Below are 144,179 nucleotides of genomic sequence, written 5' to 3'. Positions count from 1 at the left end.
TTGCTTTGAACAAGTGCTCAGAATCAGTAGCTGCTATTTTTATTAGACAAGAGGCTGTAATTCAACCCAGGGAAAGCAAAGGCTACATGAGACAAAATAGGTTATGTCCATAAGTATGTTAGGGTGGGAGTAGTTTCGTGCAGTGTGAATGAGTCAGGTGGGTTGGTCCATGGTCATAATCTCAGTATTTGGAAGGCTGACACTGGAAGATCAGGAGATTGCAGTCAGTCTGAGCTGTATAGAAAGACCCCACCTCAGAAAATAGGTCTGGAAGATGGTTCAGTGAGCAGAGTGCTTGCTGTGCAAACATGAGGACCTGAGTTTGAATCCCCATACCCACCCAAAGCTGTGGTGCTCAGGTCTATAAGCTCAGTGCTTTTACATAGCAAATGGGAGGTGGAGACAGGAGACCCTGGAAGCTTAGAGGCCCAGCTAACTAGTCTATGCAGCAATGAAAGAAAGGATCCTGCCTCCAACAAGGTAAGCCTAACATGCAAGGCTGTCCTCTGACTACTACAAACACACACATACACACACACACAAACACACATGCAAACACACCGATAAATGAGTGAATAAATGATTGATTGAATGAATGAAAAGAGAGGGGAGTTTTCAGTATCCGCTACGCCTTGCTGTCACCCTTCCCTAACTCTGGTCTGCATACCCAGTGGACTGGGAACTCCTGTAACTGAGTTACACAGGGTTTCACAGCAGCGTGGGTAGTAATAAAGCACAACCTCTGGGTCTTTGAAGCAGGACGTGGTGGTTCCGAGAGGAGGGATGGTACAGGATCCACTTTGTGGACAATGCTAGCTACTGCATCAGGTTTCTAGGGGCAGCCGCGGTTGTGTGGATGCTTGGAGAATTCTGTCTGGCTGTGGAGGAGGCTTAGGTGTCTAGCCCAAATGCCTAGCACCTGCTGTGCCTCATCAAAGTGGTTTCGTGGAGGGCTTTTCAACTGCTTCACTTCGTTCTTGTCTGTTTCTGAACCACCCTGAAATTTTTGTGGGCTTTCCAAAACTCATTCATATTTCTCTTTGAGTTAGAGGAAGGCCTATCTTTCCTTACCCTCAGAGACTCTCAGTTTCCTCTTCAGAGGGCCTTGCTTAGGAAGTCTCCTTCAACCTCTACCTTCTTTACGGCATTAATCTCTATCCGTAATATGTGATATTCCCTCGGTCCTGCTCAGTCCCAACTTCACTGGGAGGATGTGGGTCAGTCTAGGGTATATTCTGTCAGGACCTGCTGGCTGTTTGGCAGAGCTGTGTGCAGAACCCATGGGAGCTAAAGCCAGTATCAGGTTTCGGATCCCGGATCTGGCATGGGAAGTTGGTGGGACTGTGTGTATGTCTCAGCCACTCCATCAGTAAAGCAGGTTAAAAGTAACTCCTGTGCCCTGCAGTTGTGAGGACCAAAGGCACTGATGTACCCAGGGGGTGCTTGGCACCATGCTCATCTCTCATCAGTTTAGTTGACACTCAGGTGACAGACCAGCGTTTTTTTTTTTCTGGGGTGGGGTGGGGTGGGGTGGGTTGGGGGGTATTGACACACACACACACTTAGGTACTGACTTTTCCTCTAAGTCAGGTTGAAAGTTTGCCAGTTGGTTACTCAGGACTCCCTGGGTCCATTCTTCAGGGTGACTTTCCATTTGCCCACAGTGTATTTGTCCATGTTTAGTAACACAAGCATCTCTTATCTGATCCTCAGCCTGAAGCCAAGTACCTTTCAAACAAAAAAGTTTTGGGTCCTTTGCCCTGACCCTGACCAGGGGCCTTTTGTTGTATCCCCTTTTTTTCCAGGGCCAGTGGGACTGCTACCATTTCCAGGAAGAGCTGGTCCTTCTGAAATCTGGGTCCCCAGAGGCATAAGACTCTCAGGAGCAAAAGCATCTCAGCCAGCAGGGCCTCAGATGGGCAGCCAAACCAAACACAGCATCTTGGATGATAGCCCTTTTCTGGAAGGCATGTGGTTGCTTTTTCCATGGCCGGGCTCTTCCGGAGCACAGGGCCATGTGAGCCAATTGTTGAGTCCTGCACAAGTTTACGGCCCAGCCAAGCCCTAGGCTGTGAACTGGAGAGATCTGTTGCTCTATTTTAAGATTCCCAGTGCTTCCCAGCACTTGTCAGTTGGTCAGAGAAAAGGAAAGGCATCGTGGAGGCAGGGGGTGAGAGACAATGAGGTCCAAACCACAAGAGTGTAGTACTTCCAGCTGAGTGGAAATTCCCATCCTTCCAGGAAGAAAAGAAGCACCCTGGGTTGGAATTCTGTAAACCCTGCCCCTCAATTACCTGGCAGTAGCCAGGTATGCTCTGCCCCAGTGACTGGATACTATAAAAGGGGCTGCTTGCCCCCTTCTCTCTCTCTTGGCCTCTCTTGCCTCCTGGCTCTCTTGCTCTTCTGCCCTTAACCCTCCTCTTCCCCTTCCCTTCCCCCCCTCCCTCCAAGTGCTCATGGCTGGCCTCTACTCCTCTATTCCTCTCTCTCTCTCTCTCTCTCTCTCTCTCTCTCTCTATGCCTCTACCACCCTCTTAACTCTCCCATGAGCTGAATAAACTCTATTCTGTATTATAATGTTGTGTGGCTGGTCCCTCAGGGGGAAGGGATTCCCAACATGGACCCCCGCCCAGAGGCATCCCCCTTGCCCCCAGGCCTTGCTGCACCTCCATGGGCCATATGCCCCCCACTCTCTTCATCCTTCCCCTAACACCCTCCCCCATATCCCCAACACAGTCACCCTGACTCAGAATCTTTCATTGGACATCGTCTTTCTTATCTGAACACACAGATTAACTTCTCAAGTACTTTCCCCCATCTGTTGATGGAAACAGCTATTACTAAGGCTTGCTAGCTAATGAGAAGACAGTGGAAGCACAGAGAAATTAGTGATTGCTCATGGCCACATAGCCGCTCAATCACAGAACAGTCCTGGAGTACAGCTCTCCTGTGTTTTATATCACATTACCTCTTACCTCATCCACAACTCATTCAGCAAGTGATTTATTATCTTGCCAAGATGCCTTTCTTGGGCCCATGAATGAAGCAAGGAAGGGCTGATTATGGTAACCCTGGTGGAGTCCCTGTCCTCGGGCTTGTTTCTCCTCAAATACAGTCTCAAGAGAGGAAATGATCTATAGAAGGTTTCTAAGCACTTAATTAACATACTATTAGGGAAGGAGAAGGTAAATTGCATTGCCAGTGGGCAATTTGGAAGGAAGTCTTTCTATTAGAGAGAATTTCAAGCATGCGAGGAGTAGAGAAATAATTATAAGGGCCTATTACTTAGACTCAACAACCCCTCCCCCAGCATTTGCACATTGGTCCCTTTTTTTTCTTGACCTATAGAAAAGCAGACATAGACTTACACCAGTGTATACACACATGTAGACATATAGCTGAAACATTTGGAAAGAAGTAAGATATACAATTCACCTCTGGGCTTCGGAGGTAGATCAGCTGATAAAATGCTTATTGTACAAACACTCAAGTTTGAATCCTCAGGACTCACGTCGAAGCAGGCACGGTAGTACACATCTGCAGTCTCATTGTTCCTGCGAAGAACTGAAGGCTGAGACAAGGGGACCCTTGCGAGCTTGTAGGGGGAGCTAGCCTGGTAGACACAGTGGCAAACAACAAAGTGACACTGCCTCAAACAAGGTGCCAATTGAGAAGCAATGCCTGAGGTTATCCTCTGACTTCTACACATGCACCAAGCTCTTGAGTGTGTGTGTGTTTGAGCCAAGAATGGACTCATGCTTCTGTCCCCACTTACAGAGCACCGGGCTTACAAGCATGGCTTATTAAAACAAAACAACAACAACAAAAAACAGGTGGTTTTCAAAGGCACTAGTGTCGTTAGTTAATGCCACCGATCCAGAGAAGTCGGATGCGGGGAGATACACATATAGCATAAGTTATATATGAAGACTTCTACATTTCCGGTGGAAATACAGGTTCCGGACTCTAGTGGAGGCCAGCATCTACTAGATATGGGCTGTGGTTGAAACAACAGCAATCAACTCTGGTAAAGGCCAGAGTAAAAGCAAAGATGAGGGTCCAGGTTACAATCTTGGGCTGTATTGGTACTCAGATAGGGGATAGAGGACCAGTCCTAGTGGGCAGGTCCTAATGAGTGTTGGATAAGCCCTTGCACGTGAAATTCAAGACTCCCAAGTGAGGGCTTCAAAGTGCTTGAATACAAGAAGTATGTTTAGAGTGAATAGATGTTCTAAATGATGAACAGGGCTGCCCCAAGGCCAAAAGCTCCTGGGAACGACAACGTTAACCCTCTGTATAGTGTACTTAGGAAGTCGAAAGCCCTTTTCTTCAGCTTCCTCTGATCCCTTCTGAGAAGTGAAGTAAGTATATGTGAAAGAAAACATTTACTGCAGGAATCCCCCTGGAGCTCTGCACAAGAAATAACTTTCTGGAACTGTAAGACATGGGGGCTGGCCAGTCTGCAGAGTGGATAGTTGACTGAGATGATACTGGAATTAGATGGCCTGGGATGTTCCTCAGTTAACCGCTCTATGCCTCAGTTTCCCCCATCTGAAAACTACAATCCTGGGACCTTCTTCAGAGTTCTGAAGAGGATTCCGTGAGACTATGAGAAGCGGGAGCGGAGAACTCAGATGCAACATTCACTAAACACTCACAGTCACCATTGCTAATACTGTAGCCAGGCAGTTTAAAAAGCCTGGGGATTTGGACCCAGAAGGTTCCCTGGTGGCCTCTGAGCAGCTGAGTCAGCTGCTTCCTGGTGGGTGGGGAGGAGAGGCTCACTCACACAGCTTCCACGTGTCGCCCCTGCTCAGATATGTGGGGCCAAAAGCTCAAGTCTTTCTCTGCAAAAACACCACAGACACCCTGCCGTGCGGCCCCCCTGCCGTGCTCCTGTCTCTGTCCACCCGGGTTTGTTTCGGGTTTGTTTCTGGGACAGCTGCTGTGTCAGGGGCTGATGGCCTGGGAGCTTGTGAAAGGCCCACCTGTTCTGATTGCTCACTCCACACACACACACACACACACACACACACACACACAGACACACACGCCCCAGACCCTGCCTCCCAGCTGCTCACACATCAATCCACGTTTTTCTCTTCCTCTGCTCAGGTGTTGTGTGTGTGTCAAGAGAGGCACGTTTGCTTACAACTGGTCCGAGCATCAGGGCGAGTGCAGAGGCTGTGTGGAGCCTCGGCTTTCCTATGATACCTGTGGCACCAGTGCCAGCCCTCCTTGTCCCTCATCGCACATTCCCTGTCATGGAGGGTGGCTCAAAAAATGGAGGAGGTGTTGTACATGTATCCCTAACTCTCAGAGCATGTCAGGATTCTCCAGTGCCTCTGAAGATGCCACTGATACTCATATGCTGATACTTGCTGTTCTCCTGCCCCAGCTGTGGCCTAGGTGTACTTTAGGATAATGTGGAGACATAACCATATTAGCAGCTCGTAACCAGGGCCTAGCCCCAAGCTTTCTGAAGTCAGCATTCAGGAGTTCTGGGCTTGGATCTTTTGGACACTTCTGAGGCCCAGTTTTGGCATGCCTGTAGCTGGGTGTGTGGCTCTAGGCAGGCCTCTTACCCTTAACATCTCTCTCTCTCCATCTTTAGCAAGGTGTTTCTAAAACATGGGAGTTTAATGGTGGCTAATGGAGATCCCTAAAAACACTAATCTTCCTTATGCCAAAACAAGTCTGGAGTACTGCTAGACTGGAAGTACTACAGAAATCCTCCTAGCAAGCTGGCTGGTATCCTGATACAGGCATCTTAGGAATGCCCCTGGCCCCCAGAGGACACAAAGGAGGTGAGATGTTCTGAGAGTTTTATAGTAAGGGGAACAGGAGAATTTGTGCACTCGCCAGGTGTGCTTCTTGTCTTGTTTTTAGCCCCAGCTGTGCTATCTACTCCTCCAGACTTGGCTCTTTTTGCTGGGTTTCAAGAAACTCCACAAGCTACTGTGGATGTATATGTTAGGGGCACGAGTAGCACCAATTTTCACTGCATAATGTAACCCCTTTGGGACCCAGTTCCAGAAAACTGCCTGACATGAGTTCAGCAGAGAAGGGCTTGCAATTCAAAGACCCTTGGGAGGCAGAGTTGACAGAGACTCTCCAATAGTGTCAACATTCTTTATGTCAGTTGGGCTTGTTCCTTTACTCATAGATTTGGTATTTAGTGTATACACACACACACACACACACACACACACACACACACACACACACAGTGTTAGATATTGTTAAGGGTGTTATAATTTAGGATTTGAAGCATCCTTGAGGTCATCTTAGTCCTGCCTAAGCAAGCACCTATATCTCAAAGTCAGCTTCCAACCAAGAAGAGGACCTGAGTATCCTTCAAACCAGGAATGATGGTCTAATTTGCTCTGGGCTGAGACATAAAAAGCTAATCATGGACAGTTTCTCTGTGAGCATCTTTGAGTCCTTCTATTCTGAATTTGAGATTTGAACAGTGCTCCCTCCTCATCTGTCCTGGATCTCCACTGTACCACAAGCACGGCTGTAGGCTGTTTGTTACACTCTGCTTAAAGTTCCTGTTGGTGGACAGGGGGGTGGGGGATGGTAAGAACACCTTCTCTCCTCCAGTTCCAGGGTGGCAGGTGTTAGGCTCCTGCCAGGAGATGAAGTATAGTGTCACACAGAACCTGCAGGACTGTGTAGCTCTGTGCCCAATCTTAGAGAGAACTGGAGATCTACCCCTGCTTTTCGGTCACTTGCAAATGTTGCTCTCTCTTCTAGAGTCTTTTATTCTAAATGATTTCCAGGGCCTTGGAAAATCTAGATTTCACTGAAACTTTTTTTTGAGTAGTAGTGGACTGAAAAGGGAAGAGATATTTGTGACTGGGGAAAGGGAGGTAGACCTTAAGGAACCCCTTAGGTAAGTCTCTCTTGGAAATGGCAAGGGTCTTCAGGACTCAGTGGGTCCCTGTCCCTGTGACTTGGGCAGCTATGAAGCTCTGACTACAGGACACTGCCCCGGTCTGCCTCCCAAGTGGGAATCAGGTCCCTCGAGAGCAAAGGGGGATGGAGAAGCATGGGCTAAGAAAAGTTACAGGGGATTGAAGACTTCAGAGATTAACTGGGGACTTCAGCAGAGGAAGGGGCTTTCCACGGCCACACAAAGGAACTGTAGACACAGGGACCAGGAAGCAAAAAAGCAGAAAAGTCCAGAGCCAGTGACGACACCACAGCTAAGGGCAAGGACTGGAAAGTGGAAAATGTGAGTGGGGAGGAAGGAATGGAGCCAGCAAATGAGGGGAGGGAGGAGGGAGGAGGGAGGAGACAACTCTGACGAAAGGGTGAGTGCAGCTTCCTACTATTTCCTCCAGGGATGGACCAGATCTGAGCTGAGGAAGACGCACAGAAGTTGACGTGGCAAATTCTCAGAATGTGGGCTTTGGAGTTAGCTCAGAGATCAAACCCCAGTATGTGATTATAAAGTCTTGTGTGTGTGTGTGTGTGTGTGTGTGTGTCCGTCTGTCTCTCTGTGAAGTCTCTACCTTAGTTTTTAGACACTCCCCAACTTAGTTTTTGAGACAGGGTGCTTCACTGAACCTGTGTTTTAGACTGGCGGAACAGCTGCAGGGGTCCATCCAGCTCTGTCAGCCCTCACCCCAGCATGTCCTCCTCACCCCTCTGTTGCCAACCTTGGGATTATAAACTTGCGGTCCCCACCTGGCTTCTTAGGTAGGCGTTGGGGACCTAAACTCAGATCCTCACATTTGTACAGCAGGCACTTTACCCACCAAGACATTTCCCTAGCTCCTAAGTCATAAAGTCCTGATGATAAGGAGTCTAAAAAGTATTTTCCCACTGACCTGGGAACACAGTAAAATTTAAATGACTATTTATGGAGAGACTTATGATTGAATTTGGATGATCCAAACGGCAAAATTTGTAAGTGTGAGTGAGTGTGTGTGTGTGTGTGTGTGTGTGTGTGTGTGTGTGTGTGTGGTGTGGTGTTTTAATGGATTACAATCATTCACCTCCATACCATTTACATTAGACAAAGCTCCTATCTGGACTTCTGCTACCACAAAAAGGGTATTGTGGGATACCACAGGGGCTGAAAGAGATGAAGGACAGCAAGGCTCAGACCCGATGGGATATTTAATCCTGACCCAAGCTTTGCCCAGATTGCTGATCCCAGATGACCCAAACCACAAAGCTGTTCTCCCCACACCCTCCATTAAGGAGACGGCAGCTGTGCTAGACGTGCTGGGCAAAAATGAGGTCAGGTTTTGTCAAAGCCATGCAATTCACAAGCACATTCAATGGACTAGATTCACAGCAACTGTGCAGTCAATCACATTTCTGAAATCACAGATAGGAACTGACCTGCTGGGAAGAGAATTCAGGATACATTGTGAACTTCAAAAAGTTACTGTCTGGAAACTGCAGAGGTAACCATGGCAACTGGGAGGCAAGTTGAACTCAGAGGAGGGCTCTTCATCCTCAGCAGGGAGCTGTGTGCTCTCAGATCTGCCTGTCTGTGCAGTTGCTTTCGTATCAGTCCCTTTGTCTCTGCTTGTTTTGTCAAATAGGAATCTGGAGACAGCCCTGGCTTCAGCCTGGATGTATTTAATGAAGAACACCTTGGGCTATTTTGTTGCCTTCAAAATGGAAATTAGAAACCTTAAGAACCCCACAAGGATGCAGAATGGAGAGGGATGTTTGAGAGGATCCTCTGCAGAAATCAATATTATTGTCACGTGGCTATGTATAATATGGGCAAGAGTGCTGGTGAGACCAGAGTTTGATCCATCCATGTCACATGGAGAATGGCTGTGCTGTGGTTAACACCCACATCTATGCCTGGCAGCTGTGTGATTAAAGTGTGTCTGTGGGTATGAGGAGCTCCAGACAAAGCAAAACCTTCAGCTCAGCTAAGCACCTCTCCCTCAGATCTAGAAGGTACTCCTGGGGGGCTGGCTGGCTGGCTGGCTGTTCTGTATGGATGAAGACTTGAGGTACCCAATTGCTCAACAAGGCATCCACCCACAGATTGCCTTACATACCACTGCCCAGCATCTAGCTCTGGGGCTGTGTGGTAGGAAGCCCTTGAGAGCTGAGCTTGGCAAGATGGGCTTGTAGATTTGGTGTTCACTGCATTGGACATAGAAGTGTGGCAGGAAATGTGCCCTGTCCTCTCTGCCTTGATTCTGCATTGAGAACGTGGGAGTTTGGGAACAGTTTCAAATGGTTCTTTAGAGTGTATCAGGTTGACTAACTGGGTCACCCGTCATAGGGCCTGGCTCAGGGAGGGGAGTCTAACTGAACAATTGTCCCAGATGTTTGGTTTCGGACTGGACTGGACAGGTACAAGAGACCGAGGTACATATTTTACATATTAAAGCAGACCTGGCCTCTAGGTTCTCCCAGCATCCCTCAGTCTTTACCTGGCATACCCTTCCCCCAACCTTAAACTTTCCAACCCAGGGGCTGGGCTGCTCTTCCCCCAATGGCTCTTCACTATATAAGTCAGGCATTTTGGTCTCCTCCTCCTCTTTTTCTCTCTGTCTTTCTCTGTCTCTCTCTGTCTCTGTTTGTCTGTCTGTCTGTCTGTCTGTCTGTCTGTCTCTCTCTCTCTCTCTGTGTGTGTGTGTGTCTGTACATGAACATTCTCAAGTGCCCTTTCTCTGTCCTCCCCACCCTGTTCCTTATGGTGACTCCCCTGACCTCAATCTTTGGGGCCAGTGAACTCACCTGGAGAGTGGCTTCCCAATAAACCTGCCTTTAAGATAATCTAATCTGGCTAGAATTGGCTTGTTTCACTGGCAGAGAAATAAGCTATCACCACACTGTGTTTTAACTTTGGGCTCTATTGTTCTAACCCCTTCAACAACTATTAGCTCACAGGCTTCCCGTCCTGCTCTCTCTCTTTCTCCCTCTTTCTTTCACCTTTTCAGCCTTTTAGGTGAGTTCTCTTGGGTCAAAACTTCTTCTTTGTCTTTCTTTTCTCTTGTCTATTTCCCCCTTATCCTTTTTGCTGAGGATCAAACCCAAGGCATGCTGGACCAGCAGTCCACACTGAACCGCATCTCCAAGCCTCCTTCCTCCCCTCCTTCCCTCTTTCCTTTTCTCCCTTCTCCTTTCCTTTCCTGACCTTTTACTTCACAGAGCATAGAGCAGGCCTTACTGCTGAAGAGACCCCTATGAGATGGAACTCTGTATTCTAAAAGGCATAGAATGTCACTTTCCTTCTTTCCACTCTACCTGTTAGGTGAAGCTGAAAAGCAGTAGAGTGCCGATTACACGCTAAGCTTTGTTCCAAGCACCTTGTATGTAGATGTGTGTACTTTGGCATGCCACCCAAATCCCCTTTCCTGGCTACCATCAGTGGTATGGTTTCTGTTATAGGCTTTGAGCGTTGCTCTTGACAGAGTCATCTCCTGGAGCCAGGCTAGGCATCTCAGCACAGCAGAGTCCAATAAACAGTTAATGCTAAGGCCTGCTCAGTTCAGAAGTAGGCATTTTTAGAGGTCCAACACAACTCTAGAACATCCTTGAGAACCCTCTGGGGATGGGAGTGGGGGTGGGGTCTCTCCTGAAATGGTGAGACATCCCTTCTGAGAACTCTCCCTAGCATGCATTCTCCCTGCAGAATGTTCCCTGGGGAAACCCAGCCAACCGAAAACTTCTTTAATCTCCAGCACACCTTATGAAATGAGTTTAGAGCTGTCTAAACCCGAAACACTAAGAAATGGAAGCATTTGGAAAGATGAAGTCTCAAAGGTCTCTCACAATTATACAGCAGAGACGTGATCTGAAACTCAGTAAATGTCAACCCTTAACTTCACCTGCTGCTTCTTAGTAGCAATCTCAAAGGGAGCTATGAAGGCCAGCAGGGAAGACTATGGTGCCTTTAAGGGAGGGTGAGGAGCTGAACTCTTGTTTAGCCTCAGGATCACTTACCACAGTTACAGAGCTGTTTCTGTTGCTCCAATGGGAGCAACATGGTAAATTCAAAGCTGAGGTGAAGCACAAAGACATATCCTTAACTAGAGAGGAGACCAATTAAGTGTTTTTTTAAGCATCATTGCAAACTTTTCTGCACAAATAATTGTGTTAAGTAAATGTTTTCTCACATGCCTGCTGATCTGAGCCAAGTCTCTAGTTTTCTGATCCTCTGATCCTTCATCTAAAAGAGGAGGTAATGACTGTGGGGTGAATAGAGTCACCTTCGGGAGTCTATGAAATGGTACCTGTTCTGACCTGAGAGAGCTCAGAATAATGTGATGTACTTTTTCTTGGAATGCACCCCGTACGCCTGTCATCCGTGAACTCTTCACCCCTACAAAACCCCTCCAGTCACTTTTGATTTGATTTCCTGCTTTTACTAGAGGTCGGCGGGGTTGTTTGTTTGTTGGTTGGTTGGTTTTTGTTTTGTTTTTGTTTTTCCCTGGCAAGCTGTGGGCGTGTGTCTGGTCTTCAAGCCTTCCTCTTCTCCTGGCACCTCGAGGGGTGCGGACAAGCCCCGTGCGCTCCAGAGGAGGCACTGGGGGCTGCCAGTCGTGCCCCACCCCATCTGGCTCCTTGTCCCGTCTCCTCCCTCGAAACTCTCAGCCCCACTCTCTTATTGGTTGGCGAAGCTCGGCCCCGCCCCACCCCACGGGGATAAAAGCCTTAGTAGCCACCCGCCTGGCGCGTGCGTCTGTGCGGACCCAATCTGCACTGTTAGGTGTTTGCTACAGCCTCGTTTTCACCTCTTCGCTCTTCGTTCAGCCACCGTCCTCACCACGACGTGTTGTCCGGCGCCCGCAACTATGTGCCGCACCCTGGCTACCTTCCCCAACACCTGCCTGGAGAGGTAAGAGAATTTCTTTTAGCAGTTCCGACGACAAAGTCCCGAATCCACCAACCTGCAGGTTTGGGAACGCGGGGAAACGGGGACAGCGAGGCAGGACTGCAGTGTCATAAAGACCCCAAAGTGTTAAGAGCTATCAGGGCATAGCCCAAGTGCTTTTTGTAGCCTAGAACTTGAAGACGCCAGTGAGAGAAGCGCTTACGGCCTTCAGAATGGTTGAGTGTCCCCAGGTTTCTTGGGATTGAACTTTGGGTGGTGGAGTTAGCTCTTGTGGGATGACCCTTCCTCCCACCCCTCCCCCCTCACCGCCACCCCAAACTTCTCTGTGCTGGCAGAGCAAACAGAATCCTTACATGCTGATGTTTTTTCTTTCAGAGCCAAAGAGTTCAAGACGCGGCTGGGGATCTTTCTTCATAAAGCAGAGCTGAGCTCCGATACTGGGGTTATTAGCAAGTTCGAGTGGGCCAGTAAGCATAGCAAAGAGAGGTAAGTCCCATTGTCTCTCCAGCTCAGGGGCTCTAGAGGGGAGGAGGCCCGAGAGGGAGGGAAAACAGGAGCGGACATCCTAGGTGTCCCTAAGCCTCCCTGGAGATTTTAGTGAGACTTGGAGATTTAGTGAGTGTTGTGGCTCTGGAGTCCCATTGTGGAGGTGATAGAGTTCTGCCAACCCCAGCAGATGTCTGCGAGCTGGACATGGACTTCGGTTTATCTGAAGATGTCCTAACACTCGCGAATACAGGGCTAGGAACAAGGTCTGCATCAGTTTAGTGAGCACCTTGCCTGGAAGCCTCTTTTTAATCGAACACCAGGTATTATGCTAGGCTTTGGGTTTGTAGGTAGATAGGCTCTCCCAGCCTCGTGAGTCACTAGAGAGGTGTGCAAACCCAAATTGAGAATCTTGGGAATAGAGTCAATCTGGTTACAGATCAGTGGGTGTTAGAGATACTGGCTGAGGACTAAAGGATTCCTGGCAACGGTTGCTAGATGCCCAGGTGCCCCTTATATAACTCACTGCTTCTTTTGTGGGAGTTTGAGAGGTTAGTATTGACAGTTGATTTTTTAAAAAAATTAAAATTTCTGCCCTCTCCCCCCAGAAGCTTCTCAGAAGATGTATTGGGATGGAGAGAGTCTTTTGATTTGCTGCTGAACAGTAAAAGTAAGTAGGACCCTGTTGTCTGTCTGTGAAAGGCACGTGTGTGCTCATGTGCTTGGAGCTTGTCCAGCGTTGCTTGAAAAACACTGGGCTAAGTAATAGTAGTAGTAATAATAACCCCGGGTCCCCTGTGCCAGCCTCTGTTCGGAACACAAAGGCAGAGCCTTGTTCAGGAAAATTGCATTCTAAAAATAGAGCCATTAACGACAATTGCTGTCTTTTCATCTTTTCTTCCCAACTGCCCCCTAGTCTGACCTGTCTCCTTTCTCCTCTTACCACCAGATGGAGTGGCAGCCTTCCACGCCTTCCTAAAGACGGAGTTCAGCGAGGAGAACCTGGAGTTCTGGCTGGCCTGTGAGGAGTTCAAGAAGATCAGATCAGCCACCAAACTGGCCTCCAGGGCCCACCACATCTTTGATGAGTACATTCGAAGTGAAGCCCCCAAGGAGGTCAGTATCCCGGCACTAGCCGTAAGTCCTCCAGACCCTGTCTGCCTCTTCCCAACGGAGAGCCATGGTCCTGAGGGAAGGGTTTGCAGTACAGCAGTCATCATGGTTACAGAAGGGCAGGGGGTCAGTGGCCGGACAGTAAGCTTTGCGGCATGGGGCAGCAAGGTTTATTTATTTATTTATTTTTGTCTTCTCTCCATACCTACATTTGTAATTTAGTTATGCTTTTTTAAAAACCTCAGTGCATGAACTGGAGGAACAAAAGAATCTGGGTAGCAAGAGGACTCTTAACCATGTCCACCCTTAGGAAACTTTGTTTCTTTTCAGTTCAGCCTTCCCTTCTAGAAGTGTATTCACAGTAGCAGTGGCGCCACCTTGTGACACACCTGAGCAATGCTGTGTTTTTTGTATCTTTTGGCTGCTTCTGTTAAGTTCACATTACTCTATAAGGATTTAATAAATATTACTTGTGTGCAAGAAAGTTTTATTATCTTAGAGTATGTAGCAACGAAAAATTTCTAATGAAACTGTATTCTAACAAATAGAAGATGCCAGTAACCAATTCAGTATAAGCCAGGGATATAAACAAAGCACATAGTAGGACTTAGGGGGTTGGGGAAAGAGCACACAAGGCTAAGAGTTGTGCCGATCGAGAGAAGGAAGGACATCCTTCCTGCCACAGGAAACGGGGACAGATGAGGTCATACACATGGCTGATGGCCAGATATGGTCATTCTAGCTTTTCTTTTGAATGACATAGAGAGGAAACTAAGGTATAGCAGCTGTAAGGACAGACAGATAGCCAGTGGGAGTGAGGGAAGGAAAGCCAAAGAATTAGTGCACAGATCCAGAGCAAAGGTGATGACTAGAGCCAGCAGAGGAGCTATGCTTCAGGCTTTGCATAAGAAGCCTCATGTTAATCTTGAGAGATCAGAGAAGCAGCTCCTGGGTCTGATGTGGGAACCGTCCAAAGCTGAAAAGCTGACAAGTGGGGCTGGAGAGATGGCTCAGTGGTTAAGAGCACTTCCTGCTCTTACAGAGGACATAGGTCACTCCACACATACATTTAGAATTCCTATATTTCGTCACCAGAATGGTAGCTCACAACCTCCTTTAGTTCCAGTGTTGGGGATGCAAAACCTTCCTCAGGCCTCTAGAGGCTCTACACATAAATGGTACACACGCACATGCAGACACATACATATACATACAGAATGTGTGTGTATGTATGTTTATGTTTATATGAAGGACAATTCCTTCTTTCCACTCCACACCACTCACGTTTGTGGTTGCCTTGTTTCTCACAGGTGAACATAGATCACGAGACACGAGAACTGACCAAGACAAACCTACAGGCCATCAGTCCCAGTTGCTTTGACGTGGCTCAGGGGAAAGCCCGCACCTTGATGGAGAAGGACTCTTATCCACGCTTCCTCAAGTCACCCACTTACCGAGACCTGACTGCCCAAGCCTCGGCCACCTCCACCTCTGTATCCAGCAGCAGCCCAGCTGAGCCTTCACACACTTGAGCCTCCACAGCAACCAAGAAGCCGGCAGGAAGAGAGGTGGAGTCACCCATCCCTGAAGCAGCTGCCCTGTGTGGGAGGCAGGTCCTGCGCAGCAAGTGCAAGAGGATAGTGAAGGGACAGATGGACATCCCTGCAGCTTTAACGTGAAGAACTCCCTCTCCTCCAGATACTGTGGTGGGCCCAGTGTAGGAGACACTCCTCATTTCCAGGACCCATGTCCAAGGGCTGACAACGAGGCTATGTGGGATGCTCTGGGGAAGGGTGGTCCAGCACTTACGTCATTTCTACCAGGACATACCCAAAGGAATGCTGGGATGGTTGGGAACCGTAAGAACAGGAGCCAGAGCAGCATGGTAGCTATTTAGGTGCCATACAGTTGGCTTTGGTCTCACCTTGATTTTCTCATTCCTGGACTGGGCCTAGAATACTGATTCTTGCCCCAGATGAGATTTCTATACCTCAAAACCTGGCCTGTGAGCCCCTTTCCAGGTCAATAAAGAGCCCTACAAAAGAAGCCATTTTGCTAATGTGACCCTAGACTGGGTGATCCCGGTGGTCTTCTGTAGATGACCCCTGACCTCACATTTGCAGCAGGGTTTGCTTGTGAGCAGGGGTGACTGAGAAGCCTTACTGGGCCTTGCGCCTCCTTGGAAGATGAAGTCGAAGGAGGGCGTGGGAGGAAGGAGGCTTCAAGCCCAGGGCCAGCACTCATGTCCAGCAATGAAGCAAGGGAGAGAAGTCATTGAAAAATCCATCTGTAGGAGGAGCTCAAAAGACTAGTTGAAATCAAGTCAGTTATTTTTGTAGGTGTGAAAATGGGGGAAAGATGCCCTCTACCCCAAACCCTGGTAGAAGGGGAGCCTTCTGCTTCTTTCCTGTTGACATGAGATGCCCACTGTAGTTAGGGGAGAAGTCAGTCAGGGACCAATTCAGCTCTGGGGCAGAAGTTAGAAAGTGTAGCCAAGGGAGTGTTGGAGGTTGGGGAGTGGTGCTTTGAAGAATAGGGCTGGGGGAAATCAACCTGCCTATCACCTCTGAGTCTTACTGAATGAACATTCCAAGTTGGGACTTCCAGCACCAGGGATCAAGATGGCTGTGGAGACCTAGGTTGCCAACATTGTTCTCTCTGCACTTGAGGCTTCTGTGGGAGGAAATTCTTTTAAGTATAATACATTGTTTTGTTCTGTTGTGCCGATTGTCTGAGCTGCTATTGTTATTTATTGTTATTTGTTTACCTGTACTGAAGAAACTCAGCGGGAGCTGCTGCCTGATTGTGCCTCCTCCATACCAGACTCTACCTCTGCAAGCCTTGGGAACCACTGAGGGCTGTCAGGGGAACTCCCTACTGTGTTAATATTTATTTATTGTTAACAAAGGGAGCTGGGTTCCTTTATCAGCAGTGTATGCAATCCCTGTTTTGCTGTTTGAGCATGTTATATTCTTGTAAAAAAAAAAAAAAAGAAAATAAAACTAAAAAAGAATATCCCATTTCCAAAGACCATTTTGTCGATACGAGGGTCCAGGGGAGTATGAAGAGCCTGGGGTGTGACAGAGCTCTGGAGAGTCTGTGGGGTGGGGTACAGGATGGGGTGGGTGGCTGAAGGCACACGGGGTAGAGCTGGGTTTGAAAGGCTTTGCAGGATGTCTCTCTTGCCCATTGCCTTCTGGGTCACCTCAGTCCTGAAATCCTGCTCTTCGAGATTTCACTACCTGAAAAGAATCTTGCCCAGGCACACAGTAGCAAACGCCTGCAATCCTAGCTTTTAGGAGAGTGAGGCAGGGGGATTGTGCATTTGAGAATAACCTAGATTACATAGTGAGATCTTGATTCAAAAGAAAACATTTTTTTAATGTGGTGTGATAAGATATCTGTTTATACACAGATCTGACATGCTGACACAGGCCTGACATGCTGTTGGGATGTAATCAGTATAATCAGAGTTCAAGTACTTGGAGGTAGGAACCCCTTCGACTTGCACCCTACACCTAGATCCAGAGTTCTCAGGTGATAGCAGGAAGGGTTATGACATTGAAGACTTAGGCAAGAATATGGGAACAACCAGGACGGGCTGACCTCATACCGTCCTGACAAGAGCTCCACAAGTTCCTGAAGGGGAGAGAGAGCATGTGTGGTGTAGCTGGTGCCAGAGGCCATCTGAGCTGTCACTCTGTGGAGGCGTTTGTGTGAGATGAGTAGAAAGGACCATGACCAAGGATGGAAGGAAGACAGGAGTGTCCAGGTACAAAGGAACATTGTGCTGTGTGCGCTTGCTCTGCAAGCATGCATGTATGCCGTGCACGGGGAGGTGGGGGACAATTTCCAGGAGTTGGTTCCCAGCTTCTACCTCTGGGTTCTGAGGGCTGAACTCAGGCGGTCATCCTTGACAGCAAGCATCTTGCTAGCCACAGGGTCTACTGCCTGTGTCCCTATTTCTCCCGTGCTGTAGATATTTGCACACGTAAAACCATGGCGATTCCTTAATGCTACAAGGGTCATCTTTGGTCAGACTAAAGATTCCTGCTTTATGCATGTTTTTGTCCCCGGTTTTCTAAATATTTTATCTGCTGATTGGAGCATTCCAGATGAGGGAATGGGAGATGGGGGCCATCAGTTAAGCCAGTATGTCACATAACAACCATCAAACCAACCTAGGCCAGAACAGGGCTTTCAGTGGCCGAGGAAGGCCAGACCATCCCGTGCGCTCTGCTGTCTGACAGTATATTTATCTATGTTTAATTATGAGTACAGGTGTGTGGCTTTGTGTTCATAAATGCGGGTGCCTGAAGCTGGGATGAAAGGTGGAGCTGCTCAGCGTGGGTTCTGGGAAACGAACTTGGGTCTCTAGAACAGATGTCTAACCCAAACTTTCATTGGTTTCTAAAGCTTTGCTTTTCCCCCCAAGGAATTCTATATAATGGCTACAATTTGTTTGGATTATTAATTCATTTTAGTGAACATAAAATTTTTTTGATGAACTTGGAATTATCAACACAGTGTGTATAGGAGTTAAGGCAAGCTTTCTTTTAGGGCTAAAACTTGCCCTTCCAATCTGGAAGGTCTTAGTGTAAAGAGACTGTTCAGGGGTCCAGGAAGTATGAGGTGCAAATTCAAGGCAGGTGGAGTGCTTGAAATTGGTCCAGGAGAAGAAAAAGAAGCTTTAAGAATCTGATCCTAAGTTAAGTAGTTGATCCTAAGGGTGAAAGATGCAAGGGGTGCTATATTACAGAGTAGATGCACTTACCTGCAGGGAGCAAAGGCAGGCAGGCAAAGCTTACAGCCTTTCCCACTCATGTCTTGGCAGCAGCTAGAAGATGCTGCACACTTAAGGGGAGGAACTTCACCTTTCAGTTAAACCTCCCAAGAACTATACCTACCCAGAGGCTTTTTTCTTCTTAGTCTCCTATCCAATTAGGTAACAGCTGAGGCTAACCGTCACAGTCATGAACTCAGACACTGACTTGGACTTTGAGTAAAGGAAGAATGTGTAGATTAAAAAAAAAAAAATACATCAAGCTCCGTTTAAGGGGGAGTTCTTCTTTTAGCCATCCACAGGACAGCTCACAGAAAGCATGGTGCAGTGTTTAGAACTACGAAACTGACTTTAATCTCATGTCTGCAGCTCGCTAATCAGCATATTCTTGAATTTCTCAGATTCTCACTTTGTATATAATAAAATGTGACTAAATAGTTACTGGCTTCAGAAAGCTTTTGTGATGACAGAAAATGTGTGGAGTGTGTGTCAGATGACTTGGTGATGTCTTAAAAAACAGCAAACACTTGTCTGAGGCAGACGCTGCTCTAAATATTTCACACATGTTCATTCATGTAATCTTTGTAAGAATCCTATAACATTAGAAACGTAAACTCCAGAGAGTCTAAGTGAATCACTCAGATGTAAAGAGGTACCAGCTAGCTGATGCTGCATAGCGAGCCAGTGCGGGCCATTAGCACATTGCAGATAGGTCAGCCTATATGGATTCAGTGTTACTGCTTTCTACCCAAGATCCCAGATGGGTTTTGGTGAGCTAAGTGCATGTCTGGAAGTGAGCTCGAAGCCAAGCCCCACGGTTTGATGCTCTTTTTGGTCAAACGAAGTATTGAGAACACCACTGTTCCTGAACCAGGAGGAAGACGGGAAATGTCCTTATATTTGCATCGGCCATGTGTTTCCTCTCCATTATGTATCCAGTTTAGGCTTCCCACTCCTTCCTAAGCCTGCTATCCACCCTTCGTAAAGTACGCTTTCATCAAAGTTTAAACCCCACCCTGGCACTGGGATCTGTCAATGGCCTGATCTCTTCTCCTGCCAGAAGAGATCTTTCTCTTGAGCCATGTCTTTTGGTTCAAGACGGTCCAAGGCAAGTCTTCTGACACACAGATCCTCCTCCCTCCGTTCTAGCACTTGCCCCTCCCTAAAGGGGGCAGCCTGAGCTAGCTGCCCTTCCTCTCATGCTCACATGATGTGACAGCTAAAGAATTACTGTGTTTTACTTACAAGGGGGGGGGACTTGTACTTTCAGCCCTAGCCTTGATCCAGAGTTGAATTTTATGTTGGAAACTGACTGTTGCCTTCCTCTGTCATTCACTGGGTCTCTTATTCTTGTGTTAGTAGTTTTTAGGATTTTATTATATGCATATTTTCTATTATATGGGGCTTCAATCATTTTTAAAATTGAGGTTTGTAAATCATTAGAGAGAGAGAGAGAGAGAGAGAGAGAGAGAGAGAGAGAGAGAGAGAATAACAAGCCAGCTTTACCTCTTACAGATTGGTTAGATCTGCAACTACTCCAGGTTCTGCTCTGGGCTGTTCAAAGCTCATCTTTGGGGAGAAGATTCGAGGATGTGGGAAATGATATTAGCTTTACAAAATGACCCATTCAGACTAGCTGGCTTCTTTTGTAAGAGGCTTTTTTCTCCAACGTATCAACTGAGGCTCAACTCTAACTATGAGAGAACACACATACATGTGATCAAAATGGCCCTGGAAGCTCTGCTCAGCGACCGTATGAATTACTTCCCTTGGACACAAACAACCTCACAGATGCCAGCAGCAATTATGTAATCTATAACCATGGGTCAACAAGACCCCAAGAGAACCGGTAAAGACGACCAAAAGTAGCTGAACGTTGCCCTCTGCTGGCTAACTTGAGTGACTGCTGCTTTTGCGACAGTCTAGCTCCCCTTTGTTCTGTCTGGTTCCTAGAAAACAATAGTGAAAATGGCCATAGAGCAGTATCTCTGCCTTCTGGTTGTGCATCTTTGTTTCCTTGCACCTCAGATCATCCAAACAGCCCAAGTCTGTCAGGATCACGTATATAACCAAGACTGGATTTTCTCTAAGATACTTAGTGGTTTCTGGGTGGAGTTTTTCCTATTTGTAGCAACTTCCTACACTGTTAATGACAGACAAGCTTCCTGGGCAGCTCCACAAGCTGCTCTGGGTGTGTGTGGAGGGGAGGGGGGGCTAGTATTCTCTAGGAGTCTTTTGTCAGTTCGACTGCTCAGGACAAACTAACATCAACTGCTCTGGGTTGACACTGGCTGCCTAATTCTAACAGTCTCCGTTATAGGAAACACTTTGGGTACTCCATTTTGCAAACCTCAACTGAATCATAAATGATTTGTGGCTCAGGTGGCAGTCAAAACCAGAAAGAATTTTAGAGTGCCAGCTCAGAGCCGTGGTCAGGCAGCTGGCTAGTTTTTGTCAACTAGATACAAACTGGAAGTCATCTGGAAAAGGGAACCTAACTGGGGAATTGCCTCTCATCAGCTCGGACTGTTAGCATGTTCACGGAGTTATTTTCTTGACTAATGATCACTGTGGGTGGTGTCACCTCTGAGCAGGTGGCCCTGTGTTATCGAAGAAAAACAAACTGAGCAGGCCATGGGGAAAGTCAGTAAGCACTATCCTCTATGGTCTCTGCTTCAGTTTCTGCCTTAATTTCTGCTTTGGCTTCTCTTGATGCAAGACAAATGAGCCCTTTCTCTCCAGCATGCTTTTAGTCAGTGCCTTACTGCAGTAGCAGCAGAAACTATGGCATCTATATACAGACAAATGGGAACAGAACATAATGCCAATGTGCTTGCTTCCACATAGCATGGCCTGTCAGTCAGCCATCTGAAACTGGCAGAAACTTGCCTGAGACTCAGCTCTCTGTTACAAGCATGCACTCCGTGGTTATGAGTTAACGTTGGATTTGCTTGTTACTTGAGGACAGAGGCACTCCAAGGCCAAACGGAGTTTTACATCCCCCCACTTCCCAAGTTGGGTGGCCATCTTGTTTAGAACGGAACCCAAAGTCCTTCCAAGAGTCCCTCAGGTCCTACATGACTTGCACCCCAACTTCCCATTTCTCTCCCTCACTGGCCTGTAAGCTGTTTCTCAATTATATCAGGACCGCTTTGTTCTCAGGCCCTTTGTACCTGCAGCCCCTAAAGAGGTGTCTGTGCAGTGTGTGTGTGTGTGTGTGTGTGTGTGTGTGTGTATACGTTCGTGTGTTAGGCACTGGCCACCTCTCATTGTCTCAGAACCTAAGTAGACCAGGTTGACTGGTTGAAAGCTCAGAGGATGTACCTGTCTCTGCCTCCGAAGCGGTGATTATAACTCACCACCATGACCTATCTTTATTGTCTAGGTTCTGAGGATTGTGCCTCCAAGTCTCCTTTCTTTTTAGTATGGGTTCTAAGACTGAACTTAGGCCCCATGCTCACAGGGCAAACACTTTAATGACTGCCTGTGTCTCTGGGACTCCCATTCCAGTATGCTAACCTCCCACCTTCTCATCTACTTTACTCTTCCCTGTGGATTCTTCATCATAAGAAACACTACATTATGGAGTTGCTTTTGTTCCCTGTCTGGCTTCAATGAGAACAAAGGTAGGTGCATCCTTCTCTGTGATATATAGAGTCCAGTTTCCAAAGCACAGCAAGCTACTTACCTAGTTTATTCCCTGGTTTCTCTAGCTGTAAAGTGGGGGTGAAAAACAGTAGCTATCACAAGATTTGCTTCCCTGGGTTGGCTTTTGTGAAGTGCTCAGAACAGTTACTAAAGTACACTCAAGAGTTATGCAAATATATCCTGTTATTAGCACAATTGCTGATGCCACCACCATCATAATCCTTGTTACCATTATCTGTTCAGGTAGCAAAAAATAGCACACACGAAGACACACCAGAAACAGCAATATATCTTGAGGTACTAGAAGACAGCACCTATGAAGCCCATAGGAATAGGGACTGCCAGGAACTACTTCATACCTGGAAATCTTGTTATCCGATTTTTTTAATGTACTAATGGGGCTAGATAGAGACTCAGCATGTAAAGGTACTTTCCAGACAAGCCTGTAACCTGAGTTTGAGCTCTGGAAATAGGCACAGGCTGACGCAGAGAGGTGACACTCAACTTTGTCTTCTGACCTCCATCAATCTGCCCAAACACACACACATGTAATATTCCTTCTCTGCATCAAAGAGCAAGTTCTGCACAGAGCTTTGGGTTTGTTTTGTAAGCCACTGTATCCCAAGTATTTAACAATCATCACTGGCAACAGACTCTGCCTGCCATGTATTGTTGCGTAATGGTTTGAATATGTTTAGCCCAGGTAGTGGCACTATTAGGAGGTGAGGTCTTAGTGTGGGTGTGGCCTTGTTGGAGTAGGTCTGTCACTGTGGGTGTGGACTTTACGACCCTCATCCTAGCTGCCTGGAAGTCAATCTTCCACTAGCAGCCTTCAGATGAAGATGTAGAACTCTCAGTTCTAGGCTTGGACAATGCCTGCCTAAATGCTGCCATGCTTCTGTCTTGATGATAATGGGCTGAACCTCTGAACCTGTAAGCTAGTCCCAATTATAAGACTTGCCTTGGTCACGATGTTGTTCACAGCAGTAAAACCCTAAGACAAGGCGATTACATAATGGATTATGCGCTCATTTCCTGTTTCCTTCCAAGGGGACTTGTGATAACAGAGAAGACACAGGGTGATAGGTGAAAATAGTTCCTATAACCTGCAAGGCAAGCACAGTGATGCCTATCAAGTCTGTCCTCGGAGGTCAGTAGACAGCTCTTGTCTTCCTCCAGGGGCTAAAGATTGCTCAGGCTGTGCCTGGACTGACCCTGCACGCCTACTGTTCTTCTGTTCTTCCGTTTTCTCACCCCTTTCTTGGCTCCTCCCCGAAGGCTCAAGGATATGCCACAAAGAAATGTTTTCTCTTAGGGTTGGGCTGTCAAAGGAATGCCTGCTGAGAAGGGGAAGCTAAGGTAGGCTGGAGTAAGGGTGGGGAAGAGGAGGTCTGGAGGGTTGGAGAGCTGGGACTAATGGTAACTGGGCAGCAGCCCTGTGGTGGCTAGCCTTTCCTCCTAAGGTGCTCTCATGGTTCATACGCTGTTTATTTATGTCTTCTGCTTCTGGGGCAGCTCTGGAATGAAGTAGGAGAGAATGAAAGTAAACGCAGGCTCGTCTGCTGCAGGGCTCCGTTCTGCACTGGGCATTTCCTCCTTCTTCTGCTCCTTATAATACACCAGCCCACCTCACAGCCAGTGGCAGTTAGGGCCCATTATGCAAATTCTTTGGACTACACCTTTAGTGCTTGGGATTCAGAATACTCTGTAGATCTCAAAGAAGGGGATTTTGTACGTTTTGTAGCAGATACAGCTAATTAGATGTTCAGGCTAACAAAGAATTCCTGATGAGTGAACCCATAAACCTGGAGCTGAGTGAAGCCCCTGGGCTAAATGACACTCAGGGTACAAGGGTGATTGATTGTGGGTGGACTATTTGCCACACTCCCTAAGACACTGTCTGCAATGGCCCTGTTTACTGTGTTCCTCCATTGAGGAAACAAAATTGTGAGTCAGCAGTTTAAACATGTGCAAACAGGAAGTGATAGTCAATTGTTCAAAAGTATGAACACAGAAACTGAGTTCATACTTCTCATTTTCAACTGCCACTGCTTTAAAAAAAAAAAAAAAAAGCCCACAGGGGTACGGAAAGCCACACCTAGGATAAAGAAAGTCAGATGTACAAAGACAAAGAAATCACTCCCTGCTACCCCCAGAAGCTGCCCATTACTAGGTAAATACGTTTATAGAACATTGGAGAATAAAAGCAGTTAATTTTCATGACTAGTCATCAAATTCTAGGATGTTTATTATAAGAGATCTGTGATAGGAAAACTAGATAAAAATGAGCTAAATTTCCCACAACCTCATTCAGAATTGTTTTAATTCTTAAACTATCATTTCAAATATTAAAATACTTAAGACTAGAAAGTTGAAATAGGCATGTGTATCACTTAGCCCGACCCAAGCCTGGAAAGAAATCTATACACGTGTACTCAACCTAACACGGTTTGGTGCAAACATGGCTGACAGAGATAGCGTAGCCAAGACAGCTCTGTTAACTGCCGTTGAACTCAAACAGAGGGAAACCACCTAGTTGTGTGAAAAATGAACCAAGTGTGGGATCTTGCTGATGTACACATATACTAAACATGTAGCAGTTGCTTTGGGGGTGTGGGTCTATGGAGTAATAGTTTCCTCATTTTAAGTTTACCTCTATTCATGATAGTCTACATTGTATACATTTTATATACCTATTGTACACATTTATATAATTAAGCAAGTAAATGTGCTTAGAAAGACTACTTAGAGGTAAAACTGAATTCTGAACCAGGTGATTTTTTTTTCCTATCCGAAGTGACAAAGCTCCTTTCTTTCTTCATGTACAGATGAGATGTTAGAAGACAGAACGTATCAGCCCAAATCCTACCCCAACACTGTCTCCGAGTCTCAAAGAAACACACGTGCTCATTTCTCAAAGAAAAGGCATTGACTGTCATGGAGACCACGGATCATAATACACCTCAGGGTGGATCCGCATCAGCAGGCAGTCACAGGACCATCGGCGGAGATGCTCTTTTGTTGATCGAAGCTGTTGACAAGGGAGATGTTGCCAGGATCCAGCAATTGTTAGAACAAGGGGCTGATGCCAATGTCTGTGAAGACACTTGGGGCTGGACACCTTTACACAATGCAGTACAGTCAGGCAGGGAAGACATTGTGAATCTCCTGCTTCGTCACGGCGCTGACCCTCATCAGAAGAAGAAGAACGGGGCCACCCCTTTCATCATTGCTGGGATCCGCGGAGATGTGGGTCTGCTCCAGATTCTCCTCTCTCGGGGTGCAAAAATCAATGAGTGTGACGCGAATGGATTCACGGCTTTCATGGAAGCTGCTGAGTACGGCAACACTGAAGCCTTAAGATTCCTTTTTGCTAAAGGAGCCGATGTGAATTTGAGACGGGAGACAACCCAGGACAGAAAGCGAGTGAAGCAAGGAGGGGCCACAGCTCTCATGAGCGCTGCAGAGAAGGGCCACCTGGAAGTCCTGAGAATTCTCCTCGATGACATGAAGGCAGAAGCTGATGCTCGGGACAACATGGGCAGAAATGCCTTGATCCGTGCTCTGCTGAGCTGCGATTGTAAGAATGTGGAGGAGATCACTTCAATTCTGATTCAACACGGGGCTGATATTAACGTGAGAGGAGAAAGAGGGAAGACGCCCCTGATTTCGGCAGTGGAGAGGAAGCATACAGGTCTGGTGCAGATGCTCCTGGGTCAGAAGGGCATAAACTTGGATGACAGAGATAGCGAGGGTAAGACAGCTCTGCTAATTGCCGTCGAATTCAAACTAAGGGAAATCGTCCAGTTGCTTCTTGAAAAGGGCGCCGATACCAAGTGTGGTGATCTTGTTGTAATAGCCAAGAGGAATTATGACCATGACCTTGTAAATCTTCTTCGATCTTATGAAGCTAATCATAACACCGACCCTCCTGCTAGAGACTGGTTGCCTCGCAGTTCACGTTGGGGGGAAGCCTTGAAAAGACTCCACAGTATGGCTCGGCCCATGATTGGCAAACTCAAGATCTTCATGCATGATGACTATAAAATTGCTGGCACTTCAGAAGGGGGAGTCTACCTTGGGATCTATGACAATCAAGAGGTGGCAGTGAAGGTCTTCTGGGAGAATAGCACTCGTGGATGTAAAGAAATCTCTTGTCTGCAAGACTGCCGAGACCACAGCAACTTATTGACTTTCTATGGAAGTGAGCACCACAAGGGCAGTTTATATGTGTGTGTGTCCCTGTGTGAGCGGACACTGGAGGAGTTCCTGGAGGAGCCCAGAGAGAAACCTGTGGAGAACAGGGAAGATAAGCTTGCCCACTGTGTCTTATTGTCTATATTTAAGGGTGTTCAAAAACTACACTTACATGGATACTCTCATCAGAACCTGCAACCACAAAACATCTTAATAGGTGAGGCCCTGTGATAGTCTTGTATGTGTGGCTGTGATAGAACATCGCAGACTAAGAGATGTGTCATGAATGCAGATTTATTTCTGGTAGTCATAGAGATTAACAGGACTCACCTCTCATAGGCTAAATTCCTGACTTCAACACACCTTTAGCTCTCATTGCCAACTTCTATTCCTCTTTCTGGGGATTCAGTAACTTCTTTAAGATGGAAGAAGGACCTGATGGGGGCTGAAGAGTGACTCAGAACCAGCACACCTTTGACTCATGATGGTGACCCAAAGTATCAGAGTAGCTTGGGGCTTGTGGGCTTAACTGAATGGAAGTCAAGGCTAAGGCATCCTTAAGCTCAGAACCTTGGTTATCTGTTAGTTTAGCATAGTATATAACCTAAACTATGGTCACCAGACACTTTACAGTGCCATGCCCCAGGAGTGTGGGAGTGGAGAGCTGCTTAACTTCCCCCTCATCTTTTCTTACTGACTGACCTATAAAAAAATTAAACGTGTGTCCTCTTGACAGATGCCTAATAGGTCAAATGAGGCTGGAGATGAGCAAACGGCAAATACAGAGAGGGTAGATAGATGGCATGGCATGTTACATATTTAAGTGACTATCACTCTCCCCTTTTTTATGAACCTCGAAAACTGTCCCTTAGATTCTGAGAAAGCTGTTCGGCTGGCAGATTTTGATCAGAGCATCCAGTGGATGGGAGAGTCTCAGACGGTCCAGAGAGACTTAGAGGTAATTTCTGTGCTCTAGTTAACATTTTCTCTCCTCTGCTTCCTTGTTTGTTCATTACGTCACTTCCCATGGCTAGGTAGAGAACGTATTTTAACTCAGAACAGGAGAGTTGCCAAGGCTTCCTCCACCTTGCCCACTGCCCTTTCTTCCTTGTCTACAGTGGCATTTCCATGTCTCTCTTTTATAGGAGAACTTTCATGGAGTAGAGGAGTAGGTATAACTGGGCTGTTGTGGAGTCACCTTTCACTGTGGCTCTTTTCTTCATCCCTAACTTTTCCCGTCTCCCCCCACTAGCTAGAAAAGTAACTAAACAGAGGATCCCTCTTCCAAGACTTCCAGGATACATATCTGAAAACCTCAAAGGTTCCTTCTGCAAACAGTTTTCTGCTTAAAAAGGAAATGAGGTTTCCTCCCAACTCCATTCAAACTTACCCACTGAAAATCCAGAGACCAAGGCTCCAGACAATTCCTGGGAGGGGTGAGGTCAGCCTTCAGGCTCTAAGGAGACAGAGCTCAGTAGAAGTGTGAAGACCACAAAGTGCTTTTCAGAGAACACAGAGCTAGCTCCTGTGTATGGAAGCTTCTAGGCTTGATCAGGAACAGTTGGGCAATCCCATCCTGGATAGTAACTAACAGGTAATAGATGGGTTCTAAGTTCACTCCCCCCTCCCCTATCCCATGTATCAAGTGTAATTGTCTCTTGTGCAGATCACTGCCTATGTCTCTGCTCTACTGAAACCTAGTATTCTCTGTGTTCCATCTAATTGGGAATGACTCCAACGTCTACCACCTCACAAAGTGCTGGATTCAGTTCCTAGCTTGTCCCAAGGCTGTCCCCTTTGTTTAAAGCATCCTCCCTTTCTTGACTTATCTATATTCTGTCAGAACATTTATGACTCAGGTAGAATCTTATGCTGCCAACAAGTCTATCCCATGGACTCTGGACCAGGATTATCTTTCAGGAAGCCTAAACTGTATGGGCCACATGTTGCCTGAAAGAATTAACTCTTTATTCACAGAGCTTGGCCTTTGTCCCCAAGAATCCTGCAGATTTGGAATTTAAGGTGTTAATCATGAAACCATGGGGCCACGGGTGCCTTGAAATACCCCCTGTTTTCCATTTCCACACTGACTGCACTGACTACTTTTGCATCATTCTGAGAAGAAGCTAAATGAGGAAGAGTTTGTTTAGATTACAGACTCAGGTTTCATTCAGCTCAGGCTGGAGATGAGGGCTTGATAGAGCAGATCTCTGTCCAGTGAAGTTGGCAGCTGAGATATTAACTCTCAGGTCTTCCAAGGTTACCCAAATAGAGAGGTAATGCATTGCAATTTTAACCTCAATTTATGGCTTCTGTGCAGGACCTTGGACGGCTGGTTCTCTATGTGGTAAAGAAAGGTGATATCTCCTTTGAAACTCTAAAGGCTCAGAATAGTGAAGAGTTGCTTACAATATCTCCAGATGAGGAGACTAAGGACCTCATTCGTTGCCTGTCTTCCCCTGGAGAAAATGTAAAGAACTGTCTGATAGACCTGCTTGGCCACCCTTTCTTTTGGACTTGGGAGAAGTAAGTAAAGCTTGGGTGTGTGCTGCCGCAGTGGTTCTTAACCCTCCTAACGCGGTGACCCTTTAATGGAGTTCCTCATGGTGTGGAGGCCCCAGCCAGAAAACTTATTTTCATCGACACTTCATATACTATAAACGTACTACTGTTACAGATTGCAGTGTAAACATCTGACATGCAGGATATCTGATATGAACCCTGTGAAAAGGTCTGTCAACTTCTGAGGGGTCGCAGCCCACAGGTTGAGAACCTACAGACTTATATGGTGAGGGAGAAGTGGTATGGGCTGCTGTCAGGGCCAAGCTTTTTTTCCTCACCTGAGCACTGTTGAAGGTGTGTCCTTGGGAGGGGTGACAACTATGGGTTTCTGTTTCTAAAAATATTTATTTTTTTATGCATATGAGTACACTGTAGCTGTCTTCAGACACATCAGAAGAGGGCAGCAGATCCCATTACATATGGTTGTGAGCCACCATGTGGTTGCTGGGAATTGAACTCAGGACCTCTGGAAGAGCACTGAGGCATTGCTCTAGCCCCCGGGTTTCTGGTTTTAACTACTGACGAATAAGTAGAAAGCAACAGGCAGGCCTCTCCCAGTATGCCAGAAATTTTATTAAAAATCAAAGCATATTGGTTTTCTCCTTTTTGGAAGACATAGAACGACCATGACAAATCTATCATTCTCAGTCGCTATAGAACACTTCGGAATGTGGGGAATGAATCTGACATCAAAGTACGAAACAATTCAAGTGAGCTTCTCAAACTACTGCAGCCTCAGCCACTCGAACCTTCCAGAAGCTTTGATCAGTGGACATCTAAGGTAGGAACACTTACCTTCTGTGGTCTAGGAAGAAGAGTGTGTAGTAGTATATGCTGCCTTTTCCAACTTATTTTATACACCAGCCTGTTGCAACCAGGAAGTGAATGAGGTAATTTTCTTTACTCCAAATGTGTACTCTTGACTCTTGGGTCTCTGTTCTCCCTCCTTCAGAGTTCAGGGCCCCTAAGACACTGTCATTCAAGTCCTGCCTTAGGATGGCCTTGACCCAGCCCATTATCTATTCCCTGAAGTCTGATCAAAAGTCCTGTTGTGATAAGAACAACTGACTAAGGAAGCCTAAGTCAAGGAGGCTCTCATCCCAGGGCCATAGCCCAGGATAGACTGGACACTTCTGCTGTCCTTGAGCAGCCCCAGCTTTGGGAATTCACATTGTGATGCAACAACATGTTATGAATAAAAGATGACCTTTCAAATGTTTCCTCTTCAAGACAAATTCTGCCATATTTGAATTTGGGGGAGCTCTATAAAATAAATCACCATCTCAATCTAGTCTTTATTATAAATTATGCATTACTTTTTTTCATAATTTTCTTATAAAGAAAAACATTTACTTGTGGGCTGGCTTATGGTTTCAGATGTTTGGTACATTGTCACCATGGTGGGAAGCATGGCAGTGTGCTGTTAGGCATGGAGTTATGGAAGGAGCTGAGAGTTCTACATCTTGATCCTCAGGCAGCAGAAGGGGGCTGGATTTATTTTACACTGGGCACAGCTTGAACATTTAAGACCTCAAAGTCCCACCTCTACAGTGACAAACTCCCTCTAACAAGGCCAGACCTCCTCCAATAAGGACACATCTCCAAATAGTGCAACTCCCTAAGGGCCAAGCATTCAAACATATGAGTCTATGGGGCCAAACCTATTCAAACCACCACATAGGTGACATACCTTGAACATATTGCCCTATGACCTTCTAACCCCCTTTCTTAGTTCCCATTATCTAGAGAGTTTTAATTCAATTTTCAAGTTAAATATACATACATGGTTTTATATACATGGGAATACACACACACACACACACACACACACACACAAGGGGAGCTTGCCAATCAGACGTTAGTGGACTTCTGATAGCGTCTGATTTCACGGAGTGCCACAGTGCCAGGCTGTAACGATGAGGTTTCTTCACCCCTCCAGTAGAGGGCGCACTCTTGCGAGCGGCTTTTGTAGCCTGTTGGTTCCTGGGGCTTTACCACCGGTGGATTTGTGGGCAGTCTGCTTTGTACGGAGCCATGGTATGGAGCTCAGCAAGGGAGAGGCGGTGCTGGTGTTAGAAAGTGAGGGCGGCACGCGAAGGCTGAGAACACAATGGGAAGATCTGTCATGTACTTCCATTTGTTTGTCTTCTTGCTTTGTTCCTTGATCAAGAGCATTTAGTCAAATTTGTATTTGGCCTGCTGATGCTAACATACCATCAGGATTTGTTTTATGTTGTCATCATATCTTAGACGTATGTTTTGTTTTTTAGATTGACAAATTTGTTATGAATAAAATGAATGATTTCTATAAAACCAGAAAAAATCCTTATCAGGATACTGTAGGTGATCTGCTGAAGTTTATTCGGAATATAGGAGAACACATCAGTGAGAAAAAGAATATGAAGTAAGTGTTGCTTTCATCTGTGTGAGTTCCACGTGGACTAAGAACAGTTAGAAAATCCACTGCTGGGTCTGTCAGTATGGAGAGAAGAAAGCTTACCTTGATAATGAAAAGCAAGTTGGGGCCTTTGATTTCACAAATTAGGAGGCAAAGCAAGTTAGATCTCTGAGCAGTCAGCTTGGTCCACACAGTAAGTTTCAGGTCAGCCAGAAGTGCACAGTAAGACCCTGCTGGTGTTATAGTCAATTACACACATGTGTCCTTTGTTGAGTTCTATTGGACAGAAGTAGCTTTCTGTGTTAATAAGCATTGAAGACAAGGCCACTATGTAAAGCAAATGTAGGCTTACAAAAAATTAAGTATAGCCATACATTAATTAGTTAAATCATCTTTTGCTGTCAAAAAACATTAGCTGCAAACATGCTCTCTCTCTCTCTCTCTCTCTCTCTCTCTCTCTCTCTCTCTCTTTCTCTCTCTCTCTCTCTCACACACACACACACACCTCTTTGCAGTTCAGAGTGTTTTTTATTATTAGGGATTGTATATAAGGGATTATGGTATCATTTTACCATTATTACCATTTTGTTTAATTTACATATTTTTTAGAATTTCATACATAGCTACCATATGTACATAATTTCCATCCTTCCCTCTCCCTTTTCCTGAGTCCTCATCTAGGGGTAGGGCCTTGAGAGGGTCCTCCCTGCTCCCTGTGTTACCATTTTTATGAATGAGAAAACAAGTTTAGAAAGATTAAGTTGCATACACCTACTAAAGTGTCAGGAAGCATCTTATCAGATTCCAATAAGGAGGAGGAAGAGCATATTGGCCAGTAGGCTGACCTGTTTGTGTTTCCTTTCAGAATGAAGGAGATACTTGGAGATCCTTCTCGTTATTTTCAGGAGACATTTCCAGATCTTGTAATCTATATCTACAAGAAACTGAAGGACACGGAATTCAGAAAACACTTTCCTCAGGCTTCACCAAGCCTCAGTACCAGAGGCAGGGGTCGTACAGAGCTGAGTCTTGAAAGTTCATGAGACCATTTTTTCAATCTGTTTAGTTATTGGCAAGTTACACTTTTCTGGTTTCTTAAGCAGCCTGGTTGCTTGTGAGCACTGGGTTAGATAGCCAGTGTGTCAGTTTCTGATATAGTAAGTTCTACACATCTGCATGATCACAAAAGTAGTATACTACAAAACTGCACCACTATTCCATTCATTTTAGTGAATGTAATTGGGAGAAACTTCTGTTAAAATTTCATTAAAAAATAAAATAAAATAAAACAGTGTGTGTGTGTGTGTGTGTGTGTGTGTATGTGTGTGTCTTTGTGTGTGTGGGGGGGGAAGGGAGGGAGGGAGGGAGGGAGGGAGGGAGAGGGAGAGACAGTGGAGTTGGTTTTCTCTTTCTCCTTTTATGTGGCTTCCAGAGACTGAATTCATGTTGTGAGGCTTATGTGGTAAGCATCTCTACCTACTGAGTCACGCCCACCAGCATGATCCCATTTTTTTTTAAACGACTTTATTTTGCAAAACAAAGATAAATGTAAAGATTTTAAACATTTTTTGCTTAAAATTATACATTTTTGTCAGTACTGTTTTTTCAGACATTAAAATAAATTTTACATAAAACCATGTGAATATGTTTTTTAGTCAGTACTTGATTTTTTTCAAGGGTTTGACAGTATGCATTGAAAACGTACTAGTTGCAATAAGCGTAAAGTACATGCAAAACAAAACGCAACATGGGAATAGTCAAAGTCTTCTTGTTTTGTGAATATATGTATATTTTTTGTTTTCTTTATTTCTTGGACTTCATACAGTCTGTGAGTTGTTTCTGGGGGAGTGCAAGCCTCTGGGGTTAGCATCCCACTATCAGTGACTGCATATTATGTCTGTTCTTTTGTGACTGGGTTATCTCACTCAGGATGATCTTCTCTAGATGCAGCCATTTTCTTAAGAATTTGGTTAAGTCATTGTTTCTGGTGGCTGAGTAGTATTCCATTGTGTATATGTACCACAATTTTTGTATCCATTCGTCTTCTGAAGGACATCTGGGTTCCTTCCAGCTTCTGGCTATTATAAATAGAGCCGCTATGAACATTGTGGTGCATATATCTTTGTTGTGTATTAAAGTGTCTCTGGGGTATATGCCCAGAAGTGGAATAGCTGGGTCTTCAGGTAGTACTATATCCAATTTTCTGAGGTATCGCCAGACAGATTTCCAGAGTGGTTGTATTAGCTTGCAACCCCACCAACAGTGGAGAAGTGTTCCTATTTCTCCGGAGCCTCGCCAGCATCTGCTGTCATCTGAGTTTTGGATCTTGGCCAATCTGACTGGTGTGAGGTCATGATCCCATTTTTAATTGCCCAAAGACATGAGTATCAAGACTCCTGTGACTGTAAGTTTTATATTTAGCTCATTCCAATGAGCTTCCAATGAGTTTCCAGGATAGAATTTATTGTCTCCATTGAAGCTCAGAGGATCTGAGTGACTTGCCCAGGATCATACAATCTGAAAGACATGATGTTATTGTCACCTCTCCCATGGGGGCTTCATCCAGCATCTCTTCTGGATGAAATTCAGGAATAGGCAAACTTATGCCTAAAGGGCTCCAAGGAGACTTCAGTATTTGCTAGGCACTCACTGTATACGTTTAGTCACCAGCTAAATGAATTCCATCCCTTCTGGAAGCGTCCGTACTGGTGTCTCATGACTTCAAGGTAACTATTCTCGCTTGAAGTCATTTGACAGTGTCACAGCTGGGAGTCTGGCATTGAGTAAGGAGGAACCAGCGGTGCCAGCAAACATTCTGGTGACGCATGAAGGAACTACCCACAACACCACACTAGCCAGACTGTATATCAGTGGCACTGAGGTGGAGTGTGCACTGAACACCCCAGAAGAATGAAGCATTTTCTTGATGTTGGATCTGAAATGAAGCAGCTCCTTTAGGTGCCCACTTAGGAGTCCTCATTTTCCCTCCCTTCCTGTGCTACATGGAGCAATACTCTGTTTGGGGTGCTCTCTCTTCCTCTCTGACACACTGTCACCTCAGTGCATGCTTCATTCTACTTTGTCCTTTTGTGCTCCGGACTTCCTCCAAACAAAGCCCTATACTTAGGGCATTTGTATCTTTGCTGCTTAGTAAAAATGTTTGCTCCATGGTAATGCTTGATAAATCTTCACTAAATAACCAATGGGCCATTTTTATACATGGATGATGACAATGATGATGATGATGATATATTGCATGGTACTTTAGAATTTACACATTATATGTACATATTTTAAATTTGACTTTGTTTTGAAAACAGTCCTGTAAGGTATGCACTGTGATTTTTATTTTGGCAACGAGGAATGTAAGACTAGAAATATTTCTATTTACTCTAGGCATATGGCATGGAGATGTCACTGTCTTGATTAGGACAGACTTTCTGGTATGACATCTGATGTTCTTCTCACCTATCATTGTGGTGGCTAAGATGAAGCTTTAGAATGGGAATTAAATGCTATCTTAGATCCCTTCCAAAATGGAGGCATCTGGCAGTAGGGAGTTAAGGTATGCTGAAAGAAAGTAATAGCTTAAAAGATGGCTTATTTAAAATTTAAAATTATATGTTTTAAAACTGAGTTGTGTTGTCTGACTTAGATATGTCAATCAAAATGCCCATGTGTGAAGAATACTCAATAAAAATTTGAATCATTTCATTAAGTAGGATTTTCTGTCAGTGACTTGCAATAGAATAAATGAATCAGCAGCTCCTGGGAACTTTAATATCTACGCTTTGCTTTGGGTTAGTCATGGAAGGAAAGGGAAGATACAGACACAGGAGATTGGTGGTGGAGATTCCCCATCCAGCCCGGCCATCAGTCATCGCCCTGTTAGTAAATGACTGTGTGAAACCATTTTATTTGTGAGTTTTCAGTTTGTAGGCTTTCAAGAAGTTATATGGGTGAAATTTCTAAGCTTCACCTCTTAAATATGTTAGAGAAAAACTATCTTTTTTTTTTTATCTCATGTACTATATAAATGATACCAAACATGAGATCTACAAATGGAGAGATGGAAATATATACACACTCAAATCCATCTCCTGGCTCTGCTGAAAATGGAGTGCACTTCATTTTCAGAAGTAACATATTACACTTTACAACTACTTTTATGCTTAAGAATAGAAATAGACCTTTGGAACAATAGAATTTTAAATATTCTTTGGAGAGTTTAGTCTTAGAGCTCTCACAGAATGCCTCACACTGCTAATATCACAGGAAGAAGTCTTTCCAAATTGTCAGTGTTTGACTTTAGGTTTTTTTTTTTTTTTTTTTTTTTTTTTTTGAGATCATGGCTACATCATTTTTTTTCTTCCACTACCTACTTCAAACCCCTCCATATTCCTCTCCTTGCTCTTAAATCATGCTCTTAAATTCATTGATTGATCTATTATCAATATCAATATATACAAGTTATATAAAATATTGATCAATTAGTGATTAGTTGATATATCTATCAATAAATAAAAAGAGGTCATGAATATATATGGCAGTATGCATAGCAACATATTATTTGTGAATACATAAATACACCCTGCTCAGTCTGTAGAATATTACTTTTATGTATATGTTTTCAGGGCTGACCAGTTGGTATTAGATAACCAACTGGTATGCTCCTTTCTGGGGAAGACCATTTCTCCTGCTCTCACCATTCCTTAGTTACTTGTAGTTACATTGTTACTTGAAGTTGTGTGTGTTGGGATTCTATAAACCCCACCCCTCAGTTACTTTGCAATAGCCAGGTATGCTCCACCCTAATGACCTGACACTATAAAAGGGGCTGCTTGCCCCCTCCTCCCTCTCTTGTTCTGTTGCTTTCTTGTGCTCTTGTAGCCTTGCTCTTCCCCCCATTCCTCCTTTCCCCTTCCCTTTTCCTCTCTACACATGCTCATGCCCAGCCTCTACTCCTTTACTTCTCTATTCCTATCTTCTCTCTCTCTGCCTCTACTACCCTCTTAACTCTCCCATGACCTGAATAAACTCTATTCCATACTATACAGTCATATGGCTGGTCCCTCAGGGGGAAGGAATTCCCAACAAGCCCACCCAGAGGCATCTCCCTTGCCCCCAGACCTTGCCACACCTCTATGGGCCATTCCCCCCCCCCCACTCTCTTCATCCTTTTCCTAACATTGGTGCTGAAACCCAGGCCATCATCTTTTAACAACATTGGTGCCCCATGACTTTTAACAAAAATGTGTATTTCTGTGTGTATAGTTGAGACCTCATGAGTTCTCCCATTTGTAGCTAGCATGCCCCTAGTGGCATTCTTGTTTGGCTCATGCTCACTTGGTCATGTTGGTAACAGAAGAGGCACTCCAAAATCCTTCCATTTAGCTGATAACACTCTAATATCAAAATCAGGTATAAGAAACAACAAAAGAAGATGATACCAATATCTCCTATGAATGTAAACTCAATAATACTCAGTAAAATACTTACAAACAGAAACATATCTAAAAGATTTTCCATTATGACCGTCTTGGATTTATCCCTAAAATACAGGGATGGTTCAACATATTCTAGTCAATAAATGTAGTAAACCACATAGATGAACTTACTCAAAGACAAAAATATCACATAATCATCTCAATAGATGCAACATGCTTGCATGATAAAAGTCCCAGAGAATATAGAGAACTATGTGTAGCCACTACAGGGGACACACCTCAACATAATAAAAGCTATCTAGGGAAACAAACATCCAACATCATCGTAATGGGAAAAAACCTTAAAGCAGTCCCATTGATGTAGATATGAGACAGGGCTGCCCACTATTCTCATTCCTACTCAATACTGTGCTCAAAGCACTAGCTGGAACAGTAAGATAAATGGAGAAAATCAAGGGATGCAGAAAGGAAAAAGAGGTTATCCATGTTTACATATGATATAATATGATACACAAGAAATGCCAAAGACTATCAGAAAACATCTAGAAACAATAAACAAATCCAGCATACATTTTAAAGGAAGGATATATTTAGTAGCATGTGTCTGTAATACCAGCATTTTTATGGCAAGGTGAAAGCAGGGTCAGGAGAGTTTCCACAGTCTTGGATGCCAACTAGCCCAGAGTGCACAGAAGTGAACAACAAACCCCGTCTGTACTGGCTCTGTTGGACACAAGTTGCAGTCATCACAGAGAAAGGAGCCTCAGTTGAGAAAATGCCTCCATGAGATCCAGCTGTAAGGCATTTTCTCAACTAGTGATCAAGGGGGGAGGGCCCAGCCCATTGTGGGTGGTGCCATCCCTGGGCTGGTAGATCTGGGTTCTATAAGAAAGCAGGCTGAGCAAGCCAGGGGAAGCAAGCCAGTAAGTGACATCCCTCCATGGCCTCTGCATCAGCTCCTGCTTCCTGACCTGCTTGGGTTCCAGTCCTGACTTCCTTTGGTGACGAACAGCAGTGTGAAAGTGTAAGCTGAGTAATCCCTTTCCTCCCCGACTTGCACCATGGTCATGGTGTTTTGTGCAGGAATAGAAACCCTGACTCAGACACTGTCAAACAATGTAGAAGATAAGGCTCTACACATGGTGCCATCTCTTCTGCCTTGTTCTTTAAAAATGTGGAAAGGACAGGCTGGGAAGTGACTCAGTGGCTCAAAGTGTTTGTTGTGCATTTGTGAGGATTTAAGTTCGACTCTCAGAGTTTATGAATGAGCCAGAAATGGAAGGCAAATGTCTATGATCCCTACACTCTGACAACATGGGAGGTGGAGACAGGAGAATCCCCAGAGGCTTGTGAAACAACTGAGTTTGTATTCAAAGCTAAAAGTAAAACGAAGCCTTTGTTTGAAAGGAGATGAAAGATGAGGACTGATATTTGAAGTTGTCCCTGACCTCCACACTCATGCTATGGCACATTTACACACACATGGACACACATTACCCGCCTGCATTTACACACACATGCACATGAACATGAACATGAGCATGCACGCAGATAGAATTTCATTCTTTATTTCCATTTTATCTTATTCGGATAGATGAGGAAATTTTTTCCATACTGTTATCACCATTACAGATATTTTGTTGGACATGTAACACATTAGATACTGTGATAAGCAAGGTGTGATTGGCTTTGCCATGTAGAGGTGTCAGTAAATATTAAGAACATACAGGACAAACAGTATGGATGAGGGTAAAAGTAATAAAGCCTCCACTTTCAGTCTTGTGTTTTCTAATGGCCAGAGCTTCTGTGTGTGATATGCAAAGATGACCATGACTGTGGCAGAAGAGGCTGTCATTCCCATTATGTATGAGAGACAATGGATGTTCACAAAGGGTTTCTAGGATGCCATCCTTTGCACATGTAGTAAACAGAAACGTCAGGATGGACATCCAAGCTAGTGAGGTTTTAAGACAGTAGTCTTTCTGGAATGACAAATGTGTAAATGTGGTCATTGTTTAGATGTATGAGGACTTTTCTCAGTTCCTCTCCTCAGCTGCTGTTTGGTGATTTTTCCTGGAGACACAAGAACAAATGCCTATTATATACACCAGATAGATGATTATAAGAGAAGGCTCCTAAACTCTATAACTTTCTGAAATTTTAAAGTCTTTCTCCTCTTAATTTAGAGGAAATAGCTAGACAGCAGCAGCCTAGGTGTCAAGGTTACCACTGCCTTTCACACACACTCATATATGAGTGGTCGTACCTGTACATCATGGTGTGTATGTGTGTAGGTCAGAGCACAACCTAGGACGTTGCTTTTTACCTTCTATGTTGTTTTGTTCATTTCTGTGCACCCAAGGGTAGCTGGCTCCTAAGCCTGTGGGAATTCTCTCTGCCCATCTTGCCACAGAAGGGCTGGGATCATAGACACATGCACGGTTGGCTTCAAATGGGGTCTAGGGATTTGAACTTAGGTTATCTCACTTGTGTGCAAGGGCTCTATTGTACAAGCCATTTCTTCAGCCTAGTTATTGCTCTTCTGAATCACTGCTATGGACTGAATGAATTATGAAGTCCCTAAATCAGAGGATGTGTGGAGATGAGGCATTTGGAAAGCAATTAGGGCTGGAAGAGGTCTCAGGGTGGGCTTCTCATGATGGGATTTTTGTGACCAAATTCATACAATGGACTATGCTTGCAGTTTCTGGTCACCAAGGGGATCTGAAAGCTAAGGTAAGAAGAGCGTCAACGTACAAGAAATGTAGAGATTTTTCACTTTTCATTTCCGAGAAGAGCTCTCTTGTCTTTGAGTTTCAAGTGTGTGCTTTTTTACCCTCTTGGTGTATACTTTATAGCATCGAGGCAATCATACCGATTGGCCTTTTAAACAGAGACCCAGTTATAATGACTCACCCCACTGGAAGGTTTGCTTCTGATATGTTTGGGCCTCAGTGGCTGGACAGCCCAGAAAGTAGACATCATGGGTCACCAAAGAACAGGGCTGTTCTGCCCTTGGTTTTCAAATACTAGATATGCCACATGAGGCAAATCAGGTTCTGCTCCCTGACCTCGCAAAACCTGGCTAGGTGTGGGGTTGGGATGGAGATGGTAATAAAGACATAGTAGAGAGGTATTCTGGTAAAGATACAGTTAATTAGATGGGAACATTGACAGAAAGTTTACTCAGAGTAGAAAGGGGTTGGGTAGTCAGGGCAGGTGAGAGTTAATAGCCGAGCTGCAGCGTAGAGAATGAATTAACTGAAAAGAAGAGAGCAAGAGAATCAGACACAGGTATTATTGGAGGGATCAAGGAGCACGTTCAAAGTTCACACCTGACCTGCTCATAGAATACAAAGTATATCAAATACTGAGGACAGTTAAGAGAGGCCCACAGTAGGAAACAGGAAGAGTTTGGGCTTCTATGTCGTGGGATACAAACTTTTGGAGGCCTGTGGGCAAGGAGTGGCATGGCATTTAGACTGTAAGAGAATCACTCTGCGTCACTTTGAACATACAGCAGGCAGTGGAAATGGTAAGGGCTGCTTGATCTGTTAGTCGGTTCCCACAGGGGGGCTGTCTGCTGACTCTGGATGAGAGAAACGGAGACTGCAAGCAGTTATACTGTGGGCATATTTGGAAGGCTGTGTCAGTAGGATTTGCTGGTGGAGGGAAAGCTGGCAGGAGTGTGAGAGTTATAGGCATTCTGACCTGAGGGATGAGAGAAGGGGACTGTGGTTAAACTGCATGGAAATGATGTTGGAAGAGTATGTTTAGAGGAAGGACCAGGATATCCACTGGGATTATGCTAAATGTGATCTTCCTACTAGATGGTTAAATGCAAAGGCCATTTGGGACATATCAAGAGTTCAGAGACAGGCTGGCTGAGGATCCAAGAGTGAGTCAGCTAACGATGCCATCAAAAACCTGTGCCAAGAAATGATAATTGAGGGGAAAAGCTGTCTGCAAAGAGAGGAACCAGGGTTGAAATGGAGCAAAATTACGTGGTCTGTTGGTTAATAGCTAACGAGCTTGCCCCTTTATTGTCCACAAAACTTGGCAGCCTCCTAGGTCTATGTGGCTGTTTGTTTTTCCCATGGCAAGGAAGGAGGGGTTGTCTTTCATTGTAAACACAGCTGACAAAAAGCTGAGCGGACAGGAGAGGTGCGTACCAAAAGGAAACCGTTCTGTATGTAACCACCTCAGCAGAGATGAGAATATTCTGAAGAGACGCTTGCTTTTAATCATCTTTCCCTTCCCGAGTATTTAAACAAGTGGCCCCAGGAAATTGGAATTTCCCACGGAATCTAATGCTGGAAGAAGGAAAAGGCTGAACGAAGCCAGCCAGAGAGGGAGCCCGTCTCCCAGGAAGAGTGGTTCAGGCTTGGACCGCCAAAGGAGTGCCTAGAGCCCAGACGGTGGTGGTAGACTTGCACCTTGGTCAGAACTGCTTAGTTATTTGCACCTCTTCCTTCCTGTTGAAAGCCAAGCCTTATGTTGGACCTCTGAATGTGGACTTGAGGAGCCCTGGACTTCTTTCCCTCTTCTATCCAGTGTAGTCACATGGAATAAAATTCACCTCTCTGCTTTTTACCAACACTTGTTCATGTAAGTAACCCATCAAGATGGTCAAGTCTAGCTTATTAGGGCTTCCCAAGGGTCTGTACTCTGACACCAACCAGACCACAAGAAAACAAGTCTGTGAAGATCTTGCTGCTCTCAGAGGTTCTGAAGGAGCTTAATGATCAGAAACTTTTCAACAAATATGCAGCAGGGCCCTTTGCTGACGAAGACAAAACCAGTTGTGAACAGATATGTAATCAAAGTGGCATACTGACCAATAAAACTTTATTCATTAAAAAAAAAAAGAAGAAGAAATGATTATTGAGTAGTCAAATTGCCACTGTAGAGAAAGGTAAATGCCTTTGAGGCATAAGATTTATGGTGCAAATAGTTTGGACTGACTGGAAACTAATATGGTAATGGTAGAGGTAGAAGCCAGGTCTTTTATGGCCTTTGATACTGTGACTTTGGGCTTCATGCAGGAGCAACAGAAAATTCCGGGTCTTTAGCATGGAAGTGATAACACTCACACTTGCCTTTAGGAAGACCACAGGGAGGAGAGGAGAGGAGGTGGGAGACAAGGCCTCATGGCTACTTGCCTTGAGTTCACAGTGTGGAAAATATTTCACCCCTAAAGCGATCACACATCTGTTTTAACATAAAATGTGTTCCCATCACTCTTCTGGAGCAGAATTACCAACAACCACCTCGTGGGCTCTACTTCTACACTGAATCTGAAAACCATGATTTCCAATATAAAAAGGACTGGCCTTTGTGAGTGAGTCTCACACCTGAGCAGCACAAATCTGAGGACTAAGAAAAGCATCCCAGTTAAAAGAAGCAATTTGCAAAATCATTTGGAATAACAAAAAACTCAGGATATGGAAACTATTCTCAACAATAAAAGAACTTCCATCCCTGACCTCAAACTGTATTACAGATCAATCACGATAAAAACTGAATGTTACTGGTCCAAAGACAGACAGGTAGATCAATGGAACAGAATTGAAAACCTAGAAATGAACCCACACACCTACGGTCACTTCATCTTTGACAAAGAAGGTGAAAACATTCAATGGAAAAAGGACAGCATCTTCAACAAATGGTGATGGTTCAACTGGCAGTCAGCATGCAGAAGAATGCAAATAAATCCTTTTTTATCTCCTTGTACAAAGTTCAAGTCCAAGTAGATCAAAGACCTCCACATAAAACCAGGTACACTGAAACTAATAGAGGAGAAAGTAGAAAAGAGCTTAGAACACATAGGCACATGGGAAAATTTCCTGAACAGAACACTAATGGCTTATGTTCTAAGACCTAGAATTGACAAATGAGATCTCATGAAATTGCAGTTTCTCTAAGGAAAAGGACACTGTCAAGAGGACAAAACAGCAACCAAAAAGATTGGTAAAGGATCTTTGCAAATCTGATAGAGTGCTAATATCCAATATATACAATGAACTCAGAAAGCTAGACTATGGAAAAGTAAATAATCCTATTAAAAATGGAGTACAGAGCTAAACAAAGAGGAAGACCAAATGGTTGAGAATCACCTAAAGAAATGCTCAACATCCTTAGCCATTAGGGAAATGCAAATCAAAACAACTCTGAGATACCACCTCACACCAGTTAGAATGGCTAAGATCAAAAACCCAGGTAACAGCAGATGCTGGCGAGGATGTGGAGAAAGAGGAACACTCCTTCATTGTTGGTGGGATTGCAGGCTGGTACAACCACTCTGGAAATCAGTCTGGTGGTTCCTCGGAAAACTGGACATAATACTACCTGAAAACCCAGCTATACCACTCCTGAGCATATAGTCCAAAGAAGCTCCAACATGTAACAAGGACACATTCTCCACCATGTTCATAGCAGCCTTATTTACAATAGCCAGAAGCTAGAAAGAACCCAGATGTCCTTAAACACAGGAATGGATACAGAAATTGTGATACATTTACACAATGGAATACTACTCAGCTATTAAAAACAATGCCTTCATGAAATTCCTGGCCAATGGATGGAACTAGAAACTATCATCCTGAGTGAGGTAACCCAGTCACAAAAGAACACACATGATATGCACTTACTGATAAGCAGATATTAGCTCAAAAAGTTCTGAACACCCAAGAAACAATTCACAGACCTTATGAAGCTCAAAAAAGAAGGAAGGCCAGAATTATGGATGCCTCAGTCCTTCTTAGAAGGGAAAATAAAGCACTCGTGAGAGGAAATACAGGAACAAATAGAGAAGCAGGGATTGAAGAAAAGATCATTCAGAGACTGCCTCACCTGGGGATCCACCCCATATGCAGCCACCAAACCCAAGCACTATTGCTGATGCCAAGAAGTGCTTACTGGCAGGAGCCAGATATGGATGTCTCCTCAGAAGCTCTGTCAGAGTCATGCAGATACAGTTGAGGATGCTTGCAGCTAACCATTGGACTGAACACAGAGTCCCCAATGAAGGAGTTAGAGAAAGAACTGAAGGAGCTGAAAGAGTTTTCAACTCAATGGGAAGAACAACATTATTAAACCAACCAAATCTTCTAGAGGTCTCAGGGACTAAAACACCAACCATTGAGTACACATGGAGAGACCATGGCTCTAGTTACACATGCAGCATTGTCTGGCATCAATGGAAGAAGAGGCCTTTGGTACAGTGAAAGTTCATTTTCCCAGTGTTGGGGAATGCCAAGGTGCTGAGGTAGAGAGGGTGGTTGAGAGAGGGAGCACCTTTATGGAAACAAGTGGAGGAGGAGGGGGAATAAGAGTGGGAGGAAAGGGGATAACATTTGAAATGTAAACACAGAGAATAATCAGTAAAAATATTTTAAAAGAAAGAAAAACAGTGGAGAATGAGAACTTCAGCTGCAGATTGAGAATGAGTGCTTAGCAGGGAGCTGTAAGGAATTTCTGAACCATCCAGTACACAAGCATGGTAGCATCACCCTTACGGAACATAGTAGGCTGCTGGGATCTCACATTAGCATCACACCTGCTGGCATACAGGGCAGAATCTATAAATAACTCCCTGGAACCAAAGTTAAAATGGTGTGCTAGACCAAGAGGCTCACGGCAGTACCACAATATTTATTTTAGCCTATTCAAGACATTCATCATGATAACAGGTCTAGAATCTTATCAGGTTACTTGAGGACCAAATCTGAAGGGCTACTGACCTTTTCACCCTGTGTCAAGAAATAGCCAATCTATCTTGAGCACCCATTAAATTCTCCCTTATTGTGTATTTAATGTTTATAGCATGAGACAGCTGTACTGTGCATCAGGGCTCTCAGATAAGAACCCTGATAGACATCTTGGATATAGTCTTTGGGATAAGCATCAGGATCCCCATGAGCTCATAAAGTGAAGAGGTAATAATATTAACTATGTGGTTAACTATGAGGTAAAGATGTTAACTATGTGGGCATTTAAATTTATTAATACTTTCCTTCCCCCAAGGACTTCAGTTTGCTTTCAGGTCCATATCTGTTTTACAAACCATTCTTTCTATCCATCAACATTGCTACCACAGAGTTAATTGGTAGGCAAGACTACCCTGAATACATCAAATTTTTTGAGCACAGTTCTGGACAATACGTTTTATGAAATGGGTGCTCTGGTGACTTTTGCCTCTTTGTTTGAAAGCTTGAATGTGGTTAGTAGCTCTATTTGAATAAGTTATAGCCATTGCGGTCTGGAAAAGGGTCGCGGTGCAAGTGACTTTCATCATATGCATTCCAAATCATGTATAGGCATGAGAGAGTAAATTGTTTCCCTAAATGTTCTTTGAGAGAGAGGGCATGGTGACTCACACCTTTAACACAGCATTTGGGAAGCATAGGCAGGTGTATCTCTGTGATTTTTTTTTTTATGCTGACCTGGTCTACATAGTGGGTTCTAGATACACAGTGAGGCTCTGTCTAAAAAACAAAAACAAGACAACCAAATTCCCTCAGAATATAACACGCCAAACTAGTCCAGACTGGAGCATCCCATTGCCTCTAGTTCTGGGATGTGCTCCAAAATGTATTTGACCTCAAAAGGGAACTGCTAGAGAGTTTTGTTTGGGAAAAGGGTATTTATATAACTTGATCAATGTGGAGGTTGCCAAGAGATTCCTTCTTTTATCTAACTTAGGGATGGGCCAACCTTCTCTTGCATCTGAGAGGTTGAAAACTTGTAGGATGGTCACCTAGGGACTTAGGACTTACCTAGCAGTTCTTTAGGTAACAGGGCTCAGAACAAGCTTCAGGCCTACATAGTCAATGAGCTGTTAGAAAACATGTTACATTGTTGTTAATACATATGCTGCTGTTTCGAGCAGGAGTCTGCAGCTCATCAGGCTGAGGCTTATGAGCTGGGCTCCCAAGCAACCCCTATTGAAAGGCCAGTTCACACTATGACGGGTAAAGTCATAATTAGTTTAGGGTTTCCAAAAATAATGTTCTCAAGGATGCACCTGTTCTTAGTTCTTTTCCAGAGCTATGACCAAGAACCTAGTGGTACCTTTGTCTTTATTTTGCCAGAGAGCCCACCTCATATCATCTCTATTGGTAATCAGTCACTGTACTAGGAGAGGCATATCAAGAGCTTGCACCTCTGTACTTTCAGATGCTTCTTGCTGTAGCTTCACTCTTAGTAGATAGACTAGGTATAGGTTTATGAATAGTGAGAGCCTACTAGTAATCCAGGAGCCTCACAGAACCCTAACTATCCCTTACCACAGGGGAAAGGGGAAAAAGCTGTGTTTTATCTTGCACCATTCCTTAGTCAAGTGGGTTTTAGCCAACTAGACTAGGCCTAGGAATTTCATGTGAGTGCTGTCTCCCATGAGTTGCCCCATCAGTTAGCATGACATCATCAATATGTCAGAAGGGAATGAGAGAAGGATGAGGTCTGATTCCAGCCATTACACTGTAACAGATGATAGAACTCTGTGGATGTACCAAGGCGTGCCTGGAATGCCCACTGCCTTCCCTCCCAGGGAAACACAAGCTAGGTGTTGCAAGTCTGTAGTTAATCTTCAAGTTCAAGTTGGACATAAAAAGTTTTATACAACCCACCCAGAAGATACTGGGCATGCCATAAAATCTCAACCTTCTTCAGTTCTTTTACTGTCTCTCCAATCTCTACCTGACAGCTTGCAGAACCTGATATTTACTACTTCCCTAGAAACTGTAGAGTTAATAGGGTCCCATTCTCCCCCAGTGTTGCCTTTACTACCTGGACTTTGAGTCCAAACCCACCGTACTCCCCTCCCTGACCTCAGAGTTCAACATCTTTTATGAGCCACCCCGATAGAGTTTTTCAGGACAAGGCTGGCACCAAATATGGAACAGCAAATGAGCGCAGAGGACAAAAGGCATTTTGGGAAATTTGGGGCTTGCCATCTTGTTCTGTGTTTGGAGGAACATGTTATATGTTAAACGCTTTGTGTCTTGCCACATGGCTATGGGATGCCTGGCAATTGTCACTGGGTTAGAAGCAGCCATCTTTTGGAGCACTGTTTAGCTAATGTGGAGAGTAAAGGTTAGCATTATGCCACTGCACAGGGTAGCCATTGCTGGGAGCCAGGCAGGTGTACACCAGTGCCCAGTGGCTGCTGGAAAGAGATACAACTTGCAAGAGATAGATTCTCCCTCAGACAGATCAGAAAGTGTGAGAGAGGGAGAATCTATCTCTTGCAAGTTGTATTTTGCCTTTTTTCCTCTGCACTCATTTGCTTGGTTTGTTGGTTTCCTACATGGTCTATAATAACCTGGTTGTAGTATGTTAACATTTCTCCAAATGAATGACTTAGTTATAAATATTAAAGTACATGAATAAGAAGTATATGGGGGGGGGATGGAGAGATGGCTCAGTGGCTAAGAGCATTGACTATTCTTCCAGTCAGTGGAGACGGTGGCTCATAACTGTTTGTAATGAGATCCACTGCCCTCTTCTGGTGTGTCTAAAGATAACAACAGAGTACTTACATACAGATAACAAATAAATCTTTAAAAAATTTAAGTATATGGGGAAACTATAAAATTAAAATATCAAATAGCCTGTGTTCATGGATAGCCAGATTTAAAATTGTGAAATGTTAAAACCTTGAGACATCACAAAGATTGTTAGTATTGCAGCGCTTTCTTGGGCCTTTGTAAATGGTCCTTTTCCTCAGCAGCCTGGGGCCACCTTAAACCGAGAACATTATCTCTCTCCTTCCCATGCTTCCTTGTGGCCTCTGTCTCTTTCTCATTTCCACTGACCCCATATGGGTTTTTAGTCTTCAGCATATGACTGAGTCTTTGCATTTTTGGACAGGATAGCTATAGGCAGAACCACAGTGGACTCGGAATTGATAAATGAGGCCGTCAAATGTCTATTTAGACCAACACCCAGTACAGCTACCTAGTTTCCCACGTACCATTTCTCCCCACAGAACTTCCTTAAGCACAGGTGATTCTTCCTCTCTTTGCTCATAGCCTTTCTTTACCTGCAGACATTCAGCATTTGTAGCTTTCCCTTGGGAAATCCAGAAATGTCCCTCAGGGGACAGGCTTGGAGAAGGGGAATTCCCACCACTGAAGCAGAGCCTTTCTAGAGCCCAGTGCTCCAGTTTCAGCTTTAGTGTTAGGGATCCAAACTCTCAGACCCATGCTATTTTTGGGAGGTTGAGAGATCTATTATAGGCTACTAAATTAAATCCAAATATCAAAAAAAACCCCAAATAATTCTTTTAGTATGGCTAACTTTTCATACAGTGTTTAGATATGCTTATGTTAAAAATTACTCATTATTTGAAATTCGTATTTATCTGGGCTTCTATGTTTTATCGAACATTTATACATACACATTAAAGAGCTTTCTTCCTTCCTTTCTTTCTTTCTTTCTTTCTTTCTTTCTTTCTTTCTTTCTTTCTTTCTTTCTTTCTTTCTTTCTTTCTTTTAATATCCTGGAGTTCAATTCACTCTCGGCCCAGCTTGGGCAGGGCTTCAGGATGGTGGCAATGTGTGTTGGGAGAAGCAGTCTCAAATCATGTTAGAAGGAAGCAGAGAGAGGGAGTAGAAGAAGGGATCAGGGAAAGATATAAATCCAAATGACCTATTTCCCCATTTAGGCCCACCTTTCACCACCCTCCCCCCACACAAGTAATGGTGCCAAGTAATGGCATCAGTGGATTGACTCACTCACTAGGCAAGAGCCCTCAAGATCTCCTGGCAGCTGGGAAAGCCATCACACAGATACAGAACTAGATGATGTAGTACCCTCTAACACTGCTCTGAATCCAATCAGGCACACAGGATTAACCATTGTGTAAAGGGGGATCTTGGAAGGGGTGAGGGAGGTGGGGTCACCACCCCAGAAACAGACTGCAGATCAGCATTGATCTACGGTATTGATCAGCAGCAAGTTTTTATACAGCCTTTGGACCAATGGGAAATTGACAAAAGCTCTGGAGTAACCAACTATCCCACTGTCACTAAGGGGAGATGCTCAGCTGCCAGCACCAGAGGGGACTTCTGTAAAGACAGGGAAATCGTCATTGTTCTAATCCGGGCCCATTCTGAGGTTCTACTAGTTTGCTCAGACCCTCTATTTTGTGCCATACAGTATGCCAGCTGGCATGGGCACTCTTACTATTAGAGCGGTATGGAAGCCTCCCTCATCACCACGTCTACCAGATCTGACCACTGGGTCTACCAGGCCCCACCCAGGGACTGTAGAACCCACAAAATACTACACTAGGTGTTCTGTGTTTTTTAAAAATGACAAGAGTTACTAGAGACTGAATAAAGGGCCTTGTGTGTGCTAAGCAAGCACTCTGCCACTAAACTACATATTTAGCTCCATTTCCACCTAAATTGCTTTTAATTATGTGTATTATATTTGTGTTATACAGTATATATAATGTGTCCCAACCATATTAGGTCACTGTCATGTTTTTGACCTTAGATATTTATTACTTTATTTGTTGGGAACATCCAAAATCCTTTGTATTATTTAGCAGTGTACTGTTGTCAACAATAGTCATTATCCTGTGTTATAGAATTTCGAACTTCTTTCTATCCATCTGCATGCCTGTACCTTCTGCTAACCATCTCAGGCACCCTGACCCCTGGCTTCTGGTAACCCTTATTATTTATCCCTTATTTCTGTGAGCTCAGCTACTGTAGCTTCAACATATGAGTGAGAATGTAAGACACTACATAGGTCATACATATCCTTTATTCTGGATAATGACCCTGTGGCCCCTATTATTGTATAGGGGTGAAGCTTGGCACCCCAAGGTCCTGTGCATATAAGCCAATCCCTCTCCTTGAAAAAACAGCTGAATTCAGCAGCAATGGATATGAGAGACAGATGTCCTTATACTTCTCACATCCCTCTCCGATGCGTGCACTTGCAAAGGCTTCTCTGAAGGTGGATCCTTTTGTCTCTCTTCTTCTGTGTCTTTTGGTCACTCCTTAATCTAAACAGGCTGTATGAACTTCCTAAAATTAAAAAATTAAAAAGTTCTTGAAGCACCAAGAATGATTGGAACATAAAAGATATTTACAAAAGAGACAGTCTTGTTAATTTCTCTTTGCTGGGGTCATCATGGCTGTAATTGATTATTGATTTTATTTTCTGGTTATAGGCCAAGAAATTCTAAGGCCAAGAAAATCAAAAGCATAATTTCATGGTTTAGATTCTCTACTACATTCCTAGTGGTGTGGCCAATTCATTTACTCATGAATTGGGTACACATTTATGGGGAAACTAAGGTGTCACTCTACGGAGCACTGGAAGCACAAAGAAAGATAAAATGTGGCCTTTGCCCTACAAATTACACAGCACATGCCTGTAAATGGCAAAGCTATAGGCGTTTATCCTTCTGTTAATGATCAATGAGAAAACAGGACAAAGATCTCTCTCCCCCTCCCTCCCTTCCTCCCTTTCTCTCTTCTCTCAACTGAATGAAACCATCTTTTCTTTAAATGAGACTCATTGACTGCCAATAGGTTCAGCCATGTCTTAATCTATCTGTAGAGCATTTAGTGTGTGACCCCAAGTGAAAATTTTTCTAGATTCTCTTCAGCAACTTTGTGGGTATCCTTGTATCCTCTCTGGTCTTAAGTGCTGGCCTCTTGCTCTTCTATGATTAATTTGTTTCTGAAGACCTCCATCCTAGTAACTAGGCTCTTCTTCCTTCCTTTCTGGGATCTTACCTGGTTTTTAAGAATTATAATTCTGTCTCATTGTCAGTATTCCTTTTATGAAGTTTTGTTCTTAAGCTTCAGTCCTTTGAGGCAAAGGAAGCTTCATTTCTTTCTTCTGAACCTTCCTTGTGCTGAATACTTGCCTTAAGTGGGCCATTCTGGGGTCTTAAAGTATTCTACATGGGTCTTGCCTACCTTTGACATTCTCTGAGGACAAGTATCCTTCACTACCTGCTGCAACTCCAGCCTCACTGGACATCTTCAGCCCTGGGTCATAGGCCCTGTTGTAACATCATAATGTGTTTTATCCCTTAGAAAAGTCTAGGATAAAGCTATCAGTAGAGGGCACATTTGTGCCCACTTGAAAGTTCTTTAGTGTGCTTTGTAGTTCTGTGCTCTGTAATCCACAGATACATTGATTAACTGTTTGGTTCCTTTCAGTTGAGGGACTGTTCATAAAATTCTGTCATTTTACTACTTACTTTTTTCAGTAGACATAAAAGGAGTCTAGTTACTCTCTAATGAAGGACACTGCTTAGGTGTTTTAGTTTTTTTTAAAAAAAGCATTTTATTAGTTGTCAAGTTTTGTTCAAAACTCAGAGAAGAGCAGCTGCTTCCCTGCATGGAGAGTTGCAAGAATGTTAACCATAGGCTGAGAATGTGACAAAGTAGAGGGCATGTTTCATGACAAAGTCCCTTGCCTGCCCAGCCTAACAGCTCTTTCACCTACCTCACAGTCAAGGATTACTCAAACGATAGATGGGAGTGAGTCACTGTACACATGGACCTGAGAGTAATAACACCTCACTTTCTGTGGTACTTAATAACATATCTGTCCATCCATCCATCTATCCACCCATCCATCATGAGATTTCTCAACAACTCAGAGCCAGGATTTGTACAATGCTACGGAACTGTAGAATAATATCTTAAGCCCAGATCAGGTGACCTAATCCATAAACTCATAGACCCCCCAGTCTAATGGAGGGCATGGGGAGAGGGGACTGTCTCTCATACTCTGTCCACATCTTACCCGCTGTAGTCTGATCTTGCTGTCTGGGCTGCCCCATTCTCCTTTTTGATCTTTCCACATGGTACTAGGACAAAAGGGTTTTGTCCAGTACTGACCAAAAGGGTTCTGTCAGTACTGAGAAGCTGATAAGGAATCATCCACTTCTGTTCTGAACCTGGTTTGATTACTTCTTCTCTTTTTTTGATTTAGGATATTTTTGGTCTAAAAGAAGCAATACAAGGGGAACAGGATGAAGCTGGGAAGATGGTTTATTTGGCAAACTGTTTGCTGCACAAGCATGAAGCCCCAACTTTGGATTCTGAGTATCCATGTGAAAAGCCAGGTGTGACAGTGTATGCTTGAAATCCCAGAACTGGGGAGACAGAGACAGGACAATCCCTAAAACAGGATAATCCCTAAAACTTACTGACCAGGTGGTTTAGCTGGACTGATGATTTCCAAGTTCAGTGAAAGAAGTTAGTTAAACAAATAAGGTAGAAAGTGACTCAGGAAGACATCCAGTGACTTCTGGCCTCCACATGCACACCCACAAAGGTGCATGTGCACCTGTGAACATGTGCATATATACATGAAAATATACACATATGTCAGATAGAGACAGAGACAGAGATAAACACACAGAGAGATATCTTTACATAACTAAAATTACATAAAATGCTGGCATGTTGCCATTTTCTCTAGAAGTGAGAAGGACCAGAATGAAAATACTTTGAAATGCCTTTCAAAAATGGAAGTGAGCAAGGACCTCCAACAGAGATGTCCTCCGGTGACTGTTGGGTCTTTAGGTGTACTGAGCTTTACTTGGTGCTACATGCAGGGCGGTGTCAGAGAATGGAGCTCAATTCTAAAATATCAACCTTCTCAGCTATCATGTATGTAGAGAAAGTATCTTAAGGTCAAGAATTTCTAGCTCATGCCTACCTCAGGGTAGAAGACCCCAAATGCACAGAAGAGGTGGCAAGTTGACTTGGTTGGGTAAGGTTGCTAGAGGAATAGATATAAGCAAAATGTCAAAATGCACAGCATACTCCACATCCTGGCATAACAAAGACCCCTACTGTACTAGCTAGTTTTGGAGAGGGTGTGAACTGGGGGTAGGTGGGTGAGGGAGGTGGGGGAGTGCAGGAGCATTCTCTCAGAGGTAAAAAGAAGGGGAGTGGGGTAAAAAAAACTGTGGGAGGGAGACAGGGAAGGGGAACAATATTTGGAATGTAAATAAGTAAAATAATTATTTTTATTTTTATTAAGTTTTACATTCCACTCCCTGGTGATTAAGCATGCAAATATATGAGCCCTTGGGGGCCATTCTTATTCAAACAATCATACTGTGGAATGTTATTTGGATGTATTTTGCTTTTCTCAATACTACTTGATATCTTGTAGTAGCATTGTAACAATATAGGCTTCTATACTCTGACTTTTTAGTTGCTTAAAAAATATACTGATATTTTTGAAAGTGAAAAATGTTTATGAATGACTGAAATAAGACATATTTTTATCTAAAATTTTAAAAGATTCTTCTTTCTCTTTTTTTAAAGACAGGATCTCTCTATGTAGCCCTGGATGGTCTGGAATTCACTATGTACATAGGCTGGCTTTGAACTTACAGAGTTCTGCCCGCCTCTGTTACTTGAATGCTAGAATTAAATACATGCACTATCATGTCTAGTCCTATTTTATTATTCTTAACTGTGCATGTGCACATGCCATGTGAGGATAGGTCCCTTCAGAGGTGTCAGATTCTCTGCAGCTAGAGTTATAACAGTTATGAAATACCTGATGTGAGTGTTAGGATTTGAACTAGGGTCCTCCGCAAGAGCAGTGCAGGCTCTTAATTACTGAGCCATCTCTCTAGTCCAGTAATATTCTTTATCTTATAGCTGTGAGCATCTAAATTTAAAGGTATTTTCATTCTGTATAAACACATTTTTTTAATAAAGCAGTGAATGGCTACATACATGTTTTAAATCAATCAGTAGGGTTTGAAATTTATTATTAGTATTGAAAGGGTGCATTGCCTTGGCTTCTATGTTTGCAGTAAGAAAATTTCAGCTGCAGAGTTGCCTGCTTTCACATTCCAGGGAGGGAGCTTCCGTTCAATCAGCAGGTAGATTCTGTGAAAGAAGAAAGCATTTTGTGGTCTCTTAGAGAAGATTTTGTATTATGCCTGAAACTAACAGAGGTAGAGGGCTTATGCATCTTCTTCAAGAGTCTACAAAGGAATTGACAAGACATGATTGATTGTCCAGGCGAGAGCTTGAACATAGTCTGGGGGTGGGGGAGAGCCGGGAGAATGTCTTACACATCTCTCCTACTCCTAAGCTCTACAGCCTTGAGCAATTAAAGCTTAGTCTGCTTGTAACTAATAAGAGAATGGGCTAATTTGGACTCGGAAGCACTCTAGTTGACCAGGGAAATTTTGCAGTTAGTGAATCTCCAACTCACAGTTTTGCAGTGAACTTGTCACTACATCCCGGGGATGTTGAGGTCGAAACCATTCGATACCTCTGAGCAAGCTGAACCTTAAAACAGTGTGCTCACCTGGGAAGAAAGAGGGAAGCACATTAAAACTCTATAACATCACCCAACAAAACAAAACAAAAATTCCTCAAGTAAGGGCAAAAGCTGCTGTTTAACATCCACAGGTTATAGAATGTCAATGACGGAACATTATTGATAGCCTAACCTTTGTATCTGGGATTCTCTAGGCTTGGGGCCCTGAGCCCATACTTCAGAATCTCCTGCTCCTTTCTTTTTTATGTTGCTACCAAGTGAGACTTTGGGGTTTATTTTTATGGAATCCTGTTCTAGGAACTATAGCAAAAATGGGGAACTCTTTGGCTACCATCCAGGTATGTGGTCTCAGGGGAGAATTCTTTGCTTGCCCTGCCTATCACTTCCTTTTGTTTTGTTTTGTTTCTAAGTCTCCACTGTCTCCCATAGTTCACCTTTGCTGTCAATTTGATTGAATAATTTTGTGAAGGTGTTTCCAAAGATGCTTAGTCCATGAGGAAAGACCCAGGAGCTAGGGACCTGGACTTAATAAAATGAGGAAGTGAGTTGAGAGTTAGTGTTCATCTCCCTCTTCTTCCTGTTGAGAATACAGTATGACTAGCTTCCTGCACTTCTGCTGACATTCCCCTCCAAGATGGGTTGAATTTCCTTGAAATTTAAGTGAAAATAAATATTTTCTTTTACATGTATGCATGTATATGTATGTATCTATGTATGTATGTGTCACAGCACACTTGTAGAGGTCAAAGTACAACTTGCTGAAGATAGTTCTCTCCTACTATGTGGATTCCAGGGATCAAATTCAAGTCATCAGGTATATTTACCAACCATCTCATTGGCCCCGAGAACATCACTCTTTAGCCATAACCTATACCTTGTTGCCATTGGTTCATGACCATCTTGTAGTATAAATGCATTTGGTTGAACATCAAAAGTCCTCATAGTCATTAAAATTTCCAAACTTTAAAAGTCCAAAGTTTTAACTGTTGAGCTTCTATAAAAGCATAAACAAACAACAAACAAAAACCAACAGAAATAGGGACTGGAGATATGGCTTTCCAGTTAAATATCTGGGTGCCAAAATATTCATGACCAAAAGCAACTTGGGAAAAAAAGGGTCTATTTCATTTGAAAGCTTATGATTGGCCCTGAAAGGAATTCAGGAGGCAAAAATTGAAGCTGAAGCCATAGAGAGATGGTGCTTCCTGGCTTGCTTCTCTGGCTTGCTTAGCCTGCTTTTTTATACACTCAGGACTACCTGCCTGGGACTGTCAGGTGTAGTGAGCACTTTGAAATCAATCATCAATCAATAAAATGCCCTACAGAGTTGACTACAGGCAGTTCAGTAGATTATTTTCTTAATTGAGGTTTTCTCTTCTCTGATAACTCTAACTCGTGTCAAGTTGGGAAAAAAAGTATAATCAGCATGATGACCTTGTGCCAAGAAAACACTATCTGTGGATGAGAGGAATACCAAGGTAGAAGTGTGGTGTATGTGTGTGTGTTACTTTTCTATTGCTATGATAAAACACCATGACCAAGGCAACTTATAAAAGTCTTTAATTAGGATTATGGGTTCAGAGGGTTAGAGTTATGATAGCAGAGGAAGGAAGAGCTGATAGCTCACATCTTGATCCACTACCATGAGATAGAAGGCACACTGGGAATGGTCTTTTGACACCTCAAGGCCCACTCTCTAGTGGCATACTTCTTACAAGAAGATCACACTTCCTAATTCTTGCCAAACAAACAATTCCACCAACTAGAGATCAAGCACTCAAAAGTATGAGCTTATGGGGGACAAGTCTCATTCAAATCACCACTACACATACGCACACACACATACACACACACACACACACACACACACACACACACACACACGTTTTATAAGTATATATGTTGTATTAATATATATTAATGATAACTATATCTTAATAAACACATCACCAAGATATTCAATGCTTTCATCTTAATTTCTACATTTCCCTTACATTTTCATGTATATATGTGTATATGTGTATACATAAAAATTTGTACATTTATCACTGTGTATCTAGTTTTCAGTTATTTTCTCACTTAACTCAATAAAATACATACTTCTTGAATGGTAGAGTTTCCATGGTGATAGTTGGATGGGAGCCTCTTGAACAGAAACCAAAGAGGTCACTGCCCTTGTGCCCTTTAAGTCTTAGAGTTGGCTTTTCAGACCTTAATTCTCTCTTTACACATCTCTGACTGAAGAAATGGGGCTGTGGACCCAGGGTGGACTTACCTCCACTCCATGGTGGGTACTTGTATACAGACTTGGGAGGATTTCTTCCATCATCAAATTTCTTCCCACGGTACTCTACATAAGAACGTATTGCCTTCCAGTTACAAAACCTGTGTGAAGAATGGCTTCTAGTCACACAGAAGGGTTGGGATAATGAATATAAGGGTGGTTTGGGAGGGACCAGCTAACAGAAGGAGAGATATCATAGGTTATATTGCATTGAAAGTGCTGCCTGTCTAAGGACTTTCTCCTTGTCCAAGCTTGGCTCCAGTGGAGGACTGACCTGAACATTATGTGGAAGACTCCCTTCTGGAACCCACAGTCAATCTGGTCTGTGGAGAAGTACTATACCCCCATCAAATTTCCAACTCAATTCTTCATAGAGTTGGAAAAAGCAATTTGCAAATTCATCTGGAATAACAAAAAAACCTAGAATAGCAAAATCTATTCTCAAGAATAAAAACTCTTCTGGGGGGAATCAACATCCCTGATCTCAAGCTATATTACAAAGCAATTGTGATAAAAACTGCATGGTATTGGTACAGAGACAGGCAGATAGATCAATGGAACAGAATTGCAGACCCAGAAATAAACCCACACACCTACGGTCACTTGATCTTTGACCAAGGAGCTAAAAACATTCAATAAAAAAAAAGGACAGCCTCTTCAACAAATGGTGTTGGTTCAACTGGCAGTTACTATGCAGAAGAATGTGAATCGATCCTTTTCTATCTCTTTATACAAAGTACAAGTCCAAGTGGATCAAAGATCTCCACATAAAACCAGGTACAGTGAAACTATTAGAAGAGAAAGTGGGAAAGAGCTTAGAACACATAGGTACAAGGGAAAAATTTCTGAACAGAACACCAATGTCTTATGCTCTAAGACCAAGAATCGACAAATGGGACCTCATGAAATTGCAAGGCTTCTGTAAGGCTAAGGACACTGCTAAGAAGACAAATGGTAGCCTACAGATTGAGAAAGGATCTTTACCAATTCTACATCTGATATAGGACTAGTATACAATATATACAAAGAACTCAGAAAGCTATACTATAGAAAAGTAAATAATCCTATTAAAAAATTGGGTACAGAGCTAAACAAAGAATTCTCATCTGAGAAACATTGAATGGCTGAGAAGTACCTAAAGAAATGCTCAACATCCCTAATTATCAGTGTTTATATATATATATATATATATATATATATATATATATATATATATATATATATATATATATATATACCTACACAGACTTATAGACAAACAGACATACACATTTGGATGAATACATGTATGTATGTATGTATGTATAGATGGATGGATAGATGGATGGATAGAGCAAAGCTCCTAAGCAAACTATTCAACCAACAACTTTCTTTTCTCTGGTCTTTTTACACCTTCTTACACAAAAAGTTCTTTAGAAAATTGCCTCAGAAATAAAGTGTTACCAAGAATGGGAATTATAGGAGGATGCTGATATTAAGTTCAAAGCAGTATTTCATTATAATACACTCACTTAAAGTTGAAAGCAACAGTTTTTACATGGCCTTGCTTTGTCACAGTACACACCCGTGACTATCCTTGGACCTAAATGTTTTTCCTTGTGTACAAATTTGTTCCAAGTCTATTTCCCTTTTTTAGTGTAATTATGAAAGCTCATTGTATTTCTTATTATGCTGCCTTTACTTTCTATTCTGAGTAGTGGGCACATTCTTGGGTCTAACTTTATCTTTCTAGCAAAGCAACTAAGACAAGCTCAAAAAACCTCCTAAAATTGTTTGAATCAAATCAGGAATTCTATAGAATCATTCTCTATTTGTCTATCATTACAAGATAGTATATCTTAGTAGGTGTGCAGAGAACTGCTCAAAAGGGTGGGCTAATACCAGGTGATAGTTATCTATTTAATAATAACAGGAAAGGGATATTAATAGTAGGAATCTTTCCTCAAATGTAATCTCACCATTACCTAAAGAAGCAAATCTTTCATAGCTTAAAGTCCATGGAGGAACCATCTCAGGAAGATCACCTGCTTGTTTTTAACTTCTTCTAGTTGTCTCGTGGCATGGTTGTGCTTGGTCGACAGGTATCTTGGTAATTTAGATTTTAAATTTTGACTCTCATTGGCTCCCTACAATGTCCTCATTTTAAGTCAGTTGCTACATTTGTCACTTGACTTTAGGGAATGAAGTGACATAGAACTGAGTACCTGGCTTCTCTCTGTGCCTCAGTGGTGATTAGACCTGATAGAATGGGAAACTGTTCTGGCCTGCTCCCTCCATGAGGGTCTTAATTTAGACAGTTTCTGCCTTGACAGAGTTTGTCCCTCAGGAGCTGACGGCCACCTCATGTCTAGTGGGGAAGTACAGGCATAGGTGCAACTTCATGCTCCTGGTCCAAGGAAGCACAAGAGGAGGAGAGGTGTGGAGCCAGCACTGGGTTGCTCTCACTCTCCCGTCTTTTTAACTAAGTGCACAGTGATGAAGTTGGGTGGGTAGGGTAAGAGCAGCCCTCCTAGTTTCTCACAAAACTGGAGATGATGGGACACACGAAGGCAGAAAACTGTTTGGTTTGGTAAGTCAGTGGGTAAGAGAATCTAAATACCTTTTCCAGAAGTACATAATGACAGGGAAGATGGACATGATAGCCCCGTGGAAGATGGTCCGGTCTAGGTGGCCATCTGTAATGGCAGAGAAAATGATGTCCTTCTGAGACTCGGAGATGTTCACCTACCCATAGGGTGAAAGCATGTCGCAGTTAGAGGCTACAAGAAAGGAAAGTGACTTCTATTGATCCCCAACATCCCCTAAAATACCACCTCTCCAGAAGGCAGTTTACTGTGGTTTTGCTAAACACTTTGTTGACCTGGAGTTATGAGGTGCCCAGTGAGTCAATTTTAGGGTTTTACAAAGGAAAGGATCACCTCTTACCCTCAGCTTTGGAGGAACATCAGAAACCAGGTAAAGCTTCAGGATAATATTAAGCTTAGATCGCATCAGGATGATGTCATTCTCATTGTATGCTCTGTTGATCTGTAACATGTGAGCTGAACTCACCAGGTCATTAAATCTACAAAGGAGGCATACAGGAGAAATCAACAAGAGAGGACAGAAGTGAGTACTAGATATGGTGACTAACTCAAACCTATTTCTAGCCATGAAAGAGCAGGGCCAGTTCTGAGCCAGATTATGACTTCATTCACTCAATCTCACCTTTTCAATTAGCAACTGAGCACAGAGCACACATGCTGGGTTCTCTGTCTAGTACACTTTTTCACCACAATCCCACCTCAACCCCTTTATCCCATGGTCTCCTCCTAGTCCTGCAAAATGTCTCACCTATGACTAATTCAAGAACATCAGAGCTCTCTGGCTGTTTGCCCTTCTGTGTTGGCTGGAGGCCAGCCCTGAGATGCAGGTAGACTCCCCTCAAGTGGAGTACCTTAGGCAATGGCTTAGACTGAACCTCAGTCAGTGATGATGAGGGACCTACCTGAGCATTCTCAGAAGGAGAGTAACAATGGTTTCATGTTTTTTTATTGGTGTCTCTGGTTGCTCTACAACAATGGTTCTCAGCCTTCCTAATGCTGCAACCCTTTAGTACAGTTCCTCATGCTGTGGGTAACCCTCAACCATAAAATCATTTTATTGCTGTTTCATGTTTGTAATTTTGCTTCTGTAATGTAATATAATATGATGTAAGTATCTGATATGCAGGATATCTGACATATGACTCCTGTGACAGTTTTGACCCACCCACTGGTTAAGAACTACTGCTCTGCAAAGAATAGTTTGTAGAGGGAAAGCAAGAAAGCAGAGAGAATGGGAAAAAGGATGGGGGCAGCAGCAAGAGGAGCTATGAACTGGCTGCTCCCCCCCTCGCTGTGTGTATGTGTGTGTGTGTGTGTGTGTGTGTGTGTGTGTGTGTCTTTCTCTCTCTCCCCCCTCTCCACTTCCCATGACTTCCCTTAACAGTTGTTAAGGGAATAACCTTATCTTATTAAACCCACTCATCCTTCAAAGGTCAGCTTGGCTCTTGGCTCCATGTTGGGGACTAGCTTGGACTGGAGACAGCGGGGAGGGCCTGACACTGAGATGTGGACTTTTTATCCCTCACATAGCCAAGTCCTGTCAGACAAGGCTGGTTATGGCATCAGGGTCTCATCTGTGGGAGAGTATAATCCCCCCATATAGTCTGAGCATAGTCCAGGAACTGGTACTTGATATTTCCACTGTATGTATGTAGTCAGATGTTCCAGACACTGAGTGTGAAATGACCTGTTAGTCATCCCAGCGTGTACCCTGTCAAAGGGAAATGAGATATTCTGAGCTCTTGGTAACTCTGTTATCAGAGGATCTTTGCTGAATTGGTTTGTGCTTCCACATTTGAGGGGTATAGAAAGAGCTGCAGCATTTATAGAAGAATTGCTGGCTTGGGTCAGCCTTTTCAGTCCTCCTGAGCCCAGTGTTTGGACTTTCTTCTCAGTATCTCTTTATTTCTTCTTTATCCCTGGTCCTTCCACTCAAGATTCTGTTTGGAAATCTGATATGGCTTGTCCAGGTCAGCTCTAGGACAAGATACCACGCTTGAGGACTCACAAATATTTAGTTGTATTTTCGGTGCCCAATTTTACCTAGCACCTGTCATCACAAGAGACTTCCTCAACTCTTAAGTGTGTCTTGTCTGAATTCTTAGTCTGGGGCTGATCCGGATACATGTATATAAAGACAGAGGCTCTGCTCAGTGCAGAGGAAGTGATCAGTGAATATGCTGAGGACTGAGTAAGTCTCTCCATGGAGTACCATGGGTCAATCTCTCCTGACAGTCTGCATCCTAGACATTCTGAATTTCTGAAAAGTCACATTAGCCAGTGCTCCTGGCACAATGAACGTAGACTAATGGTCTATCTTAAATTCACTCTCACACTTTCACCAGTGGAGATGTTTTCCAGGAGTTACTAATTCTTTTTTTCAAATAGTTTTCTTTGAAGTTTGAACCTATTCACACAGCAGAGTAGAATCTAAAATCTAAAAAGAAAAGTACTTATTGTTTTTATGAAAATAAACCCGAGCAGGGCATCATGGTATGCACCTGTAATGACAATCTGGGGCTGAAGAAGATGGAGAATCTTGAGCTCAGCCTAGACTACATAGTCAGATCTGCCTAAGAGACAGAGGAAGGACAGAGGGAGAAGAGAGAGGAAGGAGGGATGGAGGGAGGGAGGAAGGGAGGGAGGATTTGGCTAGGACATAACTCATTTCTTAAGCTTTAGTTTTAGCTTTAGCTCTTTGCATGGGTAGGGATCCCATCCCTACAAAATACATACCTGACCCCACAAAACACACACATGAACAAACAAAATCCAGAAATCTTAAGTTGCTTTGGAGTGATTTTTTTTTTTACATTTTTGTTCCACTTTTACAGTTTCGGCTGTAAGCCTTTAAAGGCCAAGCCAGCTCTAACCCTTGTTCCACTTTAAAAAAAATGAAATTAGAGGTGGTTGACAGTGTTTAGAGCATAGTTTAGAGCTTATACAAGAAAAACATAAAAATTTCTGTTAGCATGTTGACTTTACATTTGAGGTTTGGCAGGTAAATAAATATGCGTTAGCACATCTGACTTAAAAATACTTTATCTAAACTACCTCACCCCACCAACTCTCTCTCTCTCTCTCTCTCTCTCTCTCTCTCTCTCTCTCTCTCTCTCTCCCTCTCTTACACACACACACACACACACACACACACACGCACACACACACACACACACACACACACACACACACACTTCTCTCATGATAGTCGGTTTTAAGTGAAGAACTGTTGGTCCATGGGTGGTCCATAAGACATCATATTTGTAAACAGAAGGAAAAAAATCATTTACTGGCAATAGCCTGGGGATCTCCAGGATGCTGAAGAGACTCTTAGCATCTGAAGAAGGGAGGAAACTGATAGGGTGACAGCTTCCAGGAGATTTTTGGGACTATCTTCTCTGGCAAAGCTAGATCACTGTGCCTCTCAAGTGTCAATCAGTGTGGCTCTGATATGCCAACCCAGCTTTTGCCAGGAGGTGTGTGTGTGTGTGTGTGTGTGTGTGTGTGTGTGTGTGTAGTTCAGAGAACAATGTCAGGTGGCTTCCTCAGTCAGCTTCAGCCTTTTGGGTGCAATCTCCCGCTGAACCTGGAGCTCCCCCTTGCACTAGGGTGCTTAGTCAGCAAGCCCGGGAATCCTTTGGTCTCAGTACTAGAATTCTAGATGAGCAGTTTCCTCCCACCCCATCCCCTGAGGATTTTAGGTCCTCATGCTTGGGAGGCATTTCCCCAGCCCCACAAGAGGAAAGAAAGATGAGAACTTACCTCTCCATTTCAGAAAAGAAATACATATCATTAGCGGCAAAGTTGATAGTGATAATTCTATGGCCAAATATCCGGCGTTTTATAAGAACCATTTCTCCATTTTCCTGTTCCGTGTTCCGGGCACTAGGGTATATTGGGGTATGACGTGCAGATGTGGTGGATGATATAGTGAAATCTAACAGAGAAACAACAAGGAATTGCAGTCTGGTTTGGTCAAGTTTCTCTCAGGTCCTAAATCTTCACCTTGCTCATCATACTTACATAGTAATGACAGTAGACTGGGTAAAACTATTCTGTTGCAAAGTATTGCTAAGCATAGTTCAAAGATGTTTAAGCTGTCACTTCTATTAGCTTCACAACAATTCAATGAGGTAAGAATAGTTATTATTACCATTCTATGAATAAAGAAATGGAGACACGAGTCATCCATTCAAGTAAAATCATTCATTCAAGTAAAAGTGGTAGACACGATCTATTATTTATGGCTTACAGTTTCTGTAGAAAATCTCTAGATCATAAGTATTGTTTGTATTTTTACCGCGGAAGTCTCAGCACCTGGTGAAGTGTGTACCCTAAAGCATTCTTGGTAATGGTTGTGAATGAATTAATGAAGTAGTTGAATAAATCTATACAGTGGACAGGTACTGACAGAAAAGAATGTTTTATCTAAAGTAGTAAGGAAAATATTAAGTTATAAATGGAAAATATGGATATACAGATCTATATATAGATATATAGAGACATAGATATGTATGTATGCATATATTATCAGAATGTAGACTTCAAGGCATTGGCAGTGTTCTGAAGATTTTCATTTGCATCTTAGAAGTTCTTGTAACTTTGTTGCCTCTTTATTAATAGCATGTATTGATTATATAGCAGAAAAATTTAAAGATTTTTTTAGAGACCACAGTAAACAACATAAAAAATTTCATAAAAAGTGAGTCCTCTTTGGTAAGATGGTGTACTGGTGCTTTTGTGTCAACTTGACACAAGCTGGAGTTATCACAGAGAAAGGAGCCTCCCTCGAGGAAATGCCTCTATGAGATCTAGCTATAAGACATTTTCTCAACTAGTGATCAAGGAGGGAGGGCCCAGCCCATTGTGGGTGGGGCCATCCCTGGGCTTGGGTTCTATAAGAAAGCAGGCTGAGCAAGCCAGGGGAAGCAAGCCAATTAGTAACATCCCTCCATGGCCTCTGCATCCTGACCTGCTTGAGTTCCTGTCCTGACTTCCTTTGGTGATGAACAGCAATGTGGAAGTATAAACTGAATAAACCCTTTCCTTCCCAACTTGCTTCTTGGTCATGATGTTTTGTGCAGGAATAGAAACCCTGACTAAGGCAGACAGCCATGCTATAGTGGATGGCCTCACACCCATAAATATATGAGTTGCAGAAACTGGTCATGATGGGCTGTGAAAAGAAAACAAACACATGAAGTAGGAGTGGGGTAGAGATGCAGAGAGCATATCTGAGGAGAATTAACAAGAAGCTAATGATCAAAATATATTGTATACATGTATATAATTTTCAAAGAACTAATAAAAATATCATACATGTAAAATGTGAGGGCTTAGAGTGCCCTTGTTTTTTCCCATACTTGCTGGCCCTTTGAGGAGCACCACTATCCAGGCAGACCTCAGAAAGCCTGGTCACCCAGGCTCACTGGGGCTTATGCAGACCTGGCACAAAGCAAGTAGCTTGAGTGCTCCGGTGGGCTGCCCACTGTGTCAGGGAAGTGACTCACTCTCTTTGTGGTTGAACATTTCCAGGTAGATGAAGTCTGCCAACTCTTGGCGATTATTAGCATCAGCCATGAATTTTCGGTACCTGCAAAAACTCTTGATGAAGCCGATCATTTTTATCCATCCCTTTTTCTGGGGAAGGAAGAGGGTATCCATTAGCATAGCTACTGTTCACAAAGAACCTACTGTGTGTGTGCCACAATCCTGATATTTATCATGTTGGAAATCTTCACTTCTATCAAGGGATGCTTTTGAGCTTCCATTTTAAGGGTGAGGGAACCTAAGTCAGTCTGCCTCAGACTAAGGAGGGAAGGCCAGTGCAAACACAGCTCTAGAAATTTGTGAGCTAGAAACTTTTAGGGTAGACTCTATAGATGTATAATTTGAGTCAATTTACTTGTGTCTCTGTGTAAAACAAAAACAACAGCCTTCAGGGGTGTGGTGAGTCTGAGGATGTGTATAACACAGTGTGTAACCCACAGCAGGCAGTAGCAACATTCTGGTTTCTTTTTCATCTGACTTGGAAAAACTGAAATTACAACAAAGCTCACTGATTCAACAAACACATCTTTCAAACATCCAACCATCCATATTTGGCTCATAAAGTGGAGAGGAGAAAACTAGCACATGTTCATGTCTATAGTACTGAGATTAAATCTTATGTTCAGATATATTTTAACCTGATCTTTGGAATCTGATAGTGTTGGGCTCAATCTTTTCTACCTAATGATTCACACAGAATATGACGTTCCTTAAAGGAGTATGTTTGCCTTTTCAAACCATATGAAAAGGCTTCCTTGAGCACCATTTCTGTCTCTTCTCCCTTTCTCTCTTTTTAAGGAAAAAGGATAAGAGGGGCAATTGTGTTTGGGAGGAGAAATGGGCATGCTCACTGCCAGCCATTGGTATCATCTTTCTGGGATTTTCTGATCTGTGGGACACATGTTCCAGGCCCATCCTTTGTCATACTGCAAGGTGAGGCTTGCATTGCCAGTGACTGGAATTGTTGCCCAGGATAACCAATCTATCTTTGTGCAGAAAGAGTAGCAAAACCATTTGCCTGATGGCCAATCCATATCCTTAAAATAAGCATGAGCTGCAGAAACCCTGATAGTGTCACCTCTGGAGACCGTGTACCTCTCCCTTAGTTCCCTGTATAGTTTTTCTGAGCCTTAGATTATCCTTTTGTAAAATTGGGTTTAAAACATAACTCACATAGCCATGAATAATTCTTTCTTTTAGTGATATATCAAGTGGCCTAACAGGGACAATCCTTTGTACAGCTGACAGTGCCGGGACAACGGCTTTCCTGCCTGTAATGTCCTTCCTTCTTCCTTCTCACTGACCTGAAATTCATGTAGGTGTGTTGTTGACTTTGAGGGTTTCCTAGGGACAGCCTGAGTTTCAGGAATATCCAGCTCCACAGGAGGTAGTGGGAACAAGTCTTGGTAGTCCTTAAACCTACCAGAAAGGAGACAGAGAATATTGAAGAAGATAAAACCACGATGGATAAAACATAACAAGCCCTGTTCCATGTCAGCTTCTTCAGGAGTTACAGTGGGAATGGTGGGATATTCAAAAGCTCTTTCCTTGCTATCTCAATTCTTAAATAAAGTCAGCCTATCTCTTCTTCTCAATGCTGTGTTCTTCCTTATTCTCTCTCTGTGTGTTTTTTGTGTATGTGTGTATGTATATGTGCCTGTGTATATGTGTGTGTTTATTTGAGTGTGTATATGCATTTGTATATATGTACATGAATGTGTGTGTGTGTGTGTGTGTGTGTGTGTGTGTGTGTGTGTGTGTGTGGTGTGTATATATGCGTGTTGCAAGCATAGGCAGGCAGGGGATTTCAAAGTAAGTTTGGTGTTTCTTTTGGAGGATGGCTCTGGCAGTTCTCTATGAGGTCTAGGAGACCTTTGCTTAATGTGGCTTTCAAAGTTAGGAAGCAACTCCAGAAGGAGCCCCACCTCCTCTGAGCATGCTCACCACTTTTCTTCCATAGATTTCATGACGTAGCCCTGGAGCATCAGCAGTGTGGTGGTGGTGATATGACGCATGTTAGCAATTTCTTTAATAAAAGGAGCATCACACTGCAGTATTTCTTCTAAAGAATGAGAGAAAGGGAGGAAAGAAGAGAGGAGAGAGGAAAGGATGGAGGGAGGGAGAAAAAGGAGGGAAGGAAGGTCATTTCTGTCTGACAGTTTCACATGAGAGGTTCATGTCCCTGTGTTCTGAATCTGGCCTCACTATGAGCAAATCCTTCTACAATTTTTAAATCTTCAAAGAATATTTCATATGTTATGGGGAACTAATTTTTGTAGACAAAGCACAATCTATTTCTTAGTACTATTTCAAAGATGAAAGCTTGAAAGAAAATAAAATGTTAAGATAAGACTTCAATTCATTTCTGTAGCTGGGGTGAAGTTTTTCAGTTTAGAGAGAGGCATAAGAGAAAAGAAGTAAAACAAATTCTTTAGGTACAGAAGGGAAGCCTGAGATATGAAAATCCCTGTGAAGTGTGCTGATGCTTTTTATGTCCAGAAGACAGTAGGCTTATCAATGAGACTTGAGAACAAATCGAGGGGCATCTGGGCACTCCTTTCTCTCTGAGACTCTCCAGAATGATGGCATAGGCTCAGACTCATACCACAGACAGAAGATGATGGAAGACTGCCAGGAGCCATCTAGGAGAGGCTAAGACTAGCAGATGCCTGAAATGTCCACCATTTTGCATAGACAGCAGTGGGTAAGCTCTGGAGGTCTATGAGACCCTATGAGACTAATCTCAGGACTGATTCTTTCTATTGATATGTTCTCCCTGTCATTATTAAATTAATGTAACAATCTGCAGGTATTAGCTTGCCCTACAGGGCAAATTTTCTGCAGATCAGTGAAGATGCACTGTCTTATAGTGATACTATATAGACAAAAAGATGATTTCTTAATTCCTGATGATTCTATAAGAATTCCTAAATTTTTACTAATAATTATTGAGTCCTTTATAATAAGGCCACAATTAAAGTTCTCTCTGAAATAAAAGTTGCAATTAGAACTCTGCCAGTCTTCACATGTCACAAGTTAACTGTACTAGATCAAAAGCAGTTGAAGACTCAGGGCCTGCCTGAACCCTGCGGAGCATCCCAGAAGAGCCTCAGAAGTGCTCTCCCACCTGAGCCCACAGGTGAGTCCCCACTTCTCCCCACTGGGCAGAGACCTCCGGGAACTCTCAAGCAAGTAAAAGATCTTTATGACCAGAACTTCAAGTCTCTGAAGAAGGAAACTGAAGATCTCAGAAGATAGAAAGATCTCCATGCTCATGAATCGGAAGGATCAACAGTAAAAATGGTCATCTTGCCAAAAGCAATCTATAGATTTAATGCAATCCCCATCAACATTCCAACTCAATTCTTTATAGAGTTAGAAAGAGCAATTTGCAAATTTATCTGGAATAAAAATCCCAGGCTAGCAAAATCTATTCTTAACAATAAGAAAACTTCCGGAGAAATCATCATCTGTGAAGTCAAGCTGTATTACAGATCAATTGTGATTTAAAACTGCATGGTATTGGTACAGAGACAGGCAGGTAGATCAATGGAATATAATCAAAGACTCAGAATTGAACCCACTCAGTTGATCTTTGACAAAGGAACTGAAACCATTCGACGGAAAAAGGACAACCTCTTCAACAAATGTTTCTGGTAGAACTGGCAGTCAGCATGCGGAAAAATGCAAATTGATCCTTTCTTATGTCCTTGTACAAAGCTCAAGTCCAAGTGGATCAAAGACATCCACTTAAAACCAGGAACACTGAAATTAATGAAACAGAAGGTGGGGAAGAGCTTAGAACACATAGGCACAGGGGAAATTTTTCCTAACAGAGCACCAGTGGCTTATGCTCTATGATCAAGAATCTACAAATGGGACCTCATGAAACTTCGAAGTTTCTGTAAGGCTAAGGACACTGTCAAGAAGACAAAATGGCAACCAACAGATTGGTAAAAGATCTTTACCAATCCTACATCTGATAGAGGGATAATATCCAATATATACAAAGAACTCAAGAAGTTAGACTCCAGAGAATCAAACAACCACATTAAGAAATGGGGTACAGAGCTAAACAAAGAATATTCAACTGAGAAATACCTAATGGCTGAGAAGCACCTAAAGAAATGCTTACCATCCCTAGTGTTCAGGTAAATGCAAATCAAAACAACCCTAACACCTCACACCAGTTAGAATGGCTAAGATCAAAAACTCAGGTGACAGCAGATGCTGGTAAGAATGTGGAGAAAGAGGAACATTCCTCTTTTGTTGGTGGGATTGTAAGCTGGTACAACAACTCTGAAAATCAGTCTGGTGATTTCTCAGAAAGTTGGACATGATACTACCTGAAGAATACCACTCTTGGGAATATAGCCAAGAGATGCTCCAACATATAATAATGACACATGCTCCTCCATGTTCATAGCAGCCTTATAATAGCCAGAAGCTGGAAAGAACCCAGATGTTCTTCAACAGAGCAAAGGATACAGAAAATGTGGTACATTTACACAATGGAGTACTACTCAGCTATTAGAAACAATGACTTCATGAAATTCCTAGGCTAATGGATGGAACTAGAAGCTATTGTCCTGAGTGAGGTAACCCAGTCATAAGAGAAAATTCATAGTATGTACTCACTGATAAGCAGACACTAGCCCAAAAAGCTCTGAGTACCCAAGAAACAACTCACAGATCTTATAAAACTAAAAAAGAAGAAAGGCCAGAATTATGAGTGCCTCAGTTCTTCTTAGAAGGGAGAATAAAACACTCAGGAGAGGAAACACAAGGTCAAATAGAGGAACAGGGATTGCAGAAAAGATCATTCAGAGGCTACCTTACCGATCTACCTCCACATGCAGCCACCAAACCCAAGCACTACTGCTGATGTCAAGAAGTACTTATTGGCAGGAACCAGATAAAGATGTCTCCTCAGGAGCTCTGCCGGAGTCATACAGATATAGCTGAGCATGTTTGCAGCTAACCATTGTCTGAACATGGGACCCCAATGAAGGTGCTAAAGAAAGACTGAAGGAGCCGAAAGGGGTTGCAACCTCATGGGAAGAACACCATTATCAACCCTTCACAACTCCCATGGACTAAAACACCACCACTGAGCACACATTGAGAGACCCACGGCTTCAGTTGCATATGGAGCTGAAGATAGCAGTGTCCAGAATCAATGTGAGAAGAGGCTTTTGGTCCAGGGAGGGCACATTTTTCCAATGATAGGGAATGCCATGGCAATGGGGTGAAGAGGGTGATTAGGAGTGAATGCACCTTCGTGAAGACACATGTGGAGGGGGAGGGGGGATGGAAGTGGGGTGGGGAAGGGAATAACATTTAAAATGTTAATACAGAAAGCATCTAATAAAAGATTAAAAAATAATTGCATTAATATGATATCAATGCAATAAGGGTAATTCTGAGTTTATTATTAATGCATTGGAATTGAACTTACAAACTGGTATGCTGAGCTGGGGGCATTTCTGTACATCCTAGCAAATGGCAGGTAGATGCAGGAAGTTTGAGAGTTCAAGGCCAGTCTGGGCTACACAGTTGAGTTTCAGGCCAGTTTGCAATATATAGAAAGACCCTGTTTTAAAACATACAGACAAATAAGAGAGACTTGTCACTTTTGCACTTTTTTTTTTTTTTTGTATTCTATGCTTGTCTTGGATAAACAAAACAAAACCAAGCAAAGAAGTAAAAATGCCAAACTAATGAGCCCTTTTCTGCCTACGTAAACTCTGCCTGTTCCCCAGCGTCAAACGGGAAGCGCAGCTCTACAGCTTTAGAAGGGCATTGTACCCTCACCTCCTTTTGCTAGAGTTACAAGCTAAACTTTATTTGCAATCTCCAGCTAAATTGTATTTCCACAGGTCAAATTTACCACCACCTTAGACAGGAAAACAAGACAGCATTTATAAATGGTCGTCTAACAGATTATTCCCCAGCTTAATTCTTCTTCTGGAGAGGGAGAGCCCCACCTATTTGCTTATAGCTAGCCCCAGGCTAGTCATTTTGATGATTAAGTAATTGGAATTTACATTAAATGGAATAAGCTAGCTAACTTCAATGCGTTGTACTTTGTTTAGAAAAACGCAGCTACTTATTCCTACCTTACTGGGATTAAAGTTAGATTCCCAACAATAAAGGAGACTAAAGAGCATGCATTTGAATGTATCTCACTTTTGGTGGCTTTCACCAATGTTACAGCTTTGGGCTCAGAATTGTTCTCACATTCACCCTCGGTGTCTCAATATTGCCCCCGTGTGGCTATTCCCCTCTTCGGCTCTCGCTAGCGGTTCTGATGGTACTTCCCACACTTTTCCTCCCAAGAAACCGAAGGGAGAATCAAAAGGGAGGCACACCAGCAGGGACCTTGGCCTGGAGATAAGTCTTGGTTATATTTTCCAAAGCCGTCTTATAAGCCTTCTCACTGGTCTCCATCATGATCTTCTGCACGGCTATCAGGAACTGCAATGGGTTTTCAGACTTCCGGTCTCTGAGGAACTCTCTGAAGTACTCCAGGTGTGCATTGTTTAGGAGGATTTCTGTTATGTTCCTGGAAAACAGAGCGTTGTGTTGTTCATAGAGGGGGAAGGATAGTAACCGTAGAGACGGCTCTGAGTAGGGAATGGAACAGAACACGAGTTACAGTGTAGTTTCTGGGCCTGGGAGACCTGCCTGCCTCTGCCTCCCGAGTGCTGGGATTAAAGATGTGCAGCATTATATCTGGAAAATGCTACTTTTTGATGTTGCTTGAAGGAGACTCAATTTTTATCACTTCTTTTTCAATTTTGTTGTTGTTTCTATAGACTTACCAACACTTTCAGGGTTGTCTTTGAATCAGCTTTTAGAGATCTGGGCATTTGTAGAAGATTATTACATTAAGTTGTTGAATTTAATCCTTCCTACTGGGAACAAAACTCAGATCCTCTGCAAAAGCAACATCTCCTCTGAACCACTGATCCATCTCTCAAGGCCCTGTTCTTTTTGTTTTTAATTATAGTTTTAAGGCCTTATAATAAGCCAAGAAAAATGACTAACTGGGTTCATTCTTGTTCTGTCTGGGCTTCCACACATGGTCTCTTTTCTGTGAAGTGGAGCCCCTCAATGCACTTTAGGATTCTTCCTAGAGTCTAACTTTTCTTAATTCACACTCTTTTTTTTTTCTTTTCTACTGTATACCCATAGGAATCAGAAAAAACTTAATCATAACCCTTATAAGTCAGTTTTGTATTTTTCTGAGTTTATGTCTTAGATTAAGGGCAGGAACCACTGGGTGTGGTGGTGCAAGTATTTAATCCTAGTACTTGAGAGGCTGAGGCAAGACAGCCAGAGCTCCATCAAGTCTTAAAAACAAAACAAAACAAGATCCTGAGTTCAAATCCCAGCAACCACATGGTGGTTCACAGCCATCTGTCATGAGATCTGAATGCCCTTTTCTGGTGTGTCTGCAGACAGCTACAGTGTACTTATAGATAATAAATTAATCTTTAAAAAACAAAACAAAAGCAAACAAAAAATAGAAAAAGACAAGAACTGTCTTATTACTATGATGCGTATTGTATTATAGTAGCACCATCATCAACATCATTAGATGGCCAAGACATAGTATGTCTCAATAATAACTACACTGAGTGAGAACTAGAGACACGCTAGAGGAACCGCATGTGTCATATCTCTGACCTTAGTTGTGATCTTAAGTCATGGGCTGTATAACTCACATGATTTAGAAAAGACTTTTTATTACCCAAGCTCAACTAAGTTGGAACTATTTCTGTAGTCTGAGTAGAGAACAGTGACTGGTACAGACTAGAGCATAAAGAGGGATAGCTGATTGCATATCAGGAAATATTTTCCGTTATCCAAGAAGAGGAACATTTATTCAGAGTGTTTACAACAGACAGAAGATTCACAGTCTTTGATGAATGCTACAGAAACAGAAGCATTTCTCTGGGCATTTATTTTAATATACAAAGTGTTTTCTGGGTATTTGATTATCTTTTTATACACTACTATGTTTTCATACTCTAGAGATGAACTGTTCATGTAGCTAGCAATTAGACAGAAATGAAGTAAAATGAATAAATTGGCCTAAGAGAAAATTATAGCCAAAAATGGAGGAAGCATGCTTATGGGATAAAGCACTAAAAAGTAGCAGGTAGTATTGGCCATGCTCTCTGGAAATACGATTTCAGAGCAGGTAATTAGAGCAGAGGTAACACTCAGAGAACCTTTTATGTCTAAGTGGCATTTGTGCCTATGTGGAAAATGTCACAAAATCTTTTCTTAGCAGTGATGGACTCTTAGACTATTTAGAAAGTAGAGAGACATGAAGTAAGAAACCAGAGTCTATAATAGTAGTATGGGACCTAAAGTCCCCATGTACTACTTACAGCAATGACAGGGGAGAGAGAGAGAGAGAGAGAGAGAGAGAGAGAGAGAGAGAGAGAGAGAGAGAGAGAGAGAGAGAGAGAGAGAGAGCCTAGAAAGAGGGCAGGATTAAGGAAAACTTGCTTCATCTACAGTATGGAAGACAGTAGACCTATGCAGGTTAGCATACAAGGGGGTCCATGACAGTGATAGTTAATGTGGAGATTCATAATTGGTCAAAGCATTCAGAAAAAAAATGACTGCTGAGTGCTCAACCTGAAATAGGACCCCTACATCAACCCTCTCCAAGGCCCAGGAAACATCTCAGAAGGTAGGAGGTTACAGAATATTATTACAGAATAAGGAATGCTGTAAAACACTGTAATTTTGGTGTGACATGGCTTTTGCCCCTGTGCACCCATGACATCAGTAGTGACCTACATAAGACTTACAAAAGTGGTCTATCTGTTGCATGTGGGGTGTGTGTGTGTGTGCATGCACACACACTCATGCAGGTATATAAATACATACAAATTTTAAAAGTTGCCTGTTATAGTTTAAGTTTGAAGAAGTTATTCTGTAATATCTGTTAACAGTACTGTATAAAATAAACAACATGTAGAGTGTCCTGTTCATATGCATATGACCTACAGAAAAAGGTCTGGGAACCTCCACACAGAAATGAAGTTTATTCCTATAGACACTGCTGTAGCCAGATCCACCTTCTTACCTTGGTCTCATAGAAGGCTTCCTTAAGGTAGATTTTTTGACAATGGATATTTTCCTTTGTGAGTGTGATGATTTTGGTTTCTTGACAATTTCCACTGTAAAATCTGAGAAAGACCACAGAGTTATGTAAGGGTAAAGAGATAATGGGAAGAGACATTTATCAGGCACTACTCACAACTACTATGTTAGGCCATTAGACACCTGGACACTGACATCAGATCAAGGTGTATTAACTATGCATATTGGCCATCAGACCTAGAGCTCAGCTTCCTTAGAGATACTGGCCATCAGGCCATTGGCAGCCCTCCTTGGAGATGCTGGCCATTATGCCTAAAGCCCATCTTCCTGAAAGACTGTTGAAACCAAGTGCAGTGTACTTCTTACTGATGTAAACTAAGGTACAGTAAGGCACAGTCACTTTATCTTACTGAAGATAAGATGTTACCTATCTTCCCATCTAATTCTTTCATACAGCCATAATGCATATGGTGTCCTGTCTTTGTTGACGTGCTGGTTGTTTCCTTGGAAAGCACTTCTACTTGCTATGTATGGGTTTTACTTTGTAGCCACTGAACTTAAGACTATTGACCTCATCTTTTTTTTTATTTTTTTTAAACTTTATTTAAAAAAAACAAAGATAAAAGAAAAAAGTCTAAACATTTTTGCATAAATGTATACAAATACAATTGTGTCAGTGCTTGGCTTTTTTTTTTTTTTTAAGGTTTGATACTCTGCATTAAGGTTTTACTAGTTACAATGAGCAAAAAGTACATGTAAAACAGGATGTAACCCGGAATTAGTCAACGTTTTCTTGGTGTGTAAGGATTGAGCATGACGGGTTTTTTTGTTTTGTTTTGTTTTGTTTTGTTTTGTTTTTTTTCTTGAACTTCACACTGTCTGTGAGTTGTTTCTGGGGCAGTCCGAACCTCTGGGGTTAGCATCCCACTATCAGTGACTGCATATTATGTCTGTTCTTTTGTGACTGGGTTATCTCACTCAGGATGATATTCTCTAGATGCAACCATTTTCTTAAGAATTTGGTTAAGTCATTGTTTCTGATGGCTGAGTAGTACTCTATTGTGTAGATGTACCACAATTTTTGTATCCATTCATCTACTGAAGGACATCTGGGTTCTTTCCACCTTCTGGCTATTATAAATAGAGCTGCTATGAACATTGTGGTGCATGTATCTTTGTTGTATATTGGAGTGTCTCTGGGGTATATGCCCAGAAGTGGAATAGCTGGATCTTCAGGTAGTACTTATTGACCTCATCTTAAAGTCGCTCCACTTGACTTCTTGCTTTAACTAAAACCATTTTTCCCCCTAAGGATGTGGCTTCCATTGCAATGGGATTCTAGCAATCTATACATAACTCAGAACAGGTGCCTTGCTCTGTGATGTGCTTTAGACCAATTATTTGAAGAAATGTACTTAAATATTTTTGAAAAGATTTTATGGATTTCACACTCATCAAAACTCTTTGAGGGTTTGAGATGTTGTTTAGTTGACAGAGTGCTTATCTAGCATTCATCAAACCCTGGGTTCAATCACTTGCACAGCATGATGGCCTTGCCTGTAATTCTAGCATTTCCAAAGTGGAAGCAGGGGAGCTGAAGGTCAACATCATTATTGGTTATAAAGTGAGTTTGAGGCTAACCTCTCTATTTTTATAGAAGAAAACCACTGACTATAAGATCATCAAGGGCACACATAGCATCATCTCACTGTTCAAAATCAGAACATAATCTAGTTATACAGTCAATGGCTTAGGATTCATAGTGAATAGAATGTGCACATGCAGGGTTTTTGTGTGTGATTTGAAAATATTTCTGTGATAGGCAGCATATACAATTATTAAAAACAATAGGTATGTTCATAGGTTCTAAATAAATGCAACTGAATTGATTGAAAAATGAAATTCAAACTGAAGAAGTCTTGATATAAAAGAGAAAAACAAACCCCATCAAGCTGTATAAGCAATAATCTTTCCTAAGGCTAAACACTTAAACAATACTGGATTAAAACAAAACACACTTCGAAGCCACAAATAAACCTACAAAAATTCAGTTAAAACATGGAGATAAGAAAAAGATGTTAAACATGGGAAGAACACGTTGAAACAATAATTTTCAGTGTTTAAGCCACGGCGAGCATAAAAAAAAGTTTAGGACTTGAAAAATAGAAAAAACTCCCACACTATTTTTCTTAAGATAACTGACAATTTTGTAAATGAGAGAAGCTTAAGAAATTGGACACTCCTTCAATATGCAAAACAAAGAGAAAGATTCTTTACTCTTTGACTGTGGGCATGATTTTTTCCCCTCAAGTTCCTACTTTGGTTCTACCTGGACTAAAAGTCAAACAAACCCTTATGATTTGATTCTATCAGGCATTTTATGACCGCTGGAAAGGAGACTTTCCGTGTATAGAAAGGTGATATCCAGACAGAACTGTTGCCTGGATACTCAGAATGCCATCACAGACCCTCATTGAAGAGGGTGCTTATCAGAAGTAGTATTTCGATGGAGTCCTGGATAAGGTCCAGTTCTGTGGGTCTACTGAACACACAGATCTACTTAAAAGTCATTTCTCCAGCCCCTAAAGTGTTTACTTATAATGGGGTTGTTTGGAAATTGACAGGCTAACTCTATCATTTCTTTGGTCTAAGCAGGGCTGTGAGAATATGAATGACCAGTTGGAATTACCTAGATAAAATCAGAATAAATACTATGTCCCCAAATAATCATAGATGCAAGTGAAACACTTAAAGAAACTCTAAAATCTTAAGTTATGACTTTGTATTATTTTATAAAATGATTTATTGATTTTTATTTATGTGTATGAGTGTTTTGCCTGAATGGATATATGTGCACCAGGTGTGTTCAGTGCCCACGGGAGCCAGAAGAGGGTGTCAAATCCACTGGAACTAGCGTTACAGTCGTGAGAGGCAATATGAGAGCTGAGAATGGAACCCACCTCCTCTGAAAGAGTGGCTCTTCACCCATCAGCCATCTCTCCAGCCCTTATTCATATTCTTAACAATTAAATTGTAAATTTATTAGGAGGAAAATCAAGAACAAGGCAGATAAATGCTAGTACCAAAAAGAGGAATGAGCCACAGTGATCCAGAGAACTAGATCCTGGACAGAGTAAGAATAATTTCCCTGTAGGCAGCTTCCTTGCACTGAGCTCAGAAGCCCAACCATGGTGAACAGAGAATCCTTACGGAGAAGGTCCTCTTAGCTGGAGAATTCAGAACTGAAGCAGAAAGAGAACGACACCATAAAAGGCTGGCCAAGTGTAAGGGGTTTAAGTGGGCTGACAAGAAATGCCTGTATTAAAGGAAAGAAAGCAAAATGACATGGACCAACAATCTGCCTAAACCAAGAAGATTCAATAGAATGGAAATAATAATCCCCCTAGATCTGGGCCTGCATAGGATGTCATAACCTGAGCAAATTGAGGCTAGCCATTGTTTTAGGGTTTTACTGCTATGAACAGATACCATGACCAAAGGTATGGTATCTCTTATAAGGACAACATTTACAACATTATAAGGGCTGATTCCAGATTCAGGGTTCAATCTATTATCATCAAGGAGAAAACATGGGAGCATCCAGGCAGCCTAAAAATTCTCCATCTTCGTCTGAATACTGCTAGCCAGATATTGGCTTCCAGTCAACTGGGAATAGGGTCTTAAAGTCCATGTCCACAGTGATACACCTACTCCAACAAGGCCACCCCCCCAAATAGTACCACCCCTGGGTCAAGAATATACAAACCATCACATCCATGTTAAGGGATCATCACATGCAATGTAAGAAAGTCCAAGCACGATGAAGAGAGAACCCATACAGGGAATAGACAAGGCCCCTACCAAGGACGAGGAACACATTTCTAGGAAGTGATAACCAGGTTGAGGGTGGTTGCTGGTGCCTCAGTGGCAGGAAGAGCAACTACATGTAGTGATGGCCTAACATAAACTATTAGATGTAGAGAGGCTGACAGGCCTAAGACGTTCTCAGAGGCTCCCATGAAAGACAACAACTAGTTCTAGGCTGGAGGCAGTGCCTTGTAGGAGCCAAGGCTGTGGTTTCCGGGGACCCAATTCTTCCCCATGGACTTTGATTATCAGTCTTCAGGCAGTTGTGAGGTGTGAGGTACTCTCTTTGCCAACATTGTCAGATGATTTTACCCCTGCAAATCAATTGGCATAAGTCATCAGCTGGTGAAAGACCTTGGGGTCCCTTTTTTTCACATCTTTTTTATTCCTCACCCCTGTCCTCATTTTATTTCTCATTCTTCCCACTCAGTACCTCATAGTTTGGGTCCCTTATTTCTGCTAGTTTAGGTCAACTTAAGAGAGCAGGATGAGGAATGTTTTCCCTTAAAGAGTCAGTCTGAATGTAGCCATGGAGTTCTAGCAAAAATAAGGAGTTGCTCATACATGGAGACACTGGTGCCAACCACTGAAAACCAGGAGAGGGAGGAAAAGCATGTATGAGACAAAGAGATGGTGGCGAAGACAAATTACTCTCATGACAGGATTATAAAAATGTATTTAAGATAGTAGGAATGAGTTTTTTTTTCATTATCAGAGAAGGGAAGAATAAATGTGGAAAAGGAGAAAATTAGAACAAGCCCAACACTGGGGGATATTAGGATAAAGGAACAATGTTCTTGATGCTCTTTGGTACTTCTCAGCCCAATGTTAGGATACATCATCAAGTGAAGAACGCAGCAATAACCAGAGAACTCGTGACAATGTGGATTCCATATACATCAGGGACGAGAGTTGTTCTGTCTGGTAGACTCCCCAAGAACAGCAGAGGTGCCAGCTGAGAGGGAGGGGATCCCAGTATGGGGAGCAGAGGGAGGAAAGAAGCCTTTCTCTCCATATACATTGTAGTGGTGTGATTTCCTTCCTAGAATAATTTCTCCAAGATACCAACCCGATCTCTGGAAATGCTGTTGCAAGATACTCTGGGCTCTATAAGAAGCAAGTGGGTGCTGCTTGCACCTTCCCTTTAGGACCAAAGCACGTATTGTCCTAGTAGTATAGACTACAGATAGTTCACTGCTCCCCCTGGTACCTGAACCAAGGGAAACTGACCCAACAGAATGTTGTATCTGCACTCCATTCCCCAGGGGCAAACGCATTTCATCTGGGTCAAGATGACAGTACAACAGCCCAGGTAACCTTTCCTTTATAGGGCCAACTCTAAAAGACCACTGTAACTTCTGAGTCTCCCTTGGTATCTGAAGAGTTCTGAGAAAGCCTGGATGCTTTCCTCACTCAAAGAATCCATCCTAACATTTCCCCACAAATTCTACACTCCGATAGGAAACAACAAAAATTTTCGACTCCAAGAAACCTGGCAGAAGATGAAGGCACATTATTTAAAAGGCCTATTAGATAATAAGGAATAAATCAATTATCTTAATCGTTGTCATCTTCAATTATTTATAATTGCCTTTTATTTGCATTAGTACTATCTCTTTGCAAAAAGGAGAGGGTTCCTCTTTTGGCTTAGGCGTCTGGAGTCCGGGAATTCTTAGATTTAGAAAACACACTTGCTTTACCTCTAACCTTAAATACTTGCCTGCTGTAGGTGCCCTTTCACAGTATATTTTGTAGTCTTCACTCATTTTTTCTATGGCCAACTTTGGATTCTTAAAGGAGAGATCCTTAAAAGACATTTTACTTATGTCTGGGAAGGAAAAACAGAGACAGAATTGAGCTGTCCATTCCAAGGTCAAGTACCTGGGACTTTCCTTGAAGGTATTGCCTTTGAGATATAATTTGAACCAGACAAAAATGTTTAGAGAACACAAATTTTCTAAGTTAAATGAGAACCAAGAAACCATAGACTCCCTTCTACTCTAGACTGGGATAAGTTTCCCCTTCTCTGCTAGTACAGAGATGTGGTGTTGAAGGAACTATTATTAATTCAATATAAGAAGTAACTTAATCATCCAAATAGTTTTTCATCTTTTTGAAACACTCATATATTGAAAGAAGATGCTAGCGAATGTCAAATATTCTGCTACTGCTTTAAATTTTTTACATATGTAGCAAATAATATTAGGGTATGTTTTGTTTTGGAATTTGACTTTTTGTGAATTAGTTTCAGAACTAGCAGCTTGTAGACCAGGTGATGAAGGGTGACAGGACATGGTCCAGTTTTGTATGATCCAAGGACCTTGGTACTGAACACTCATCTAAGATCAAACTGATTTAATGGCTCATTCTTTCATGCCAGCAAATGATAAAGATACAAACTCTGAGGAGGAGGAAGAAGAGAAGAAGGAGAGGAAGAAGAAGGAGGAGGAGGAGAAGGAGGAAGAAAAGGAGGAGGAGGAGGAGGAGGAGGAGAAGAAGAAGAAGAAGAAGAAGAAGAAGAAGAAGAAGAAGAAGAAGAAGAAGAAGAAGAAGAAGAAGAAGAAGAAGAAGAAGAAGAAGAAGAAGAAGAAGAAGAAGAAGAAGAGGAAGAAGGCAGAATAAGGCCTTTTGAGACAGGGTTTCTCTGTGTATCCCTGGTAGTCCTAGAACTTGCTCCATAAATGAGGCTGTCCTCAAACTCACAGATATCTGCCTGCTCTGCCTCCTGAGTGATGGGATTGAAGGTGTGCACCACTATTGTCTGGCTAGAATAAGGTTTTATTACGGATTATTAAAAGAAAATAAAGCATTGAAAAAGCGTGAGTGGAACTTCTAAGAGTGAGAGAAGGTCCTCAAGCATGGGAGAGTGTTGGATGGTAAAGCTGCCAGGAAACTTGGTAAGGGAGAGCAGGTTGAGCCCCAGAGACTCTGTGGACATACACCCGAGACTTAAGCGACGCCCTGCTCCCTGCTAAATTTCTGGCCTGGAACACAGGACACACTCTTCACATAAAGAAATGTGACCTGTGGTCAGGTAGGTGCAAAACAGAGTTCTCCATGCTAATGAGGTACCTAGAAACCCTGAGGGCTTAGCCAATAAGCTTCACTTCCCAGGCATCCCATGATGCAAAAGGTATTTAACCTCAGGTCCACCCTGAGAAGTGGGTATGGTTAGGGATGCATCCATTTTCCACCATGAACAGCGAATAAACAGTTTAGAACCATGAACTATCTCTTTCATCTACCACCTCCATGGGGAACGTGTAGAAGGTCTTTGTCTACAGAGCTGCAGCTATCGCCTGTAGAAGGCCTCTCTGTACTCCCAGCCCAACTCCACCAAGCTAAGGACAATTACCAATAGGACAAACAGAAGCTCCCCTCCTTTACCCTACCACCTGCCCCCTCTGCCTCAGGCTAGACACTTCTCTCAGCCTGTACCCCCCCCCTTCTCTGCTCTTCTGTGACTCCCAGCAGTGCCTTGACGTCTAAGAGTCAGAGAATCCCGTGGCCCTGGCCTCGTTGCAGGCCCTGGACCCCTGAACCAGTTCTGGTGTTCCCACACCTCAAACTGTGCTTTCCCATCCCTGAGGGGTGTCTACATGCTTCCCTTCAGCCCAACACCCTAATCAGGGGGCAGCGTGGAATAAGCACAGTCAAACTTTCTGGTTTCTGCCTCCCTAAGAGACTGTGTTCAGCAGCAGGGTAGATGCTGGCTGGAGGGGAAGGGAGGAGTCCTCAAAAGTGGGAGGAACTGTTAGGTTTTTTTTGTTTGTTTGTTTGTTTTTTATTTTATTTTATCTTTGTCTACAGAGCTGCAGCTATCGCTTGTAGAAGACCTCTCTGTACTCCCAGCCCACCTCCACCAAGCTAAGGACAATTACCAATAGGACAAGCAGAAGCTCCCCTCCTCCACCCTACCACCTGCCCCCTCTGCCTCAGGCTAGATACTTCCCCCAGCCTGTGCCCCCCTTCTCTGCTCTTCTGTGACTCCCAGCAGTGCTTATTTTATTTTATTTTATTTTATTTTATTTTATTTTATTTTATTATCCAAAGCTTTTGTAGGACAATAGAAACCAAACAAAGACTGAGGTAGTTTCTACTGAGATTGTTTAGTTCTCTGGGCTATCTTGGCTTAAGCCAGTGGAAGGACCACATGTTCTAAGCATGTTCTTGCCCCTGCCCTAACCAGGGAGCTAGTTACACTTAGGCCATAGCTTCTCATTCAGTTAGGGATGACTGGCTGAAGCCTTTCTTATCCATCACTGACTCTAGCTTTCTTATGTATTGACCCTGGCTATCTGCTAGCTGTTAGTCCCTTTGTCAAGTCCCATCCCTCTCAAAAGTTCGATACCATCCTGGTATATGATCAGCAAGTTCTGAAATGAACTCACAAAAAAGTCAAAGCTCCAACCAAGGCAGGTCTTAACAAATGATTTGCTATGTTTATCAAAAATTTGAAGCAAGAACAATTTCTACCTTTGACTTTGCAGGTGTCTTGCTATTGATTATACTGAGATCTCTGGCTTTGTTACAGCCTGTTGACCCCAACTGTCTACTGGGTATTAGTTACTGGCTGGTGAGTCCAAAGGTTGTTAACATTCTAAGCTCTCTTTGTTCTCACTGCTACCAAGAAGTCACCTGGGCTGTCTTGGTGATCTCTTTGTGTATACAATGGTCCGGGGTCTCTTCCTGAGATGGGAGCAGCTTCCTTAGAATCTACCCTTACAGCTCAGTTTATTACAACCAGATCCATCAGAACGAGTGTGTTAAAAGCACGGCGGTGTAATAGGCAGCTGTGGCTGGCATGGGTCTCTCAACGAGAAAAGGTCTCTTGGAAGCTAGCCAGTCTGTCCCCCATCACTAGCTATTCACCCCCTATTAGGTCATTAGCATCTCATACCCAACTGCAAGCACCTTTGTCTCCCATCATCAGTGCTGCTGGCTTCATTGTTTTAAGCCTCATATTCCCTTTTTTCTTTACTATATCATCCATTTCTACCGTAGAGTATGTGCAAGGCTTGTAGCTCTCGATGTGATCATTTCCCCTCACTGCCTACAGTGGAATGACTCAAGGATAACCACCCATAACTGCAAATCCTTGATCTCTGGAAGTGGGGTTTCTTTTCTCTTTCTAAAGGCAGCCACATATTAGTTCTAGTAACACATGGTGGACTGGGGAGTAGCTTCACAGCCACAGTGTGGTGTGGCGCTCAGACTATGACAGCAAGAGAAGTGGTAATGTTCTGGACAGAAGACTCAGAAAGCAGCATCTCGCCCGGCTGGTGTAGAGCAGGGTTTAGAAGTATATCTGCTTGTGAAGAGTTCACGTGGAACTCTCCAGATCATGCAGTATGGCCATATGGCTGGAGTCTGCAAGGAAACCTGAGCACAGTTAGAGACTGCTCCTCGGACCTGACTCTGAGAAACATCAGATGCACGGTATGGAGTGTCCAGTGTTAACTATGGTGATGCTTTGGCAGGCAGAAGCTTTCAAACCTCAGTGCCCCAGCTTCCAGAGCCAGTAATGACAACAGTAAGTTTGCCTGGGTTCAGATCCTGATGGTCATTTCCCGGGGCACCTTGGAGGATGACATCATCTAAACCTTGGTTATTGGTTATTTGGAGCTTATTTGATATGTTACTTTGAAGAGCAAATGAGGTCATCTGTGCAGTGTACAGTACTGATTCATAATAAATAATTGCTGGGGCTGGAGAGATGGCTCACTGGTTAAGAGCACTGAGGTCCTGAGTTCAATTCCCAGCAACCACATGGTTCACAACCATCTGTAATGAGATCTGATCCCCTCTTCTGGTGTGTCTGAAGACAGCTACAATGTAGTTATATATAATAAATAAATTTTTAAAAAACAATTGCTGATAAAATAAGTGTTATATTTTCTAGTTCCCTAAATGTCATGATTTAAAGGAAAAAGAGAAAGTGACTGCCCTTACCTTGTAAGAACACTGGAGCTGTCAGTTCTACCTGTAGAGACCCACCCTGCCGCAGGTTCTCTGTAGCCACTTTTTGCCACTGCATTGAATCGATTTCTTGCATGTTAGCCAAGGCCTGGCTTAACACCAGAGATTCCTGGAGCCTTTTGTAAAGAAGGACGTGCTCCTCTTTGCATATTGTTTCTTTTTTATGCCACCGGGATTTGATGAACCGCGTTTGAGTCTGGGAGGAGTTGGGAGTAGAAGGGAGAGACAATGACGTTTGCAGAAATCATCCAGAATCAAGAGATTTGTGGCAACTCAGTCCTTCATGTATCCTAGTCACATAGATCTGACCTGGTCTTTAGAGCTTTATATGCCATGTCCCCCACCCCATTCACCTTATTTTCTTTCAGAATTCCACATGAATATAAGTTCCTTAGAGTTAGATATGTATTGAGTCTTTTTTTCCTTGAAAGCTTTATATATTTTTTAAAAATACTGTATTTCTCTCTCTCCCAGCTCCCTCTCCCTCCCTCCCTCCCTCCCTCCCTCCACCTCCCCCCCCCCGTGTGTGTGTGTGTGTGTGTGTGTGTGTGTGTGTGTTTGTGCACACACATGTGTGGGTGCAGAGGCCAGATGAAGGCATCAGAATCCTTGAAGCTGGAGTTGCACACAGTTATGAGCTATCCAAAGTGAGTTTGGGGAACTTGAGCTTTCTGGAAGTACAGCAAGCACTCTAAACCTCTGAGCCAAGTCTCCAACCCCTTAGATTTATATTTTTGAGAGCACCAGGGATTGTGTCCAGCTCCAGTTGTCTCCAGTGAGAAGTCTTAATTTCATTTACTCTATGCCTTTAAAGCAGAAGTATTTCCCCTTCCCTCCTGAGTCCTCCTCAACCCAAAGTCTCTCCTACTGTGTAAACAAGGAACCAGTAATCCTCTTCCATCAGGAAGTCATCATACCAGGGGCTGAGCACCTGAAATCCAAGCACAGTAGGAACATTATGAGATGGACCCCCTCAGCTGGTTGCTTCCTTTCAGTTTGTGGCCACCCTACACAGTAGGGCAGACTTCAGAGGTTTGTCACAGTAGGAGATCAATCACAATATCCAATGGGCAGTCCTTCATTTTAAAAATATAGTAGCTTTCATAGCCTCTCTGGAAGCATCAGAAAATGGTAACACACATACAGTGAAAGAGCAAAGTAACCCTGTGCCTTCCCAAAGCTGTGTCTTCGATTCTCAAAAATGGCTTTAAAAACCAAACAGCTCTGCTCTCACACCCCACATTGGAGGCGTCCCCTGATTTTAATTGCTGCTCCACACTTCAGGGCAAGACAACCCTAAGCTGAATTTATTTACCCACATTCTTTCTTCACAAACATTTTCTGTGTGACTCCCATGTGCCAGGCATTGTGTAAATTGCTGGCCCCAGACTTGTTCCAAGGAACTCAACTCTCAGCAGGATGAGCAGCAGTTACTACATGGGGGGTATATATATATACAATGGACATGAAGACAGTTCTCTGGGAAGAGAGAGAAGGAAACTGTTGTATCTAATTGAGTTCAAGAAGAATTTTTAAAGACAAGAAAATGTAAACTCAAGTTGGTACCTTCCAGGATAAATAGGAGTTTGCCAGAGAAAACCAAGGAGAGGGCATTCTAGGTGGTTGTAGGAGGTGTGGCAAAGGCATAGGGAGGAGAAAGGGGCTGTTTGAGGATGATGGCTAATCTCTGAAATATTTCTCTTCTGAAGAAGACCCAGGGAGATGGAGACATGACAAGAAATGAAGCAGAGACAACGGTAGGACTCTTTATGAGGGGGTTCAATGACTGGCTCAGTGATGTGAGCTTTATGTCTCATGACTTCTATAAAGGAGTGTGGTGGTTTGTATACCTTTGGCCCAGGGAATGGCACTATTAGGAGATGTGGCCTTGTTGGAGTAGGTGTGTCACTGGAGGGGTGGGATTTGAATGAATTTCTTCCTAGCTGCCTAAGAGCTAGCTTTCTTTTGGTTACAGTCAGATCAAGATGTAGAACTCTCAGGTCCTCTAGCAACATGCCTGCCTAAATGCTGCCATGCTTCCTGCTATGATGAGAATGGACTGAACCCCTGAACCTGTAAGCCAGCACCAGTTAAATGTTGTCCTTATAAGAGTTGCCTTGGTCGTGGTGTCTGTTCACAGCAATAAAACCCTAACTAAGACAGAAATTGGTACCAGGGATTAGGGTATTGCTGTGATAGGCTGACCATGCTTTTGTTTGGAAATTTGTGGATTTTGGGGCTTTGGATTTGAAAAGCAGTGGAATGCTTTAAATAGTGTTTAATAAGCCATCCTAGTAGAAATATGGAAGACTTTGTTACTGAGAGTAATTTGGTTTGTGCACACCTGACCCAAGAGGTTTCAGGGAAGAAGAATGTTAATATGTGGTGTAGACTATGTGGTATTTTGTTGAAGAATCTGGATGCTTTTTGCCCTTGTCTAAAGAATCTACCTGAGGCTAAGGTGAAGACTTATATTAATTACATTTACAAAGGAAGTCTTAAAAAAAAAAAAAGCCCAGCAGAGATTTTGTTCTTTGGCTAAAACTCATGAAGAGTATTTTAACAAGCATAGCAAGATTATAAAGGAAAATATAAGATATATGGTCCAAGTGTTAAAGGGGCATCAGGAAGTGAAACAGAACTAAATCCAGTGCTATAGGAGATAACAGATTAAGGGATGTTGGGGCAAGATCCTACCTAGCTAAATTTAGACCCAGGCATGCTCCTTTAATCCCAGGAGACAAAGCCAAACAGATCTCTGAGTTCAAGGTCAATCTACAGAGCAAGTTCTAGGAAAGCCAATCTTAGGCAGTGAGGGAGTTAGAAAACAAAAGGCTGGTAATAGAATAAAGGAGGCCATGTTTCAGCCCCAGTAAGCAGCAGAATACAACAGCTTCAGCTATGTGGCTCTGGCTTTAGAGCGAAAAATAGAGGGGACTACTGGGACAATTGATGCTACTTGGCTGGAGCTAAGAAATTAGCAGTGATTAAGAAGAGACCAGCATCACTGAGGTGAAATCTTCTGGGAAGTGTCTTCTGAAAACACAAAGAATCTGTGCTTCAGAGATAGCCAAGGTTGTACCTCATGTTACAGCTATACTTGCTAATGTGTAAGAGTCACACAAGTGGTATTGGGTTTAAAAGCAAGAAGAGCAGCTGAGGCTTGGCACTGTGAGAGGCCATGGAAGGTCACTGGTGAAGGTACAGCCTCGGTTGCAGTTGATGGCCCAGGACTGAAGGGGTCATACAAAGGCTTTGAGGCTTAGCATCACAAAGAGAGACCATGAGAGGCTATTGATGAAGCCAAGTTGTAATGGAAGACCCCAGCATATTGGAGGTGCCAGTACCATGGTATGATCACCAGGATTGGTAGCAGCAATGGAGTAGATCAACCTGAGCTTAGAGTGCTACAGAGGGCAGAGCTGGAGAAGTGATGCCAGCCTTTGAAGGAGCCCAGAAGATCATGTGTGGATCCTAGACATTGAAACCAGAGGCTGTAACATTGAAGCAGCCTTGAAGACCCCAAGATGTTCAAGATGCCAGAGTGATAAGATATCTCCTGAGGAATGCTGCTAACAGGGAGTGGAAGTTTGTTGTAGTCAACAAAGATGAAAAAGGAGTTGGAGATCTGAAGACTTCTTTGACATCAGACATGGAGATACAAAGTTTGGAGTTTGCCCATCTGGTTTCCTGTCTTGCTTTGGAGATTCCAGTTAAGTGATTGAAAGGATCTCAGAAAAGACTTTGAACTTTGGATGTTTAACATTGTTGAGACTGCTATAGATTATGGGACTTTGGAAGTTGGACTAAATGTACTTTTTTATTATGCTATGTTTAGGTATGGCTCCCATAGACTCATGTATTTGAACAAAGCCTGTGGGGCCCAAGGAGTGGAATGTCCTGGTTTGAATATGCTTGATCCAGGGAGTGGCACCAGAAGGAGGTGTGGCCTTGCTGGAGTAGGTGTGTCACTTTGGTGTGGGCTTTAACACCTTCATTCTAGCTGCCTGGAAGCCAGTCTTCTACTATTAGCCTTCAGATGTAGATATACAACTCTTAGCTCTGCCTGCACCATGCTTGCCTGGATGCTGCCATGCTCCTGCCTTGATACTAATGGACTAAACCTCTGAACCTGTAAGCCAGCCCCAGTTAAATATTGTCTTTATGATGTTGCCTTGGTCATGGTGTCTGTTTACAGCAATAAAACCCTAAGACACGAAATTAGCTTAGAATGAGAGGACTCTGCTTCTCAATGTCTTGTGCAGAGTTCTTAAGACTTGCAGGAAGATACTGAGTTTTGTAGTTTGGGGAGGCTGCACATGAGGAAGGATCAATACGAAATGGGAAGTGGATATTGACCACACATCTACTCATTTTATCTTGGAGATGGATTGTTTCAAGAAATCACAAAGGATTTTAACTGAGATTAACCAGGTCCTCAGTGTATGAAGGTTTGTGTGGAAAATTCCACCTTTAACAGAGTGAGTACAGATGATAAGATGCCATTTTTGATTGGTCTTAACCTAATCTGCCAGATGCTAACTCATGTCTTTGAGACACAGCCTACCTTGCAGATCTCCATCTGGGCTTTGGGGATCCAGGGGTTCACATCCCCAGATGGCAGAAGCTTCTTCAGGCCCTGGAGAGTCTGAGGTTTGAGTGGTAAGGGTGGCCCAATCTGCTCATTCAGGTAGAGCTCACAGATTCTGTTACCAAGCACGTGGCGAAAGAGTGCGTTCCCGTTCTGTCTATTACTCATCAGAACACTGACGAAATGCTGCAGGTCCTGCCAAAGGTCCAGGAGTTGGACCTCCACCTTCAAATTTGTCTTCTTCAGGTGATGCCGGAAGGGACTCCCTGCACAGGCATCAGCACACAGGGCCCAGTGAGTGTACCCAAAGGAGAGGCTTCGCTTGAGAGACTTCTTGAGTGCCAGTGGGGCAGTATGGGTAATAATGGGAGTGGAAGTTCTCAGGTGGTTAGAGAACCTTGTCTCAAAGAGACCCTCCATGTGGAATTGAATTTTGGATTTCTTCTTCACAATGGGTTTTTTGGCATTCTGCATTTCTTTGCACAGGAAATGGACTATTGTCTCCTTTGAAGAATCTTCTCCCAGGGAAGGCTTTTGTACAACTACCCTTTCTGGGAGACTTATTTCTTCTTGAGACTTAGTGGAAACTTCTGGTTTGGGTTCTATTTCCAGAGGCCATAAGATAGAATCATTCAAATGCCACATCTTTTTCTTTGCCTTCTTGCTTGAGTACTTCTTTTGGGAGTGGCAGGATTTTTTGATGCTCATATTTAGAGGGAGCCCTCCTGCATGCGTGCAGCAAACACTGTACAGGCGAGTCTCATATTCCTGCATCAGACTATGGCATGCTTCCTCATTGGCCATTGCCATCTTGGCATGGGTGTAAAAGTTGGGGAGCCAGTAGCTCTGAATTTTGAACAGAGCCACTTTCTGCATGTGGCTTAGGATCTCTCTTCTGGTAGTAGATTGGTTGGGATGCCAGATGGAGAGTTTCAGGAGGGACTCTGAAAGAATAGCAGGAGATAAAGAGTGAGAACCTAGTAGTGAAGGCCATGATGGCAAGAGGGGATTTGGAGATTTTCCAATGTCTTTGTGTATAACACGTTGCTAGTTCTGGGTAAAATCCTGGGAATAGAAACAAATACAGCACAGCGGCAGGCCTTTGGTGTTTACTTAGTACACTGGACCTGCTGTTCTCTCATTATTGTTTTCTTCCCTATAGAGACAACACGTTTTGTGGGGTTTCTTGAGCACATTTTAGAATGTATTGTAAACAAAAGCAAAAGATACAAGAAAATGTGACAAAAACACAAGGGAACAGGACTCATGATTCCACAATAACCAAAACATGTGTAATAAATAATTCCAAGGAGTCAAATCCTTCAAATAATAGCCAGCCATTGCTAGCCTTGGATTTAATGTCGTCAGTTTTTTTTAAGGGTCTCATATAACCTGGGCTACTTTTACTATGTAGTTAAGATTCCCTTAAATTCCTGAACCTTGTGACTCTACCTCCCAAATGCTGAGGTTACAGGCACATGCACCCACACCCAGATAATGTCATCAATTCCTAATTATTGTTAGAAATGAGAAGAGTAAGCTCAAACAGTGTATCTTCTGAAACACAGTGGTATTGGGTTCAAGGTGCTTCTTCACTTTTCAATCACAGTAATAAGAACAAACCCAATAGTGTAGAGAAAGAATTCAGACTGTCTCAGATAGAAGACCAAAGAGTAACTATTTTAAACTCTATAAGCCATAAATAATTTCTGTTGAACTCTTTAAAAATTAAAAACATTTTTTTTTTGCTTGCAAAGGTCAAAAGTACAGCCTTGGGCCCACTGGCTGTTTGCTCTAGAGAATCTCATTGGCATAAAAACAAAACAAAGCTGTGTAGACTCAGAGGATACAATAATTTTCTAGCTCTCTTGTCCCATTTCTTATTCTCTCCTTCCAACCAACCTGCACTGGCCAACCATATCTCGGGAAAACATAAGCATCATCCTCCTAGACATGGCTGGTATCCTTCAACCCTTCTCTGTTTTATAGGTTATGACTTCTACTTGCATCCCTGACATCGAGCTGATGGAGATGGTAACAGTATGGAAATGCATTCCTGAGGGCTATAACCAACAGCTCCACCCAGTAGCTGGTCACCCCCTTCTTTTCTTTCCATACTGCTCTACAGTTCTTACTGATGTCCATGTTGCAGAGAGTCACCACTCTGGAGCCTTCCTGTAGGTGAGTGGCCTTGAGCACCAGCAAGAGGGAGAGGTAGTAATCTTTCAAAGACTCGTCTGTCTCATCGATGCTCAGAATCTTCTCAGCAAGGATCCAGAAATCCAGCAATTCTTCACCTACAGGTCAGACAGAAGAGATCGAGAGCACCACTCCAGTCTTGCCCTCTTGGTGAATGATGTCTTGGTACAGCTTCTCCTGTCATAGCATGCTCTGCTGCACCAAACACCATCACTAGACAATTTCCAGTTAACACCATGTCTCCAGAAAGTCTCCAGTGTGTGGGGATGAGAAGCACAGGGACAGGGGACTTACTGGGAAAGGGTAAAAAAACAAAGTCACTTTAGGGAAAATTATGACAATATAAATCATGCGATATTGTGTGTTGTCAAAAAGAGAAAGTGGGGGAGAACTTGGGGGAAAGAATATTTTCTAGATCATGAGTTCTGGCAAGCCTGCAGATGGGCTACAGCCCAAGGGTACCAAACACTAAGTTCCCTATTTAATAACTCTGTCAACCCAAATAATAAACTGAAGATACAGCCTAATTCTCCTTTACTCCAAGAGACCCTGGGCTTCGTCCTTAAAACTAAGACCTGTCACTGGATGAAACCTAATGGGCTGGAGTGTCATCCTGGGCTGGCTGCTAGCCTCCTAGCACCCTGACACCTCTGGAACCAGGAACAGAACATAGTGCCTCCCACTCTCACCAGAAGCTCCATGTCTGCCTCCTACCAGCAGAAGCTTTAGGAATCAGGAACTTATGGCCTCCGTGCATCTTTGCATTCTGTCTGTAGCTGGCACTTGGAGACACTTAGCAAATACTGTCACAGGAATGAATGCAAGGGACTTGGATTGCTTTTACTGTAATCTCATAGACCCTTCTTTCCCAAGGCTTTCACCCAAACTACACCATTAAATATAGCCTAGATTTTTCGTAGACATACATGAGTGCCATCTGAGGTTCAGACACCCTTAAAATATTGAGAGCTTTCAGATTTGGGGAACAATTTTAGAAACCTACCTGCACTGCCCTTGAGGTAGGAGCAGAACCTCCACATCCCTCTGACCCCAGCGATACATTTTTCCAGAAGCCACTGGTCTGCTATTTTCCATCTCATCATCTTGGCTGCCAGAAAAAATGGGAGTGTAAATTCTTCCTCTTGCCCTTCTCTTAGCCTTGCACACAACCAGAGCCCCATTCATTGAAGGTGAGTCAGGTAGGTGAAAGGGGGTCCTGGCTCTGATATTTTTCAAACTGGTTGCTAAATGATCTGTTGACACATGTCAGGGGCTATATATGTGCATATAATCCACAGCTCAGAAATACCCTCTCCCCTATATTAGTCCCCATCTGAAAGTGATGTTGTTCTTAATATTCATTTGAATTTGAATTTCCTTCCTACTTCTATCTCCACCACCATGTGCATGGTGTGTGTGTGTGTGTGTGTGTGTGTGTGTGTGTGTGTGTGTGTGTGTGTGTGTGTGTAAAATGTAATTGAAGTTGTAGCTGAGTGTAGTAGGGTGCTCGGCACAATATTTAGTTCCACAAATGCATCTGAATGTATCTTCTTTGGCTAGTGAGCCAAAAGTTTCCAATTCAACCGTTTAAATAAAAAATTCTGTTCTCTCATTCAGCAAATATTGATTACATGCTTACTAAATGCCAGGCTATATTCTAGATGCTTGGGATAGCAAACAAAAATTCCTGCCCCCAAGGAGTTTATATTCCCTGAAAGGGATGCACCATAAATGCATAGGATGAGTATATTTTTTAGTAAGAACAAAGGTAGCAGGAACTGCTAAAATATGGTAGAGCCAAACAAAGCATGCTGAGAATTCTAGGTGAGTGGGAATCCCAGGGGACCATTTGAATAGCCTTCACCAGAGATGAGATTATCATGAGCTTTTGAAGAGGTGAGGGGAGACAGCTAATGCAGAACAATGCAGTGGGAAGGTGTCCAGCATCCTCGATGAGGCTGGAATGCAGTGACCAAGGACTGGCAGAAGAGATGAGGTCCAAGATGAAAAGGGAGACTGGTCTGTAAGCCACTGAGGGTACAGGGGTCCTGGGTTTGCACAGAGACAGGAACTATTGCTATGTGGTGTAAGATACTATGTGTAGAAAGGGTTTGGGGTAGACAGGCATGGAGCAGATATGTGCCTGTTCTGAAATTACATTTTTCCATTTTTGATTGCATTAAAATACATTTAACAAAAGTACTATTTTAACTATTTAAAAGCATATTCCATCACATTAAATACATTTGTAGTGTGCGACTAAAACCACCACTCATCTCAAATGTTTTTCTTCTTTTTTTTTTGTAAAAATCAAAACTATAACCATTAAATAACAATTCCTCATTGCTTGGTCCCTCCAGCTCCTGGCAGTTACTAATGCACTTCTGTTTTTGTGATTTTTGACTCTTAGTGTTATATAAATAGAGCATCTAGTATGTTTTCTTTTCTAATTACTTATTTCACATAGCACGGTCTCTCCCTCGGGTTTAGCATATGCTATATATTATGAATCTCAGTCATCTATTAAACAATATAGCTTTCAACTATTTTCTTCTGTCTATATTGTTCCTTTTCTTCCCTCTGTTGATAATGTCTTTTGAAGTCTAAATTTTAAGATTTTTTAAAAATGAAGTCCAATTTTCTGTTAAGTCTGCCCCTGATGTCATAGCCAAGAATTCACTGCCACTCCACTGATGTGAAACCCTGAACCTGTACTTTCTGCTGGTTTTATGGTTTTAGATATCATATTTAGTTAGGTCTTTGATTTTTTTTTAATCTACATGTTGTATATAGGTCCAGCTCCTTCTTACACATGAAGACTCTCGTTTGTTCCAGGTTCTTATTTTCTTGCTGTGGTGGTTTGAATATGCTCAGCCCAGGGAGCTGTGGCCTTGTTGGTGTAGGTGTGTGACCTTGTTGGAGGAAGTGTGTCACTGTGGGGATGGGCTTTGAGACTGTCTTCCTAGCTGCCAGGAAGCAGTCTGCTGCTGGCTTTTGTTGGTTGAAGACAAAAGAACTCTCATCTTCTCTAGCACCGTGCCAGCCTGGATGTTACCATGGTTCTCCTGATGATACTGGACTGTGTAAGCCAGACACTTCCCCCCACCCCCGCCCTGCTGTATGTGTGTGTGTGTGTGTGTGTGTGTGTGTGTGTGTGTGTGTGTGTGTGTTTGTGCATACACGTGTGCATGTAGAGGCCAGAGGACAACTTTCAGTGCCATTCTTCAGGTGTCATCTACCTTTTCTTTTTGAAACAGAATCTTCCACTGGACTGCCATTTGCTTAATAGGACAGACTGACTGAGCAGACCCTAGAGAGCTGCTTGCCTCCATCTCCCCAGCATGCCCAGGTGTTTTCCATGATCTCTGTGATAAAACTCAGGTCCCCCCATTTGTAAGGCAAGCAAGCATTTTCCCGACGAAGCCTGAATTGCCTACTGGGAGACTGTTCTTTCACCACACAGAATAAATGTGACAGTTTTCTCCAAAGTCATTTGACTGTATACTTGGAGTTTATCTATGAGCTTTATGTTATTTTCAAATGTCTTAAGATCTGTCATTATGTGAATACTATATTGCTTTGACTGCTATAGACGTGCACAAGTTTGTAAATTAGGTCATATGGGACCTCCATGTTTTCTTTCCTATTTCAAAATTGTTATAGTTATTGAGGATCCATCAAGATGCCACATGAGTTTCAGGACTGACTCCCCTATTTCTGTAACTGGGATTTCAGGAATCTGTGATTTCAAGGAGTACTGATATCTTACAACAATGCTTTTTCCAAATTGTGAACATGGGAGGTGTTATTCATGTCTTAATGTTTCTTCAATGTTTTCTAATTCCAATTATACAAGTATTCCACCTCTTTGGCTAAATTAATTCCTAATTTAATGTTTAATATTTATTATTTTGAATATTCTTGTAAATTGGATTGCTTTTGTCACTTTTTCAGTTTTCATAGTGATATATAAATGCAACTGATTTTGTGTGACTTTACATCCTATTATTTTACAGAATTCATTTCTTAGTTCTAACAGGGAGTTTTGTGTAAACATTAGGGTATTTTTTGTTTTATATAAAACATCATATCATATGAACAGTGATTCGTTGTTTTTCTTTTTTAGTGATTTTAGTTTTTGCTTTCTATTATCTTCTATTTTTTTAAGAACAAAATTGTCTTAATTATGGTTTTATCGTTGTGAAGAGACACCATGAACCAAAAAGACTATAAAAGGCAAACATGTGATTGGGTCTGGCTACAGGTTTGGAGGTTTAGTCCATTATCAGCATGGTGGATGTGGACATGGGGCAGGAGAAGGAGCTAAGAGTGCTATTTTGGATAGGCGTGCGGCAGGAAATGAATGAAATGCACTTCCTCCAGCAAGGCCACACCTACTTCAACATCTTCTAATAGCGCCATTTCCTATGAGCCTATGGGACCTGTTTTCTTTCAAACTAACATCCAAGATCCTAAAGGCTTCCTGTATCACATCTCATTAGGGCTCCTTTTGAGAATGCTCCAGAAAGTTCTTTCCTCCAGGGCAACTTTCATAATCACATATCAAAGGTCACAGACACCATTTCTGCTTCCAAGTCCAGAGTTGTCCTCCCAATTGCTCCTGAGGTCAGTATCCAAGAAACAATAAAAAAGCTAGCTGCCTGGAGCCTCTCTCGATATTCAGGATCATGTCATAAGCATGTTGGCACTAGAAAGGCTCCATCTATTCATTTTGAATCATGTGTACCTTCCAGTCATGTGCATCTGAAAAGATTATCATTATCAATAATATTATGTTTTGACAGCATCATACATGTATAGACTGCATACTGATTACTCTCACCTCTATCTGCTTTTATTTCCCTCTCACTTCTGTCTGCTCCTCCCTTCCTTCCCTGTAGATCTCTTTCTCAAGTTTCTACTTGTTCTGTTTTGTAAGCCCCTGAATCTAACCAAGGTTATCTCTGTAATTACAAATAAGACAATATCTTTCCCATAATCTTTTAATATTTAATAGTTTAGTAGTAAGGGTTAAGGCCTCAACAACCCTTCTTCCATTCATAATTGAGTATTGACAGGGTCAGCATTATGCAGGTCTGGAGCAAGTAGTGGAGGCTACTTGAGGCTACTATCATGAATTCATAATAGTAATTTTTGTGTAATTTTCACAATCTGTCCCTCTATCATCCAGTTTTTGTGAGTATATGCATGTGAAGACTGATGCCTATGGAGGCCAGTGATGTCACCTCTTAATGCAACAGCTTTTGGGCTGTATCTGTATCATACCATAAAACCAATAAGCATTGAATCATTACACAGTATGGCTTTTCTTAGTTCTCCACATACTCACACACCAGTGCTCACCTCCTTCTGGGGACTTGATGAAGCTGATGAGCTCCTGACAAAGTATGTAATAGAAACACAAGTTTGTTTTGCAGAAAAAAGGTAACCGGTATTTTTCCAACCAGGTCAATAATCCCTTGTACTTGGCAATCTAGAGTTTAAACAAAATAACAGAAAGATAAATGGAACTGCACCCTTAAGAAATGGTAGCATTGGAAGGGGCATCAAATCATGCTCTATATACATATCTGGCTGGATGAAGAAGTGAGCTGATTAAAAGGTGTGCCTAAGGAGGATGGAGACTTGAGCTGAGGTTCTCAAAGATGAAAGTTGTTCAGTGTGAAATAAAATACACCACACACACACACACACACACACACACACACACACACACACACACCACAACTAAATACCAAGTGAATTTGTTTAAGAAAACAGCTGGGTTATTTTTTCAAAAAGAAGAGAAGGAGAAAAAAGAGAAGAAGAAGAGAAAGAAGAGGAGGAGGAGGAAGAAACAGCAATAGGAGCAACAGGAGCAAAACTTTTGCTTGGTAATATCAGGTCCAATTCTACTAACTTGCTTCTTTTTCAAAATAATTTTTCATAAAATCCCAACCCATGTCAATTGCACATGTAAAAACCACACAATGGGGCTGGAGAGATGGCTCAGTGATTAAGAGCCCTGACTGCTCTTCCAGAGGACCTGAGTTCAAATCCCAACAACCACATGGTAGCTCACAACCATCTGTAATGGGATCTGATTCCCTCTTCTGGTGTGTCTGAAGACAGCTACAGTGTACTCATATACATAAAACAAATAAATCTTAAAACACACACACACACACAAGCTGAGTGTGATGCTGTGTACCTCTAATGTCAGCTCCTAGCAGCAGAATTATAAGTTCTAGCCTAGCCTGAGCTACATGGCTCAATTCCTCTTTCAACTATGACAAATACATTTAGAAAAACACACACACACACTGCCATCATGACTCTCAGCCTGTCTGCAGAGAACTGAGCACCCTGAGGAGACACAGGAGCAGTCTCCCTACTGAGCCCACAGGTGAGCCCCCCACTCTCTCTCCCAACTGATTATCTGTCAAGAGACCTCTGGGACCTCTGAGGAGGGCAGGTATCACACTACTGCTTGGGTCTGTGCCCTTCAGGCCTCCATCTGCACCCAGAGCTAGAGCCCACCATTGGAACTCACAGCCTGGCCATAGAGAGCTGAACACCCAGGACCAATCTCCCTCTGGAGCCCATGGCCCACAGGCACACAGGAAAGATAAGCTCCATTCAGAGAACACAAGAACAACTAACATCAAAGATAAGAAGATGGCAAGAGGCAGGCACAAAAAAGAGAACTTCAGAAGAATTTTCCTCATGAACATGGTGCAAAAATACTCAATAATATTCTTGAAAAATGAATCCAAAAACACATCAAAAGAATCATTCACCATTATCCAAGGGATGCAGGGATGGTTCACTGTATAAAAAAATCAATCAATGTCATCCATTATATAAACAAACACTAAGAAGAAAAAAAACCACATGATTATCTCTTCCGATGCTGAAAAAGCATTTGACAAAATTCAACAAACCTTCATGTTAAAAGTCTTGGAAAGATCAGGAATTCAAGGTCCATACTTAAACACAGTAAAAGCAATATACAGCAAACCAGTAGCCAACATCAAACTAAATGGTGAGAAACTTGAAACAATCCCACTAAAATCAGGATGCCCACTATCTCCATACCTAATCACATAGTACTGGAAATACTAGCCAGAGCAATCAGACAGCCAAATGAAGTCAAAGGGATACAAATTGGAAAGGAAGGAGTAGAAATATCACTATTTGCAGATGATATGATAGTATACATAGTGACCACAAAAATTCCACAAGAGAACTTCTGCAGGTGATAAACAACTTCAGCAAAGTGGCTGGATATAAAATTAACTTGAACAAATCAGTAGCTTGCCTCTACTCACCGGATAAACAGTCTGAGAAAGATATTAGAGAGTCAACACATTCACAATAGTCACAAACCTTATAAAATACCTTGGTGTGACCCTAACCAAGCACATTTATGAAAAAAATTCAAGTTTCTGAAGAAAGAAATTGAAGAAGACCTCAGAAGGTGAACAGATCTCCCATGTTAATGGATTGAAAGGATCAACACAGTAAAGATGGTCATCTTGCCTAAGGCAATCTACAGATTCAATCCAATCTCCATTCAAAACACAAGCTCAATTCTTCATAGAGTTAGAAAGAGCAATTTGCAAATTCAACTGGAATAATAATAAAAAAAATAGGAAAGCAAAAACTATTCTCAACAATAAGAAAACTTCCAGGGGAATCACCATTCCTGACCTCAAGCTATATTACAGATCAACTGTGTTAAAAACTGCATGGTATTGATACAGAGACAGGCAGGTAGATCAATGGAATAGAATTGAAGAGCCAGAAATAAACCCACACACCTATGGTCACTTGATCTTTGACAAAAAGTCCTAAAAACATTCAATGGAAAAAGGACAGCATCTACAACAAATGGTCCTAGTTCAACTGACAGTCAGCATGCAAGAATGCCAATCAATCATTTCATATCTCCTTGTACAAAGCTCAAGTTCAAGTGGATCAAAGACCTCCACATAAAACCAGGTACACTGAAACTAATAGAACAGAAAGTGGGGAAGGGCTTAGAACACATAGGCACAGATTTTTTTTTTTTTTTTTTTTTTTTTTTTTTTTACCAATCCTACATCTGATAGAGGGTTAGTATCCAATATATTAAAAGAACTCAAGAAGTTAGTTCTTTGTATATATGCAGTTAATATGATCAAATAGTCATATTAAAAATGGGTTACAGAGCTATACTGGCTGGTTTTGTGTCAACTTGACACAAGCTGGAGTTATCACAGAGAAAGGAGCCTCAGTTGAGAAAATGCCTCCATGAGATCCAGCTGTAAGGCATTTTCTCAACTAGTGATCAAGGCGGGAGGGCCCAGCCCATTGTGGGTGGTGCCATCCCTGGCCTGGTAGACCTGGGTTTTCTATAAGAAAGCAAGCTGAGAAAGCCATGGGAAACAAGCCAGTAAGTAACATCCCTTCATGGCCTCTGCATCACCTCCTGCTTCCTGACCTGCTCTAGTTCTAGTCCTGACTTCCTCTGGTGATGAACAGCAATATGGAAGTGTAAGCTGAATAAACCCTTTCTTCCCCAATTTGCTTCTTGGTCAATCCTGACTAAGACAAGAGCTAAATGAAAAAATTTTAACTGTGGAATACTGTTGGCTGAGAAGCATCTAAAGAAATTCTGGACATTCCTAGTCAGCAGGGAAATAACCCTTAGATTCCAGCCTAGTCAGAATGGCTAAGATCAACAACTTAAGTGACAGCAAATGCTGGTGAGGATGTTTCGAAGAAGGAACACTCCTCCACTGTTGGTGGGGTTGTAAACTGGTACAACCACTCTGGAAATCAGTTTAGCAGTTCCTTAGAAAATTGGACATAGTACTACCTGAGGACCCAGATATTTCACTCCTGGGCACATACCCCCAAAAAGCTCCAAAATTTAACACGGACACATGCTTTGTAGCAGTCTTATTTATAATAGCCAGAAGCTGGAAAGAACCCAGATGTCCTTCAACAGAGCAATGGGTACATTTACACAGTGGAGTACTACTCAGCTATTAAAAACAACGACTTCATGAAATTTCGAGGCAAATGGATTGAACTAGAAGCAATCATCCTGAGTGAGGTAACCCAGTCACAAGACAACACTTGTATATACTTGTGTATACTTTATAGTATGCACTCACTGATAAGTGGATACTAGCCCCAACATCTCTGAATACCCAAGAAACATTTCACAGAAATTATGAAGCTCAAAGAGAAGAAAGGCCAGAAGGTGGATGCCTCAATCCTTCTTAAAAGGGAGAACAAAACACTCATGGGAGGAAATTATGTAATAGGAGCAGGGATTGGAGAAAAGATCATCCAAAGACTGCCTCACCTTGGGATCCACCCCATATGCAGCCATTAAACCCACATGCTATTGCTGATGCCAAGTAGTGCTTACTGGCAGGAATCTGATATGGATGCCTCCTCAGAGGCTCGGCCAGAATCATATTGATACAGAGGAGGATGCTTGCAGCTAACCATTTGACTGAATACGGGAACCCCAATGAAGGAGCTAAAGAAAGGACTGAAGGAACTGAAAGGGTCTGCAACTCTAAGGGAAGAACAAAATTATTAACTAACCAAACCCACCACAGCTCCCAGGGACTAAAACACCACCCAACGAGTTTTTATGGAGAGACCCATGACTCCAGGTGCATATGCAGCAGAGGATATCATTCTCTGGCATCAATGAGAGGAGAGGCCTTTGATCCAGTGGAGGCACATTTTCCCTGTGTAGGGACTGCCAAGGCACTGAGGTGGGAGAAGGAGGTTGGGAGAGGGAGCACCTTCATGGAGGCAATGGGACGGGCAGGGAGACAGGATTGGTGGAAAGGAGATAACACCTAAAATGTAAATACAATAAATATCCAATAAACAAAAAGGAAAAAAGATTATTAAAAAGAAAGAAAAAATACACACATATCCCCCATTTAGAGGAAGGGGGATCCTGAGAAATAATCTACCAGAGGAAAAAAAATAAGTGAAGTTTTGAGCTATAGTAGAGAAACCAAATTTAATAATTGAAGTAAGATGGTGTAGTACTTACTATGTCTTATATATAAATCTTGGGGTGGGTATAATGTGTGTCTTTTTGTAAACCATTAAGGCAGATGGTGAAACTGCCTGATGCCAAGACTTATTTAATTATTTCAACAAGATGTCTTCCCTTAGGTCTCAAAAGTCAGAAACAAACTCACTCTTGCTGTGAACAAGGCTCAGTGGGATCTCTCCAGTAACACACACCACTAGCATAACACAGAAAGCCACTGGCAGATCTAATGTGTATGCAATGGAAAAGGAACAAAGGAAATAATAATTTATAAGGAAAGGGAAAAGGAGTAAGGTGTAAAACGTAAGAGAAAGTCATGCTTTGAGAAGAGGCACCTGCCCTCCTCATCTGTACTGATGCTCTGATCTTCGCTGTGGCCCCAGCTTCCCACCTCATACTATTGCTAACTAAATCTTAACGTTCTTTCTTGCTTAGGTGTGTGATCTCAGACTTCTCAGCAGAGTGGTCCAAGCATTTACTACCCAACAACTACAATAGGCCTGAGAGGTTCCCTAACTGTTCACTAGTATATAAAGGAAGAATCCAGCGGCAATTGTTTGTCCTGGGTGGGTAAAACTGAGGACTGTCTCCCTGATGTAATGCTGCCTCCTCGACTCATCTTATACCTTCTTCCATGACATCCCTCTAGTCATCCTCTTCCTCTCCAGTTCTAAATTCTTCAGACAATTCCCCCTACCCCTTCCTTTTCCCTGAGCCTTTTGCCATTTAAGAATCTTACCAAGTCATAAGGTAATTCTGGCCACAAGCTCCATTGTGACTTCTCAACGTTATAAAATGGTGTTTGACCGAAGACCTGTAAAGAAGAATGTGGTCATTTGAATAAGAATATCCTCCATAAGCCCCATCCCAACTGATACATCTACTAAGCACTCTCACATGCAAGGCTCGGGGAACAATGTGGAAGAGGGGTCGGAAAGACTGTAAGATCCACAGGATGAGAGGCTTTTCTGGGAGACTGTGTCTACTTGCAACATCAGAAGTCATATTTATAAAATCTCACCTGCCTGGCTGCCTAAATGTGAGCTGGATAAAGGAAGACAACAATAGACATGCCAAACTGGACAGGGAAAAGTTCATGAGGCTTCGACCCACACAGGGAACTATGGGCACCGAGTACCATTGGGAGTGAGAAAGGTAGTCACCCCTGGGGAAAAGCACACATGGGTCTTCAATGCCAAAGGGTCAGCCCTGAAAATATTTATGCAAGTAACATACAGACCAAATAGGTTAGATTTGGGAATATATGTGATATGCAAGTACACATATGCAATAACAATTAGTAAAAAAGGAGGCCATGAGTTTGAAGGAGAGCGGGCTGAGGTGTATGGAAGAGTTTGAAGGGGGGAAAGGAAAAGGAGAAATGTTGTCATTAAATCTCAAAAAAAAAAGTGATATCCTCCATAGATTCAGATGTTTGGATAGTTGATCTCCAGTTGGTGGCACTGTTTGAGTAGGTTTAGATGGGGTGGCCTTGTTCAAGGAAGTATGTCATTGAATGTGGGCTTTGATCTCTCTCTCTCTCTCTCTCTCTCTCTCTCTCTCTCTCTCTCTCTCTCTCTCTCTCTCTCTCTCTCTCTCTGTCTGTCTGTATGTCTCTCCCTCCCTCTCTCTCTCTGTCTCTCTGTCTCTCCCTCCCTCTCTCTGTCTGTCTGTCTGTCTCTCCCTCTCTCTCTCCTCCCTCCCTTCCTTTTTTCATCCCTTCCTCACTCCTCTCTGTTCCATGTTTGTGGTTCTCTCTCTTCTTTCTCTGTCTCCCCTCCATCTGTGTCTCTGTCTCCCCTCTGTGTCTCGCCTCTCTCTGGTTTAAGATGGGAGACTGGAGCTTCTGCCCCGGCCACCATGCCTGCTTGCTACCTGCTCTGCTCTGCTGCCTCTACCCCACCATCAGGAACTTGTTTCCCTTTCGAACCATAAGCCCAAATAACCTTTTTTTTTTTTTCTCAAATTGCCTCTGCCATGGTGTTCTATCCCAGCAATAGAAAAGCAACTGGTCCAGAAAGCAGGAGAAGCCTTCATGCATATAGCAATGTTATTCTGCAGCCATGGGGAAAGAGATGCACCTGACTCTACAATTTCAAGTGGCATTTTCCACCTTAACAGCTTGCCATGAACAAGATCATCAAAATGATTTAATGGTAAGATTTACTTTTCATTTGGAAATGCCCTGTCCTAGGAGCCATCTTGCTTGTGTGTAAATATGAAGGCCCTTGACAGTAGTGAATGATATCATTCACTAATGATGCATGGCAATGTTAACTTCTCATGGACTTAGAGGAGAGAAAACAATGGTTTAAACCACTTCTAATTAGAAATGGCTTTTACATCTACCTGTCCGCCTGGTTGGAAAGCCCTCCTTTCATTCCACTGTTTCAAGAACATTGACGGCAAACTATGTAAGTTGTATTAGTGAATTGGATAATTATTATGTCTGCAAATAGTTCTTGAGACCCAAGACAATGGCAGAGGCACAGAATGGTTCTGGACAGAAAATGAAGGTTTCTTATTTGTGATTTGATTGGGAAGTTCCTGGAGACTTGAGAGTTGGTTCTGGTTCCTGATTTTTTTCTCAAATCAAATTTCAGGGCAGTCAAGGTGGCTCAGTAGGTGAAGTTGCTACCCACCAACTCCATGACCTGAATCCGGTCGCTGGGTCTTATAGAGTGGATGAGAGAACTGACTTACAAGTTTTATTTTGACCTCTATATGCCCACTACGCACCTCCCACGTATACACTATGCCCCTCCCATGCACAAAGTAAACATAATAAATTTAGAGACAGGAAACATTCTCAATTTAAAAAGAAAATTAACAAAACAGACACGTAAGCATGCTAATGGGACATTTGGATTCAGGCTAAGAATGCTTACCGGGAGAGAAAGAAATGTGTTAAAAAAATCAGCAAATGTTTCGTCCTCCAAAAGAATTATAAGGTTTGTAGAACAGATGATTTCTGCATATGGAAAAAACAAAACAGCCCATCATGGGGTTGTAGCTGTGGAGAAAATGATGTTGACGGACAGACATGATACGCTAAGTCTCAGCACTATGACCTTTAGATCTGACCCCTGTGTCCCTCCTCCAGGGTCTTCTTTTCAGTGTCTCTTTCTTATATACTCCTAGCTGTAGGGAACTCACCACCTTTCGCAACAGCCTATTCTATTTATGAAGAGATAGAAACCAGTAGGGTCTTTTGTGTTTTTGTTTTTGTTTTTGTTTTTGTTTTGTTTTAGGGTACACTGCCTTTATCTTCTGTTTCTGGGCATTCTTCCCTGTGTACTATTAACAGGACTCCCCATAGGCCAGACCCCTTTCCACCCCAGCCTTCTGCTTCCCTCCATCTCCCTTGCTGGCCTCTTTTTTACCCATTTCCTCTCTCTTTGGCTAGAGCTGCCCCATTAACCAAAGCACCACAAATGCTTCCCAGGGTGGTCGAAGGAGGGGCAGGGGGCGGGCAGCTCCCTCTGTTGCAAGCATGTAACATTAGTGTGTTCTGAGTCAGGGTTGTCCTGGGGGCGGGGTTTCCTCACATGACACTATTACCTCCACTGTCCTAAATCTGTTGCCTTGCAGAAAACAAGGGAAGGCATTTATGCGTATTCCAATAGAATTTCCCTTGGCTGTTCTGAGCCCAGCATTTTAGCTTTCTTGGATACTGCTGACTTGGACTTGTGAGTCATTTGTTCCTCTGCTCAAGTATGATGATTGTTTTGTTCAAATGAATCACAAGATATGACTGCTAAATATGGGCTGGTGAGATGGCTCTGTGGGTAGCCACCCTTGACACCAAGCTTGATCCCCTGAATCAATGGAAGAGAGAACTCACTCTTGCTCATTTGTCCTCTGACCAACACATGTGTGCCACACACAGAATAAATGAAGATTATGAAATAACAGAATGTACATTAAATGTCATACTAAAGTCTATCATGAAGCTAGATGATCCCTTTAAGGTTGTTTCAGTTCACCATCTAAGCTATTAATTGGCGATTGATTGACTTTTGAAGCAAGGTCTTTCAATCTAGCTCAGGCTGTTCTAGAATTTACTATGTAGCCTAAGTAATAATAATCAGCTTCTAATCAGTGTGGTTCATGCCTTTAATCCCAGCACTTGAGAGGTAGAGGCAGGCAAATCTCTGAATTTGAGGCCAGTCTTGTCTACAGAGTGAATTCAGGACAGCCAGGGCTACACGGAGAAACCCTGGTTCAAAAACAAAGAGTAATAATAGTAGTAATAATAATAATAACAGCAATTTAAAAAAAGCCAAAGCAATTCTCCTCTTTCAGTTTCTCAAGTGCTCATATTATGGGTATGAGCCACCATATCGGGACTCATCTATGCTCTTTAGCAAGGTCTCATGAATATAGAACTGATCATTGCATCAATAGCCCAACCATTTTCTGCCACACCCAAGGTTTATAACGAAAGAGAGCCAAAGTATAATCTATATAGCCCAGCATAGGCCTTGTCTCAGTATAGATAAGCATCGGACGAGGGAAATTAATGCCGCTGAAGTGCAAGTTTGAAAACATAAGGAATCTGAAAGTCTGAGACGTAGCTCAGCTGGGACAGTGTAGCCTGTTATTCACGAGGCCCTGCGTTCAACCCCCAGCTCTGCACAAATCAGGCATGATGGTGTATACCTGTAATCCCAGCTCCTAGGTAGTGGAGGCAGGAGAAGCAGAAGTTCAAGGCCACCCTCATCTACATAGCAAGATCCTCTCAATAATTAAAGACATAAATACACAAATAAATCAGTAAATAAATACTGCAATTTAAAAAACAAAATAGCTAGGCATGGTGGAACGTGTCTTTGATCCTAGCACTCTGGAGACAGAGACAGGAGGATCTCTAAGCCTGAAACCAGCCTGGGCTACAGAGTGAGTTTCAGGACAGCTAGGGCTATATAGAAAACCCCTATCTTAAAAAAGACAAACAAAGAAAACACACGGAGAAATGGCCTCTGACATTTTCCCTCGTGATGGACACAGGAAATCTTTGTCTTTGAATAACAGAAATAGAAATCCAATCCAATATGAGTTGTCTTCTAGCTCCAGGAATGACATCAAAGTCCCAGGAGCTGCCCCAAATGGCTTCTCAGGGTTGTTAAGGAGGGAGGGCAGTTGGCTGTAACAGACTGCGACCTCAAGGCCTTGGATCCACACACTGTTAGAGACTCACCTGCGTTGCTCATGTTGCCATGCTTTTCCTGACACAGATTGGTTAGGAACAGAATGTGAACACACAGGGAGCCCTCTGCAGTGTTCCGTCTGGATTCCGTTCCATCCGACTCCCCTCTGGTGCAGACTTGAATGTGAAAGTTGGTCTCTCTCCATCTCTGGAAGGAATCCCCCTGAACAAACCAGACCCCTCCTGTGTTCCGTCCATACTTGTGTGTGCAGTGGAAACGTCTCCCCAAGTGTAAGACCTCCTACGGTCGTCTGAGTAGTCACATCAACTGAATTTGGCCTGCACCCTTCATAAGCTGGATCTCCCGCTATTTAGTCCACACAGGGAAATGGTTCTCAGGCTTCCTAATGCTGTGGCCATTTTGTTCAGTTCCTCATGTGGTGACCCCCAGCCATAAAATTATCTTTGTTGTTAGTCCATAACTAAGTTGCTAGTGTTATGAATCATACTATAAGCATCCTATATACAGGATATCTGATATGCGACCCTTACGAAAGGTCATTTGACCCCCAAAGGAGTTTCGACCCACAGGTTGAGAACCTCTGCTTAAACCATCAAGTCTCTGATATTTTGAATTCCCACCTCCAAAAGTTCAGGCACTCAGGTTTTATCATTGATTCTTTGTTTCTCCATCCTTCTCAATTATCTCTTTTTAACACTCTTATTCTGATAGGGACTAAGATGAAAGACCATAAAGCCTTTACTCAACAATGACTTAACCAAGAATGTCTCCCAAACTCCCCAGAACAGCTTTGTTCAGTATCACACCTAAGAAAAATTTCAAGTATGTGAAGGATCTGGCATATTTGGGAGTTGAAAGCCAGCCTGGTCTATAGCTCCGGGATAGTTGAGGCTTACATTGTAAGATCCTGTCTAAACCCCAGAGGAGGGACATCTGGCTTCCACATATCCCTGAGAACACAGGAAGACATTTACAACTTATTTTCTTTTAATTACTGTTTCTAGAAATTTTGGGCATTACCCTGGGATGCCACACGCTACCAAGGAAACTGGGATCCCCTCTCAGGGTTCTTAGTCTCATTAATAAAAGAATATAAGAACAGACACAGAAGGAAAATCAGAGACACTTTTGTTAATGTTTAAAGAAAAAAAAAAAATCACAGTTTAGGCAAGGGAGAAATCTCAGCAACTGCCCGGAGGAGGGGGTGGAGAGGAGGAGCTGAGGAACTTTTTGAGTTAGGCATGAAAGTTCAGCAAATGGAAGATACCTCCGGGACAAGAATGAAAAACATGAACAGGCCAAAGAAAGCATTCTCGGGCTGGACTTTGGCCAGCATCCAAAGGGATGGGTAAGAAGAAGAAAACAAAACAAAACAAAAAAACCAAACAAAAAAAAAAAAAAAAACAAACACAAACAACTGCACTGGGCACTGGGACTCTGGAAAAGTACATCATCTCATTGAAGGGGAATTATTCCTTCTGTGGTTTTAAAGGGGGATCAGCCTTCCTGATGGTGGTCTCTGCAGCTTGGCTAACGCTCCTGTTTGCTGTTGCTGTATCTCCCTGGGACCAAAGATAGTTAGACCTTGGGTTCCTTTTGACCAAGAGTCAGTAGCTTTGCTTTAATGGTCTCAAGAGAGTCCTAGATCAGGATACTGGAATAGCCTTTCTTCTGAAGAGGGAACCCCAAAAAATCATTTACAAGATGGGGGTGGATATACTCCACTTTCTCCATGAAGATCTGCCTGTAAAGCTGTTCACCAGAGGAACTTCTGTCTAGACCGTGGCTCAACCTTACCCCTACAATTAGCCTCTAGTCAGAAATGCTTACTTAAGAGAAAAGACCTCAAGGAATGAGGAACCAGAGCCCTCTTCTAGAAATCTTGGCATCCAGCAAGGACCTTCCTACAACTATTGCCTCAGGGTCCCTGCCCCACCTGACTGGCTTCTACCCTGTTTTCCTTTGTCATCACCACGGCTTTTTCCTAGAAATTTCCATTATAAAGGTTGGGGTGAGATCCAGGAATCTATTTACAAGTACCCTGGATAATATAGGAAATTGTTATTATCAGGCAGATATAGGAAATATTGGTTTATAAGTTAAAAAGCTGAGCTTATATCTTAGCTCTGATGTTTCCCAGGGATAATTTGTGCCAGATCCTACATACAATCATTTCCCAAAATTCTGGGCATCTCCTTTACCCTGGCGTGCACTTATCCTGGAAATGGCAGTAAGTCTTAGGTAAGTATTAAGAAGAGAATTCACAACAAATATTTGAAAAGATGTCAGAAGCCTTTTGCAGAAGTGAGAATTTATTTTTACTTAAAGTCTGAGTCAAGGCTGCAAACTGGGTGGGGGTCCTGAATCTGGCCCTCTTCTGGAACTGCCTCATGTTAGCCTTTTGCTTGTTGGTCTATCCATTCAACATATATTTTCTGAGCACTCAGTCTGACAGGAACTTTCCAACATGTTTCAGATGCACCAAAAAACCAAAAACAACACCCCCCCAACAACAAACCAGTCACAAATACCTCTCATCATATGACAGTAGTCTCTACAATAATTTTATGTGCCCATGCCATCCTCCCCTGTCACCCAGAAACTACATGCTCAGTCATCACTAAAATTATACTTGTGTTGGATCGTTCTCGTTTCTACACTGCATAGCTGCTTCTTACTCTAATTACTTGATTTTGTCTTTGGCAGTTGCCTTTTCATAGAAATCGGAGCCAGTTTTCAACTATTGCAAACTCTCCCAGCATGCCCCGAGACTGTGCTCCTGCTGCTGGCTCGCTACCGTTGAGTAATTGCTACAGGCATCGACGGTGTCTCTTCTCTAACGTGAAATGCTCTAGGTTGTGCCAGTGCTTTCTGGTCTAAGATAGACGCCTTTATCCAAACCCTCACTAGGTGAGAGAGAGAAAATAAACGATTCCCTCTTGCACCTCTAGCATGATGGATTTTCTTTTCTCTTAAAAACTCAGTTATTTTTCACATGAGTTACAAGGGATTGTTAGAGACTACACGACCGAGAGATTCCACGAACGTGCATGCACGCGCGCCCCTCTAAGAGTACATCAGTTGGATTCAGTTCTTACTTGTGTTCAGACGTCTATTATGAAACAGATCAGCACCACGTTTCTGAGTGTTTTTTTCCATTTGCTTACATGTTTTCCTGGCTTCCTCCTGTCTCTTCCCTTTTTAAAAATCGGTAGTTCAATACCAATAAGAGAGCATGTTGTTGAAGATGGTGCCCTCTTGTGGAAGATGAAAGGCATTACACCGTTCTCTTGAAACCTGTAATTTAATTTTGCTTTCAACGTTGGTTAGAATTCACCAGTACTCTTAGTGACCGTGAAGAGATGAGTGCAGAAAGAGCCTTATCAGGACTGGAGCGATGGCTCAGTGGTTAAAAGCACTTAGTGTTCTTCCAAATGACTTAAGTTCAGTCCCCAGCACCTTCATCATGTAAAGAAAAGGCTAATAACTTTTCACCAGCCTCAAGGTGCCGAGTAACCCCCCTCCTCCAAGAAAGAATCCTTAGCCACGGTCCCAGGAATGTCTCCAGGGCATCAAGCAGCCCTTCCTCCCAGGAAGAAATGTCCCAACCTCATTTAGACACCTGTCCCTATTCTGGCACAGCTTAGCCTCTGGAGCAAGGGCCCCGAACTCCAACCTGGCTCAAGTCGGCAGTAGCCAATCACCTTAAAAGCCAAATGACCCCACCCAATGCTTGTATGCCTAATCACCACTGTTATAGTCCACCATTTACACAATGTATAAAAATTGCACTAATGGGAAGTTTGGGGTTGCCTCTCTTCTGGATATAGGCCACCCCAGTGCACTGGACTAATAAACCTCTTGCTTTTACATCGATACTCGATCTCTTGTCTCATTCATGGAAGTTTCAAATAAATAAGACCCAATTTGAGTCTTACACTCACAACTCCAGGGACTCTGATGCCTCTTGTCTCTTTAGGCTCCTGCACTCACATGTACAAACACACACACACACACACACACACACACACACACACAGAGAGAGAGAGAGAGAGAGAGAGAGAGAGAGAGAGAGAGAGAGAGGAGAGACAGAATTATGGCTCAGTGGTTAAAAGCACTGACACTGACCTTCCAGAGGTTCTGAGTTCAAATCCCAGCAAGCACATGGTGGCTCACAACCATCTGTAATGAGATCTGATGCCTTCTTCTGGTGTGTCTGAAGACAGCTACAGTGTACTTATAAATAGTAAATAAATAAATCTTAATAAAAATAAAAAGATGCCTTTTATTTAAATGGAAAGCCTATTATCAGATTCCAACTAAAATGCTATGTGGCTTTGACATTTATGACTTTACTTAGAAGTTATGTGTTAAAAAACACACCAGAATCTGGAAATGGTAATCTGCTATAAGAGATGGGCTCATTTGTAACTGAATTTCAAAGTGCTCAATGCTGGACAAGCCTAAGCACAAACTAGTTTTGGTGTCTCCCCCTGTTTAGTTAAAGGTATCATCTTAGAACAGCTCTGAGACATCAGTAAGCATGGAGTTCAGATCATGAGATATTAGAGGATGTGTGTGTGGTGTGTGTGTGTATGTGTGTGTGTGGTATTGTATGTGATGACTTTGTATAGTGCTAGAGTTTGAACCTAGGCCTTGCACCTGCTGGGCAAGTGCTCTACCACTAAGCTACACTGTCAGCACTCCCCTTTCTCTTTAAATAGCTCACTATATAGCTCATGTTGTTTGTGTTGTTGCTGCTTTGGGCTTAGGTGTCATTTAGCCTGGGTTACTCTTGATCTCCTGATCTTCTTGCACTCACTTTCCCAAGTGTGAGGATTACAGTTATGGACCACCATGCTGTGTGGTCTATGCTGCCCTTAATGATAGAATCATCTTGCCTCTGCCTTCCAAGTACTGGGACTAAAAGGATGTACCACCATGCCTGGCTCCAAAATACACTCTTTATTAAAAATTATTATTAATGTCTGAGGAGTGGGGCAGAAGTAAGAGTTGTACTACACCAAAAGGAAAATATGTAGAAAAAAAATGAGTTCTGAACCTAGATCCCAACCTCAAGACACCCGAGAAAGGGCAAGGCTCGAAAACTAAAACCTAAAAAAAATCCATGGTGTGGAGGAGAAACAAGGGGCTGGGACTGTGACAATTAGGAAAGGGCAGAACCCTCTTGGGATACTCTAGTGTCCCAGCGGACCCAGGACTAATTGGAAGCAGGGAAACTGAGTGTGAGGGTGCCAGACGCACCCCCTCCTTTCACATCAAGGTCCCCTTTCCTCCACTTGAGAGGAACGTTTGGGCTTAATGATCCTACTAATGCGGGACAAGCCACTGTGGATTGTTGGCCACTAGTTAGAAGTCTGAGCAAGTGCAAAGATGTGGTTGAAGGCATCGATGTGTTTCTGGAAATCACCCCTTCCTCTTGGGCATGGTTCAGACTTCTCACAAGTGCCCCTCCCCCACCCCAAACCAGAGGATGAGGGTTCCTGACTGACAGATAACTTACTCCTGAAACACCTTGTCTTCTAAGCAAGAAAATTAGCCCCTGTGACCTCCTCCCATGTGTAGGGGCTCACTACATTCCATGAGACCCAATAGAGGAAGGTATTGTTCATAGGGTTTGACTTTCAATCAGACAAATCACAAAGTTGTCAAAAATAAATAAATAAATAAACCAGGAATGGTCCTGAAATTCATATACCCAAGAAAACAATCTAATTTGGAATAAGCATCACAGAAGTCAAGGATAAGAAAGGATGAGGGAATGGGTATCAGGATGGCTGAATTATGATATGCTAAACATGGTTTCTGGCTAATATTCTATATAATAAAGTAAAAGATAGTTATCAAAAGTTCCAAAGGCAGGATTTACTAAATTCATTATGTTTCCATCGGGGGTGTGTGAAGGTTGCAGGGGGAGGGGTGCAAAAAGGCACAGGCCAAGCAGGTGCTGCAGTTGGAGGTGGGGATTGGAGAGGCTTGTAGGGGGCTAAGAGAAGGAAGGTCATAGCTGTGTGATATCATTTCATTCATCTTTCTTTTTCACCCTTCAGGAAATTAGATGAAAAGAAGCCAGAGGGGAGAGAAGATAAGTCCATCCCACCACCACAGCCTGCTGTCTCAAGATGGGGCACCTCTGGAGGACTTCTGATTCTCCTGACAGCTCTCCTCTTAGGACTTGGCATCCAGATGTCCTTGGAGTATGAAGGCAATAGGAAACTACTTGGGCATGTCCAGGTTCAGGCATCAGCGCTGAGGTAACGGTACCACAAAATGGAGAAAGCGTAGACCAAGATCATGAAGAAGGCACCGAAGACCACATGCCAGCAGAAGAAAGTGGTGGCAAATGCTACATTGTTCTTGTCATCATCCGTCCATTTATAGCCAGAGATTGGTTTGTATAGCATGAAGCCTATCTGCATCAACCAGGAGCCAGTGACCGTGTACAGAAAGGCCTTCAACACCCAGATCAGCAGCACATTGGGAGCCCAAAGCTCTACCGTCCCCATTAGGGTCAGCAGGAACATGGCCTGGATGAGCAACATGTGAGCCTGCAGCTCCACTCCTTCTGTGTCCTGCATGTGAGACACCATCAGGGGCAAAAACACATACATGCTCAGTGCTTGGGCGCCTTGCTCCAGAACTACACACCTCTGGGGCAGCAGGTTCTGGCTGACCACATCTACACACCCGCTCAGAAAGAAGGACACGTAAAGAGTGAGATGCTGCCACTGTTTGCGGTACATGAAGTTTCTCAGGTGATGCCTCTTGGTGATGAGTATCAGCTGCCAATGAATGCTATTCAACTCTTGGGCTACTAAAATGCAAGAACTCAGTATCTTCGCGAAGCCGATGTAATACATCTGCCGGAACCTTGCCCATCTTCCTTTGCTCCAAGGATGGTGTGGTGGGTATTGCACAGGAGAGTTGCACACCACAGCCCTGGAGAGAAGTGCTGCATGATAAAGTCCATAGAGGAACAAGGACAGGCCAGGAAACAGATGGCCCTCAAACCCTCCCATGGATCCCAAGGCAGATGTGATCAAAGGCAGAAACGAAAGCAAACGGCCGTTCACTCAGGGCTCTAGACCACGACAGGGACCTCCTAAAGCTTGCTTATAACTCCTTCCCACCCCACTGCATCCACTTGCAGAAGGGAAATGGTTTTGGAGGAAACCCAAACTCAGGGTGGGGTGGGTGTCTTGGTTTCCGTTCTGGTCTTCTGCTCTGGTTCATTGATAACCAGCTCCCCACTGACCAACAATGAAGTCAGCATGTCTCCGGTGCAGTGCTTGGCTATCAGCTGCTCTCACATCCCGTAGCGTGGACCCCTATCTTTCTGCCCATTTGTTCTTGGTCCTTCTGCTACCTTCCTCACTTTCTTCCTGCCTTTGTCCACTAAGGATGCAAAATACTATGAATAATACCAGTTACAAGACCATGTGGCTTATAAACAGAAAATATTTCATTTCTAATGGTTGGATGTTAAAAATGCTAGAGGATTCAGTATCTGGTGAAGCATGCTTTCCGCAAAACACACTCTCTCACTGGATTCACACATCTTCTAAGCAGCAAGCCTGTTCTTTGGAGCCTCCTTAACTGGAGTGCCTATACCATTTATAAAGGTTTTGCTCTTATAACCAAATTATTTCCCCAGAGGCCAGCATGCTTTATAGAGTGAGTTTCAGGACATCCAGGAACTACACAGAGAAACCCTGGTGTGTGTGTGTGTGTGTGTGTGTGTGTGTGTGTGAGAGAGAGAGAGAGAGAGAGAGAGAGAGAGAGAGAGAGAGAGAGACAGAGACAGAGACAGAGACAGACAGACAGAGAGGCAGAGAAACAGAAAGACAGAGAGACACAGAGAGAGATTTATTTTATTTGGTAGTCAAATAAATTTATTTTATTTGCTGGTATGGAAAAAAACATAATTTTGTATTGATATCCAGGTTAATTCTCTTTTTGGATTGCCACTGTTCTAATTTTAAATGACTTAATATAATCACATCAACTTCAGATCACCTCACTTCCTAATACCATCATCTTGTATGAACACATGGAATGAAAATGTTTTATTAGCACAGATTAATTGTAAATAGTAACAGGCTTCATCATAACACCTTCAAAACATGCACATAAGATTCTAATCATGTTACTCTCATTACTCTTTGGCCTCCTCTCACTTGCACTAATCTCCCTCTTCCCCGTGAGCCTCATTTCTCCTTTTATAGGTTCTGGTGTATGAGATTCAATGCATAACATTAGGGTTGTTTATAAGCACATGAGAATTTCTTCACAGAAGCATGGGCACCCAACAGTGACTATAGGATTGAAGAAAGGCCTCTTCTTACCATCAACCTGTAACCCCACATAAGTTCTCAGAGACGGGTTGGACCTCATGAGTCCTCTCTCTTCTGTGACAGATGGTTGACAGGCTCACTTTGCAACACATGAATTTTAGGAGATACGAACTTTTGATCATGACATCTCTAAACTCACAGAATAAAAGTATATAATGCAATATATGTTCCTTGAGATTACTTATTGAAGACTGGGGCTGTTGCTCAGTGGACACAATGCTTTCTTAGCATGCATGAAACCCTTTAATTAAGGTAATAATTTAATGTGAGTTTGCTGTGGAATATTTTCTCTTGTAAAGTAAACATTTATTTAGAATTTGGTGGTCATGTTATTTTTCATAACAGCCAACCAAATACAAAGGATGTCTTAAAATCTGTTTCACAAAGATCTGGTAGATTTCTGTATTAATCTATTGATAAATCATGTTTTGTTGCTGTAAAGTATATTTTATTTTAGTCAAACAGTGGTGGTGCACTCAGGAGCCAGAGCAGGCAGATCTCTGAGTCTAAGGCCAGCATGGTCTACAGAGTAAGTTCCAGGACAGCCAGAGCTACAGAGAAATCCTGGGGAGAGAGGGGAGAGACAGAGACAGAGACACAGAGACACAGAGAGATCAATTTAATTTGTTAATCATTGTTAATATGAAAAACTATAATTTTGAGTTGATTTTCATGTGGATTCTTTTATTGGATTGCCACTATTCTAATTTTCAATGATTTAATATAATCATAACATCTTCAAAGAATAAAATGCATCTCCTTTTAGAGGATATTTGTATTCCCTTTTGCATCTTGTATAATTCCATATGGAAAGCTCAAAAACCACACAAAGATAAATAACATGAAAAACATTTAGAATCAAAACTTAAGAGCATGGTCGCCTCCAACAGGGAAAGAAGGAAAGATTTGGGAAGGACACAAAAGACATTGAAAACATGATAATAGTCTTCTGTTCTTAGAGTTAGTGGGTTATGTGAGGGTATAAATTGGACTACAACTGTATAGTTTATGTACTTTCTAAAAATGTTATTTATATTTACTCAATATTTAATAAAACTACGTTAAAGCAAGAGAGAGAAAGAGAAAAAGTTCTTCAAAATATCAAAATGAGTTTTGTTCTGAAGCATCAGCTGTTACTATGTCATTTGCAATAGCTCCCCCTTTCCATTCATCCATATATAATATACTGGAAAAGGAGTCGTGATAGATAGAATTTTCCTCCTACCCAGCCTAACTACCCTGCTTACCACATGCTAAGCAAGTGCTCAACCATTGAACTACATTTCCAGCTCAAGAAACTCAATGTCTTCCATTGCTTGACTAGGATCAATTTAGCCAGTATGGATTTGAGGAATGTGTTGGCAGCTTGCTAGTCTTTTTTTAAAATATATATTCTCTGCATTTACATTTCAGATGTTATCCATTTCTCCCAGTCTCATCCGCCCTCCCCTTCCCAATGCCTCCATGAGGGTGCTCCCTCTCCCAACCACCCTCTCCTACCTCAGCACATTGGCAGTCCTCTACACTGGGAAAATGGGCCTTCGATGGAACAAAGGCCTCTCCTCCCATTGATGTCAGAGAATGCTATCCTCTGCTGCATATGCACCTGGAGCCATGGGTCTCTCTGTGTGAACTCATTGGTTGTTGTTTTAGTCCCTGGGAGCTGTGGTGGGTTCAGTTTGTTGATAAGTTTGTTTTTCCCATGGGGTTGCAGACCTCATCAGCTCCTTCAGTCCTCTCTCTAGCTCTTTCATTGGGGTCCCTATCTTCAGTCTGGTGGTTAGGTGAAAGCATCCTCCTCTGTATCAATATGGTTCTGGCAGAGCCTGTGAGGAAGTATCCATTTCATGTTCCTGGCAGTAAGCACCACTTGGCATCAGCAATGGTGCTCGAGTTTACTGGGTGCATATGGGTGGATCCCCGGGTGAGGCAGTCTCTGGATGATCTTTCCTCCAATCCCTCTATTTGTCCCTTTATTTCCTCCCATGAGTGTTTTGTTCTCCCTTCTAAAAAGAACTGAGGCATCCACCTTCTGGCCTTCCTTCTCTTTGAACTTCATAAAGTTGTGTGAGTTGTTTCTTGGATAATCAAGCTTTTTTAGTTAGTATCTCCTTATAAGTGAGTACAGACAATGAGTGTTCTATTGTGACTTGGTTACCTCACTCAGGATGATATCTTAAAGACCCATTCATTTACCTAGAATTTTCACAAACTCGTTGTTTTTAATAGCTGAGTAGTACTCCATTGTGTACATGTACCACAATTTCCGTATTGATTCCTCTGTTGAAGGACATCTGGGGCCTTTCCAGCTTCTGGTTATTATAAATAAGACTGCTATGAAAATGGTAAAGCACATGCCATTGTTATATGTTGGAGTTTTTTTGGGTATATGCTAAGAAGTGATATAGCTGGGTCTTCAGGTAGTACAATTTTCTGAGGATCCGCCAGACTGATTTCCAGAGTGGTTGTACCAGCTCACTATCCCAACAACAGTGAAGGAGTATTCATCTTTCTCTACATCCTCGCCAGCATCTGCTGTCACCTGAAATTTTGATCTTAGCCATTCTGACTCGTGTGATGTGGAATCTTAGGGTGGTTTTGATTTGCATTTTCTTGATTCTAGAGATAATGAGCATTTATTTCTTTAGGTGCTTCTCAGCCATTTCAATATTCCTCAGTAGAGAATTCTTTGGCTCTGTACCCCATTATTAATACAATTATTTGATTATCTAGAGTCTAAATTCTTGAGTTCTTTGTATATATTGGATACTAGCCCTCTATCAGATGTAGGATTGGTAAAGATCTTTTCCCAGTCTGTTGGTTGTCAGTTTGTCCTTTTGGCAGTACCCTTAGCCTTACAGAAACTTTGCAATTTTATGAGGTCCCATTTGTCAACTCTTGATCTTAGAGCATATGCCACTGGTGTTCTGGTCAGGAAAATTTCCCCCATGCCTATGTGTTCTAAGCTCTTCCCCACTTTCTGTTCTATTAGATTCAGTGTACCTGGTTTTATGTGGAGGTCTTTGATCCACTTGGACTTGAGCTTTGTACAAGGAGATAAGAAAAGATCAGTTGGCATTCTTCTGCATGCTGATTGCCAATTGAACCAACAGCATTTGTTGAAGATGCTGTCCTTTTTCCACTGAATGTTTTTAGGTTCTTTGTCAAAGATCAAGTGACTATAGACATGTGGGTTCAATTCTGGGTCTTTGATTATATTCCACTGATCTACCTGCCTGACTCTGTACCAATACCATGCAGTTTTTATCACAGTTGATCTGTAATACAGCTTGAGGTCATGGATGGTGATTCCCCTGGAAGTTTTTTTATTGTTAAGAATAATTTTTGCGATCTTGGGTTTTTTATTATTCCAGATGAATTTGCAAATTGCTCTTTCTAACTCTGTGAAGAATTTAGTTGGTATTTTGAATGGAGATTGCATTGAATCTGTAAATTGCCTTAGGCAAGATGACCGTTTCTACTATGTTGATCCTTCCAATTTATTAAATGAGAGATCTGTTTACCTTCTGAGGTCTTCTACAATTTCCTTCTTTGGCAACTTGAAGTTCTTGTCATAAAGACCTTTCAATGCTCGGTTAGGGTCACCCCAAGTTATTTTATAAGCTTTGTGACTATTGTGAAGGGTGTTGATTCTCTAATTTCTTTCTCAGACTGTTTATCCTTTGAGTAGAGAAAGGCTACTGATTTTTTTGAGTTAATTTTACATCTAGTCCATTTGCTGAAGTTGTTTATCTGCTGTAAAAGTTCTTTGGTGGAATTTTTGGAGTTACTATGTACACTATCATATCATCTGCTAATAGTGATATTTCTACTTCTTCCTTTCCAATTTGTATCCCTTAAACCTCTTTTTTCTGTCTAATTGCTCTGGCTAGTACTTCCAGTACTATATTGAATAGGTAGGAAGAGAATGGGCATCCTTGTCTAGTCCCTGATTTTCGTGGGATTGCTTTAAGTTTCTCACCATTTAGTTTAATGTTGGCTACTGGTTTGCTGTATATTGTTTTTACTGTGTTTAAGTATGGACCTTTAATTCCTGATCTTTTCAAGAATTTTAACATGAAGGGGTTTTGAATTTTTCCAATGCTTTCTCAGCATCTAAAGAGATGATGATGTGTTTTGTTTAGTTTTTTTCCCTTTGAGTCTGTTTATATAGTGAATTACATTGATAGATTTTCATCCTTGCATTCCTGGGTTGAAGCCTACTTGATCATGGTGAATAATTGTTTTGATGTGATCTTGGATTCAGTTTGCAAGAATTTTATTGAATATTTTTGCATCAATGTTCATGAAGAAAATTGGTCTAAAGTTCTGTTCCTTTTGTAGGATCTTTGTGTCGTTTAGGAATGAGCCTAATCGTGCCTTCGAAGAATGAGTTAGGTAGTATCCCTTCTGTTTCTATTTTGTGGAATAGCTTGGAGAGTATTAGGTCTTCCATGAAGGTCTGATAGAATTTTGCACTAAACCCATCAGGTCCTGGGCTTTTTTAGGTTGGGAGGCTTTTGATGACTGCTTCTATTTCTTCAGGGGTTATGGGGCTGTTAAGATCTTGATTTAACTTTGGTATCTGGTATCTGTCTAGAAAATTGTTTATTTCTTCTAGATTTTCCAGTTTTGTTGAATATAGATAGGCCTTTGTAAGTAGAATATGATGATATCTTGAATTTTCCAAGTTTCTGTAGTAATGTTTACTGTCTCGTTTCTGATTTTGTTAATTTGGATATTCTCTGTGCCTCCTAGTTAATCTGGCTAGGGGTTTATCAATCTTGTTGATTTTCTCAAATAACCAGCTTTTGGTTTTGTTGATTCTTTGTATAGTTTTTTTTGTTTCTATTTGGTTGATTCAGCTCAGAGTTTGATTATTTCCTGCTATCTACTCCTCTTGGGTGTATCTGCTTCTTATTGTTCTAGAACTTTCAGTTTTATTGTCAAGCTGTTAGTGTATGCTCTCTCCAGTTTCTTTTTGGAGGCCCTCAGAGCTATGAGTTTTCCTCTTAGCATTGTTTTCTTTGTATCCCATAAGTTTGAGTATATTGTGCCTTCATTGTCGTTTAATTCTAAAACGTCTTTGATTTCTTTCTTTATTTCTTCCCTGACCAAGCTATCATTGAATAGAGCATTTTTTAGCTTCCATATGTATGTGGGCTTTTTTGTTGTTTTTGCTGTTATTGAAGACCAGCCATAATCCATGGTGATCTTATTGGATGCATGGGATTATTTCGATCTTCTTATATCTGTTTAGGCCTGTTTTGTGACTGACTATATAGTCAATTTTGGAGAAGGTGCCATGAGGTGCTGAGAAGAAGGTGTATTCTTTTGTTTTCAAGTGAAATATTCTATAGATGCCTGTTAAATCCTTTTGGTTCATAACTTCTGTTAGTTTCACTGTGTCTCTGTTCAGTTTCTGCTTCCATAATCTGTCCATTGATAACAGTGGAGTGTTGAAATCTCCCACTATTATTGTATGTGGTGTGATATATGCTTTGAACTTTAGTCGAATTTCTTTTATGTATGTGAGTGCCCTTGCGTTTGAAGCATAGATGTTCAGGATTGAGAGTTCATCTTGATAGATTTTTCCTTTGAGTAGTAAAAAGTGTTCTTCCTTATCTTTTTTTGATGACTTTTGGCTGAACATTTATTTTATTTGATATTAGAATGGCTACTCCAGCTTGTTTCTTGGGACCATTTGCTTGGAAACTTTTTTTCCCCAACATTTTACTCTGAGGTAGTACCTGTCTTTGTCTCTGAGACCAGCTTCCTGTATGCAGCAAAATGCTGGATCCTGTTTATATATCCAGGCTAACTGTCTATGTCTTTTTATTGGGGGAATTGAGTCCACTGATTTAAGAGATATTAAGGAATAGTGATTGTTGTTTTCTTGGTATTTTTGTTGTTAGGGGTAGAATTATTTTTGTGTGCTTTTCTTCTTCTTCTTCTTCTTCTTCTTCTTCTTCTTCTTCTTCTTCTTCTTCTTCTTCTTCTTCTTCTTCTTCTTCTTCTTCTTCTTCTTCCTCTTCTTCCTCTTCTTCTTCTTCTTCTTCTTCTTCTTCTTCTTCTTCTTCTTCTTCTTCTTCTTCTTCTTCTTCTTCTTCTTCTTCTTCCTCTTCTTCCTCTTCTTCTTCCTCCTCCTCCTCTTCTTCTTCTTCTTCTTCTTCTTCTTCTTCTTCTTCTTCTTCTTCTTCTTCTTCTTCTTCTTCTTCTTCTTCTTGCAAGAAGATTAATTTCTTGCTTTTCCCTTTTTGTGGTGGAGTTTTTTTTTTTAATCTATTATCCTCTTAGGGCTGGATTTGTGGATAGATATTGTGTAAATTTGTTTTTGTCCTGGAATATCTTGATTTTTTTCATCTGTAGAAACTGAGAGTTTTGCTGGATATAGTAACCTGGACTGGCATTTGTGTTCTCTTAGGGTCTGTATGACATCAGTCCAGGATCTTCTAGCTTTCATAGTCTCTGTTGAAAAGACTGGTGTAATTCTGATTGGTCTGCCATTAACCTGTCTTTTTTTCCATACTGCTCTTAGTATTCTTTCTTTGTTTTAAACATTTTTTGCTTTGACTATTATGTGTCAGGAAAATTTTCTTTTCTGGTCCAATCTATTTGGAGTTCTGTAGGCTTCTTGTATGTTCATGGTCATCTATTATCTAGGTTTGGAAAGTTTTCTTCTATAATTTTGTTGAAGATATTTACTGTGCCTTTTAGTTGGGTGTCTGTTCTCTTCTACATCTATTATCCTTAGATTTTGTCTTCTCAATGTTTCCTGGATTTCCTGGTTGTTTTGGATTAGAAGCTTTTTGGCTTTTGTACTTTCTCTGACTGTTGTGTCAATGATCTTTTCTATGGTGTTTTCTGCTCTTGAGATTTTCTCTTCCGTCTCTTATATTCTGTTTTTGATTCTTGTGTCTATGTCTCCCGATGTCTTTCCTAGGTTTTCAACTTTAGGGTTGTTTCCTTTTGTGATTTCTTCATTGTTTCTATTTCTGTTTTTAACTCCTTCACCCATTTGGTTGTGCTTTCCTGTAGCTCTTTAAGTGATTTTTGTGTTCTTTGTGTTTCCTCTTTGCGTGTGTTCTCCTGGCTCTCCTGTACTTCTTTAAGTGTGTTATTTTTGTGCTTCTTGAGGATCTCCATCATCATCATGAAGTATGATTTTAAGTCTAAATATTGTTTTTCAGGGGAGTTTGGAAATCCATTATTTGCTGTGGTCTGAGAACTGGGTTCTAATGTTGCCAGGTTGTCTTGGTTTCCATTTCTTAGATTCTTGCGCTTTCCTCTTGCCATCTTGTTATCGGTGCTGCTAGGTGGTCTTGTTTTCTCTTATTGGAGCTTGTCTCTCCTGTGGGTCTGTGGACTCATGGTCTTTGGAGGGAGATTGCTCCTGTGTGTTCGGCTCTCTGGGTAGGCTGTGAGCTCAGTCCTGATGCAACTGGGCTGGGTCTGGCCTTGGCCAGGATGTGTCTGTTCTCAGGCAACACCGCTACCTGGGTCCTGAGAGTTCTGGGCGGCCTCTCCAGGATAGTCAGTGGGGAGGGAGTGTGGACTTGCCCTGTGCTCAGGAATGAGAGCCCTGCTGAAGCTCTTCCGGTTGCCCAGCAACTGTGGGTGGTGTGCCAGTCCTGATGAAACAGGGATGGGTTTGCCTTTTTTTTTTTTTAATAAATGGTTTCTTTTTCCAATTCAGTCTTGCTGCTCAGCCCAGGCTGGCTTTGAACTCTTGATGTACTTGTCTTAGATACCTATGTGCTGGATTTGGTGGCAGGCACCATCTTGACCAGCTCCTCACAGCATATATTAAACAACACATTTTCTTTTCCAAATAACTTTCCAGTTAGTTCCTCTACTTTGACCTCACTTACTTTCTTTGTTTGGGCATCAACAACTCTGTATTATTAAAACATCTCTCAATTTAAATCCCCTTTCATTCCTATCTCTACTGTAGCCAGGTGAATTTTGAGGAAGGAAAACTAATTACCCCACTGCTAGATTTGAACTCTTCAGTGGCCTTTTGAAGGTAAGATCCAGACTTGAATGACTTTCAAGGCCCCTGGTGATTTGGCCACTCTCATTTCTAGTTGCTTTCCATTTGTTTCTGAAGCTCTAGGTTGGTTGGTTTGTTTCTGTCCCGGACTCATTTTACATCTGGGAAGCATCTGCTTCCTCGTCTGTCCTTTAAGGCTCAGCTTAAGCTCTGCTTCCCCCGTGCTGGACAGGATATTTCTCTGTGCAAATTGTAGATTCCACAGACTCATACCTGTTCATTTACTGGGAGAGCTTTAGCATGCATTTTTCCTCTTGGTCTCTTTAGAATTCAGTCTAAGCCCGGAGGCCATGAGTGACAAAAAGTAAGTAAATTACAAGGTGTCATAAAACACCACATAATGAAGTTATAAAGATAAACCAGTTACATGCAAATGTAACTGAGGCTTGCTAACAGCAGTCTCGAAACACAGACTTAAAAATCAAGAATCTGCCTGACTTCCCCTAGTGCTGCCTAAGCGCAAATGCTTTATTCGGGAGAAAAAATTCTGGTCCACAGAAGTAAGCTCTTTTTGCAAAAAAAAAAAAAGACAATTTGTCAAGCTGTTCCTTCATCTGCTGTAGTTCTTTTCTGGGGCCATCCACTTGTTCCAAGGCAGTGTGGGACTGCTTCAGTTATCCCTACTGTTACAGTTGCCAATTAATCAAATCAACCCTGTGCTGGCAGTAGAGGTGACCATTGGTGGCACGAATTCTTTGATAACAACCTCAATGTTCTGGATTCCCAAATAAAAGGCACACATACACACAGCCTCACATTTTAATATGTCTCTAACAGCTCAATGGCTGGGTCACTTCTTAAAGCTCCACTTGGCTAACACTTCCCCTCCAATATTCCTGAGTTATCACCTACTAAAATCTATATTCTATTTTTTGCTGCCCCTAGACCCAATGGGGGCCCAGCAGAGGCCACTCTTTCCTGGCTCTTGCATGTTTGATATGCACAAGCATGGTCCTTACTCTTTTCACATCATAGGGGGGGTGGGTGGGGGGGGTGGGTTGTCTCCTCTCCTCCCACCATTCCTTGCCTGGAAATCCTAAAATTCCCGCCTCTGTCTCCCTGCCCATCCATTAGCTGCTGGCAACTTTATCTACCAATCAAAACAAACTGGTGGCAGGGACCCTACCCCAGGGGAAGAGGGGTAGGTAGAATCACAGACTTACTGAATCTAAACCTGCGTTTGACAAAGTTCTCTGGTTGACTCAGGTGCACAATGAGCTTGAAAAGTCCTGATTTAAATGTCATGGTGGTGGTATGGTCAGAATCTGCAGGTGTGAGTAATTCTGAGGAGTCAGGATAATCTTTACAAAACAGCTGACATTTGCTTTGAAATTAGAGTTGACGAGATGGGCATCTGGTAAAGGGGAGGGCAGTAAGGAAGTGTAGGAGATTTCTGGTGATAAGGATTGTTGAGGGAGGGTGCAGGATCACATTGGCAGGATAGGGCAACATTTTTTCAAGAGTTCCCAAATTTCTCTCTGGCATAGATAGCCCTGCTCGATAGGTAAGTCCCATTTATCCTTGGCACCGCCATGTGTGATGAGTCCCTCTGAGTCCTCATCACCTGACTTCATCCACAGTTGCTGACTAGTGCATGGATGAGGAGGAGCCTCCCAGCTCTTCACCTTCAGTGACCCCTCGGGGATAAGGGGCTAATGTTTGCAATCAGCAAAGGGTACGAATTCTCAGATCTCATGCCAGGCCATCTGGTCCCTGCCAGCAACTCTGAAGATGTGGTAAGAAGTGGGTACAGGATCCACATGAATTCCAGGCAGCCCAAACAGCCTATGTGAAGGAGGTTTCTTCCTCATGCAGATCATAAAGGAAGCTGGCTCTAGAGAAAGTAGAAAAGTAGTTAAAATATATGAAATGGGATGCTTGCCTGGGCTCATGGGCCCCTTCCAAACCCGAGAGCCCTGATAGAGTTCTAGCATCATCTAGGCAATTTGGGGAAGGTTTTTCATTTTTCTCTTTGTCAAATGCTTATGTTCCCTCTGAATTCACTGAATGTCAAAATAAAACATTCTTTTCAGAGACATTGTCTCTGCCTAGATCACATGGGAAGTGTTTGCACTGGGAAGTGCGTACAGGTACTTCTGGGGAAAAGTCTATCGGCTAATGATATGTTAGTTATTAACCATCTAGTGAGCAAATATATCACTTTTCTTCATAAATATTAGAAATAAAACTATTATAGTATTTGCTTGAAGACAGTGTGTTCTGGTCAAGTGTTCTGATGTGTGTGTTTTAGGAGAGTCCGAAATTTACTAATAAGGAAACAATGGAAAGTTCCACAGTAAAGTGTATCATTAACAATTTTAACATTTCACAAAGCTAAACATTCTATAGGAAATATTTCATTCGTTTCACACAAATCTATAAGTTAATGCATTTTGGATGATATGGGCTATAAAATTTTTACTAGCTTGGAACGTTTTTGTTCTTTGTTCTCTTTTGATTTTTGTGATTCAGGATAGGGTTTCTCTGTGTAGCCCTGGTTGTCCTGGAATTTACTCTGTAGACCAGGCTGGCCTCAGATGCAGAGATCAACCCTACCTCAGTAATCTGAGTGCTGGGACTAAAGACATATGCCATGTGCCATGGATAATACTTTTTCCAAAGCAAATATTTACTAATTTAATAAGGCTTCTTGAGAAAATGCACACTCTGAGCCAGGTTACTTCTAGTTTCTCTCTTGGCAAGTCTTCCTGACCTTTGTCCTCAGACCAGCAAGCATCAGTTTCAAGATGCCCACCACACTTCTAGATTCTTACAACTTTATTTTACATAGGTGTAGCTGTCTTTAGGTATATTTATTTTCTTCATATTCCTCATATACAGGATAGGGAAAAGACTCCTACAGAGGTCTTTTAGCAAACTACCCCTGCAATTTCTCTGACAGTCTTCAATTCACACCCATTCCTTTTATACTACCAACAAAGGAAATCACATGACTGACCAGGTGAGGCCCTTTCCTGCCACAATATGTAAGGTTTTCATAATGCTGGATAAATGAAAATTATTCTGAACGAACTAGATTTAAATTTAGAATCTTGCATAGTATACCATAGTTTGCAAGGAGCTCACATGGATTTTGTCAAGTCTGATCTTTGTAACAACTGCATTATGTGAAGGATGCTCTTTCTCTGTAATAGCTGAAGAAACTGAGTCTGAGCCAGAGTGTCAGAGGCTTTCCTTGTTCAGATTGCTATATTTCATGATTGAAAAGTGTCTTTTTCATGCTGAGTATGCCAGCTGACCCTCCTTATGGATTAGCTCTGCTATGGAGTGAATAACATATAGTAATTATATAAGTGTATGGTCATAGACTGAAGTCTCCAGCACCATAGAAGATAATCTTATTTGGAAAAAAAGATTGTTGCAGATGTGATTGTCTAAATTGAGGCTCTATTAGGGTAGGATGAGGCCCTGTTCCAATATAACTGGTGTCCTTATTAAAGAAGATTTGGACGTACACCCAGAATATATGAACCAGCACACAAACAATCTAGGTAATATTTCTGTGGCCTTCAGAAACGTGTGGTACCTTTCTCTCTTAACCTTTGCTTCTAGAACTAAGAGTAACTTACTGTTGCTTAAGTCTCTCTGTCTTTTGTACCTTACTCAGCAGCCCTAGAAAACTCAGGGGTCAGAACTATGTAGTCGACAGGGAACCCATCACAACTAAGGATGCACTGTCATCTGGGAGCCTATTCCATTTCTGCAAGCTTCCCCCAGATCTCACTAATGCAGTGTCAGAATTTTTATCACTATCTTGGTAGGGTTTGTGCACAGCCTAAGCATGAATTTAGTGAAATTTCCAAGATTCTCACAGAAGCCTGCTTTGTTTCTTGGTTCCCCCTCTTTGATCTTGCTGTGTTTCCAAAAATGACTCTGAACTTTCAATCCTCCTCCCTCCATCTCCTCACTTATGGAATTATAGGTGTGTATTACTGTGCTGGATTGTGTGTGTGTGTGTGTGTGTGTGTGTGTGTGTGTGATGCTGGGGATGGAACCCAGGGCTTTGTGCATGGTGGGTAAGCAAAACACCAACCAAGCTACATCCAAAGCCCCTTATTTCATTTGAACCCTGTAATCTGTTGGTGACCTCCGCGTTTCTGATGGCATCCCTTTGACCAGGAGCTAATCTGCTAATATGATTTCTCACCAAAGGGAAAGGTGTGTGTGTATGTTCCTGTGACTTCAAAGTTCTGAGTGATCTTCACTTTTATCAACATAGAAAATGGTGTAGCATGACTTTGAGAGTTGACATTTCTGCTAGTCCCCTGAGAATAAAAATGTGCGGGTACACGCTTCTTAGTCATCATAAAACCAGTTTAACTGCCACCAAATTGCTTGGAAGACTAGAGACAGAATAAAGGATAACAGTCTTCCTTTTCCTCAATTTTAATTTCAGTTTCAAGGAAAGCATTGCTAAAAAAAAATGTATTTGGAGATCTTTGTCACTGTTTTTAAAAGATGTGTTTTATTTCACAGGTTTGTGTTTAAGTGTGTGTCTGTGCACTGTGTCCATGCAGTTAGGTGCTCTCCCATGGAGTCTGGAAGACAGCACCAGCTTCCCTGGACACAGAAGTACAGGTAATTGTGTGGCACCTGATGTGGACGCTGGGACCCAACCCTGGGTCCTCTCAAAGAGCAGCAAATTCACTTACTGTTAAGCCATATTTCTTCAGTCCCTCTGCTAGTGACTTAGCATCGATGCTGGAGCTTCCTGTATGCCCGGCACGTGCTGTAGCCCTTCCCTGGCATCTTTAATAAGGTATGTTGGCTCTAGTTTAATTTGTTTCTCTGTCCCACTTGCTTGTCCTACTCTATCATATGGAATGGACACTGGAAAAGGTGGTAAGAGAAACAGGGTGGGGTTGAAGTGGAGTTCCGTGTTTATGTACAGGAGATCTCAAACTCTTAGTAACATCCCAGTTTTGTTCTGCTTGTCAGTTTATTGATTTATTTGATCAGCACACCGTCTCACTCTTCCTGCAGTCAATTTTAATTTTATTTTTCAATTATATGGATCTTAAAATCTTCCATAATCTTATAAACAAATCAGCTGAGTATACCAGTTAACACCGTCTAAAGATAGTAGACTGGTTGTAAGTTATGTGGTTATCTGCAAAAAGTTTTATACTTACAACTTAAGAGCATTGAAGTTAGTAAGGATGACTTTTATTCTTTTTGGACGTTCTCTATATTCTCAGTACTTTCTTCGTCACTAGGGCGTCATGAAAACTGAAGACAGAGATGCTTACAAAAGCAAGCTGTGTGCTTTTATGGGCTGTGCTCCTACAGAAAAATCCACTCCAGCCACGCTGCCTCCAGTGTGCACTGTGAACAGGGGCATGAAGTTTAAAATGAAAAGGACTGGGCAGTGGGTATAGAGATGACTCTGTGGCTAAGAGTGCTTGCTGCTCTTGCAGAGGACCTGAGTTCAACTCCCAGCACTCATGTTGGGCAGCTCACAACTACTTGTAGCTTTTGTACATGTGGATTAGTATAGTAGTGATGTCCACAGATGTCTAACAACTGCCATTGCTTAGCAATGTACCTTTTTATCTGCTTTGTATTGAAGCATATGCCTGACACAACACTCAAAACGTGTGTGGAACATGAAACACTCCTTTTGCCTAATACTGTCTCGTGCATTAGTTCAATATCTCCAGCCCAGGTTCATGTAACAGTAACATTTCCAATCACTATGAAACTGAAAATGTACCTTTACAGCTTTCAAAGAGTTCCCAAGGAGAATGCTACCATCAAAATGGTGAGAGGCAGTTCCCTGTGGAGACTGTTAATTTAACTTTTAATACACACATATATTATATGGTAATATAAGTTATTATATTAATAATTAAGTTTATATAATTATTATGAGATAAAATTACATTAATACATAAGTGCAAATATTAACTTTACCTGTCAAAGAATGTCATCCTGTGTCTAGCTTATTTTACTTAATGGAATAATTTACAGTTACCCTACAAACTTTATCATTTCCCTTTTCTTGTTATCACATTTTATTTATTTCTTTTATGTGGGGGGATATGTACATGTGGAGGTCAGAGGACAACAGAGGGAGTAGGTTCTCTCCTCTCAGCAGACACCTCTAAGTCTTTCCCTTAGGTTATCATCTCCTTTGCTGCTCAGAAACATTATTTTTATTTTACTCTATCCGACTGCCTGTCTGTTTTTCTTCCAGACAGGGTTTCTCTATGTAGCCTGGGCTATCCTGGAACACTCTTTTTAGACCAGGCTGGCCTCAAACTGAGATAACCTCCTGTCTGCTTTCTGAGTACTGAGATCAGTACTGGAAGTACTTTCTGAGTAAATGGTATGTACCACCATGGCCAGCTGGGGCTTGCTACCTGTCAGCCAACTCAGGGAGAGACGACATCTCAAAGGAATAAAAGCAGGTAGTGGATTAGGAGAGAGGATAGCTCTGTACTTGTGTACATATGCACATACATACACATACATACACCATATATATTCATGTCTACACCAAAAATATTTTAAAGCTACACAGAAAGCCAGGTACAGTGGTATACACTTATACTCTCAGCACTTAAAGGTAGAAGATAAAGAGCTTGTGGCCAGCCTGAGCCAAGAAGTAAGACCCTGGCTCTAAACACACACACATCCATACACCCAGGTCTAAATGCCAAAAAGCAAAGAGAAGAAATCAGGGAAGATACCACACATTGTTCACAGAACATTCTCTGGACTTCTGAGGCAGTGTATAATGCATACTTCACCTTTCATGTTAACTTAGATTTTGTTTTCCTAAAAGGTAGTGCCCATCTGATATCCTGCATAGAAGTACCCCAGTCCCCCTAAAGTGGGTGCAGCTGTGCCTTCCTCTACCCGGTAGAGGCTGAACCTCCTTTAGGACACAGCAGCCCCCTCTTCCTGGGGGACTATGTGCTATTTGTGGAATTCCCATTGTCTTTCCTGAACACATGGTTCTTGAGAGTTGATACAGTGTCTTCCTCTTCAGGTAGTAAGGAGTCAAGTTTCTGCAGCAGATGTCCAACCCTTGTTTGCTGAGTTCGGCACACAGAGGCATTGCAAAAGATGAGATCGTGGTATTCTGGTACCACAGCCCCTTGTTTGCAGCTCAGATGGATGAGATCTGAGGGTTTGCTGTCATCAAAAGCAAACGCTGGCCGATTGCCAGAGGGCATCTACCTCAGCCTGGCTTCTGCTTCAAAGTTCCCCCAAGTCCCAGCCGCGGTCCTCTTGATCTTTCTTTGTTTGCTCATTAAAGTTAATTTGGGACATGAAAGGATCCGAGAATGAATATTTCATTAAGGCCAGGTCTTCCTAATTCAGCAACCTCAGACAAAACAGGTAAAAATAGGGCAAACGTTGCAAGCAACATACATGGGCCAAACCTAGGCCTCCCCACACACATGTAGCAGATAAGCAGTATGTTCTTCTTGCGGGTCCCGAACAACGGGAGAGGAGGCTATCCCAAAAGCTGTTGCCTGTACGTGGGATATGTTCTTTTAGCTGTACTGCCTCGTCTGGCCTCAGTGGGAGAGGAAGTGCCCAGCCTCACAGAGACTTAAAGTGCCCGGGTTGGGGGAATACCGCGGGGCTAGGGGGAAACCTGCTCAGAAAAGAAGGGGAGATGGGGATGGGAGAAGGATTGTGGGAGGGGTGACTGGAGGAGAGACAGTGAGTGTGATGTAAAGTGAGAATTAAAAAGTACAAAGGGATATACTCCGTCTTCACAGAGAGACACTTTTCAAGGAGCTCGGCAGCTGTCCTTCTTGGGAAGTCTGTCGAAATGGCCATGTCCCAGATCTCTGGCTTGGGCCAATATGCTTCGTGCTAGTGGTTTTGCTGGTTTTTGTTGTTGTTGTTTCAGAGTTTCTGTGATAAAAGTGGGATTCCAGCAAATGGGTAGACAGAGTCTCATAAGACACGCAATTCACCATCTCACCCCATTGCTTCTAAGGGTGTCTAAAAATATTTCAGCCTTTTGGAGTGACAGGAAAGGCACTAACTAGCAATGGCTGTATTGTGTGCTGTTGCTCCAATTTAGGTGACTGTGCGGCATAAGGCTTTATTTAATTCCATTGTTTAAAATCATTTTAAAATTGGGGGTGGGGAGAAAGAGGAGGAAGGTGATATTGGGTGTCCCTGCTCTATCACCCTCCAACTTATTCCTTGAGATAGGGTCTCTTATTGAAACTAGAGCTTACACTGGTAGCCAGTGAGCCCCAGAAATCCCTCCCCTAATTCCAGATGTCCTTGCTTTATCAGAGGGTTGATAGGTATTTGAACTCACCTTTGCATATTATTCCTATATCTGCTGAACCATTTCTGAAGTCCCTAAAAACTGCAGTTATTTGAGAGAAAAAAATAACAGAGATTGTCCCATAAATTACTGGTGTCCTCAAAAGCTACAGACATCTCTATCTACTTGACATGTCATATAACCTTGAGTGAAAGTTTTACACAGATAAGGAAACATAATGAGCATAAAGCATGGGCTGAAGAGATGGCTCAGTGGTTAGGAACACTGGCTACTATTCTAGAGGACCCAAGTTCAATTCCTGCACCCACATGGTGGCTCACAATTGTCTTTAACTCCAGTTCCCTCCCACTGGCACACATATGCAGACAAAACATCAATGAACATCAAATAAATAAATCTTAAAATGTAACTACTCTAAATTTATGTTCTCTCTCTCTCTCTCTCTCTCTCTCTCATTTTTGATTTTGATTTTTTTGGGTTAGGAGTCTCACTTAACTCTGGCTGTCTTGGAACAGCTATGTAGATCTAATAAGGCTCCCTTCAAACTCTCAGAAGTTGGCCTCTTTTTGTCTTTCTGAAGTTGAGATTAAAGTTGTAAACTATGATGCCTTACCTTGTGGAATAGTTTTTAAAGAATTGGGGTTTAAAATTCAATGGTAAATCCAAATGTTCTAATAATCATAATAAATTTAAGTATCTTAAATTCTCCTGTCAAAGTAACACAGTTGTTTAAAGCAGGGTCACAAAATTCTAAGTCAAACTGTTTAGTATTTGTAAGACACATGCTTAAAAGAATGAGACACAAACAAGTAGAAATATAAGCAAACTTATGCACAAAATAAAAACAATAAAAATAGAGAAGGGAATACCCCAAGCCATCATCACAGAGCAGAACATACTCTCACAGACTTAAATAGAACAGGGAAAAGTCAATATGAATGCAGATGCTTTCTATGTGGCTCAAGGAAAAGATATAATGAAAAGCAATATGTATATTTCAAAAAAAAGAAGAAATAACACCAGAATAAAAAGAGCAGAAAAAGCAATACTGCTATTTATTTTTAAAATGAAGGATTTTCCTCTAGGTCTAGTGAGATGCCTCAGTGGGTAAAGGAGCTTGCTGCTGAGTGCGACCATCTGAGTTTGATCCCCAGGACTAATATGGTAGAAGGAGATAACCAACTTCCACAAGTTGTCCTCTGACCTCTATACCTGTACATAAACATACAGACACACACACATTAAAAAAATATAAAGTAATTTTTAAAAAGAAATTCTCTGAGTTTGACAGCTGTTCTAACTGTATCATTGAATGCACATACTTTGGGTCTGGTCAATTTTGCTATGTGATTTTTTTTTTTGTTGGCAAGTTCTTTATAATAAATTATAAATTATTATAAGTTATAGTAAATTAAAAACAAAAACAACAGCAGAAATTAACTTGTCTGGTGAAGAAATAGTACTGTAAGTCCCCATGGGGTGAGGGGTGGCTGGACACAGGCCCATTTCATAGAAGCCCATCCTCCTGATCTCTTCCACTCCCTAAACTAGAGTGCCGCCAGCCAGCACGGGGCTGTGACACAAGGATTAAGCAACTTTGTTACGGTGAGATAAAATGTAAAATCTAGCCCCTTAGTTGTATTGGCCACTTTTTACTTGTTCAATAACCACCATAGCTACAAGCTTTGGAACAGTGTAAATACCAGAAAAATCCCATAACTTCAGAAAACCTCTCTGACAAGAGCCACCTGTGCAGTTGACAAGCTGGTCTCACTAAATGTAGACAGGCAGTTTTTACTGGCCCAGTCCATGGGTGGCTTACACCCCTCTTAGACGTCTAAGACAACATAGTAAGTCCAGAGCTTCTGAAAATCAAATTCCTGCCAACTCCCTCGTTTCACATCCATATTCAAGCATTCCCTGAGGTCATTCACATGTATGCTAGCCAACAAGGTCTCGTTGCTTTGGTGTATTGATTTCCTATCCCACTGCAGACCAGGCTTTGAACATTGTCTTCTGGGCCTTGCTGGAACCCATTGTCACTGGGGGTTGTCAGAGGCTCCTGCTTCTGATGGGCTATATTCCTGCCTCAGTCACTCTCCCACCTGCAGCTGCTGGGGAGGGGATTTAACTGGAGGAAGGCTTTCTCTCTCTGGTGGGGGGAGTGTTCTCAATCAGAAAGAGAAGACCTGGAGGAGTTAGGGAGCTCTGAGCATCTCAGAATCTTTCTTCTTCTCTCACCAGAACACCCTCAACTTGACAGTAGAGACTGACAGAGTCAAGCATGTACCCGGATCTGCTGTATTTGCTCCACACAACACACATTATTCTCTACCTTGTCTACCGTACAAGAAGTCAGCAATTCCTTTGAGAGCTGCGTAAATTTATGTTCATCTTCTGCTGATCTTCTGAGTGGTATGTTTAAGGCTTTCTCTTTGTCTCTCTTCCCTCTGCACTGTCTTAGGTTGTGTTTTCCAGTGTAACTCTGCAATAATAAAGTTGTTCTGTGTCTGTGCTGTGCTATATAACACGATGTTCACAGGAACATTTGATTGGCCCTAAAATAACTTAATTTTATATTAATTTCACATTTAAATTAATATAATTTTGCTTTACTTACTTGAGTGTAGAAGTCAGCAGGCAATTTTTAAGAATTACTTCTTGCCTTTCTCTGTGGGTCCCAGGGATTGAACTCCAGCTATCGAATTTGTAGAGCAAGTGGTCTATTCACTGCATCATTTCACCAGCTCTAAATAAATGCTTTAGGTTAGGATTCAAAGTAATGGGTTTCATGTGACATTTTATATATAAGTAATATCATACCTTGTATTAATACATCCCCTCCCTCATACATTTTATTTGATTTTAGTTAATTATCATAATGTGAAGAGTCACAATTAGTGTTTGCCCATATCGGATAGCACAACTGTTGAACACCAGAAGCTGACCCAACCGTTTCTCATCACCGTTGTTACTGTATCATCACATTGCCAGTCATTTCTTCTTCCCACCCCCAGCCCTCCAGCTCAACCAAGCACTGAATTCTAGGGAGGACGTCACTGTGTGCTGAAAGTTGTCTCACTTTTCCCAAAAGGAAATTATATTTCTTAAGGATGGGAAGGATGACAGTGGCTAGTTTTATGTCAACTTGAGACAAGCTAGAATCATCTGAGAGAAGAGAGCCTTAATTGATAAAATGCCTCTGTACTATCTGGCTCTTAGGAGTTTTCCTAATTAGTGATTCTTGGGGGAGGGCCCAGCCCATGATGGATGCTGCCACTCCTAGGTTGGTGGTCCTGGGTTCTGTAAGAAAACAGGCTGAGCAAGCTATGGGGAGGAGCTAATAAGCAGCATTCCTTCATGGCTTCAGTGTCAACTCCTGCCTCCAGGTTCCTGCCCTGCTTGAGTTCCTGTCCTGACTTCTTTTAGTGACAAACTGTGATGTGGAAGAGAAAGCCGAATGAACCTTTCCTCCCCGAGCTGCTTTGGTCATGGTGTTTTACCACAGCAGTAGGAACTCTTGACTAAAACAAGGGACCTTGTTTTAGAATTTCATCTTGAGGGTCACTCCTGAAGCCACTCTTGATGTGTACTACTACATGATCCACTGGTCCAGAATTCCACAGTCAGGTGGGGCAATAGTATTAAATGTTAGCTAGAGAACCATTTAAGGCATGCTGACCTGGATGCTAGAAACATCAAGGGTTAGCGATGATGAAGAGCTATTAACTACTTCTACATGATGGGTAGCTTGGGCTATGGGAGCTGGCCTCCTGATGGGGCTATGGCCTTACTGATAAAGCCAGCCTAACATGAACCAGTAGGGAGGGGATCCAGGGAAAGACTGTGTTTCATTAGAGTTCTGTTCATTCCTATCATTCACAATCCCAAGAAGAAGCACAGAGTGAAGGTTGTCACTGTTGTCTGTAAGTGCTGCCACTTGAGTACAGAGGTAGGCAGGATGGAGAGGGTTCTAGAATAGTAAGCAAGATGCCTGTGGGTGCCTGAGTAAGCCTTGCTCACACAGCCAGTTTTCTTCTCCCTGCAACAATTTTTCAATGAAACAAAATGACTTCCAAACGCTGATGAAGATAGGTGACAGTGCTAAGATGACAACCTAAGCCACCAAAGACAGCTAGACTAACAGATGGTTCGGAAATGACATTGCACTGCAGCTTCCCCCAGGTTTTATATGCACCTCTAGCAATGATTCTTTTTTCTTAGCTAGAGTTTCCCTATGTCGCCCTGGCTGTCCCTGAATTCACTCTGTATTCCAGGATGGCCTAAAACTCTCAGATTTGCCTGCCTCTACCTCCCGAGTGCTTCCATTAGAGGCATGTGCTACCACAGTCCGGCTGCTTCTGGCAGCTCCCCTAATTTGTGTCTTCTTCCATTAACAGCTCAGGCCAGTGAAGTACTCTTTAGGCTCAGGGATGGCAGAAGTGTGTCGTTGCAGTTAATAAACTCATTTGAAATCAATTCTGAGGATCCCTCCCCCTATTTTATCATCTAATAGAATCAGACAAATGGCACTGGCTCTGCCTGGGGTATTCAAATAATGGGGGGAACTATCAGATGAGGGAGGCAGGTCTGACAGGAGGGGAGGACCTCCATGAACTTCTGTGGTGTCTGGCCAATCTGCTAATCATGCACTGTGTCTGGCTTCCTGCTTGGGTTCGTGGGTAGTGTCTGGTTTGGGATGAGTGATTCCTATCTTCAAAGTCCTAAGACCAGGATGCTCATGTTTGAATGAACAGTACACCGCCTTGATGTTAATCTAATGTGCAGAACTAAATTTCACAAAGGGAACGTTCTGAGTGTTACTTGTTCTATATATGTGGTGCTTTCAACCTTGAACTTCTGGTGCCCTGATGAATGTTCTGTTCTCCTCCTCTGACTGCTGACACCCCCAGCCCAGCGTCCAGGAAGTTGGGAGATAAAGTGGTGGTCAAGAGATGTTTGATATCTACATGTGCCCTCACATTTATTGTGTCCCTAGACCTATAGCCCTGAGGCACAGGAAGTGCCATTGCTAATGGGAAAACACTACCACCCCTCAAGTTACAGAGAGAACCAGGTAGAACTGTGATGCTCCAAAGCATGTGCTGGCTGTCTGCTCATGGAAAACAGTGGGGCCCCAGATGTGGCCACTTTTACCCAGAGTAGCTCAGGATTTCCCAGAGCAAAGACAACAACCAAAGAAACTACCAGGGAACTCTCCTCTCTGGTCCTCTGTCATCACACCCCTTTGTACTTCTGTCTGGATACACTTTCTGGAGTTTTTATTTGTTTGTCTACACATACACACACACACACACACACACACACACACACTTTTTTGGCTATTATTTTCATTTGCAAAAAAAAACTTTCAAGAAGTAACAAACACCCCGTTTTATTTTCTCTTCATATTGTTTTTCTTTTATTTTTTTAATTATTACTTTTTTTAAGTCCAGTCATTACATCTCCCACAGTTCCTCATCTCGTTACTCTTCCCCCTGTCTCCAAGAGAATGTCCCCACCCCAACACCCATATTGTTTTTCTTAAGGATACTTAATATTTACTTATTTAGCTAGGCATTTGATATATATATATACCTTTACCCTCAACCAGCACTCAGAAGGAGAAGTGAGGTAAATGTGTATGAGTTGGGAGGTGGAGGTAAGTCTACCCAGTGAATTCTAGGCCATCTGGAACAGTGAGATCCTGTAACAAAACAAAACAAAAAAAAAATAACTCTTTCTTATTAGAGAACACAGATATCAAAACTCTTACCCTTCTGTGTTAAAGTAACAGAATTTTTTAAAAGATAGAAGAAAGATACAATCTGCTATTTAGGAGAAATTGGAACTAGAACCTGATCTTTTAACTTCTAGTCATTTGTTTTTTATTTCATAGCCCTGCCTTCCTAAAGGTGGATTCTTACAACAAAAAGCGGAGACTGCTGCTGCTTTCTTTTCCCCCATCACATTTTTTGCTGGTGAACTTGTCTGATTTTTTTTAGAAGATTGTGTATCAGTTTTGCACTAACCTCAGTGAGCTAACTGCTCTAGCAAAGTAATAATTTTCACTGTACAATGATGCCAACAAAAGTTTTCATCACCTTGTCTGTCAGATGCTCCCCTGCTATGACAAACACTGGGGTTGAACACTTTCAAGGAGAAAACACTTCTTGTGGATCATGTTTTCTGAGGTTTCCACCTGAGTTTGGCTAGATGCTCCCATGGGAGTGGTGATAGAGAAAAGTTGTTCACTTCATATGCCAATTGTATGGGAACAACGGTAAGGGACCAGACAAGGGATCAGACAGCTGCTGAAAGATCAGCTCCAGGGACCCACTTCCTTCAACTTGGCCCCACCCTACCCAGTTCTGTCTCCTACCAACAGTCTATCTATATTTTAAATCTGTCAGTGAACTAAATCATTGATTAGGTCAGAGTGCCAATGACCTAATTATCCCTGGAAATGCCCTCACATGCATGGTGAGATAGCTCAGCAGATAAGGATATTTGTACTAAGCCCAACAGCCTGAGTTTAATCCCTAGGATCCACATGGTAGAAAGAAAGAACTGACTCCTGTAAGTTGTCCTCTGACCTCCACATGTGTGCCGTGGCACTTATGTATCCACACACAGACAAACATGCCTACACACTATATTATAAATCTTACCACACACAAACCCACAGATATACTTCACTGGTTTCCTAGGCATCTCTCAGTTCAATTTAACTGAAAATCACGATTAACATAACATAGACAGCCCAAAATAAGAATGTTTTCATCCTCAAAAACATAGAACTTTATAATTATTGTTGTAGTTGTTATTGTTACTATTATTATTATTATTATCATCATCATCATCATCATCATCATCATCATCATTGACAGGATCTGGCTATGTAGTTTTGGTTGGGCTTGAACTTACTATGTCCACTAGAGTGGAACTCAGACATCCACTGCTTATGCCTCTCAAGATGTTGGGAGTAAGGGTGTGGACCACTATGCTGAGTTTAACATTTAACTCTTAAGTAAGATGAGATACTCTGTACAAAGCAAAAAGAAAGTAAAATGTCATGGAATGTGAGGGAGGACTTTATGGGTGAGATCAGACCATGATATAGATCACTCACATTTCACTTCTATTGGCAGGAACTCAGTCGAGAAGATACTTGTAACTGCAAAGGGGAAAGGAACGTAGTCAGTAGATATACAAAATAAAAGAAATCCTGTAACTTGCCAGTCTACACCACACTTAAGTGGGAAAAGAAAGAAAAGAAATGGAAAGATACAGTGGAATAAGGGAGGAGAGTTCCTCTGTAGCAATCTTAAAACTCTCCTTTGGTGTTTTCACACTCAAATGTACTTTTCCTGGTGAAAAGGATGGAGAAGGTGGTCTGATCTGGCCATGGGTGCACTCATGACCCTGATGTGGTTAGTTTTGCCTTCCCTATGGGGTCTGCACTAGTGCTCGTGGATCTGAGAGAATAGAACCAAACCTTATGCAGCTAAAACTTTGTTTAAAGAGATGCTGGATGGAATGCTGTCTTATTAAGCCATATAAAAGAAGGAAAGTCTGTCATGTAGATGAAGCCAGAATGCCCTGCATTAAGTCAAATGGGTAAGACAAAGACAGATACTGAATTATCTCACTTACAGGAGAGTCTTTTTAAAAAGTGAATTTACAGAAGCACAGAACAAATGAGTTACCAAGGACAGTGGAAAGGGTTCAGAAATAGGGAGATGTTGGTCAAGTAGCAGACTTTCAAAAATGGGAGATAGGCAAGTTTTGGAGCTCTAATGTACAGCATGGCTCATATGGAATATCATATTATACATTTGAAATCTGCTGAGTGTAGATTTAAGTGAACAAATGTGGCTATGTACAATGATGAACAGGTTAATTATTTTGACAACAGTAACCATGCCATAAAGGAGATCTCACACACACACACACACACACACACACACACACACAAACATACATATGCATGGTGGTGCATACCTGTTGCCTTAGCACTTAGGAGGTAGAGGCAGTGGGATCAGTAGTTTGAGTCCAGCCTGATACTATCTCAAAAACAAAGCAAAAAGTATGAAGACTCTTGGCTTGGCTGAATCTCATGTATGAAGCTGGTCAACGTGTAGTGCTCAAAGCTGGGTTTATTAGATGCATAACAATTATAACTAAGGAGGGCATAAAGTCTTATTTACGTTAGAATAGAGCAGTCATTTCCATTTTACAGTCTGCCACAGTGTTCCTTGTCACATGTTCCTCTGACAACACACCTCGGCAAGTTCGTCTACTCTCCAGCTGAGAGCTTAAGCTTCCTGTTGCAAAAGAAGAAAAATGCCAAGTAGGACCACAGACCCAAATATGTTCTGGCTGTGGTGGTGTGTGCCTATAGTCCCAGTATTGGAAAGACTATGACAGGAAAACCATGAGTGAAAGGCTGGTCTAGGCTACACAGAAAGGTCTATGTCAAACAAAAACTATAAGTATTTGCCTTCAGTATATGTGCCAATAAATGAGGAGTCTTTGGGGATGCACACAGACTGAGTTAGCCAGTCCTTTCCCAGATGGTCTCTATGCTCAGGTACCTTTATTCAGCTCCAAGAACAAAACAGGCTCAGGAGAAATCAAGCCATGAGGGTCAGGATTGAGTGGAGGCTCCAGCAGGTCCCAAAGCAGAGCTAATGAAAGCACACAATCCCACAGATGCACTCTCAGAAATATTCACACCCCCCCCCTTTGGCAGCAATTGGTCAATTCACCGTGAACTAGAAAAGAAAAGAGATGATGAGACACCCCTCACCCAAGGTGTAGGGCTTCTGTCCAGAACTTGCCGTTCTGTGGGAGACAGGAGTGGGCAGAAGGAGATGATAAAAATAGGTAGACGTTATCTCGGCTCACAACCAAAACTTTATGGGCCCGTGAGAGAAGGCTGAGAAATCCTGAGTTCTGTTCTTTACTTTTTTTATACAACTAGATCTCCAATTTCATGGGGAATGGGAAGTTTGGCGGCCATTTCTACCCAGGATTATACATTTTCTTTTATGGACTGTATCAGGCAACACTGGTCTCCACGGCCATGATAGTCAGTGTTTCCCCCGTATATCTTTTTGACCTTCCTGAGAATAAAAGGAGATGTTCCAAGCTGAAAATATCTTATGGAGGCTGGCTGAAGATTGTGACTGGCTCCCTCTTAACATTTTATGTGGTCTTCTGTCTTGATGACAGTATGGTGTTGATTAACAAAGAGATGCCTCCAAGGTTTATGTACCCTCAAGAGTGGCAGCACCTCACCATGTTCATCCTCCTCGCCCTGGATGGTTGTGTAGACGTCATGAGCAAGAATGTGCTGAGGCAGAGGTTGGTGCTCCTGGAAAGAGGTGCCACCGTGCTGAGCATCTATGTGCTTCTGCTGCTGCTGGTGTCACATGTTCAGGTCTCCTCAAAGGTAGAACTGCAGGTTCACTCTCTCCTCATCTTGGTGGTGTTCCTGCTGATGCTGGTGTTGACAGCAGAGCTCTGGGCTCCTGAGATGTTTCACCTCTGGATGATAGAGACCTTCCTGTTGCTGCTGATGGGCTCATGGCTGATTCAGGCAGCCTTCATTCTGTTTAGACCAGTCTCTGGCTTCCCATGGGAGGATGATGACATGAGTGACATCATGTTTGTCACTACCTTCTTCTGCTGGCATGTGATGATCAACGCCTTATGCATGTTGGGAATCTATGGCATCTCTTCCTTTTGGCACCGTTGTTACAGACCCAGCTTGAGGCTGACGGGCTCCAAGGAAGGGCTGTATCACAAGAGCTCTTCGGGGACCTTCTACAAGCTGCTGCAGGAGGCAGAGCAGCAGGGCAAAGATGATCAGGCTCCTCTCCTTTCAAAGAGCTGTGCTTGTGACAAAGCCTAGGATACCTGGGCATGTGCACCACTCCATCTTCCTCCTGTGGGGTCCCTTGGGCACTTGCAATGTACCCTTTGTTCCTTTGTGAAGGTAACTTATCTTGAGGATAATGTTATTTGGAGGATAATAGCCCCAACTAATAAGTCTGTCATTGACCCTATAACTGTTGAGGACATAAAATGATGACCTGGAAAAGTGACATAGCCTAGATTATGCTAGTCAGGAGGAGTGAGAGTGGACACGGAGTATTGAGAAGAGTGGGCTACAAGAACTACCCACAGTGGGAAGATAATGGCAGGGAACCTCTGAGAAGAGGAACAGAGTTCAGCAGGGATTCCAGTACTAATGTGTCTCTGAGTTAGCCAAGGAATGTGACAGGGAACGGTGTCCCTGTTGGCCAACTAAAGTGTAGATGCTCTGTGGAGACAGCATGAGATATAGTACAATTCACTACTCCATATGGATGGAATTACAAAAAGCCTACATGTGTATAATTTAATGTGGCTGGATTAGCATTGTTTCAAAAACAAATAAGTAATTAATACCTTTGTGTCAAATTTTAGGTTTCCATGAACCAAATTCTTATAACCCTCTACTATACTTCTTATTCCTGACCCCTAATCAGACCAAAGCAAAGTGCTTAGTGGTGGGTTCAGTACTAGCTCTGCCAGAACTTACTAGGATATAATTCACTATGCTTTACATGTGAGCCTTTTCCCAACCACCAAACCTGCTGTCCATCACATCCTTACCACAGCTATTATACACTGTTCCATATAGAATATGATACTATTCTAAACTAGCATCAATTTCTCCTAAACCATTATGATCAAACCTCCACCAAATTCTCATCCTCCCTCTATCCGGGCCCCCGAGCACCTCTCCTATGTCCATGTCACATGCTCCAGACACATTCTTTCTTATCTTTCTCTTGGGAAGGCTTTTGTCACATCACCTAAAATGTAACCCTTACAAGTAAATAATATAGTATAGCTTGTTCTTACCTAATTTTTTTTGCATGTTATAGAGTCATACGATGTTACCTAGTAGGGGAACGATTAAGGTGGAAGAAGGAACAAGACAGTGACAGGAGGAAAGATGGTGGCAAAGTACAATGACATTTTTATGTGAAACTTTACACTGTAACTGTTACTTTCTATGCCAGCTAAAATTTTGGTTAAAAGACATTTTCTATATAGCATATGCTTAATAAAGCTTGCTTCTAGGGCTTCCTTTCTTTCCCTTCTAAATGTAATGTCAGATTGCTCTGTGAACTTTAACAATATAAATAAATCATGGGCTTCCTTGCTTGTGTGTAAAAATGAATGCCACTGATTTGCTAAGGATGTTATTTCCTCTACCATCATTTACCACAGCTCTCTGAGGTGTGCCAGGTTGGCTTTGAAGAAGTGTTCATTTCTCCATATGAAAAAGTCAAAGACTCCAAAGAGTCATTGCACAATGAACTACAGTCTGGGCGGTGGCAGGGATGTGGTTCTAACGATGCCTCTGTTGTCTGGCCCCAGGGGCTCATTTGCTGAGAATGAAGGTGTGACTGATTTACAGAACAGACTGAATAGAAAGCAGGTGCAAAAACACCTAGTTTGCAGAAATAGGGTGGTGCAATTATTTGAGGACATCTTATAAACAGTGGTTTTCAACCTGTGGATAATTACCCTGGTGGGGCTCAAAATACTCTTTCACCAGTGTTGCCTAAAACCATTTGAAATACATATTTTTATTATCATTCATAACAGTAGCAAAGTTACATTTATAATGTAGCAAGAAAAATCATTTTATGGTTGGGGGTCATCGAAGAATAAGAAACTGTATTAAAGGGTCTCAGTATTAGGAAGGTTGAGAACCGTTCTTTTAAGGAATGTGTGATGTTCTCCCACTGCAGCCTGGGAAATATCCTAGAGATTAGAGACCTCAGCTCTGACCAAACCATGATTTGTGGCTTTAGTGCTAAGATGACTTATAAGACTGCTTATGCAGCACAGCCACAGATCTTACTAAAGATGTTAATACAGGCTTGCACAGAAGGAGTAGGAGAAGAAAAAACCCTGAAGAGCATGGGCACGACCTTCTCAGAGATGGCACTATCAAAGACAAACCCAAGAAAGGGTTTGGACTCCTCAGTGTTTTTCCAGTAGTCATACACAGGATTTTAGTGGTGTTGGCAGCTGCTATCTTATCTCTGGGTGGTTCCCAAAGGATACCTGACAGGATTACAAATGAGGTGAAAGTCTGAGAAGCAAAGATTTAGAAGTGACAGTGTCTTTGCTGTATACGAAGCTGTTTTGTTTGAGATTCCCAGGTACATCTGGCCTCTACCCAAAGTCATATATTAATACAATTAGGCCCATGTCATTGTTATGTTAACGTACAATATCTGTATTTAAAAAGGAATGTTAAATTTATATACATCACACACACACACACACACACACACACAAATGTGGTAGAGTTTGTTCTGGAATTCTTGCTTGTCAGCTGGCAAGAGGCTTTAGGTGGGTCAAAGGCTAAGAGTGAGTAACCAGGCTCTAACTATGTTTTGGAAAGTATTTATGTTATAATAAAAGACATGAAACGTTTTCCTGAGCAATAAGAAAGATTGCACATTTTCTCATGAACTTGTAACAGCTGTGGTTACCTGCAGACGGCCCCAGCCAAGTTAGAGCCCTTCCACATTTCAGAATGGATGGGGAAGGACACACAGGAGAGGTCATTAAAGGGGAGGGGCTAGCTATTGGTAGTTAATAGCTTCTGTTGGAATGGGAGTCATTTTTTTTCTCCAGGGATGTCGCCCCATGATCTAGTAAATAACCTCATACTCATGTACATGCAAGCAACCTAAATTACACTTAGTAGGTTGCTCCAAAATACACTGAAAGTAGGAGAGGATATACTGGAGAGAAGGGAAGTTGGAGCAGGATGAGAGGAGGGAATCAAGTTGTGTGATTATAATTAAAATACATTATAAACATGTATATAACACTGTCGAAGAAAAATAGATTTTAAAATAAATTGTGTGAGTTTTGGTAAATGTATATGTAACTACAAAATAAATATAATACTCACAAAATAATAAAATTATTTAAATTTCCTATGGGAAGAACTGTGTGTGGTAGCACGCGACTGTAATTATAACACTTGGGAAACAGAGCAGAAAGCTTGCAAGTTTGAGGACAGCCTGGATTACACAATAAGTTTCAGGGAGACCTATGCTATATAATGAGAACCTATCTCAAAACAAAACATCAAAAAAAAAAAAAAAAAAGTAACAGGAGCACTGTGAAGAAATGCTTTTACCATACATAGCAGGCAAAAAAATTTTTAATACAAAGAGGTATTCAAATATCAACAATAAAAATGGTAACCCAAGAAAGACAAAAACATGTAAGTAGCCATGTCAAAAGAATAATAATCTTTGGTGGTTGTATTAGTCAGGGTTCCTTAGAGTCACAGAACTTACAGGTAGTCTCTATATAGTAAGGGAATTGTTGGTTAACTTATGGTCTATAGTCCAACTCACCAACAATGCTCAGCAGCAGCTGTGAATCAAAGTCCAAGGATCTAGCTGTTGTTCAGTCCCACAAGGCAGAAAAGCAAAAAATAGATATCTTCTTCTTTCAGTGTCTTTATATAGGTCTCCAGCAGAAGGTATGTCCCAGATTAAAGGTGTGTACCACCATGCCGGGATCTGGGACTTGCTTTGTCCCAGATAACCTTGAATCCAGAGATCTCCTTGCCTTATTCTCCTGGGATTTATAGCCAACATGACTCAAGATCTCCGCGCCAAGATTTAGGTCAGAAACTTGTATCTCCCAGCCTCAAGATCAGGATCAGAGTGAGCCTTCCAATTCTGGATTGTGATTAATTCCAGATATAGTCAAGTTGACAACCAGGAATGGCCACTACAGTGGTCCTTCTGTTTGTTATAGTGATGGAGAAGATCAAGCCAAGACTTTGTGCAGGTTAGATAAGACAAGCACTCCAGCCATGGAGGTACATCCTCAGCTCTTTAAATCACAGTTTTTTATAGTTCATTTTAGGAATGTGTATGTATGTATGTGTGTGTGTGTGTGTGTGTGTGTGTGTGTGTGTGGCTTTGTACACATGAGTGAAGATGTCCAGGGTGGATATGAGTGCTGAAAGATGAACTTGAATCTTCTATAAGAGCATAATACATTTTGAAGTCACTAAGCCATCTATCCCTAGCCTACTCGAATCCCCAGTACTTTTATTTTATTTTATGTTTTGGTTAGGGTCTCATATTATAGTCCAGATTAGCCCTGTACTCTTCCTATAGGGTTTATCTTAACTTGTGGTTTTCCTGCCTCAGCCTCTGGAACAACTAATATT

General features: G+C 42.4%; 5 protein-coding genes across 5 annotated transcripts; 3 read left to right on the top strand and 2 right to left on the bottom strand.

Annotated features, from left to right (window-relative positions):
- The first annotated feature begins 11,712 nt into the window (after positions 1-11,712).
- On the top strand, positions 11,713-16,365 carry RGS16 (regulator of G protein signaling 16). Its single transcript, XM_080925199.1, has 5 exons — positions 11,713-11,830; positions 12,203-12,313; positions 12,922-12,983; positions 13,263-13,429; positions 14,737-16,365. The coding sequence occupies exons 1-5, from the start codon at positions 11,787-11,789 to the stop codon at positions 14,956-14,958; spliced, it is 606 nt and encodes a 201-aa protein (XP_080781325.1). The 5' UTR covers positions 11,713-11,786; the 3' UTR covers positions 14,959-16,365.
- Positions 16,366-24,794: 8,429 nt separating this feature from the next.
- On the top strand, positions 24,795-32,145 carry RNASEL (ribonuclease L; the record flags this gene model as incomplete). Its single annotated transcript, XM_080920164.1, has 6 exons — positions 24,795-26,271; positions 26,927-27,012; positions 28,375-28,580; positions 29,265-29,397; positions 30,887-31,020; positions 31,880-32,145. The coding sequence occupies 6 exons, from the start codon at positions 24,795-24,797 to the stop codon at positions 32,055-32,057; spliced, it is 2,214 nt and encodes a 737-aa protein (XP_080776290.1). The 3' UTR covers positions 32,058-32,145.
- Positions 32,146-51,353: 19,208 nt separating this feature from the next.
- Positions 51,354-105,228, bottom strand: RGSL1 (regulator of G protein signaling like 1; the record flags this gene model as incomplete). Its single annotated transcript, XM_080933332.1, is given in 22 exon segments — positions 51,354-51,425; positions 51,427-51,446; positions 53,691-53,786; positions 56,035-56,144; positions 58,643-58,767; positions 58,969-59,107; positions 62,391-62,565; positions 64,139-64,268; positions 65,483-65,597; positions 66,123-66,240; positions 70,550-70,743; positions 73,288-73,390; positions 78,892-78,999; positions 83,124-83,346; positions 84,019-84,081; positions 87,718-88,685; positions 89,877-90,038; positions 90,944-91,048; positions 95,305-95,434; positions 100,755-100,829; positions 102,904-102,986; positions 105,216-105,228. Coding segments are annotated over 22 exon segments (3,327 nt in total).
- A 6,215-nt stretch (positions 105,229-111,443) lies between these two features.
- On the bottom strand, positions 111,444-112,226 carry LOC308424753 (transmembrane epididymal protein 1-like; the record flags this gene model as incomplete). Its single annotated transcript, XM_080921913.1, has 1 exon — positions 111,444-112,226. The coding sequence occupies one exon, from the start codon at positions 112,224-112,226 to the stop codon at positions 111,444-111,446; it is 783 nt and encodes a 260-aa protein (XP_080778039.1).
- Positions 112,227-138,896: 26,670 nt separating this feature from the next.
- On the top strand, positions 138,897-139,817 carry LOC308424563 (transmembrane epididymal protein 1A-like; the record flags this gene model as incomplete). The annotated part of the gene is made up of 1 exon (XM_080921586.1): positions 138,897-139,817. The coding sequence occupies one exon, from the start codon at positions 138,897-138,899 to the stop codon at positions 139,815-139,817; it is 921 nt and encodes a 306-aa protein (XP_080777712.1).
- Positions 139,818-144,179: the final 4,362 nt, after the last annotated feature.

This window comes from Micromys minutus, assembly GCF_963924665.1.
Source record: "Micromys minutus genome assembly, chromosome: 1".
Lineage (NCBI taxonomy): Eukaryota > Metazoa > Chordata > Mammalia > Rodentia > Muridae > Micromys > Micromys minutus.
Note: the sequence above shows the minus strand (reverse complement) of the source record. Positions and strands in the feature narration are given on the sequence as shown.

Coding starts and splice junctions, on each gene's coding strand:
- RGS16 (XM_080925199.1), top strand. CDS start 11,787: ATGTGCCGCACCCTGGCTACCTTCCCCAACACCTGCCTGGAGAG. Junction 12,314..12,921: donor AGTAAGCATAGCAAAGAGAG/GTAAGTCCCATT, acceptor CTCTCCCCCCAG/AAGCTTCTCAGAAGATGTAT. Junction 12,984..13,262: donor TTTGCTGCTGAACAGTAAAA/GTAAGTAGGACC, acceptor TCTTACCACCAG/ATGGAGTGGCAGCCTTCCAC.